The 144,179-nt window shown below is 44.0% G+C and overlaps 1 protein-coding gene across 1 annotated transcript; it reads right to left on the bottom strand.

Moving 5' to 3' along the window:
• Positions 1–24,491: 24,491 nt before the first annotated feature.
• Positions 24,492–92,764, bottom strand: LOC117369377 (orexin receptor type 2-like). The gene is made up of 4 exons (XM_033963860.1): positions 91,586–92,764; positions 83,489–83,969; positions 47,747–47,818; positions 24,492–24,643 (listed from the first exon to the last, which is right to left on the bottom strand). The coding sequence occupies exons 1-4, from the start codon at positions 92,762–92,764 to the stop codon at positions 24,492–24,494; spliced, it is 1,884 nt and encodes a 627-aa protein (XP_033819751.1).
• Between the last annotated feature and the right edge of the window lie 51,415 nt (positions 92,765–144,179).

Raw genomic sequence — 144,179 nt, 5'->3', positions numbered from 1 at the left:
AGTTGTCGTGTAGGGTTTGGTGTCCGTTAGGTCTTTTAATATTTTGAATAGTTTTTTGGTATCTTGGGTTTCTGTGCCTATTAGGTTTGTGTAGTGAGTTTTTCTCTTGTCTTTTAGTAGGATTTTATATTGTTTGTTAGTTTTTTTCCAGGCGGTTTTCGTTTGATCTAGGTTTGTTTTTCTCCATTTTCTTTCTAATCTTCTGCATTGTCTTTTAAGTTGGAGCAGATCATTGTCAAACCATTGGTCTGATCTTCTACTGGTTCTAGTTTTGGTTTGTAGTGGGGCTAGTTCGTCCTGGGTGTTGGTGGCTAGAAAATTCCAGTGAGAGATGAAGTCTTTTGGGTCGCAGTCCTGGAGTGTTTCATCTATTTTTTTCCAGAATACAGTTGGCTCGATATGTTTGCGTGAGGTGTATGTTGTTTTTTGAGATTTAGGTGTGGTTTTGTTCTTGGTCCAGTTAATGCTGAAATTGTAAGTGTAGTGGTCTGACCAGAGGGATGGGGACCAGGTTCCATTGGGTGTTTGAATTACTGGGGTGGTTGATTGGTGGGTCATGAAGGCTGCAATGTCTAGTTGATGTCCTTTTTCATGAGTGGTTTGTGGGTCTAGGATTTGGAAGGATAAGGCATTGAGAAATGCTAGACAGTTTTTTGCTGGTGTGGATTTTGGGTCTTCTAGGTGGAGGTTTAGGTCTCCTAGGATAAGGTTATATTCTGCTGTTAAGGAGTTTTGGTAGATGAAGTTTTCAAATTCAGGTCTCGTTGTGGTCCAATTTCCCGGTGTTATGTAACAGAGCATGCATGCTAGTGAGTTTTTTAGTGTGGAGCTTGTGAGATGACAGGCAAGGAAGTCCATTTGTGTGGTGGATGTTTTTTCTTGTATATTTAGGGTTAGGGAGTCTTTGAATATTATTGCTAGTCCTCCTCCTCTTTTTTTCTCTCTGCAGGTCACTGTTATTTTGTACCCCTGCGGGCATACCTCTGTTATTCTGGGGTCTGTGTCTGAGGTTAGCCAGGTTTCTGTGAGGAAGAGACAGTCTAGGTTTTCGGTTTTTAACCAATTTTTTATATGTTCTGTTTTGGATCCTAAGGCTCTGATGTTTAGGTAGGCACACGTTAGAGTAGTGGTTTCTGTTTGATTCTTGTGGGTCGTTTCAGGGTAGATGAGTGTTTTGGGAGGAGGTTTAGGTTTGGTCTTGGGAGGAGTTGTTCTTTTTCTCCAGGTTGTGGTGATGGAATGTTGGGTGCTGGTCTGGTGGTTCGAGTTTCTTGTTAAGAAGGTTCTGCCGTTATGGAGGTGGAAATTGGTTACAGAGGAGCTTGTGGGTGTGGTGTATAAGTTGTTTGCTACTACTTTCCAGCTGGTGATGAGGAGGATTATTATTAGGGTGGCTTGAGTATGTGTTTGTGTGGATAGCTTCATCTTTAGTGGCAGTTGGTGGGGGTCTGGACTGATTCTAAAAGTCGTTTGTCCTGTTGTTATTGGTGAGGGAGATAGATCTTGTTGTTTTGTGGTAGATGGGTTATGTTGTATGTCTGATCAAAAAGATTGACCTGTTCGGGACTTTTATATATATATATATATATATATATATATATAAAATCAAAAATATTTTGATAACTATAAATTTATATTTATTTAAATGGCTTCTTTATATAAATTATAAAATTATAAAAATTCTTTTGGAGCTTTTTTATTTGTAACTGATTTCCCTATTATTGTATTAATGAATATGCATGAGATAAATTTGCATACAGTGGGAGGTAGTATCCCTGCAGATCTCTCTCATGCATATTAATTAAGGATATGCTGAAAACCTGACCTGATTTTGGTTCTGAACTTTGAATCCGACCTAAAAGATCCTATGATTTATTGATCTTATTTTTAATAATCATACTCCAGGAGACCTCCCTGACTTGGTAACTTCTCTGAGAGCCATGGTGCTCACAGAAGCTTTGCTAATTACATTGTACATTGTGGTTGCTTTTTAAATAATGTCCTTAGAGTTCTGCATGATAGTCATTATGTAGATGAGTTATATCCTTCCAGATGAAGGGGTAGTCAATTCCTGCAATTTGCACTTTTTTTTTTGGTTTGGGCTTAAGAACAGAGGAGTTGGATGCCAAGTACTGAGGGGTGAGGGAGGAGAGACCAGATCTGAAAAGAGAAAAACAAAAATCAAGCTCCAGCTAATAGTAGCAGTCCATATTTATCATCAGTGATGTTTATAACAAATCAAATCTTGTCCCCTAAGATAAATATCCAGCAGTAGTTGCTAAAGTTGCATTATATTATAACCAATATTTCTAACAAATGGGTGTTTTAATTCCCCTGCTTGTTTCTATTGGAGACTAATGAATAGCACAGAGATAGATCCCCGTGAAAGCCTCAGGCTCCATTCAATATGATGTTGATGGGAAATTGCATTAAATATTGCACGTGTGAATGTTCAATTTTGGCTATGTTCTGAGTGGTCCCAAAATATTTTATAAAACCAATAGTTATGGCCGCCAAACCGTTTTTGGAAGTCGGTTGCATCTCAATACTGTGACTCAGTGCTTATGGAAATCAGTAGGCACTTTTTTGAGTGCAGACTGCAGTCAAACTGGCATTGCACTGTTATGCATTCACATTCCTTTTTAAAATAGAAATTTTTGTTTAAAAGTGCAACAGCACAAAATCAAGATCCTCATTGTCCTAGTTTAGAATGATCAGAATAAAATTAAAAGCACCACACATGCAACTACTAGCTACGTTATTCAACAAGCAAATGGAACGTTTATTCTTTTATGGACTTTGTGATCACAAGCCCTCTTTCTGAAAAACATAACCCAAGTTATTAAACAGCTGGAAAAATGTTAAAAGAAAAAAATAATGAAGACTTTTAATGACAAATGCTTGAGTACTTGCCAGATCTCATTTGCTACCTGAAACAACCACTAGAGGTCAGCACAACTACAACTAACTAGAAGGAGGAAAATTCAGCCTTAATGTCATTTTTATTTTTTTGTCTTGTATTTTATTTTGTATATTGTGAATTTTTAATATGTTTTAGATTGTTAGCCGCCCTGTATTTGATAAGTGCATCGCGTCTCTCCCTCGATGTGGAACTGTGATACATGGAAATAGTTACCTCCCTCTAATGTACAATTTTGTTTTAATCTTTATGCATTGCATCGAGCCTGTCCTTTGAAATTAGACAACTCACAAATGTTAATAAATAAAATAAAAACCACTTTTTTAAAAAAATATTGGCACAATGATAGTTTTCAGAAAGCACAATCCCTTTTTGGCGAAACGTTGTGCGTGCAAAAATCCTGATTTTTACAGCTGAATGTTATTTAATTTTTGCTGGTGGTGAACAGGTCGCTTCTGTGTGACGGCCCAATAGGTACCTATTTTAAACCGACTTTATAAAGACACATGAATATCCTTGGAGCAGGGGTAGATGTTAAGCCTTAAAGAAAGTACTGTATGTGTTTTATGAACCATAGATCCTGTAAAGGTAAATGCAAAATTTAACATGCTGTTGTTGTGTGTGTGTGTGTGTGGGGGAATAGAAACATAGAGATAGACAGCAGATAAGGGCCACGGCCCATCTAGTCTGCCCACCCCAAAGACCCTCCCCTATCTTTCTCTGTGAATAGATCCCACGTGTCTGTCCCATTTGGCCTTAAAATCAGGCACGCTGATGGCCTCAATAACCTGAAGTGGAAGACTATTCCAGCGATCAACCACCCTTTCAGTGAAAAAGAATTTCCTGCTGTCCCCGTGCAGTTTCCCGCCCCTGATTTTCCACGGATGCCCCCTTGTTGCCACTGGACCCTTGAAAAAGAAGATATCTTCTTCCACCTCGATGCAGCCCGTGAGATACTTGAATGTCTCGATCATGTCACCCCTCTCTCTGTGTTCCTCGAGTGAGTATAGCTTTAATTTATCCAGCCGTTCCTCGTACGGGGGATCCTTGAGTCCTGAGACCATCCGGGTGGCCATTCTCTGGACCGACTCCAGTCTCAGCACATCGTTACGGTAATGCGGCCTCCAGAATTGCACACAGTACTCCAGGTGGGGCCTCACCATGGATCTATACAATGGCATAATGACTTCAGGCTTACGGCTGACAAAACTCCTGCGTATGCAACCTATGATTTGCCTTGCCTTGGATGAAGCTTGCTCCACTTGATTGGCAGTCTTCATGTTCTCACTGACCATCACCCCTAAGTCTCGTTATGCTTCAGTTCTTGTTAGGATCTCGCCATTAAGAGTGTAAGTCTTGCATGGATTTTGGCTGCCCAGGTGCATGACTTTGCATTTTTTGGCATTGAAGCTGAGTTGCCCTGTATCTTTCTTGCACTTACATAAAACCTATCTAAAACAACCAGTTCCTTCCCAAGCTCCACCTACCACACTGTCTACTCCTATCAAATCTAAAATGTTCTAATTACCCAACACGTATTACCTTAATTTCTCAACAATTCTTATGTATTCCACCTATATATCTTGTAACTTCATGAAAATTCTTTATGTAATCTGCCTTGAACCGCAAGGTAATGGCGGAATAGAAATCACTAATATAATGTACTACACAGGGCGATCCTTACTGCACAGTAAAAGCATCAGTTGATAATGCAATACTTGCCAATGGATTTACCATGGCTCCATGAGTTAAAAGCACCTCATTCCCCTCCCAGCATCCTTATCCACTCGATCAACATTACTCGATCTTTGGTTCACTCCCCCCATTAACATCAATATCATCCGATCCTCCAATTTCCCCTTCCTGCTAGCATCAACTTTGTCCCCTCATGTTTTCCAAGAGTCACTTGAGTCTCCCCCCTTATCCTTTGATCTACCCTCCTGGGGCTTTACCAGGGCTTTTCCTCATAACATCGTTTTGATGTAGGAACTTCTTAGGAAGCTCCTACCCTATTGCTGCATGGATACAAAATGTCAGCTTGACCTCTAGTGCCTAGTACCTGGAGATACACTTTCGAATAGAGTGACATGGGGACAAATTTTTCTCCCTCCTTGCAGGAACTCAATTTCCCCACCCCGAGTTTTGTCACTGTCCCTACCCCTGCCCCATTCCTATATCCTCTGCTTTAACCACACAAGCCTCCAACACTTATGATTTTAAAGAGTTTGAGGCTTGTGCAGATGAGGACAGAGATTGCAGGAATGGGGCAACGACAGGAAAAGAACTCTCCAGGACTGGATGGGAAAATGAGGGACGGGAAACATTTGTCCCCATGTCATTCTCTACTTTTGAACCCAGACAACAATGAAGCAAGAGCATTGGGGGTTGCTCTTGCCCCAACACTATGCTTTATTTGAGAGTCTCTCTTTTACCTCTCAACCTTTTTTCTCAGCTATACAAAGTTAAGTCCTTAAGTCTCATTTCATAGAGCCTCTCATATTGACTCTATTCAATTTTTGTAGCCCTTCACTGGATTGCCTCATGCTGTCTATATTATTTTGGAGACATGACCTCCAGAACTCTAGATAAGGTCTCGCCAATGACTTGAGGTGAAATCAATTAGCTTAGCAGGGTTTACAAAAAGGCTTGGATAATATCCTAAAAGAGAAGTCCATAGACCCTTATTGAAATGGCTTGGGGAAATCCACTATTTATTCCTAGGATAAGCAGTAGAGAATGACATGGTGGCGGTTTACCCGCGGCCACCGCATTTAGCCGCGGGTGACCCGCCAAAACGGGGAACAAAAACTAGCAGTCGCTGTGGGGACGGGGACAAGGCCATTCACCGCCCCGTGGAGCGGTGAATGGTCTTGTCCCCGCAGTGAGGCATGAAGGATCGCGCGGTCCCCGCAGCCCACACCCGCCTGCCCAATCGATCCTAGTGATTAGCCAGCTCTCTCCCTTCTCCTCACCTTAGTTTGTAGGTTTTCTTTTTCGGCGACCCGCACGCTATCAGAGAGCCGCGCACCCGCTGCTGCTCGGTTTCGATCTTCTGCTCTGACGCAACTGGAAACAGGAAGTTGCAGCAGAGCAGAAGATTGAACACTGAGCAGCCGCGCGTGCACGGCTCTTTGGGAAAGCGTGCAGGTCGCCGAAAAACAAAACCTACAAACTAAGGTGAGGAGAAGGGAGAGAGCTGGCTAATCACTAGGATCGATTGGGCAGGCGGGTGTGGGCTGCGGGGACCGTGCGATCGCCCGTGTTCCCAGCTCAAACTGGAAGGAGGGAGTGAAAGGGAAAAGGATTCTGGGCCAAGGGGATGAAGACGGAAAGAAAAACCCACAGCAGGAAAGAAAGGGAAGGACAGGCAGGTGAGCCAGATGCTAGAAGCAGGGGGGGGGGGGAAGAAAGAGGGAAAAAAGCTAGATGGGGTTGAAAAGAAGAGACACACTGGTATGGAAGAGGAAGATAGGGGAAATCTGGACACAGGAAGGTAACAGAAAGAGGGGAAATTATGTGCATGGGGCATAGGGACAGAGACATAAAGGGGACATGCCATGGGGATGGTTATATGGACACAGGAGGGGGGGGGCAATGGCAGATACATAGGGGAGATATTAGAAATGGGGAAAATAGGAGCACAGAAGCAATATTTTTTCCCCGTGTCATTCTCTAATAAGCCTCATTCAAAGAAAGTGCTTATTCAATTTTTTGTTCAATTTTTAGGTCCTCAGCGGGCCACCACACACTCAAAGTTTTTTCATTGTGCGAGGCTTTATGCTCTTATTCGTCATTGGACCACTTATTTAATCTTAATTATATAGAAAATACGCTTTAGATATGTAAATGCTAAAGGTACTTAGCTTAGAGTTTTGACGCTAGCCGGGAGGGTAGAAACATCCGTCACCAACATGTTTCGCCCATATTATTTAAGGGCTTTGTCAAGGCACCCTCTCCCTAAATGAAAATAAAACTAAGTGTCACAACTACCATAAGCATATAAATAATGCAGAATAAAATATTAACCATTCTCTCTTACCGTTCTCAACTATTGTGTTCCCACCATCGCGTCTCCGACGAAATGGCGGTCACGCTCTTAGTAAACCTATTTATACGCCACCCGAACGTGTACGTTAACGTCCCAAGGAATCAGGGACGTCAGGGGTTGACGTCAAAAGTTTTATTCATAACTCTTACACACAGTTGTTTTTTCTGTATATATTTTTTTCTTTCTTTCTTTTACAGAGGATACCATTCAGAACCCCTATAAACACCTCATATTAAAGAAGCCCACTCCAACTCATTGTTCAGCCCATAAGGGACCACTGTATTCAGGCGGTAAATCCACCGTTGTTCAATGTAATTCAGTATAGCCTCCCAGTCCCCTTCCATTTGCTGTTCAGATATGTGCTCAATAACCCTCCATTTAATGTGTTGGATCTCGTGACCCTTATCTAACCAATGTTGAACTAATGGGGCTTGTATTGCCCCTGTGGTGATACGGGATTTATGTTCGTTCAGACGTACATTGATGTTTCTTTTGGTGCGTCCTATATACAAGATTGCAAGGGCATACAATAATATATACTACCCTCATTGTTTTACATGTTGTGTCAGCCTTAGCTCTCACCATATAACCTGAGCAGGGGTCTATCCATTGAGGTCCTTCAAGTGTCGAATCGCACCACTGGCAATGTTGGCACTTGGTGTGTCCAGTCCCTACTCTGCTATCATACTGACTTTCTAACTTCTTGAGGGCTTGGCCAATAGTCTGACCCCTTCGATATGAAAATAAGGGGAATTCTGTAAACCCTTGGTGGAGGTTCAGTATGTGCCAGTATTGTTTTATATAAGAAATCAATACCCCCGAAGCTCTAGAAAAAGGAAGCACACATACTAATCTTTCCTCCTCTTGTACCCGGGGCTTATCTATAAGAAGTAGTTCCCGTTGGGCATAACGGACCCTTAGATAAGCTTTTCTAATAGAACTTTTGGGGTAACCCCGCTCTAAGGCAGGGAAGGTTTATACATGGAATAAAAAACCTAACCCAATACAAACAAAAAAGAAAGTGGCTTTTGAGAGGTCTACGGACGAATCTGAAGGCACAAGTGGTGAATCTGGGGATTCCTCTACCAGTCGGATTTCGGGGGAAGAAGGACTTCAACCCCCGCGGACACAAAACACCAGGTCCAGGAACAGAGGACGGGGCCAAATAAGAGGCAGAGGAGCGAAAGTGAAACAACCTCCCTAATCACCAATCTCTCTTCTACAGTAGTACTTACATCGGATCAACAGGCAGTTCTGCAGCTAGGGCTAGGATATGTGATTCAAAGGAGACCTGACTTTTTCCAATTAAAAATTGCTTTTTATAAGTTTATTAGGAAATTGAGTTTGAAAATATTTTTTGAATCCACCACATGGGTTCCGGAAGGGAACGATACTTCTGTTATTAAGAAGGAATCCAAGTGGGTGCCTCCGGGACTGATGGATCCGATCCTGGCCACTTTTAAAGATTTAGTGCTGGATGGTATAACGAAATACGAGAGATCTTCAAAATCTTTACATAACCAATACAACCTATCGTACCAACAACATTTAGCAATGAACCAACTCAGGGACATGAAGCACATTATTATCACGAAAGCGGATAAGGGGGGTTCTATTGTCATTCAAGATATTTCACAATACAAAGCAGAAGCAGAACATCAATTGAGTGATGAGAGAGCTTATATCAAGCTATCTGACGATCCTACAGGCCCACTTATGAAAGATATATTCACTTTTATCACTCAATACTATGAACTGGGCCAAATAAATTTAAAAGAATACCAATTTTTGTTGGAAAAACATCCTAGGACCCCAACTATCCGCTTCGTTCCGAAGATCCACAAAAGCATTATCGAACCCCCAGGCAGACCCATAGTAAATACGAGAGACAGTCTGCTAGAACCTTTGTCCAAATTTTTGGATGTTTTTCTTAGGGATGAAGCGATTAAGGTTCCATCTTACCTCAAGGATTCGTCCCACCTGCTTAGGCTGCTTCATGATAGTATAGTCCCCCATGTAGGGGTCTTTTTAGTAACCCTGGATGTGGTATCGCTATACACCAGGATACCCCAGGATGAGGCACTTACTATTGTAGAAGAAGTAATAACTAAGAGAGCACAGCATCTTAGAATATCGAATTCCTTTTTGAGTAAACTAGCCCAATGGGTATTGAAGAGGAGTTTCTTTGAATACAATGGGAGTTTTTATCAGCAAGTAGAGGGGGTGGCTATGGGGGCGACTCTCACTCCCTCAATAGCCACTCTCTATATGGGGAATTTTGAGAGTGAGTTTATATACTCGTCTGAAGCCTTTAAACACATCCCTTTATGGAAAAGGTTTTTGGATGATATTTTTTTCCTATGGGAAGGCACTGAGGAGGGGTTGTAAGAATTTTTTGGATGGATTAATACCAAGAATCCCAATTTGCAGTTTGTCCCCCAGTATGATACTGTTAAGATCGAGTTTTTGGACATCTCGATAAGCATAGAACAAACAACGTTTGAAACAACTCTTTACAGGAAGCCGGTGGCTCGTAACACCCTTCTACATTTTAATAGTTTTCACCCATACCATCTGAAATACAGTCTACCCATCAGTCAATATTTGAGAATTAGAAGGGTATGCTCTTCCCTAGTGGAATTTAAAAAGGTAGCCAGGGATTTAGAGGGGCGTTTTTTAGAGCGGGGTTACCCCAAAAGTTCTATTAGAAAAGCTTATCTAAGGGCCCGTTATGCCCAACGGGAACTACTTCTTATAGATAAGCCCCGGGTACAAGAGGAGGAAAGATTAGTATGTGTGCTTCCTTTTTCTAGAGCTTCGGGGGTATTGATTTCTTATATAAAACAATACTGGCACATACTGAACCTCCACCAAGGGTTTACAGAATTCCCCTTATTTTCATATCGAAGGGGTCAGACTATTGGCCAAGCCCTCAAGAAGTTAGAAAGTCAGTATGATAGCAGAGTAGGGACTGGACACACCAAGTGCCAACATTGCCAGTGGTGCGATTCGACACTTGAAGGACCTCAATGGATAGACCCCTGCTCAGGTTATATGGTGAGAGCTAAGGCTGACACAACATGTAAAACAATGAGGGTAGTATATATTATTGTATGCCCTTGCAATCTTGTATATGTAGGACGCACCAAAAGAAACATCAATGTACGTCTGAACGAACATAAATCCCGTATCACCACAGGGGCAATACAAGCCCCATTAGTTCAACATTGGTTAGATAAGGGTCACGAGATCCAACACATTAAATGGAGGGTTATTGAGCACATATCTGAACAGCAAATGGAAGGGGACTGGGAGGCTATACTGAATTACATTGAACAACGGTGGATTTACCGCCTGAATACAGTGGTCCCTTATGGGCTGAACAATGAGTTGGAGTGGGCTTCTTTAATATGAGGTGTTTATAGGGGTTCTGAATGGTATCCTCTGTAAAAGAAAGAAAGAAAAAAATATATACAGAAAAAACAACTGTGTGTAAGAGTTATGAATAAAACTTTTGACGTCAACCCCTGACGTCCCTGATTCCTTGGGACGTTAACGTACACGTTCGGGTGGCGTATAAATAGGTTTACTAAGAGCGTGACCGCCATTTCGTCGGAGACGCGATGGTGGGAACACAATAGTTGAGAACGGTAAGAGAGAATGGTTAATATTTTATTCTGCATTATTTATATGCTTATGGTAGTTGTGACACTTAGTTTTATTTTCATTTAGGGAGAGGGTGCCTTGACAAAGCCCTTAAATAATATGGGCGAAACATGTTGGTGACGGATGTTTCTACCCTCCCGGCTAGCGTCAAAACTCTAAGCTAAGTACCTTTAGCATTTACATATCTAAAGCGTATTTTCTATATAATTAAGATTAAATAAGTGGTCCAATGACGAATAAGAGCATAAAGCCTCGCACAATGAAAAAACTTTGAGTGTGTGGTGGCCCGCTGAGGACCTAAAAATTGAACAAAAAATTGAATAAGCACTTTCTTTGAATGAGGTGTGATAAAGACAGTGGAATAATTTTTCACTGTTTTAGGATCTAGTTGTTGAAGACCCTCTATTCTAGAATTTCTACTAAAGTGCCCGGTGCTTCATTCTCTAATAAGCAGCATAAAATCTGTTTTTACTATTTGGGATCTAACTAGGTACTTGGGACCTGGGTTGGCCACTGTTAGAAACAGGAAACTGAGATAGATGGACCTTCAGTCTGACCCACTATGGTATTCTTATGTGAGCCAAGTGTAGGATAATCAAGCTATTGTGACATCACTGATGAGTTTGACTCTTAGGCATTGGTGGAATAAGGCATTATGACATCACAATGTCAGCTCTGGAATGTTGCTACTCTTTGAGTTTCTGTGAGGATCTGGGATGGCCACTGTTGGAAACAGGATTCTGGGCTTGAAGGATCTTCGGTCTGTCCCAGTATGACAATTTTTATGTTCTTTGTTAGATCTGCCATTTGTATGATTCGTAGGAATGGAACAACTCTCTAATTCCAGTAATTTATACATACTTGGTGTTTTACATAGCATGCTAGGACATTGTACAACTGCTTCTATTCCAGCTATCCTTAACAATTAGGTTGCCATTCATCAATAGAACAATGTCCCCTGTGCTCCGCAAGCAGATCTTTGTATATAAGAGAAAATCAAAGTTCCCGTTGAACTCTCCCTAGAATATGTAACACTGCTCTGACTAATACTGATTGTTTCTTGGACAGCAGACAGGTTCTTAGGGTTGAAACTGGCTATTACATCTGTTACTGGAGCTTGTGTATCTTACTCAACAAAGCATCCAGAATTTAGCCAGGAATAGCTGTTTCTTAGGGTCCAGCACAGATTATTAAGATTTACGCAGCACTTTTTTTGACAGTTCAGTCAATGAGGCAACTTCCTTTTTACTGCATCTACCTGGGTGTGAGGGAGGGAGTGGTAAATTGCTAACCTGCTTTTTTTTTTTTTTTTGCCAGAAGCAGAGACTTCCATGAAGTAGGAGAAGTTTCCTTGGAACCTCAAAGTTACAGAGAGTGAGTGCTGACTAAACCTGTGAAGCTGTGTCAGAGAGACTACAGCAATCCTAGCGTGAAGAAGTGACTGTATATTTAACCTGTAGATGCCGATCTGGAATAGCTGCAGGGACCCTGAAGTCAGAGGGGAGAGTAGCATATACCGTATTTACTTGAATATAAACCAAGCCGAGGTAACCTTTTTTTCCCCCAAAAAAGGAGGAAAAAAGATTGACTCAAATATAAACTGGGGGATTAATATTCAAGTGCAGTGCCTTTCCTTGCTCTGCCAGGCTCTGCTCACAGCCCCACTCCCTTTTTGCTAGGGTCTGTACCCTGTTCCCTCTCCTTCATGATGAGTTGCAGGCCTCCACCAAGCCTGCCATGAGACCTGGTGGTCGGGACAGGAGGGATCCCTCTCGCCTCCTGTCTCTTTTTTTTTTTTTTACCTCCCTCCCGCCTCCCCTGCGTACCTTTAGTGTCCCTGGTGGTTCAGCTGTGAATTGCAGCAGGAGCGACCTTCCTTCGCTCCTGCCTGTGCAGAGCCCATAGCTGATTGGCTGCCACAAATTTTCATGGGACTGCAAGAACTCTCGGCAGCCAATCAGCTAGCAGCTCTGCAGGGGCAGGAGCAAAGGAAGGTCGCTCCTGCCACGATTCACCGCTGGACCATCAATGATATTAAAGGTACGCAGGGGGAGGCGGGAGGGAGGTAAAAAAATTCTTGGAATTGGCTGGGACAGGAGGCGGGAAGGATCCCTCCTGTCCTGGCCACCGATGAACCACCAGGTCTCAAGGCAGGCCCAGCAGAGGCCTGCAACAGGTTTGGGAGGAGGGCGGGTCAGCGCTTACCCGAATATAAACCGAGACCCCCATTTTTGGGGCCATTTTTCCGGCCCAAAAATCTCAGTTTATATTCGAGTATATACAGTTCTGAAACATGGAACCTGTGAGGAACAGTGCTCATAGGAACTGTGGTAAAACTCCAAGTTATTGTTGGATTGAAGTGTCAAGCCTGTGGAGAGAACAGAGTTGGAAAACCCTTATTCTGAATTTTGAACACAACTGTTGTTCTACTTGTAACCAGGGAAGTAGCTACAGGGGTGGGTCTGGCCAGGGCTGGCCTGCCCAGTTTGGGCTCAGGCCCGACCACCTAGCTGCCACAGGCCACCAGTGGCGGTTCCTACACACTGCCGGTGGATAACCTGGAAGCCTTCCTTCTGACGCATTTGCGTTTTGCATCAAAGGGAAGGTTTCCAGGTGACCTGAAGCAAAATGGGGAAGGGAGGGAAAGAGAGAGGCTGGGTGGGTGGGAAGGGAGGAAAAGAAATGACCGCCCACTTTGGGCTCAGGCCCACCCCAAATTGGCCGTCTGACTACGCCACTGCATGCGACCCTTGTGTGGGGGCTGTTTTCCTGAGAGTTCTAACCTTGGCCATGGAGCCACACTGCCACCCTGTGATGGAAAGGGCAAACCATTTCTTTTTCTTATACATTTTTATCTCTGTAAATGAGAAAGTGCTGAAAACAAGGGTTTAAGTTACATCTTAGTAGATTTCTTATAAACAGTGTGTGATTCATCTCCACCGCTGCTTTCATCCCCCTGCAGCATTCTCATTTAGGTTTTAGAAACGCCGACTAGCTAAACACATATCAATGAAACTGCCCTCATTTATATTTTAAAATTGAAATCCAAGAGATTGTTCCCCCATGAAATGTCTTTATGATAATGGACTACACTGGCTCGAGCGGAAGAAGGGGAATTATTGATCCTCCTGACTTATGGATTAAGCATTCTAATTCAGATATTGGAAAGCCTGGTGCCTCTGAACGTTGAGACTCAGATAACCTAATTCACGACCATCTAATCTTTGTCGGCTGTGCATTGATCGTAAGTAGGAAGTAGATGGTTAAGAGAGCTGCAGTGACTTCAGTGGGCTTGGAGGAAGAAATAAAATTACAGATGCACCTCTTTCATCTTTAAGTGAATTGGAAGACATTATGAAACCTTGTTGAGGATGAGGACAACTGACTTTACGGAACGTAGTTGGCCATGCTGGCGATATTTGCAGATAATATTTGTTTTTGGGCCCAAGAACTCTTCACTTGCTTGGTTTTTTTGTAACTTTATTTTTATTAAACAGAATGGTCAAGAAATATCATTTATTAGAAAAAAGAATCCATTTTTGGGAAATAAAGTTATATAAAAAAAATAGCAAAAAACAAAAGGAATTGACCCCAAAATATCCACAAAAAAGAAAATCCAGAGAAAACAAAAAAAAAAAACCCCTCTGTGGAGTGACGATGTTCCTAAATGGACTTTATTTGAAAGTGTCAAAGTTCCAAAGGTACACTGAAATCATCCACATAAAATAATTTCATCCACATAAAAATAATCATCCACATAAGAGCCTTAAAGGACCTAGTCCGCTAGGGATACAGAACCCAACACAGTCCGCGTTTCGACAAAAAGTCTTCTTCAGGGGTCCCTGGGGGACCTATAAAGGTGAGTACATGGGAAACAATTGTGTGGTGAGCCGGAAGTGAGACACTGCTTGTGTTTGCAACATTCTAGAGCTCAGATTGTGATGTCATAATGCCTCATTCCACCAATGCCTAAGCTCCGTCCTCATCTGCTCAAGCCTCAAACACTTTCAAATCATAAGTAGCAAAAAACAAAAGGAATTGACCCCAAAATATCCACAAAGAAGAAAATCCAGAGAAAACCAAAAAAACCTCTGTGGGGTGACGATGTTCCTAAATGGACTTTATTTGAAAGTGTCAAAGTTCCAAAGGTACACTGAAATCATCCACATAAAATAATTCCATCCACATAAAAGTAAATCATCCACATAAGAGCCTTAAAGGACCTAGTCCGCTAGGGATACAGGACCCAACACGGTCCGCGTTTCGACAAAAAGTCTTCTTCAGGGGTCCCTGGGGGTCCTATAAAGGTATGTGGGAAACAATTGTGTGGTGAGCCGGAAGTGAGACACTGCTTGCAATTGTTTCCCACGTACTCACCTTTATAGGACCCCCAGAGACCCCTGAAGAAGACTTTTTGTCGAAACGCGGACTGTGTTGGGTCCTGTATCTCTACCGGCCTTTCTATTGCAAATGCAAGCAGTGTCTCACTTCCAGCTCACCACACAATTGTTTCCCACATACTCACCTTTATAGGACCCCCAGGGACCCCTGAAGAAGACTTTTTGTCAAAACGCGGACCGTGTTTGGTCCTGTATCCCTAGCGGACTAGGTCCTTTAAGGCTTTTATGTGGATGAAATTATTTATGTGGATGATTTCAGTGTACCTTTGGAACTTTGACCCATATCAAAAAATAGGAAAGTGAAGAAAGTTATAATAATCATAAAGCCCCTCTTTTAGGGGTCCTTTTACTAAGGCGTGCTAGATTTTTTAGCGCATGCTAAATATTAGCGTGCGCTAAACGCTAACGCATCCATTATATTCTGTGGGTGCCTTAGCATTTAGCGTACGCACTAACCCCCTCTTTTACTAAGGCGCACTAACCGTTTTAACACGCACTAAAGATTAGCGCACGCTAGACGCTAACACGTCCATGGAATATAATGGATGCGTTAGCGTTTAGCGCTCGCTAATATTTAGCATGCACTAAAACAGTTAGCGCGCCTTAGTAAAAGGACCCCTAAATCGGTTAACGCGCCTTAGTTAAAGGACCCATTACTAAGCTGCTGTAGAGGTTTCGACTCAGACTCGGGGTGCTAAATGCTCCAATGTTCCTAGGAATTCCTAAGAGCATTGGAACATTTAGCATCCAGAGCCTGAGTAGAAACCTCCACCGTGGCTTAGTAAAATGGGGAGGGAGAAATCTCATTGGGGCAATTCTATAAGATAATTTAGGCAACATTTAGGTGCATACATGGTAACATAGTAAATAATGGCAGATAAAAGACCCGAATGGTCCATCCAGTTGGCCCAACCCTACATGCTCCATAAAAATCAATCATTTAATTAAAATTGTCCATTTTCTTAGATATTTCTGGGCCAGAAACCCAGAGCCCTGCCCGGTAGTGTGCTTAGGTTCCATCTACTGGGGAGTCTCCATCAAAGCTCACTCCAACCCATCCAAACCCTCCCCAACCCGTCCTCAACTGAATGTCCACATACAGGACACATATCATACTAGACCAACCCTAGTTCCTTCAATATATACCCATTATTTTCTGATTTGAGATCCTCTGTGTTCATCCCACGCTCGTTGGAACTCTTTTCTTCTCGACCACCTCCCTCGGGAGCGCATTCCAAGCATCAACCACCCTCTCTGTAAAGAAGAATTTCCTAACATTACTCTTGAATCTACCACCCTTCAACCTCAGTGTTGTGCCGTTTTCCGGTTTTGCTGGAAGCCATGTAGTTTCACGTAGCGTATAATCAGTGTCATTCCCCACTCACTAATTTGATGAATTCAAGACTGTAGTATGAGTCACGCTGGAGCTCAGGGATCAAGCGTCCATACCGTGCGGTGCTCACTAGCGCCCCCATGCCCTCTGGTTTTACCATTTCCCTTTCTCCAGAATAGATTTTGCTCTATGTTAATACCTTTCAAGTATCTCATGTACGAGATAACTGACGTTATTGGCAATTATGTGCCTAAGTGCTACATGCTATTTTACAAAATACACCCCAAAATAGCTGAGTGCAGGGGTAGGCAATTCTGGTCCTTGAGAGCCACAGGCAGGTCAGGTTTTCAGGATATCCACAATAAATATGCATGAGATAGATTGTGCATCTCAAGGAGGCAGTGCATGCAAATCCATCTCATACATATTCATTGTGGTTGGCAGGTCAGGTTTCCAGGATATCCACAATAAATATGCATGAGATAGATTGTGCATCTCAAGGAGGCAGTGCATGCAAATCCATCTCATACATATTCATTGTGGTTGGCAGGTCAGGTTTCCAGGATATCCACAATAAATATGCATGAGATAGATTGTGCATCTCAAGGAGGCAGTGCAGGCAAATCCATCTCGTACATGTTCATTGTGGATATCTCTTCCTCACGTGATTTGAGGAGGCTTTTCAAAACCGGGTTTTGAAAAGCCATCTGGGGAAATCCAGATGTCGGGTAACCCTAGCTAGAAAGAACAATTAAGGGGGCAGGGCAAGATGACGGCCTGAAACTGTTCTGTTGGCATTGTCTATTCCTTTTGTCTTAACATAGCATAAGGGAAATATAAAGGTCCAGCCACCACCGCCAAACTGATCGTCTACCCTGGTCCAACTGAATCTACAGAGAAGCTTGAATTTAACACTCATGGTAGGGTTACCAGATTTTACTATTGTAAAATTTGGACCCATGGTCCTGCCCCCAGGCCTGCCTCGTTCTGCCCAAGTCACACCCTGTTCCATCCCAGCCCCCCCCCCAACCTGTTCTCATGCTCGGAGCCACGCCAGGAAGGCACCTGCGCATGCACAGGTGTGACACGATGATGCCACACACATGCGCACATGTATGTAATGTCACCACATTGCATCCGCACGTGGTCCTGAGCTGGAAGCTTTTCAAAACCCGGAAAAAGTGCCGGGTTTTGAAAAGCAGTTCGGATGCCCGGACATGTCCTCTTTTAACCGGACATCTGGTAACCCTACTCCTCTGCCCTCCAACCCAGCCCACTGATTAACCCTTCCCCTTAACTGTATCCATAACATCCTGCTTGTCTGTCTTGGCTGTTTAGACTGTAAGCTCTTTCGAGCAGGGACTGTCTTCTTTAGGACTCTGTACAGCGCTGCGTGCGTCTGGTAGCGCTATAGAAATAATTCATAGTAGTAGTGTGAAGAGTTTCAGTCTTTGGGAAGCAGAGCTGAGCTTGTGATGTCATAATGCCTCATTCCACCAATAAGAGCCAACCTCTTCAGTGATGTCACAATGGCTTGATTGTCCTGTACTCCCCTCTGCCCTCCAACCCAGCCAGCAGATTAACCCTTCCCCTTAACTGTATCCATGACATCCTGTTTGTCTGTCTTGCCTGTTTAGATTGTAAGCTCTTTCGAGCAGGGACTGTTTTCTTATTCTTTGTGACTGTGCAGCGCTGCAAGCTTCTGGTAGCGCTATAGAAATAATTAATAGTCGTAGTAGTAGGTCTGATGATATTACCAGCCAAGACAAAACTTTCCTCTTGGGGTAGCTCTTGTGTAGTTTCTCTTTTTTCAGATACATGTTTGCCCCAACTGGGCTCCCCTTTCCTTCCATGTTGCATAATAAATTCAGTATTAACATCTGCAATTGGTTCAGTCAAGGACTGGTTATGTTATGTTTTAAACAATTTTTATTGATGACAAGAAGTCCACAGAACAAAAATACCGAACATTGTCCACAAATTAGCGAGGGGCATTTTCAGAAACACAACAAATGAATTCAGGTCATCACATTTTCTATTTTATCCAAAGTTAACCCCCCCTTTCTCATAACATAACATTCTGTAATTATACAAAATTTATGGGGACTTAGACACAAATCTTTATACACACAAATCTCTGGATCAACAGCCCCTCACCGAAACCCTTCCCCCCAATCCCAACCCAAACTCTTACACAAGGAGAACCACTGCTCAATATACACAGAATACTGTTACTTGCTCACTGGAGTTTCTCCCATGTCCCTCATGCTGCCCATTCTCCCTCCCTCAACATATTTGATTACTCTATTTCCCCCCTACTGCCTCCCCTCCCTTCCTAATCTAATCCTATCCAAACAAGAGAGAGATATGCCATCGGTGCCCAGTTACTTCATAATGCCCAATTTACTGAAAAGTGTCAAATAAAAGGCTATGACTCCTCAGGTGAAGGGTTTGTACATAAGGGTCCCAAATTTTCAAAACGAGATGTTTCCCACTCCAGGACCCTCTGGCATCACTGGCCTGATTACGCCAGTGCCAATAGGCTGGGATTTCCTGCCTGATCCAATATTGTAGTATGCATTAGCGAGCCAACAAGCTCATTTTACAGCTTAGCATCTGAAGACCCCAAGACATCCTGCCATACTCAACCGTAACATCCCAAAACTAGCTGAGCTGCCGTTCCTAACGCAGCAGCCATGTAGCACGCAACACGGTGCCAAAACCGCTGGATGACCCGGCGGTCCCAAGACGCATGACCAAAGGTGTTCTCCGCCCTCCCACATTTAATGAAAGGACTGTTTATGTTAAAACGAACTTTAGCAGAAATGTCTGCCTTTACCCCTTCTATTGTCCCAGTCCCTGTAACAGGGGTCTCAAAGTCCCTCCTTAAGGGCCACAATCCAGTCGGGTTTTCAGGAATTCCCCAATGAATATGCATTGAAAGCAGCGCATGCACATAGATCTCATGCATATTCATTGGGGAAATCCTGAAAACCCGACTGGATTGCGGCCCTCAAGGAGGGACTTTGAGACCCCTGCAAGTGTAAGCCATGGGTTTTCAACCCAGTCCTTGGGACACACCCAGCTGTACAGATTTTCAGGATACAATATATATTCAGTACATTAGATTTCATTGTTTGTAAATTATCTTACGCATATTCATTGTGGATATCTTGAAAACCAATAAGCTTGATGTGTCCCAAAACTGGGTTGAGCTAATAAGCTTATGACAGTTCTGCTGAGTCATACATGTTCCTATTCCCTTTCCATTTCATCAAGCCCAGTATCCTGTTTCCAACAGTGGCCAACCCAGGTCCCAAGTACCTGGCAGAAACCCAGAATAACAACATTCCAGAGCTCAGACTATGACATCATAATGCCTCATTCCACCAATGCCTAAGAGCCAACCTCATCTGTGATGTCACAACGGCTTGAGTGTCCTATTCTCAGCTCATATAAGAGCATAAGAATTGCCTTCTTGCCACAGCTTGAAGATGTGGCTCACTGGTAGAGCTGTTGCCTCTGCACCAGGAGGTTGTGAGATCAAATCCCAGTGTTGCTCCTTTTGACTCTGGCTAAAAGCCACTCAATTCTCCAGTTGCCACCACTTTGAATGCCAAAGCCACAAAAGGTGGTATTAAAGTCTCTGACCTTCTTGAACCTCTTTGGTTTTGTTCCTCCACTTTAAACCTTAGTCTTGGTTGTAGTTATTGAGAAAAAACCATAAGACCCTGTTGCAGTTCAAAGTTAAGGCCTGTGTATAAAATACGGCTTTGCTATTAAGTGAGGAAAAAACAAGGCAGGGGCAAGTTCTCCCCCCCCCCCTCAATGTACTAACAGTGACCGTTAGCTGACCCATATACTGTAAATGAAGACTGACGTGATGCGTCTCCCCTCTACAAGCAGATGGTTCCTCATTTAGATTTCGTGCAGTTCGTGTAGTGATTTATGGCTGAAGAGCTCTTGAAACTGAAAGCGTAAAGTGCTTCTCCTGTGATTCTCTGCCAAAATATTGCAGCCCTGTTTTGATGGGAATTAGGCCTAATTAGTGTTTCAAAAGTGGCTTCCAATTGGAGGCTTAGGACATGATGGACTGAGGGAGAATACAGAGCAAAATAGCCCGCTGACCTTTTATTTCACGTCCCAATTAAGGCCTTACTCAAAGGATTTTTTTTTTTTTTTCTTTTGCTGCATCTATGAGAAATAAATCTGAAGGTATACACTACCAGAAGATAAGTCTTGGCCCTTACCTCTTTGAAAAACAGTCTGGCTGTTTCCAGGGCTGAGGTACCACTTTTGTTAGCAAGTCCACCACAGTGATGATTCTGGTTTGGCCTTGAGTCAGGATTAGTTGTATTATAAAGTCCATAAACACTCGCTCTCTGCATGAGGCATGCGAGGCTTCCAAATAATCCTTGGGGTTTTTGATCCATGATACCTCTATTCTGGCAGCCAAAAATGAAGGAGACGCATAACTGCAGCATCACAAGAAACAAGGAAACTAGAGACAGCCAAGAAATGAGATGAAAGCCACACGGACTGTACAAAGTAGAGGAGCTTTATTAAAATATGGCCCATTAAGCTATGTTATACAGCTCCTGGGGTTTTTTTTCTCACTTCTTGGCCTTCCCTGCTTATCACGTACCTTTGCTCTTGCATACCCTTTGCAAGACATCACATAGATGTTCACATTGGTATTCCTTCTGAACCAAAGAGAATGACACGGGGACAAATTTGTCCTTGTCCCCGTGGGATCTATCTCCATCCCCATCCTGTCCCTGTCCCATCCCTGCAAGCTCTGTCCTCAAACACTTATGATTTTAAAGTGTTCAAGGCTTGTGCAGATAAGGACAGAGCTTGCAGGGATAGGGTGGGAATGGAGATAGATCATTCTCTATAATCTGTGTACACCAAAGTATCAATCAATATAGAGCCCTAGTAAAAGTGAGCCAAATAAAGGACAATCAAGCCATTGTGACATTACATTAGTGTTTTCTATCCTGCCAATACCTTTCAGTTCTAGGTGGTTTACAAAAAGAGTTGGCCTGGGCATTCCCAGGGAGCTTACAGAGTTGATAGAGCTTACATGAATTGAAGATTAGCGTGAGCGATGGGTTTTGGGGGAGGGTTTATAAGGTTTTTGATTAGCTCATTTGACAAATTTTTTGAAAAGTATAGTTTTCAGATCTTTCCTGAATGTTTTGTAGTAGGTCGTCTCGGTCAGTTGCTTGGAGAGGTGGCCGTCTATTTTCGCTGCTCTGGTGGCTAGTAGTTCGTCATATAGTTTTTTGCTTTTTATGCCTTTTGCTGGGAGATGGGTGAAGAGAGCCTGTGTTCTCCTTGGTCTTGATGTGTTATTTCTGATCAGGTGTTTGTTTAGGTAGCTGGGACCAGTTCCATTTAGGGCTCTGAAGAGAGTGCAAAAGAATTTATATTGTATGCGTGCTTGTATTGGGAGCCAATGGGAGTCTTGGTAAGCAGTGGTAATGTGATCGTATTTTTTCAATGAATATATCAATCTGAGAGCTGTGTTTTGCACCATTTGTAATTGTTTTAAGCGGTATAGGCTGGGCATGACAGGTATAGATTGTTACAGTAGTCCAGGAGACCCAGGATTAGTGCTTGGACCATGAGTCTGAATTGTTCTTTGTTGAAATATTTTCTTTTTCTTAGGTTGTACATGGTTGCGAATGCCTTCTGGACTGTTTTGCTGATTTGAAGTTGCATGGTGCAGCCCTTGTCTATTATTATTCCCAGAAGTTTTAGGTTGGGTTGTAGGGGGTATAGGATGGAGTTTAATTCTAGGTTTGTTATGGAGGGTGCTTTGTTTTTTTTCTAAAAGTTGGAATTTGGTTTTGTCTTGGTTCAACTTTAGTTTGCGGTCTCTCATCCATTGTGATATTGTTTCTAGTGTTGTATGTATTTTGATTGTTGTGTCATTGATGGATTGGTCGAAAGGCAAGATGATGGTGATATCATCTGCGTAGCTGTATGAGGTTATGTCTAATTTGTCTAGGCATGAGCCAAGTGTGGCTATGTAAAGGTTGAAGAATGTTGAGGATAGTGGCGAGCCTTGGGGGACTCCACAGGGGTTGTTCCAGGTTTCAGATTGTTCTTTCTTTGTTTTGACTCTGTATTTCCTTGAGCGGAGGAATCCTTCAAACCAGTAGACTTCCTGTGATTCCTATTGTCTCCAGTGTTTGTAGTAAGATGTCGTGATCTACCAGGTCAAATGCTGTGGTGACGTCTAGTTGAATAAGCAGCATTTTTTTTTGCCTTTGCTTAGGTGTTCTTTGGCTGTGTCTAGGAGAGAGACTATTAATGTTGTTGGCCTCTGAAGCCTGATTGTGAGGGATGGAATAAATTGTGGTTTTCTAGGTATTCGATGATGAAGTTGGCTCTTAGGCACTGGTGGAATGAACAAACAGTTCCGCTCAGAACATACTACACAATCCAAAGGGAATTCTGATTCCACTTCCTCAATATGAGTCAGCGGTGTTGGGATTCTTCATTATTCCCCACAATTGGAAAGTGTTAAATTTATATTTTTGATTATTTCTCTTTTTCTTTTTCCTATATAAATAACTTTATCAAAAATTTATAGCTTAAATATAGCTTATTTATAAATGAATGTGGATTTAAAGGTGCATCACTTATCTTAAATCCTTATCGGTTCCCCTTCCCGACGCGTTTCGGAACTCTTTTTCAAGGTCGGGGGAACTGAAAAGCAACACACACATAATAAATTACTCTACTCTCTTTTCATAACTACATGCAATATCACACAATCAGAGGAGTAAATATAATACTTCACTTACCGAGAGATAAGGGTTAACCTAAACCATAATCTTACTGCCGCTGGCTATCAAAAAAGATGGCCGCGGGCGTCTGTTCAGAGCGTTATATACAGCCCTCCCCCCCACATCATCAAAGGTATCCTAGCAACCATATCAACACCACGAATCATACATTCAAAACAGAAGAACTAAGTGGCATTAAAAGTCTACTTGGGCCTTCCAATCCGAGGCTTCATTAAGCCCAGATGGGGGCCATAGTTTGTAACTGAAACATCCAGCGCAATTCCCCTCAAATTTACAGTGCGCTCGATGTTTCCTCCCTCCCACCCAACAGTAATCTTATCGAGTATCCTCCATTTGTTTGTTCAGGTTAATTTTGATAGTTATAAGTGACTCAAATTATTTTGGTAGACTGGTGGAATGAGGCATTATGATGTTACAATGCCAGCTCTGGTTATCAGAAACTTTTCACATTATTTATTTATTTATTTAATTTTTCTATGCCATTTTCCCAGGGGAGATCAGAACAGTTTACATATATTTATTCAGGTACTCAAACATTTTTCCTTGTGTGTCCCGGCAGGCTCACAATTTATCTAATGTTCCTGGGGAACAGGGGAATTAAGTGACTTGACCTCCACAAGAATATGCAGGAGCAAGAGAGAAATATCAACATCCACCATTTATATCTTCTTTCTGGAATACTTAAAATCTTCTACAGCAGTTCAAAATATGGAAAAACTGTGATCTTCACTGTCAAAAATGTTTCAGTGCTATTAAACACTCGTTTTTGACAGTGAAGATCACAGTTTTTCCATATTTTGAACTGCTGTAGAAGATTTTAAGTATTCCAGAAAGAAGATATAAATGGTGGATATTGATATTTCTCTCTAACTCCTGCATATTCTTGTCGAACTGCTGTAGAAGATTTTAAGTATTCCAGAAAGAAGATATAAATGGTGGATATTGATATTTCTCTCTAACTCCTGCATATTCTTGTCGAACTGCTGTAGAAGATTTTAAGTATTCCAGAAAGAAGATATAAATGGTGGATATTGATATTTCTCTCTAACTCCTGCATATTCTTGTCGAACTGCTGTAGAAAATTTTAAGTATTTCAGAAGGGAGGTATAATTGTTGGATTAAGTGGCTTGCCCAGTGTCACAGGGAGCAGCGTAGGTTTGAACCCACTGCCTCTGAGTGCTGAGGCTGTAGCTTTAACCACTGTGTCACACTCAGGAGGAGTGCAGGAAGAAGCTTGATGCCAGATCTGGGAGCTGCGGTGGTGGAGGGGAGCCAAGAGCTCACTGACTCCCAGCGAGGACACTTATCTGGACACAGTCCTGCACTGAGTTTTTGGATGTAAAGAGCCCACTGCAGTCTGAAGATTGAATCGTTTACTGACAGCATGATTGCTGTCATGCATTTTTTGTTTCTGGTGTGATTTCACAAGTGGAAGTAGGTGATATAATTCAATAACTATAAAGTGGGAAAAAAAGAGAAATTCCCAGTGAATGCATGAGAGACGGTTTCTCCTGGATTTCTTTTGCTGCTTTGTGTTCCATTACAACAGACCCACCAAGTCAGACGGCACATTTCCTCTGAGATTTCTGCCCTCTTAACTGAAATGATTTGGACGCCATCCCCACCTGCTGCGACATACCTCATGCACGTACAGATCGTTCCAAGTGAACCGTTCATTGTGCTTTACTGTTCAGTTATAAACATTACCCTGGCGATTTTAAATGTTTTGGAGGGGTTTTAGACTGAAACGATTTCTTATTGATGATAAGAAACCAACAGAAATGTACAAACGATCCACCATACGCTGGTAAGAATTAGAGAATGACACGGTGACAAAATTCATCACCGTTCTAAACCATCTTCATGTCATTCTTTAAGGAGAGAGGGAAGAATCAGAGTACGAATGGCCACAACCACTGACCCACAAGCTTTGCTTTGAAGAATACTGGTGTAGAAGGACTGAGGTTGAAACAGACACTACAGAATGACAGTCTCTGGTATCCAGAGCAGATATTGTGATGTCATAATGCCTCATTCCACCAGTGCCTAAGAACCAATCACATCAGTGATGTCACAATGGCTTCATTATCCTAAACTTGGCTCACATAAGAATCAGTATGAATGGGCCCAGCCACTGACCCGCAAGCTTTGCTTTGAAGAATGCTGGTGTAGAAGGACTGAGGTTGAAACAGACACTAGAAAATGACATGGGATTATTTCCTGCGGTTATCTGCGGGGACGGGAACGGTGACGAATTTTGTCACCGTGTCATTCTCTAGTAAGAATTACAAACAGAAAGGAAAGATATCATCAAGTTTTATCTAAGAAACTAACAGGACACAATCATCCCCATCCCAACTACAAAACAAGAGTACAATCATGGCCTACTCAGGGCCCTGGACTTTGATGGGCCCCAAGGATCCATAACACAACCCACTCCCTTTATTAATTGGTGTTAAATGCAAAAAATATGTAGTGGTGATCACAGTGCAAACAGGAAACAACAATGTACAACCTGAAAAAAAGTTACCAGAAAAACCCCTCCACCCCTCCCACACCCCCTGACCATGTCACAGTTGAGCTAAGTTGTGCTAGGTTGTAGTAAGGGCTGACAGTCCAAAGCAACCCCCCCCAAAAAACAAACAAACGGTACAAACAAGATATCAAATATGCAATGTGATCAACCAGCCCCCTCCCCCCAACTAGGAGGAGGAGAGTATATCTAAACCCCCCCCCCCAGCTAGCAGTGTTTTGGAGGGTTTTAATTTCTTGTAAAATGTTCGGCTTTCCTCGAGAGGAGTGTCGGTTTTAGTGGGCAGAACCAAACTGAAATTCTAGCCTCATAGGTTCCGATTTTATAAAAACTTCTAGGTGCTGTCCGGAGCAGTTGTCAATTAACCGCTAGGCACTGTGTACAGAATTGCGCCAGTAGGCATCAAATTCTTAGGTGTATTCCACATAGGCCAGAGTTTTCTTGGCTTAAATGAATGCACCTAAGCCAATTGACGCCCAAACCCTGCCCTGCATCCGCCCCTAACCATGCCTACTTGCCGGTAGGCATCAGTAGGTGCCTCGGTGTAAGACACCTACATCAAAGTGTAGGCGCCTACTGGCAAATATTTTAAATTTGGGACCAAGTGCCGGGTTTTGAAAAGCTGTCCGGACGCACGGATAGTCCTCTAAAACGAGGACATGTCCAGGTAAATCCAGACTTCTGGTAACCTAGTGCAGTGATTCCCAACCCTGTCCTGGAGGAACACCAGGCCAATTGGGTTTTCAGGCTAGCCCTAATGAATATGCATGAAGCAAATTTGCATGCCTATCACTTCCATCATATGCAAATCTTTCTCATGCATATTCATTAGGGCTAGCCTGAAAACCCGATTGGCCTGGTGTTCCTCCAGGACAGGGTTGGGAATCACTGACCTAGTGGTCAGTGCAGTGGACTGCAGAGAAGGGGACCCAGGCCCATGTCCCACTCGACTTCTACACATGTGATGGAGCGTGTGAGCCCACCAAACCCACCCAAAACCTACTGTACCATCATAAAGATGACACCTGCATAAGGGCTTATGGTATAGTGCAGTGGTTCCCAACCCTGTCCTGGAGGACCCCCCCCTCCCCCAGGCTAGTCGGGTTTTCAGGATAGCCCTAATGAATATGCATAAGAGAGATCTGCATCTAATAGAGGTGCCAGGTATGCAAATCTGCTCCATGCATATTCTTTAGGGCTATCCTGAAAACCCAACTGGCCTGGGGGGTCCTTCAGGACAGGGCTGGAAACCACTGGTGTAGTGTACATTTGGGTCCAGCAGGTTTTGAGTGGGTTTTGGAGGGTTCGCTACACAGAATAAGGGAGTTCTGATGAGATGTGCACATGAGACCTTTTATGTGAAGGTCACTGCAGTGCCCCTTGAGCTGTCCCACTGCTCTGCTGGGATGTCTGTGGCCAGTCCACTAAGAATGCTGCCCCTCCCTCTTACATCCCAGTGGTTTTTTTTCATGCATTTTTCATTTGGACGGGGTTTTTTCCCCCGAACATGGCTCAAAAAGACGCGCATCTGACAAATAGCCATTTTCGAAAAAGCAAGATAGACATTTTGCAGTTTTGAAAATGGGCATCAGTGGCGTAGTAGGGGGGGATGCAGACTTCTCTGGGCGCCAGGTCGGTGGGGGCACTGGCACCTCTCTGCCTCGCCCGTCCACATCACGCCACCCTCACGCCATCCCTCCCCCCACCCCGTACCTCTGTATTATATTCCCTAGTGTAAGCTTGCACCAGCCCTGGTTCTCCTTTGAATCACTTGGACTCCAGGGTATACAGTACGGAACGTAAAAGCCCTTTTGGGGTGCTTAAGAGAATCTGCATTTCAACTCCTAGCATACACCGCTGCCCTGATGTTGAAATTCTGTGTGGGACACCCCGATTAGCCGTATGGCCTCTGATCAAAATCTATTAGCAATCCCATCCCTGAATTATATACAGTGCTCCCCCGCAAATTCATGGTCTGCGGTTTGCGGTCCCGGTCATTCATGGTATTTTCCGACTGCAAAGGGGAGGCAGGAGAGGGTAGCCGGAGCGCCAGCGAGTGAAGGAAATCACTCGCTTTATGCTCCAACCGCCTCTTCCTTGGTAAACTCAGTTTACCAGCTGAAAGGGACTCTGAAATGAAATCGAGCCACTTCTACAGCTGTTCATTGTTCAGTCACCAGTCACTCATAGGTATCATGTTATAAAGGAAATTGTGGCAAACAGGGCTGAAATGTTCTCTTTTTTTCCTCCAATTTAATTTGCCATGGCATTGTGTGAGCTTGAGATAATCCTAAAGTGCAGGGAATGGAAATAAGTTCCCAGAGTACAGTTTCTGGAAGGAGCCGCAGACAGGGCTGATAGCATGCCTTCACTTGTGTGTAATTGCTCTGGTCTTTGTGCGGCTGATACAAAGCCGAGAGTATGTCTCATGCTGTCTTTAATTTGCCTTTAATATGACATATTTTGTTTCTGTTCTCAAAATGTGCCCTGTAAAATGAATCCCTTCTATATAATGGAATGAGACTTTTCACCACAAACCATGGAAGCAGTATCATTTCAGAAATACACTGGCTGACAGCTAATCCTATTTTCTTGTTTCATGAGGTTGGCTGTACATTATCCTCTTCAGCTCAGAGATGTCTGATTTTGGGGCATACGCGTTACCTGCCTCAGCTTATGGGTCCGTCTGTAGAAACGTGGACTTTTAAACAGCCTGAAAATGGTTTCATTGAGAAATATATTTCTCTAGTATTGTTTTCATAGACTTAGCCCTGTGGAGGACATTATGCGGAAGACGTACAAAAATCCAGTAGTGAACACGACCGTTTTCGAAACAGAAAAATGTCTCTTTTTGTTTTGAAAAGCAACAAGCAAAAAACAAAAGGAATTGACCCCAAAATATCCACAAAGAAGAAAATCCAGAGAAAACCAAAAAAACCTCTGTGGAGTGACGATGTTCCCAAATGGACTTTATTTGAAAGTATCAAAGTTCCAAAGGTACACTAAAATCATCCACATAAAATAATTCCATCCACATGAAAGTAAAACATCCACATAAGAGCCTTAAAGGACCTAGTCCGCTAGGGATACAGGACCCAACACGGTCTGTGTTTCGACAAAAAGTCTTCTTCAGGGGTCCCTGGGGGTCCTATAAAGGTGAGTACGTGGGAAACTTTAATAGTGAATACTGTGCAATTGGACAAGTGCGCGGGTACTAAGGCAATAATTTGGGATGAGTATCTTACTGGACCCTTTGGATTAATTGCACAGTATTCACTATTAAAGTTTCCCACATACTCACCTTTATAGGACCCCCAGGGACCCCTGAAGAAGACTTTTTGTCGAAACGCGGACCGTGTTGGGTCCTGTATCCCTAGCGGACTAGGTCCTTTAAGGCTCTTATGGTTTTACTTTCATGTGGTTGGAATTATTTTATGTGGATGATTTTAGTGTACCTTTGGAACTTTGATACTTTCAAATAAAGTCCATCGTCACTCCACAGAGTTTTTTTGGTTTTCTTTTTGTTTTGAAAATGGTAACCATTTTTGGAAAAAAACAAACCCCCCCCCCCCCAAAAAAAAAATGCGCAAAACAAGCCTTTGGGATGTAGGAGGGACCAGCATTTATAGTGGTCACACAGATATCCCAGCAAAACAATGGGTAGCGTTACCATATGGCTCCAGGAAAAGGAGGACGGATTGAGACATCCGGGTTTTACTTAATTTGGAAAAAACTTATTATGACCCTCTTCTACTGAGCCGTGGTAGAGCTGCGGCTCTAAATGCTCCGCCACTGCCCTGACGCTCATAGGCGTTCTATGAGCGTCAGCAGTGTTGGAGCATTTAGTGCTCCAGGTCACGGTAGAAACCTCTACTGCGGCTTAGTAAAAAAAAAATTTTTTAAAAAGGAGGGATATATGTGGTTTTCGAGACATCAGAGAATTCTTTTCTTGGTGTCCTTTATATATATGACAGTCTGGTAGTAAAAAAATTTAAGGGTCTGGTTAGATAAGAACCTAACTTTTTTTTTTTTTTTTTTATAAACTTTATTGATTTTCAGATCTAGAGCAGTGCTTACAAAATATATGTATACAATTATCATCAGAGATAGCACTTACTATCAATCAGATATTAATACAAGATAATTATCCCCATCCTCCCTCCCACCCTAGTTTGAGAACAAAAAGAAAAGCAGTAAATTATAAATGAAATTAAAATCCCAGACATTTGTTAAGTATATAACCCCCCCTCCCTCCCACCCATCCTGGATATACAATCTAAAAGGGAAAATAAAGGTATAATTCAATTTAATCAGAATGAACAAAATTAGTCAATGGACCCCATGTTAATTTAAACTGCTTATTATGGCACGATGTTTCCAAATTAATTCTCTCATATTTATAATATAAGCATAAAGATTCCCGCCAAAAGGTAAAATGGAGTCTGTTCTAATTTTTCCAGTTTTTAGTGATTATTTGTATGGCTACTCCAGTCAAAGAAGAACCTAACTTTTAATCAATGAGTTACTTCTGTTGTATATGGTATATTGGTATTAGATCCCTAATATGTGTCGAGTTAGGATAAAAACTTGTACTGTAACTATGGAAAATTGTAACCTGTTAACTGTATATTATCGTATATTAGCCTGTAACCCATCCTGAACTCTTTGGGGTGAACGGGATAGAAAATAAATAAATAAATATATATGCTTCATTTACAACTTTAAGGTTACTTTACAGACTATGACCATCTTGATTTAGTTTCTTTTGTTACATGTTTATGTCACTTCCAGAGTAGACTACTGCGATTCTTTGATACCAACTGAAAAGGCTGTAACTTATATAAAATACTGCTGCCCATAGGAATTGAATGAGTGTCGGAGTATTTACCTCGCTGGCCTGCAGGAAAAAGCTGTACCGCAGTTTAGCAAAAAGAGTCCTTAATATTTTTATATACCCTAATTTCCATATTAGAGATTTTTTACATGTAACTTTAATGATGCAACTTAACAATTTTTTCTGCCTCTAGAGACTGTCCAATGTCAGAGTATTTGGTTTAACTACCATTAATGCAGCTACATTATTTGTGAAAGCCATCTGCTTTCCTGCCACCTGTTTGCTGTAGCTCAGGATATCCTCTGCAGCTTCTCCTGTCTGGCTCTCTGAACTCTGTCGGAGCCTGCCCCGTCTGTTTCTCTCATTCCCTTCCATCCGCATGTACCCCTGGGACCATTTTAACTTCTTCTTATAGCAGATTCATTGCAGCAGTCTTATGCTCAGTTGTCAAAGGCGTCTCCAGTACAGAAAGCTGCCAGAGCTTGCTCACTTCTGCCGAACCTCATAGTGAGCATTCCCTGAGAACTGGCGCTGGATCTACTGTATATTCTGGAGGAAAAAATACGATTGATTGAGCTGATATTGGAAATGGTGGCTCAGACAGAAAAATCCAAGCCTTTCCTTTCCTCTTAATTATGGAAAAAAAAAAACCCCCAGTTCAAGGAACCTGGAGAAGGTTACATGAGTCACCAGGGACGGCGTTAACAAACATCCATCTTGCTTCACTTCCCAACCTAATCTTGGGTTTATTGTATTGCTCATTCGAAAATACATTGATGGTTCCTAGTAAGAAGGGGAATCAATTCTAAGTTTCCAAGTTTATTAAAAATTTGTTATACCGCCATATCAAAACTTCTTGGCGGTTTACAGAGCATTAAAAAGGGATTGCATAATGTAAGTAACAAGACTAAAAACATAAAATAAAATCAACAGACTCATAATGGGACAAAACAAAATTATTAAATAAAACAGGAACAAAAGGAATTAGGATAGAACTCCATTACTGATAGGAAAGAAAGAACGAGAAAAAGAGAAATACAGTAGGTAGGCGAAACATAGATTCTTTAAGTAAAAAGAAGAATCAAATTATTTGCTAAACGGAAAAAGGGAAAACTCATCCTTACAAGGACAATTAGAGCCCAAAGGCATCTTTAAACATAAATGCTTTTAAGTTGGATTTGAAGTACTTTAAGGAGAAAGCTTCTCGTAAATGGTTGGGAGTAGAGTTCTATAAAGACGGTGCCGTGACCGAGAAAATGTAAGCGCGAAAGGTCTTAAAGATGGAAGTCCAAGTATATTCTGGGAGACTGACCGAAGACTTCTTTTGAAGTGAATATGGAATTAGAAGTCCATTAATAAATTCCGGTTGGTTAGTTTCAAGGGTTTTAAAGATTTTATAGGTAATTCTGTGCTTGATAAGTGGGCTGAGATCAAAAAGGAGGTCGCATGGTCGTATTTTCTAGCATGAGCTATTATTTTAACTGCTATGATCTGTAAGCGCCTAATTTCCCCTCAGTTTCAGCGGTGCTGTGCTTAATAATGGGGTAGCCACGGGGGTGGAGGGCTCAGGGGCCTGGGTCCCTCACCTTCAGCTCGGGCCTCCTCTGCTTTAATGGTTGGCGGGGATTTCAAGACCCACCAGACAAAGAGGTCTCCTGCATGAGTCCCACTTGTGATCTCTGAGCAGTAATTAAGTCAGTAGGCACTCAGTTCAGCGACAACTGGGAGCGCCAACCTGTGCTACTCTACCAGCATAGGTGGGACTCACGAAGGAGATGTAAGATTACCTCGCTACTCCCCTGTTACACCTGTACTGGCTGAACTTCACTGGTCGCCGGTCATTTGGAGAATACAATTTAAGATACAGACGTTGGTATTTCAATCTATACGTGGCTTATTGCCTAAGGTGATCACATCTTTTTTGCGTGTTCCTTCTCGTTCTTTAAGATCACAAGGCAGAGACTATTTGGTTATTCCTTCAATCCACTCTGTGATCAAAATTGCGATTCAGTCCCAGATTGTATTTGTTTGATCAGTGACTTTTTGGCCTTCCGAAAAAAAGTGTGAAAGCTCACTTTTCTCGACTGGCATTTTCAGATTCGGGTATTTTATAGTTTTGTTATTATTCAGTTTATTTGTAGATGTTTTTGAATGGTGATATTTTGTTTTGTTTTGATTTGTTTAAGTCTGTCTAGTTTTATTATGTATGTAATGGTGTCATCCACACAGATGTTTGATATGCGGACTACAAATGTTTTAAATAAATAGATGTCTTGACTGGTGGGGCTTGACATCCCTGCCAACAAAGATATATTTTAATATTGTGGCAACCATGTGAGGGGTGGGGGTTGGGGAAGGTGGAGAGAATAGATGACCCCTCACTCCACCTTTGGGAATCCCTAAAATGAACTTCTGCCTACACTCCTGCTGCTAAAGGTGTCTCCTACCTTCTCAGACACATGTGCTTGTAATGGCAGAAGGGTAATTTCATTTGATTTGGGGTTGATCATCTCTGACCACTGCATTGGTGGTGTAATGGAAGTTCACACTGTGATATCTGATGGATCATCTCTTGCCTTCAGAATTGTGTGGCTTGATCAAGTCCTGGCTACAGAATCGTCCAACAGGATTGATCCAGTATTGGGTTTACCCTACTGCATGCAGGGACTTGTAGTCTTGCTTCCCTTAGGGGATGCATTTGGGAAATAAGAACTACAAGCTCTTGCATGCAAATAGGGTAAATCCAGGGCTGGGTCAACTCACTAACTCTGGAGTCAGCTGGCAAACCTTTCTCCCAGTACTTCACCTTCCATCAGAAAGGAAAGTTCACTCAAAGCAACTTAAAATTAATTTATAGGTAACATGGAGTGTTCCAAAGGCCAGGGCAGCAGATATGGATCAATTGCTCTAAGGTGAATAATGCAGAGGAAACACTGATTGCATTCCTTATTCTGTCTACACTCCACTGCATAACACACCAACCACACTGTGACACAGAAATAATAATGAAATCAAATGACAAAATTTAAAACAAACTGGAGAAAATTAATTAAACTCTGGTATTCATTGTCGGAGAATGTGGTAAAAGCAGTTAGCTTAGCAGGGTTTAAAAAAAGGTGTCCCTAAAAGAAAAATCCATAAGCCATTATTAAGGTGGATTTTGGAAAATCCACTGCTTATTTCTAGGATTAGCAGGAAAAAGTATTTTTTTACTCTTTTGGGATCTTGCCAGGTACTTGTGACTTGAATTGGTCGCTGTTGGAAAAAGGATATTGGGTCTGATGGACCTTTGGTCTTTCCCTATATGGCAGCTCATATATTCTTATGTATATCTTCAAACCTCTGCCACATATGCTATTATGAAAGCACTTGGTAACACAAGCTGGATATTCATATCTCAGTTTAATGTGAAAATATCCCCTTCATTTGTAGCTCCCACTGCAAGATTCCTAACTATTCACTCAATAGCTTTGCTGAATAGCTTGATTCAGTGGGGGATAAACTCAGTACTGGACCAACCTAGCAATGAAATCTGAAGACACTTGGCAGTCTTATTCACCCATGTTGTGAGTGAAGAGTCAGGGCTTTCATGCTATTGTGCCAGGATTGATGATGAGTTTCACGTTAAACAGAGATGAGAACATCCAGCCCGTGTTATTGATTGCTTTGGGTGTAGCAGGGTGTGACAGAAACTTGAAGATTTCATTCGTTTTGCTGCTGTGTCAGAGCGTGGCTGCGCTGTTTGCCGGTCAGAGCGTAAACAGAATGTGGAATGCAATCAGCGTTCCCTTTGCATTCTCACATTAAAGCACTTGATCCCTGTCTGGCTTTGGATCATTGTTCATTTTCTGAAAATGAATTTGATATGAGCAATGGAAGTGATGAAGATGATGGGGACTGTGTGTGGGAATCAAGGACGCCTTTTGGCAGTGCTCGGTAGAATTAGTTGCCCCTCTATTAAGATCTAGTGCCGTCCCCGCCCATCCCCGCCAGGATCTAGTGCCGTCCCCACCCATCCCCCCCCCAGGATCCTCTCCGTCCCCACCGTCCCCACCAGGATCCTCTCCGTCCCCACCCGTCCCCCCCCCAGGATCCTCTCCGTCCCCACCAGGATCCTCTCCGTCCCCACCCGTCCCCGCCAGAATCCTTTCCATTCCCGCCCATCCCCGCCAGGATCCTCTCCATCCCCACCCGGATCCTCTCCATCCCCACCCGTCCTCACCAGGATCCTCTCTGTCCCCACCAGGATCCTCTCCGTCCCCACCAGGATCCTCTCCATTCCCACCCATCCCCGCCAGGATCCTCTCCATTCCCACCCGTCCCTGCCAGGATCCTCTCCGTCCCCTCTCGTCCCCGCCAGCATCCTCTCTGTCCCCACCTGTCTCCGCCAAAATCCTCTCCGTCCCTGCCAGAATCCTCTCCGTCCCCGCCAGGATCCTCTCCATCCCCACCTGTCCCCACCAGGATCCTCTCCATCCCCACCCGTCCCCACCAGGATCCTCTCCATCCCCACCCGTCCCCGCCAGGATCCTGTCCTTCCCCACCCATCCCTGCAAGGAATTACCTCCATCCCCGCCCGTCCCCATTAAAAGCAGCAATTACTTCTGACAGGATCATCAATTCCTCAGTTTCTTTTGTGTTTGCGCTGCTGTTTTCCTTGTGGAATCTCTTTGGTGGAACCCTTTTTTTTGTTTTCTGTTCAGGTAATTAACTTATAAACCCCCTCTTTTACTAAGGCTGACACATCCATTATATTATATGGATGAACCCTGCTTCCAAAGCCTTCCATCCCCGTGGGAGTCCCGTTGGCCAGAGGGGGGTCCCCGTGGGAGTCCCGTGGGTTAGGGGGGATTCCCGCGGGACCCGTGGTATTCCCGCAATCCCCGTTCCTGTGCAGACCTCTAGCTTGGAGATATAGACAGCTGCAGCATCTAGTATGTGGCCAGGTAGATCGCACTGGCGGTCACAACTGTTGATAGTGTTAAGGAGAGTCTGTAGCACAGCCACAGATTGAATGTTGCAGGTTCTAAGGCTCAACCCGCCCCCCTCCTGTTCTGATTCCCCTTGATCCCCTATTCCCCGTAACACCCCCTGATCTGATCTTCTCACCCCACCTCCATATTGCATCCCTAATCACTTACTATTTTTAAATGCTTTATATGTATTCTTTATTCATTTTAAAAACTTCAATTGTGCACAAAAGATGATGCATTTGCATAAATTAATATCATTACAGCACAATATACTTAATGCTTTTCTTCATAGAGCATATAACGCTGTCAATTTAATTGGAGGGACACACTTTTCAACTTTTGGATTCTACTCAATTTACTGCCGCAAAGGTTTTTTTTTAAATGTCATGAGAGCGCCATCTGCTGGATGTCGATTATATCCCTGAGGAAGGCTTCTAAGCTGAAACACGGACCATGTCGGGTCCATGACACACAGTGAATATATGATAAAGACTTGTTACATTTATATATTAATAATTATTGACTCGTTTGACCTATCTCTGGTTGATGTGTACATTTCCTAACCCCACTTGATCGTTTTAGATTGTTTCCCCCTTGGGGCTCATTTCCTTGTTTTGTTTGCATCCCTAATCCCTTAGCAGATCCCCTTCTAATCCCCCATCCCATGCAGATCAGATCCCCTAATAAGCCCTTTCCCTCAACCAAAGTCCCACCCACAAGTTGTCAAGGAAACTTTCCTTCCAACCCCCGGCTATCATCCCAGGGATTTACCCCTGTAGATTTTATTTATTTATTTTGTGTTCCATCCCAACCTCCCCAAAGAGCTCAGAATACATAATATACAGTTTACAGGTTGCAATTTGCTATAGTTACAATGCAAGGTTTTTCAATACAAGTTTTTGTTCTAACTTTTGTCTATGTTTTTGATCCCTGGTAGTCCCATGGACTGGGACAGGAGCTGTTTTCCTCTGCTCCCACCCCATCCTGTTCCATGAAGCAAAATGGCCATCATGACCTCTAGTGGTAGTCTCATGGTAGTACTACTAGGGAGAAAAAAACCCTCTTTAAAGAATTAGCAAGTGACAAATGCACATACTAAGTGTTACTCCAGGAACCATATACCAATCAAACTTGAACCCATAAATTGTTATGAACCGAAACCAGAGGATGAGAGATTGATATCTGCAGCCCAGGACAGTAGATAATTAAATTTTTTTAAATATATACTGTCTACAAGCCTGAAAGCTATTGAAGCAGTGTATATTCAGGTAACAAACACTAGGACAAGAAGGTTTACAGCAAGCATAGAAAAAAAATGGGAAACAGACAGATAGGGCTCCTTTTACTAAGGTACGCTAGAGTTTTTAGTGCACGCACAAAATTACCGCTTGGTACGCTTCTAGAATAACACCAGCTCAATGCTGGCGTTAAGGTCTAGCGCACGCAGCAATTTTGCATGCGCTATTCCGCGCGTCGAGGCCCTAACGCACCTTTGTAAAAGGAGCCCATAGATTCTATAAGACAAAGCTGTAAACAATTGTTGAGAAGTTCTGACAGCAGAAAATCTCAATTCAGAAAGATACAATAAGGTGGTACATCTTCTCTATTAGACTGGCCTAAAAGATGTTATAATGTATGAGCATTTGGTATCATATGGATCCCTCCCTTCCTCAGCTAAAGAAGAGACCTCCATGATTTTGAAAGTTCATGCACTACGGCATCTTTGTATGTTGTTTGGTTGTTTTTTATAAATCTTTATTCATTTTTTAAACTCACAATAAGTATAACACAAATACAATCATTTTATACTTTAACATTACTTATTATATCATCAAATTATAGATTTCATCAAATACCCCCCTCCCTTATATCCAACAATTAATCATAAGCAGAAGAAATCATAAAATATTCCCACCCCCCTACCCTACCCTAGACGTGTATGAACAAAAGGGAATTAATATTTATTCTATGCAATAATTTCAATCTTTACAGTATCTTTACAGTGCTGAGACTGGATTCGGTCCAGAGAATGGCCACCCGGATGGTCTCGGGACTCAAGGATCTCCCGTACCAGGAACGGCTGGATAAGTTGCAGCTGTACTCACTTGAGGAACGCAGAGAGAGGGGTGATATGATCGAGACATTCAAGTATCTCACGGGCCGCATCGAGGTGGAAGAAGATATCTTCTTTTTCAAGGGTCCCGCGGCAACAAGGGGGCATCCGTGGAAAATCAAGGGCGGGAAACTGCACGGGGACACCAGGAAATTCTTTTTCACTGAAAGGGTGGTTGATCGCTGGAATAGTCTTCCACTTCGGGTGATTGAGGCCAGCAGCGTGCCTGATTTTAAGGCCAAATGGGATAGACACGTGGGATCTATTCACAGAGAGAGGTAGGGGAGTGTCATTGGGGTGGGCAGACTAGATGGGCCGTGGCCCTTAACTGCCGTCTATTTCTATGTTTCTATCTTGTTAATGGCACCCAAATATCCTGAAATCCGACGTCTTCAAATAATTCAGAACGCCGCTATTAAAATTATTCACAAAGCAAAAAAATTTGACCACGTCACACCTTTGCTTAAGGAATCACACTGGCTCCCTATTGCACACCGCATTTTATATAAAATTTGCTTATTAACTTTTAAAACTCTAATATTTCAAACTCCCGCTTTTATTTTTAGAGTTTTAATTCCATACACTACTTCAAGAACACTGAGAACTCAGGACCAACATTTATTGGCCATTTCCTCATTAAGAGTCATCAATACGAGACGCCTCACTATTTTCTCAGTGACTGCTCCCCAGTCTTGGAATGATCTCCCACTTTACTTAAGAGAAGAAAAGAATCTAGACAAATTCAAGACTCAACTTAAAAGTTTCCTTTTTATCGATGCTTTTAACGAATAAATGATCCCTTTTTACTTTTTAGTGCCTTGTTTTTAAGTTCCTTTTCCCACCTAATGTTTTTTCCTTTGTATTTTAAATTTGATATAGATTGTACCCTTTAAAGAACTCCCCTATTGTTTCCATATCGTACTTAGAAATTAATATTTTATTTTGCTTGTGGTTCGTTTTTAAACTATTGTTTGTATATGTAATTCTCTATGTTTATTTTGGGGAAGAAATGTATCTTGTGTTGCTGGCTGTCTTCTGAACCACCTTCATTCTGGTACTGGAGGAATCGCCTCCATGAACTTATGGGTTAGGAGGCCCGTTTGGCTCGTTCATCTCGACGCCGGAGCAGCGACTTTGTTCACACTTGGACTCCATACTTGAACATTTTGACTCCTGAGAGTCGTAGTCGGGTCTTGAATAGACTTCACCTCTGAACCTGTGCTTCTAGGTGTCTCTGCTGTTCCCTGCTTACGAGTTTTTCTGTATCTGGGGGGGGGATGGGGAGGGGAGGGTGGGGGGTTGGGGCTTCTTTGTCGGGGGGTGGGGGTATGGTGGGTCCGGGGAGGACATAAGAGTCCAGTCCTCCGCGGGTGTTTGATGAAAATGCATACCATGGTTGTTATTGCTGTTGTATTTACTGTTGCTTAATAAAATAGATTTGACTTAAACATTTGTACTATTTTGTACATCGCCTAGAATGTAGAGTAGGCGTTTAATCAAACTATGTAATAAACTTGGAAACTTGGAAATTTCTTAAAATTTCCCTGCTGCATGGCAATTATCCTTTCCATTTTGAAAATGTGACACAAAGAGTTCCACCAAAAGCTATAATTCAGCCTATCCCAATTTTTCCAGTTATTTGTAATCTGTTGTATGGCAACCCCTGTCATAATGAGTAGAAGCTTATTGTTATTAGAGGATATTTGGCTCTTAGCCCTCATTGACATGCCAAACTATATGGTATCATAGGATAATGCCACCGGATTATCTAACAAATTATTTATTTGACCCCGCATTGATTTCCAAAAAGCAAGTATCAATGGACAATAGAATAACAAATGATCTAATAACCCAGCTTTGAGATGACAGTGCCAGCATCTATTAGATTTTTGTATGTTTTTTAACACAAGGTGTCAACAACACTCTTTTAGGACTCTATCACGCCAGAAGATTTGCATATCTTGAATCTGCTTAATTTTTAGAGTGAAGTAATAATAATTTGTGAATAGAGATTTTCCTGTACTGATTTTGCTATTTAGTGAAGCATTTAGCATTTAATTATAAACCATTTAGCATTTAATTGTATAAAAAAAGAACTTCTTGTTGAATGAATTTCCAAGACCTAAGTTGCAGATAGGTTTCATAATACAGAACCTTTCCTCTGTGAGGCTACAGCCTTACCAACCTTTTGGTGTCTATGTGGTTACTGGTACCAGAACCAAACTTTCATGGACTGTACTGCTAATAACATAACATAAACTTTTAAATCTCTTTATTATTTTTTCCAATACAACAGCAAAAATAACACTGACAATAATAATTGAAATACAATAAGCTGTATAGAGAATAATATTGTGGAAACGAAAACAAAAAAATAGGCAGGTAGAGGCATGTCGGAAAAAAGTTATGCCTTCAGACAAGTCATTTCTATATCGCATAACCAGTAAGTTCAATGCGGTTAATAAATATTAATAAATACAATATAGATTAGGAAGATTTGGTTAGTTAGCAAACATATGTCTTCAGTTGCTTTTGAAAATGATGATAAGACTCCGAGCTCAGTAACAGAGAGGGGCATAATCAAAAAAAACCATCTAAGTCCCCTTTTAGCCTAGGCCCTAAACGCTGAAAAAAGCAGCAGGGAAAATGTCCATTCTCAAAAAAACCATCCAAAATGAGGGTTTTTTTGAGAATGGCCTATCTCTACGTTCAGCTGTTTAAACGCCCAGACCACCACAAAACATTATCAACCCCAAAACAGCCTAAGCCCCAAACGTCCAAAACCAGACCTTTTAGGCAAAGGGGGGGCCTTTGCCTAAAAGCTGGATTCTGTAACCGGTGTCTGTCAAAAAGAACACTGGTTACAGAATCCATCCCCCCCCCCTGCAGCAATGATTGTGGCAGGAGAGATGGCTCATCTCCCCTGCCGCGATGGCAATTCCCCCCCCCCCCCCCGAACCATGGCACTTCGGGGTGAGGATCGCAGCAGGAAAGATGAGGCATCTCTCCAGCTGCGATCATTGCAGTGGGGGGGGGGGGGGGGGGCAGGTTTCCGGGGCCACTGAGCTGATTGCGGCAGCCACGATCAGCTCAGCAACCCCTTTTCAGCACTTAAACCTGTTTTGACTTGGTCTAAGTCAAAACGTACAAGTGCCAACTAGGCAACCTGCCATTCAACGTGGCTCCCCGTGCTAGAAACTGTTAGCGCAGTTTCGTAGAAGAGGGGGTTAGTTCAACGAGTGTCCAGTTTTTCCATCCACCGGAAAAATTGGTTTTGTCAAATTTTAAAAAATATTTGTTTAACTTGATTTTTTTAAAACTGTCCTTGTACGTACTCATAAGATGTCTTTGTCTTTATGAACCCTCGTTTTTTCATTTCTTTCTATGTGGCTAAAAATAGACTTGGCTATCTGCCAAATTCCTTTTTTTTTTTTTTTTTTTCTTTAAGAGATCTTTTGGTCTCTTTGCCTGCTCTCTGTCACAGAACAACATACGTGGCAATTCAGACGTCAGTGGTGTGCGGTACCAGATAGGGTTTTCATACACAGAGGAGGGAGGTGAACATCATTTCCTATGGTAATTGAAACTGTTAAATATAAGCCCCAAAACATAGTTTATACCTTCCTTCTGGCCCTGCTCTTTAGGGACTGACAAACTTCACATTTTCCTTCATGGAGGTGTGAAGCTGTGTGGGAAGATGGAGGAGTTGCAATGCTTGTGAAAATTTGTTTTTACTGTTGTCCTTTTTAAACTCATCTTCACACTAGGTGTCTTCACACCTTGGCGTCATCTTTGACTTTTCTCTCTCCTTCTCTGTGCAATCCAAAAGACCGCCAAAACCTGTCGCTTCTTTCTCTATAACATCACCAAAATCTGACTTTTCTTCTCTGAACACACTACCAAATCCCCTCGGTCACAGCCTTCGTCAAACAACTGCACTGGCTGCCCATCCCATCACGAGTAAACTTCAAAATATCATGCATCATTCGTCACATACTTCACGGAAATTCAGCCACTCCGCTTATCCAATTCTTCTCAACGGCATGGCCAACCTCTCGCAGAACCCTCAACAGGATACAACTAAATCTCCCAACGACAAAATATCTCCAGTACATGCGTATTTTTTGGTTCATAGACAACTCGGTGAAAGACAAAGGCGCGCGCCGACAACTGAGCGCAAGACGGAGGCGTGCGCCGAAGAAAATTACAGTTTTTAGGAGCTCCGACGAGGGGTTTTGTTGGGGAGCCCCCCCAGTTTACTTAATAGAGATCGCGCCGGCGTTGTGGGGGGTTTGGGGGGTTGTAACCCTCCACATTTTACTGTAAACTTTACTTTTTCCCTAAAAACAGGGAAAAAGTGAAGTTTTCAGTAAAATGTGGGGGGTTACAACCCCCCACACCCCCCACAACGCCCCCACAATGCGGCGCGATCTCTATTAAGTAAAGTGGGGGGTTCCCCCCATGCCCCCCCCCCGTCGGAGCCGTAAAAACAGTAATTTTCTGCGGCGCGCGCCTCTGCACTGCGCTCAATTGTCTGCGCGTGCCTTTGTCCCGGCGCGCTTTTGACCTGACACCGTATTTTTCAATCCAAGGTTACCTTCCTAGGAGTGAAGACTTGGAATGACCTCGCAGAAACAACCAGAATGGAGCCTAGCCACACTGTATTCCGGAAGAAACTGAAAACTCTCCTCTTTGATACCTGAACTTTACATGAGCGCCTAAGTACTCGTAACTTATAGACTATTAGAATTATGGATTATATGTGTGTATGTGTGCACATCTGCACATATATGGGGAAAAAATCCATATAAGTGCTTTTCTGTATTTATTTATTGCATTTGCGTGATATAACCTCTTATTGCACCAAAGCTGCTGTTGAGTGATTTACTCTGAAGAAAATCGAAAGAAAGGAAGCTGCAGTGTTCCCAAGATAGCATCAAGAGAGAAACAGTGGGGAAGAGCAGAAAAGCAAAAGAAAACAGGAGGGAGGAAAATGAGAAGGACAAAATGACGGCAACTAAGGAGAGAGGAAAAATACAATGGAAGAAGTGCTATAACATGGTGCAATATGGAACACACTAGGATTTCAGCAATGGATCTATTAGCATGCACTGCCTCCCTTGTATGCAAATAGATCTCATGCATATTAATTGAGGAAATCCTGAAAACTTGACTGGGTTGTGGCCCACCCCTGCCTTTGCTCCCCTCCTGTCTACCCACTTAGCTCAGTGTCACTTTGGGTAAATGAGCATATAAAATCTGTTATTTGAACCTGTATCAACTCTCTGTCTTTTTATTTGTCCTCTGTTTCTCCCGTGCACGCTCTTTGATGTTTGGGTTATAATCACGGTTTACTTCATGCAGGTTACACTAGCCATCTTGGAAGCCCAGCCCTGTTGCTTTTGGCTTGCAACAGCAGCATTTCGTCAAAAGCTAGGCTCGGTTCTGTCTAACATGAGCAGTTTCTCTGACTAAAGCAGGGGGAAAAAAATGATACTTTTCGTTTCCATTAATGACCTTATGCAACAGTCGCAGCAGGAGAGTTGATTGCTTGGCTTATCAGGTGATGAAATCCTTGCCTTCTCTCATAACTGATATCGTGGTATCAATTTGCTCGCTGGCACTTTCTCAGATGTGTTCGAAGAGTCAGCTGAGCCACTGCTGTGAGCAGAGAGCTATGCAGTTAAGAGCCAGCTTTGGGGGAAAATGGAAGCACCGGGGCTTGCTGTCTCTCGTTAAAATAGAAATCCATGAAGCCATAAAATAGATACATGAAGCCGATCACCATAGAAAATTTCCAGCTCCGAGAGGAAAGACTTAACTCTTTGGCATTGCAGTGGATTTCATTTCCACAGCCAGATGTTGTCGCACGGCTTAGTGTGGGGCATAACTATGATGGGGTCGATTTTCAGCATGGTCTAAGAGCGGGCAGGAAAGGCTTAACCATTCAGTGCCACTGAATATCAGCTCTGAACACCATGGCACACTTTGGGCAGTGCCAGGGCTTTCCAGGGGCAGAGGCAAGGTGGACCTGGAAGTTATGCAAAGCATCAGCAATATTCAGTATCACTACCCACCAGTGGCGTAGCGAGGGTGACCGGCGCCCAGGGCAGTGGTGCCCCTTTCCCGCCCTCTCGGAAGTGACGTCAGAGAAAACGCCAAAGCTGGCGCGAACAGCAAGTTCGTCGCTGCTCATGCCGAAGTTAATAAGGTATGGGGAAGGGGCGTGAGCGGGCGTGTGTGCGCGGGGCAGGAGGAGGAGTGGGAATGAGCTGATCATGGAAATGTTCTTTACAGAGAAACCCAGTGATCTAGGGAAGGGGTGCCCAAAAGGTTGTTTGCGATCAACCAGTAGATTGCGAAGGCAATGCGAGTCGATCGCGGAGCCCATCCCTGACTCCGCGATAGACTCTCGAGTTCTCCCTGCTTCCCGACACTGTAAACAGGACAGCAGAAGCGCCGTGCCAACCAGCCTTCCGCCCCCCCCCCCCCCGACGTCAATTCTGACATCAAAGAGGAAGTTCTGGGCCAGCCAATCACTGCCTGGCTGGCCCGGAACTTCCTCTCCAATGTTAGAATTGACGTCGAGGGGAAGGCTGGTGGGCCCAGGGCTCCTGCTGTCCTGTTTACGGTGTTGGGAAGCAGGGAGAGCTCAGAACTCGGTGGTGGTGGCTTGGGGGCCTATTCCCCGATGGCGGCAATGGTGGCTTGGGGGGTAGGCAGGGAGAAAAAAAGACAAAGAAAGAAAGGGGGCAGGCAGGAAGACAGAAAGAAAGGGGGGGCAGGGAGACAGAAAGAAAGAAAGGGAACAGAAAAAAAGAAAGGGGGGCAGAGAGTCAGAAAGGGGGCAAGGAGACAGAAAGAAAGACAGACAGAAAGAAGGGGGCAGGGAGAAAGAAAGAAAGGGGAGAGGGCAGAGAGAGAGAAAGACAGAAAGAAAGAAAGAAAGGGGGCAGGGAGACAGAAAAAAGACAGACAGAAAGAAGGGGACAGAGAGAAAGAAAGACAGAAAGGGGAGCGGGCATGGATAGAGGAAGAAAAAGTTGGGGGAGGGAATGAGGTCTGGAGGAGAGGAAGCATACAGGAGGCTGAAAGAAGGGAAGAAATATTGGATGCACAGTCAGAAGAAGAAAGTGCAACCAGAGACTCATGAAATCACCAGACAACAAAGGTAGGAAAAATGATTTTATTATCAATTTAGTGATCAAAATGTGTCCGTTTTGAGAATTTATATCTGCTGTCTATATTTTGCACTATGGCTCCCTTTTACTAAACTGCAATAGCAGTTTTTAGCGCAGGGAGCCTATGAGCGTTGAGAGCAGCTATCGCGGTTTAGTAAAAAGGGAGGGGGTATATTTGTCTATTTTTGTATAGTTGTTACTGAGGTGACATTGCATAGAGCCATCTGCCTTGACCTCTTTGAAAACCCCCCAGAATATAAATGATAATTAACATTTTCTCTGCATACAGTGTGCTTTGTATTTTTTTAAATTTTATTGTTGGTAGATCATTTTGACTTGGTCATTTTAAATTAGCTCACAAACCCAAAAAGTGTGGGCACCCCCTGATCTAGGGTGTTTGAGCAACAATTTATAAGAGGAATATGCAAAAAAAATATAGGAATCTGCAATGTTCTCTCAGAAATACACTCTCGCTGATGAGAGGACGAGATTCATGAAATCTGGGAGAGAACCTGCGAACAGACAATCCCAGGATAACAGCACAAAAGGTGCACTGCTGTTGAATGAAAGGATGAGGCTTTCTTATCTCTTTGGGACTGGGAGTAACAGATGAATGGTAATGCGGTGACAGGTCAAAAGTGCGCACCGACAAAGGCGCGCCGAGACAACTGAGCGCAAGGCGGAAGCCCGCGCCAAAGAAAAACAGTGTTTTAAGGGGCTCCGACGGAGGGTATGGGGGTAACCCCCCCACTTTACTGAATAAAGATCATGCCGGCGTTGTGGGGGGGCTTGGGGGTTGTAACCCCCACATTATACTGAAAACTTCACTTTTTCCCTAAAAAAACAGGGAAAAAGTTAAGTTTCCAGTATAATGAGGCGCGATCTATATTAAGTAAAGTGGGGGGGGGGGGTTTCCCCACCAACACCCCCCATCGGAGCCCCTTAAAACACTGTTTTTCTTCGGCGCAGGCTTCCGCCTTACGCTCAGTTGTCTCGGCGCACCTTTGTCGCTGCGCGCTTTTGACTATGAACCCACTTCAGAAAGAGAAGAGGGGAAGGAGAATTTTCATTACGAAAGTTATGGGGGAAATTTGACATAACAGGTCCTCTTTCATATTACTGCTCAACTGAAAGCACTGGTGAGGTTCAGGATCCTGGATCACTCTTTCCCAATGTGGCCATTAAAACGATAGTAAAGGGGTAGGAACATATACACTGAAATTCCTTATGATCCTGTTTTTCCTAGACTCTAGATCAGGGATGGTCAGTGGCGTAATGAGAGTAAGTGGCGCTCCTCCCCACCCTCTTCTCTGCCCCCCCTGCTCCTTCCTGACCTCCCCTGTCATTCGAGCACCCCCCTTCCCTTCCCCATACCTTTTTCATTTTCCAGGTGAGAGCAGCAACATGAACTTGCTGCCCGTATTCTGTCGGCTACACCTCTGACATCACTTCCTAGGTGCAGGACCCGGAAGTGACGTCAGAGAGAGGCGACGCCAATGCGGGCAGCAAGTTTGCAATGCTGGTTGCGCAGGAAAAATTAAAGAGGTACGCGGGAAGGAAAGGGGTGCAGTGGGGGGGGGGGTCGGGAAGGAGGAGGATGGATGCCTGTACCCTTTTCAAAGACTGTGCCTGTGATGGACCACACCCCCTTACTATGCCAGTAGGGGATGGGCAAACTCGGTCCTTGAGGGCTGTGACCCAATTGGGTTATCAGGATTTCCCCAATGAATGTGCAGGTGAGCTCACTGGGACTGATAGGTGAAAAGAGTACTTTATTAGAACATAAGAACATAAGAATTGGCACTGCTGGGTCACACAAGTGGTCCATCGTGCCCAGCAGTCCGCTCCCGCCGCGGCCCCTTGGTCAAAGACCAGTGCCCAAACTGAGACCAGCTCTACCTGCGTACGTTCTGGTTGAGCAGGAACTTGTCTAACTTTGTCTTGAATCCCCTTTGACAGCCTCCGGAAGAGCATTCCGGTTTTCTACCATCTCTTGGTGAAGAACTTCCTTACGTTTGTACGGAATCTATCCCCTTTTTAACTTTAGAGAGTGCCCTTTCGTTCTCTCTACCTTGGAGAGGGTGAACAACCTGTCCTTATCTACTAAGTCTATTCCCTTCATTATCTTGAATGTTTCGATCATGTCCCCTCTCAGTCTCCTCTTTTCAAGGGAGAAGAGGCCCAGTTTCTCTAACTTCTCACTGTACGGCAACTCCTCCAGCCCCTTAACCATTTTTGTCGCTCTTCTCTGGACCCTTTCGAGTAGTACTGTGTCCTTCTTCATGTACGGTGACCAGTGCTGGATGCAGTATTCCAGGTGAGGGCGCACCGTGGCCCGGTACAGCGGCATGATAACCTTCTCCGATCTGTTCGTGATCCCCTTCTTTATCATTCCTAGCATTCTGTTCGCCCTTTTCGCCGCAGTGTTGATGGGCAGTATATATAATACAAAGATGAAATGAAATGAGATCAGTCCGCATACATTGGAAGCAATGCATGCAAATAGATCTCATACATATTCATTGCCCACCCCTACTCTAGATCCAGTCACCAGCTGTATAACCCAGAGGCTATGAGTGTTGCAGGGTGCAGAGGACTTGACCCAAGAATAGAACCGGAACTTTCTGCAGAATTAAAAAAAAAATCAATAGCACTTGATACTGAGTCACCAAACCAACCTCTTATCTTTAGGTGGTTAATAGATGTTTGTTACATTCCTAATGCCTTTAATGTTACTGACTCACAGTCATTTAGTAGAAGATGGAGCTATTTTTCAGCGGCTCCGCTGCAGATTTTTTTCCCCCCCTTAATTAATGGGAAACTGATAAGCAAGCCAATTGTAACCTAGTGGTGCGTTAAAAACAAATAAAAGAAACTTTGAATAATGAAATTGCTTTCCTCACTGCTCTTGCGATGAAACTCACTTTTCACCAATTGTGATTCTGTGATTTGATGCTTCTGAAGTGGCTCGGTCTTTTCATTGGGCATCTCTACAACTGAAACAAGAAGAAAAGGTATTTGGGGTGATCCGAGATGGCTGAAGAAACTGGACACTGAAGGGGTAACTCTTAACCTGCATAATTTGTATAAAAAAAATCTTATATAAGAACATAAGAATAGCCTTACTGGGTTGGACCAATGGTCCATCAAGCCCAGTAGCCCGTTCTCATGGTGGCCAATCCAGGCAACTAGTACCTGGCCAAAACCCAAGGAGTAGCAATATTCCATTCAGAATTCCCAAGAGTATCAAGATTCTAGAATCACAGAGAGTAGCAAGATTCCAGAACCCCAAATAGGAGCAATATTCCATGCAGAATCCTCAAAGAGTAGCAAGATTCCAGAATCCCAGAGAGTAGCAACATTCCATGCTACCAATCCAGGGCAAGCAGTGGCTTCCCCCATGTCTTTCTCAATAACAGACTATGGACTTTTCCTCTAGGAAATTGTCCAAACCAAGGGTGCACAACTTTGGCCCTCGCCAGGCCAGGTTTTCAGGATTTCCCAAATGAATATGCATGAAATCAATATGCATACAATGGAAGCAGTGCAGGCAAATAGATCTCATGCAAATTCACTGGAGAAATCCTGAAAACCCTACTGGATTCGGCCCTCGAGGGCTGGAGTGGTGCACCCCTGGTCCAAACCTTTCTTAAAACCAGCTACGCTATCTGCTCTTACCACAACCTCTAGCACCACGTTCCAGAGCTTAACTATTCTCTGAGTGAAAATTTTTTTCCTTCTATTGGTTTCAAAAGTATTTCCCTGTAACTTCGAGTGTCCCCTAGTCTTTGTAATTTTTGACGCAGTGAAAAATCGATCCACTTGTACCCGTTCTACTCAGGATTTTGTAGACTTCAATCATATCTCCCCTCAGCTGTCTCTTTTCCAAGCTGAAGATCCCTAACCGTTTTAGTCTTTCCTCATACGAGAGGAGTTCCATCCCCTTTACCATCTTGGTCGCTCTTCTTTGAACCTTTTCTAGCGCCACTATATCTTTCTTGAGATAAGGAGACCAGAATTTAATGCATGATGAGGTCACACGTTAACTTCCAGATTCTTTTTTTATTTCTTTTATTTCAGAATCTTTACACAAGTTATACACTTGAACAGGTAATAAAGAATTCACATCATTTATAGGGAATACAATTCAGATAAAAAGAAAAACCAAACCTAATACCTTCTTAGACCTCAACAATTTAGCAAAAGGGAGGAGAAAAACGTAAGACAAGATCATTATAATGAAACATTTAGAGAAGTGTCCCGTAAACTTTCTCGAGCAGCGGTACCCTAAATTTAGTGACCGCGGCTCAAGGCATCCAGACGTGCGCAGATGTCACTGTGATGACATCACGTGCATGCGTGATGTCATCACGGTGACGCCCGTGCATGCGTGAAGGCCCTCCAGATGAGCCCTGGGGTGCCAGTAGGAAAGAGGGCCAGAGAGAAGGAGAAGCACATCCTGTAGGCAGACAGCCAGTTTAGGCCCCGCCCCTTCTCCCCCAGTGTGCCGTGGCACACCTGATATTTCAGGAGGCACACTGTTTGCGATACACTGATGTAGCGGAAAAGGCTACAACGTGAATTTTATGTCATCCCTTTGACATCTAGCAGCCTAAAAATTGCTGAAGATTCTAAGTGACTATCTTCTTCAAGTCCAAAAAGGTTTTCAGATGTTCCGGCTGGAAAAAAAATCATATGTTACGCCTAGACAACGAATCAACGTCAAAATGTTCCTTGTGTACTTGTAATAGACAAGTGAAAGGGAATTGTGTACTCAGCATTATATGAATCGGTCAGCTGTGTGTGGCTGAACTCCCTTTCAACACCACAAATTCAAATGATTCTCATGTCACTTTACAATGTTTTAAAGAGTTATATGCTCAGAGACCTAGAGGCCAGATGAGGACGAGCCCCCAGTTTTAAGCCTCAATATCCAATCAGCGCTTATTACTTTTTGTAACGTGATTTAATTATTATCCAACACTCTATTAGATCTCTTTAATACTCTTTTATCTACCAAATGTTATCTAAAACCCATAATTTCACCCTATTCTTAGCTCCTATAGACCTCCACTTCCCTTTGGTAACTCTTTACCCAACATATATTACCTTAAAAATCCTATGTCATCAATTATTCTATTCCTTCAAATTTTGAATGTAATTTTTTTTTAGTTTGGATGTAATCCGCCTTGAACTGCAAAGTAATGGCGGAATAGAAATCACTAATGTAATGTAATGTAATTTAATTCTCAATTATTTATACTTGTGTAAATTAGTGTAACACTTATCTTAAAGTGGGACTCATTTTTCCGTCCCATCCCAGCGAGTTCTTTGCCTGTCCCTGCCCCACTTTAAGATCATAAGTGTTCGAGGCTTGTGCGGTTAAGGCAGAGCTTACAGGAATGGGGCAGAGACAGGGACATCAACAAAGCTCACGGGGATGTGGAGATTGGGTTCCTGCAGGGATGGGGACAAGTTTGCCCCCATATCATTCTTAACCCCACAGCTCATTGAAGACCAGAGTTGGGATGATAAAGTAACCGAAAGATCGGTGGATGTTGATCAGTGAATGCAATGCCTCCGTGAGCTCTACTGAATGGTCTTCCCCCACAAAGGCTGTTCCTGCCATTTTACCCTACAGAATGCCTGGATCCCACTTCCCTGAAATGGTGTGGACCTGGCCAGGGCTCCTCCCACCCCTAGGCAAACTAGGCATCTGCCTAGTGCCATCATAGCTGACAAAGTTAGCTGAGAAGCCCCTTAAAAACTGTCATATGGGATGCTGAAAGGCCTACTAGTGACAATGGTCTTTAAAGGTCTTTGCTGGCTGGTGGTAGAGTTTGGGCGCGACAACCATAGTGGTAGGAGGAAGGTGAGAGATGCTAGACACCTTGAGGAAGGAAAGAGATGCTGGACACCTGCGTAGGAGAGAAATGCTGGACACATAGAAAGGCTTAGGAAAGGAGAACTACTGGACTATGGGCAGGGTGAGATGGGATGAATTGGGGCTGGATGGCACATAGCTGATGGTTTACCTGGAGTGTCTGATACCCTTGGGCCAGTTGGCAGGTTGTCCAAAACCTGGACAACCTGCCAACAAATATCTTCCTATTTGGGGCCCTGATACCAATAACGCTTCATGACATTCCTACCAGACATTCCAACCTGAGAGTGGGTGTTATTGTTAATACTGATTCCGGGTGGTCTTGGTAACAAGTGCAAACACAGATAAACCCTATGCAAATACAGGACCACAAACTAAAACTCCTAATTTACACAAATGAAACCCTAAGATGCCAGGCTCTGCATGCAGTACAACACCAGAGAAATAGAAAGAAATATGTTTCTTCCTGAACAGTGCAAAATATAGATAGCAGATGTAAATTCTGAAAATTGACACATTTTAATCACTAAATTGAAAATAAAATCACTTTTCCTACCTTTGTTGTCTAGTGATTTTATTTTTCTATTCATCTTTTCTCAATCTTCTTTATGTCTATGCTCTTAACTATGTTTCCACTGGGGCCTTCATATCCATTTGCTGTTTTTCTCTCCTTCTTCATTTTCTGCTCTACATCCATCTTTCAAAATAGAACAAAACAGGGGCAGGTCAGTGGCACATTATAATTATACATTCAAGAACTCTGAAGGGCCTAAGGCTGGCAGTTGAAATTTAGGGTTGAATTCAGTTTGATGCCGTTGACTATGGGGAAGGTATTAATAGAGAACAAGGTGAGGACCTCAGAAGAAGAAATGACCATTGAGTGAGCCCGATAAAATATCCACTTGCTGTTGTACCTTCCCTTCCTACCCCCTCACCTAGATCCGGCAACCCTCCCCCCATCCTCCACATCTGGCTATAGGCGCCATCCTTCCCACAGGAAGTTGTGACGGAGATGGGGGATCTGCACAGGAAAGGCCCTGCCAGGCGGGGAGGAAGATTCAGCACTCTTTCTGCTGCATGTAGAGGACTGGGGTGGGGGGGGGGCAGGAGCATCCTCCCTCCCTACTGCCTTGGGAGCAATAGTGTTATAGGGGGCCCATCTCATTTTTTTTCCATCCAGAGTTCATTCAGTCCTAGCAACGACACTAGAAATGACTATGACAGTAATGGTTTCCCCCCTCCCCCCCCCCCCCCCCCCGGAGCAGAAAAAGGTACATTAAGGAGGGTTATTCATGAACAAGTCCAGCAGATTTTGAGGAAACTGGAAATCTGTTACCTTCAATTATTCCTGAACATATTACTTTTTCTAAAGACTCATTTGCCAAGTCTGGGACTCATGATCAGAAAATTGCAGGTGAAAATAAGCGAGAAGTTCCCGGGGGAACCAGCTAACAGCCCTTCAGGCTTCTAACGGGACTGTCATTAATGATAATTGTGTGCTCTGTATTAAGACTGAACATCTGGAGAATATTACCAAAATTAGGAATTTGAGATTCATAAATTGGCCCCCGATCCAGATTATCGTTGATGCAGGAACTTCTTAAGAAGCTTAAATTTCCCTCTGGACCTCTCAGCTGCAGTTGTAAGGATGTTTTGCATATCTGTATCATTGAAGAATGAAAGTAGCAGAGTTAGCCATGAATACGGCTGTCAAGACACAACGGTCTGGAACTCACAGCCTTTGAAGAGTCACTATTTTTTTTTAGCATTCATATATCACTTATAGCCTAACTGGTTTAAATTCAGGTACTCAAGCAGTTTTCCCTGTCTGTCCCAGTGGGTTCCCATTCTACCTAATGTACCTGGAGCAATGGGGGGATTAAGTGACTTGCCCAGGGTCAAAAGAAGCAGTGTGAGATTTGAACCCAAAACCTCAGGGTATTGAGGCAGTAGCTCGAACCCCTGCGCCCCTCTGCTAGCAACTGGGCTTGTGAGTCCAATCAGCACTTGATGATACCAAGAGACATTTCCTGTGGAATTAGGGTTTGCTTCTTTTTTTTGTTTTTCGACAGGTGAGAATATTTTCTGATTTTTTTACAAAGTAAAAGAGCTTTTCTTCAGATGAAACAACAGGATTTGGATCCGGTGCAGATTTCGAAATAAAATTTCAAAGCAAATGTTTAGGTAGATTTTGAGAAATTAAATATGGACTTTTTTTTTCAGTTGGGAGTGTTTCTTACAGAATAATATTTCTGTGAATAGTTGATGGGGATACATTGCCTCAGGATTAAATATTGACTGGACTCGCAGTAATTGATTTCTTCTTTTTTTTTTTTTCTTTGTCTGGTCTTTATTTGATCTTCTCTAGAGTCTTAAGTGCATGCTGGTATTTTTTGACATTTTTTCTTGTACTTAATTTTCTCCTTTTATCTGCTACTGCTATCTTCCATTCCTCTAATGAGTGCCTGGATATCTGTCCTATTAATAATAATAATAATAACTTTATTCTTATATACCGCCAACAATCTTGCGACTTCTAGGCGGTTTACAATGAAGAGAAACTGTACAGACGGCAAATTACAGAGTATAGCATTGAACATCTAGTGATAGTAACAGGAGAGTTACAGGGTCTGTGTATTACACGGTTTCACAATGAGTAGCATTATACAGTCGACGATATTCAGAGCATAAGTAGGAGAAGAGAAAGGAGATTGCGCTTTGAGTTACAAGACTGCGAAGGTGAAAAAGATAACATAAGATGTTGATGAGAAGTAAGTTGTTAACTTGGTACATTTGAACGAAGGACGGGCACCAGTGGGAAAAACTGGTAACAATTAAAGATAGAAATTTTGGCAGAAGAGGGTAGACGGACTCCTTGGGATGGGAGGAGGCTCCGATTTTAGGGGAGAAGTCTGATTAGGTTATTATTATTAGGTTTTTTTATATACCGCCTATCAAGGTTATCTAAGCGGTTTTTTACAATCAGGTACTCAAGCATTTTATAAATTTCTTAAACAAGGTGGTTTTTAGTTCTTTCCTAAAGATACTATATGATTCTCTGGCGGCATAAGTGAAGTAGCCTGTCCAAGTTTGCAGTCTACCTGCTTGGAATTTGAATGTTCTATCAAAGAAGGTGCGATATCTACAGCCTATGATATTTGGGTAGGTAAAGAGGTTACGGTTTCTGGTAGGCCTAATAGAGGAGTGGAATTCGAAGTGAGGTAGTAGGTAGCTGGGGGCCAGTCCCCAGAATAGTTTATAGCGGAGGCAGGAGAATTTGAATAGAATTCGTGCTTCAATTGGTAACCAATGAAGGAGTTTGTAGAATGGAGCCCTTACACTACGCGTGCTTACCGCAGGTTAAAAAGCACTACCGCAGGGCATGCGCGGTAATCCTGCGGTAATTTGGGGATCGTTGCGTGCTTCCCACCTGTTTTGCATTGGGGGGGTGAATCAGGGGGCGGAGAGTCGGCATGCTCTGTGCTAATCAGTTAGCTCATCTACATCGGTGTGCGCCAATTAGCACGTGGTTAGTGTGGGAGCCCTTACTGCCTAGAAAATAGGTATCTGCGCCAATGGCCACAGGCTAATGGGGCAATTAGAGCATAGCCTATGGTAGGCAGAATGGAAAATGCAGCCATTTTACAGCCGCACTAACCCCCTCTTTTAGGATCGCGTGGCGCAGGTTTTAGCGCCGTCAGCGGTGGTAACTGCTCCAAGTTTATTAGGATTTTATATACCGCCTATCAAGGTTATCTAAGCGGTTTTTACAATCAGGTACTCAAGCATTTTCCCTCTCTGTCCCGGTGGGCTCACAATCTATCTAACGTACCTGGAGCTATGGAGGATTAAGTGATTTGCCCAGGGTCACAAGGAGTAGCGCGGGGTTTGAACCCACAACCCCAGGGTGCTGAGGCTGTAGATCCAACCACTGCGCCACACACTCCTCCTCATAGGAATTCTATGCGCGTTGGAGCAGTTACCACCGCTGCCGGCGATAAAACCCACGCTACGCATTAGTAAAAGAGGGGGGTAAAAGTGGCCTCAGCGCGTGGGAAAGCGCTGGGCGCTTTTTAACGCAGTTTCCTAAAACGACTGCTGCTCATATCTTATTTCGGATTTTTAGTCTGTAAACTCTTCTGACCCGTCTGCCAGAGAGAGTAGTGTAGTATCTATTTAAATATGGTATTTATTTGATATTCTGCCTTTTCTCCGCAGATATCCAAGCGGCTTATAGTACATTGACTAGTAATCAGGTACTCTGAGCATTTTCCCTATCTGTCCTGGCAGGTTCCCAATCTTCTCATTTCTATACTGCTTCTTCAGTCGATGCATGCAGTGCAGACTAAAACACGGAATATGAAGCCAGCATAACAAAACAGCGAAGATATATTTTTTGCAACTGAAAATGAGCCAGCGCCATGGGAGATTTCTATCACTCTGCCCCCTCTCACATTGACATGAATTAGTAAGAGGAAAGTTCACATTTTTCTCCTTCTCGAAATTCCGGCTTTTTCTCTCTTCCTCCTTACCAAAAATTTCCCCATACCATGCACATGGATAGAAAGAAATATTCCCCAGCACCCCAAACAGGCAGCACTTTTTTTTCCTGGGCTAATCCACAGTGCTGAAGGAACTGTGCTGAGAAAACATTACAGGAATTTGTTCAATATAGGATTTCATACCTTGTAAGCACTTGGCTTGAACAGCACGCTTTTCCCTCCCCCTTAAAGGCAGCACCTTTTTCTACCATCCTTCCCCAGAGGCAACACTTATCCCTTCAGGCATAGCTTTTTCCCTCTTGGCATCCCTCCTTTGACAGCACTTACCCCAAGGGATGGCTCACAGTAATCTGCTGCCTGAGGTGAGGGATGAGGTGGCATCCCCCCAAGCAGCCAAAAGAGGGTCCCCTGAAATTCTGATCAGGAAGGAGAGCAGTGATGTAGTGAGGGTAGGTGGCACCCCTCCCGCGCTCTCCTCTTCCCCCTGCTCCTTCCACGCCCCCGTTCCTTCCCGCCTTCATCCCCCACATATGGAAATACTTTTAAAACCAATAGGAGGAACTTTTTTTTCACTCAGAGAATAGTTAAGCTCTGGAACGCATTGCCAGAGGTTGTGGTAAGAGTGGATAGCGTAGAAGGGTTTGGACAATTTCCTGGAGGAAAAGTCCATAGTCTGTTATTGAGAAAGACATGGGGGAAGCCACTGCTTGCCCTGGATCAGTAGCATGGAATGTTGCTACTCTTTGGGGTTCTGGAATCTTTTGTTACTCTTTGGGATTCTGGAATCTTGCTATTCTTTAGGATTCTAAATGGAATGTTGCTACTCCTTGAGTTTTGGCCAGGTACTAGTGACCTGGATTAGCCACCGTGAGAATGGGTTTCTGGGCTTGATGGACCATTGGTCTGACCCAGTAAGGCTATTCTTATGTTCTTAAATCTTTGCCAGTGCGAGTGGCTTCTCCAGCATGCCACTTGTGCCAGTGTTGGGTTCCTCCTCTGATGTCACTTCCTGGCTCCGCAACCCGGAAGTGATTCAGAGGGGAACCAGGCCGGCGTGAGCAACAGGCAGGAGAAGTTGCTCACGCTGGCGAAGATCTACAGGTGTAGAGGGGGGAGGGTTGGCGCGAGCGTGACGTGGCGGCTCCCCCATCGAGATAGTGCTCGGGGAGGTCCGTCCCCCTTACTATGCCACTGGGAAGAAGGTGAGGAAGTCCCCTCCTTCTAAACACTAGTTGCAGAAAAGAATTCAATTTATAGTCCTCAGCTATGCAAACAAACAAAAGTTATTTGAGTTAAATCATGTTGCCAGGGACTCTAATATAAAAAAAATACTGACCGCTAACTTTGCATTGCCAAAGTGTTAAATGCAAACATACCGTATATCCTGCATCTACAAGAGCCTTTACTCATGCAACGATGGGTGCAGAGCTGAACTGAGAGCATTTCGCCATAGAATTCACCACCACTAACAAAAAAAATCTGGATCTGGTTTCATTTCTGTATCAGCAACATAACCTCTTTCCAATAGCAGACATATTTCGCCTGAAAAAAAGGCCGGTAGCAGCCAGTGTTTTGCTGACTGCTGTCAGCTTTGTTAGAGTTATCATATTTTATGACCCTCATCCTGTTTCGCCTCCGGCTCCACCCCATTCTGCCCCAGCCCCGCCCACATCTGCCTCCAGCCCAGCCCCCACAAAGCCTCCTCTCTTCTTCTGGACGAGCCTGGAGCATGCGAGAATGTGTGTGACGTCATCCGCACATGCTCAGAGCCCCCCCCCCCCCCCCCCCCCAGATGCGGCCAGAACTCATCGGGGCTTTCCAAAAGCCGGACAAATGCTTGAGAGGCATTTCCTTAATGCCAGCCAATAAATACTACTCCTCTGGCAGAAACACTCTTCCTTCCTTCCTTTTCTTGGCCTGAGAACATCATCGCTGAAAAGGGATGGTTAACAAGACTAAGAAAGTTATAATGCCCCTGTATCGCTCAATGGTGTGACCTCATCTGGAGTATTGAGTTCAATTCTGGTCTCCTTATCTCAAAAAAGATACAGCGGCACTAGAAAAGGTTCAAAGAAGAGGGACCAAGATGATAAAGGGGATGGAACTCCTCTCGTATGCAGAAAGACTAAAAGGGTTTGGATTCTTCAGCTTGGATAAGAGACTGCTGAGGGGAGATAGGATTGAAGTCTGCAAAATCCTGAGTGGAGTAGAACGGGTACAAGTGGATCGATTTTTCACTCAGTCAAAAATTACAGAGACCAGGAGACACTTGATGAAGTTACAGGAAAATACTTTTAAAACCCAATAGGAGTTAATATTGGTTTACTCAGAGAATAGTTAAGCTCTGGAACACGTTGTCAGAGGATGTGGTAAGTGCGATTAACGTAGCTGGTTTTGAAAAAGGTTTGGACAAGTTCCTGGAGGAAAAGTCCATAAACTACTGTTGAGACAGACATGGGAGAAGCTGCCGCTTGCCCTGGATCAGTGGCATGGAATGCTGCTACTACCTGGGGGTTCCAGAATCTTGCTACTCTTTGAGATTCTGCATGCAATCTTGATTCTCTTTGGGGTTCCAGAATGCCGCTACTATCTGGGGTTCCGGAATCTTGCTACTCTGAGATTTTGCATGGAATCTTGATTCTCTTTGGGGTTCTGGAATGCTGCTACTATCTGGGGTTCCGGAATCTTGCTACTCTGAGATTCTGCATGGAATCTTGATTCTCTTTGGGGTTCTGGAATGCCGCTACTCTTTGGGGTTTTATCAGGTACTTGTGACTTGGATTGGCCTCCGTGAAGACGGGATACTGGACTTGATGAACCATTGGTCTGATCCATACAGGCTATACTTATCTTCTTATGAAGTGCAACTGTGCCGTCCCATCCTGCACAGCCAGGGTTCTCAACCACAAGCTTTCACACTGCACTATGAGCCAAGCACGATACCAACCCAACTTCAGTTTATAATTCTGGCGACCAACTCTAATCCTCAAGGGCTGCAAACATCTCTGCTGTTTTAGATTATTGCACGGTGAATATTCATGAGGTATATTTTCATGCATTCAGTCATAAGAACGGCTTTGACAGCCTTGGGAGCAGGATGCATGAGCATTTCTTTTGCTAAAGACAGCCAAGGCAATGGTTCTTCATACAGTTTGGGTTTTCTTTCCAGCTTCGAGCTCATAATGCTGCCATTTCAACAGTAGCAATAAAAAGGACACACAAGCAATAGAGAGTGCTCTGAGCCGATGGTCTTTTAAGGGGGGTCACTGTTCTCTGTAGGGATTTCTGTCCACCAAACCTCAATCCCTCAGGTCTGTTGCTGGGGCACAGAGTAGAGAATGACATGGGGACACATTTTTCCCCGTCACGTCCCCACAAGTTTTGTTGCCGTTCCTGTCCCTGCCCCATTCCTGTAAGCTCTGTCTTAACTGCACAAGCCTTGAACACTTATGATTTTAAAGTGTTTGAGGCTTGTGCGGATGAGGACGGAGCTTAGGCATTGGTGGAATGAGGCAATATGACATCACAGTCTGAGCTCTAGAATGTTGCTCCTTATGATTTTAAAGAGTTTGAGGCTTGTGCAGATGAGGATGGAGCTTAGGCATTGGTGGAATGAGGCATTATGACATCACAATCTGAGCTCTAGAATATTGCTACTTAGGATTTTAAAATGTTTGAGGCTTGTGCAGATGAGGACGGAGCTTAGGCACTGGTGGAATGAGGCATTATGACATCACAATCTGAGCTCTAGAATATTGCTACTTAGGATTTTAAAATGTTTGAGGCTTGTGCAGATGAGGACGGAGCTTAGGCACTGGTGGAATGAGGCATTATGACATCACAATCTGAGCTCTAGAATATTGCTACTTAGGATTTTAAAGTGTTTGAGGCTTGTGCAGATGAGGACGGAGCTTGCAGGAGCTTGCAGAGAGGTGAGGAAAGAGCTGCACATGGGGGGAGGAGAGAAAGGAAAGAGGAAAAATTGTGGTGGAGGAGAGGAAGAGAGAGATGGCTGGCAAATTGGGCAGCACTAGTATCAGGGATGGAGTCGGAGAGCATCGTGGTGGATTCGGGGGTCGAGTTTAACTAGAGTTTATTTTGGCGGTAGAGTTTATTTTCGGGGAAACACGGCAGATTGGTCTTTGTTTTAGATCAGGTCTATTATTTACCCCTTCTTTTACAAAGCCACAGTAGTGGTTGCCATGCTGCAGATGCTCCGGCTTCGATTAAATCCCTAAGGGCATCAGAGCATTTGCTGCGTGGGCATTGGAGCTCTGTAAAAGGAGCCCTTAATTTGATTTTTTTTTCCTTTGATCCTCCCTAGCCCTTTATTTTGGCATTGTTACTCAGAAGCAGCATGTGTCTTCTATGGCTCTTATGGGAGATCTGCATTAGAAAATGACACGGTGATAAAATTCATCACCGTTCCCATCCTTGCGGATAACCACGGGGAAATCATTTCCATGTCATTTTGTAAGGAGAGAGGGAAGAATCAGAGCATGAATGGGCCCAACCACTGACCCTCAAGCCTTGCATTGACGAATGCTGCCGTAGAAGGACTGAGGTTGAGATAGACACTATAGAATGACGTTGCAACGTCAGAGGGAAGGCTTCCAGATGAGGCACGGGACGCGCAAGGTGCAATTAGTACTATTATGGGGGCGGGGTCTGGGGTGGAGATTGGGTAGAGATGGGCGGGGTCTGGCCCACAACTTAGCCCCGTGTTCTTCAACCGCTGGTCCATGGACCGATGCCGGTCCACAGAATAATTATTTTATTTCTGTCGGTCCATAGGTGTAAAAAGGTTGAAAACACTGATATAGAGGACTTAACGCAAGGCAACACGTAAAACTAATGCTCTAACAATGATAATCTAGTGTTTGAGCTGATCACAACTGCACCTTTTAAGCTGAAGAGGCAACCTTAGGGTTTGGGTTTTTAAAAACTTTCACATTCAACATAAAATTCTTATTTTGGCTTATTCCCCCTCCAAACACCACCATAAGACCCAGTAACTTACAACACAGGAGTATCTGGTACAAAATCTGCTTCAACCAAAGCATTGAACTGCTGTTTGATTTTTTCAAGGTCTACGATGTCACAGCGTGCCCCTGATTGATCTGAGGAATTGATTTGTTCGGTGCATCCAAGTAATTACAACAGTAATGTTCTGCACTTAATTTGGCCCAAGTCTACAGTATAGTACAAAGCCACCTGGGAGTGGGACTGAAGAGAAACGAAGAAGTCTTCATAAAACCAGGATGAGACCATTGCTGGAAAGTGCAGGACATAAATATTTTTAAATAAATAAATAAGCAGACCAGAGAACTCTGCACTAGAGAATGACACGGGGGACACATTTTTCCACGTCCCCGCGGTAACTCATTTTCCCGTCCCATCCCTTCGACTTCTTTTCCTGTCCCTGCCCCATTCCTGCAAGCTCTGTCCTCATCTGCATAAGCCTCAAACACTTTTAAATCATACGTAGCAACATTCTAGAGCTCAGATTGTGATGTCATAATGCCTCATTCCACCAATGACTAAGCTCCGTCCTCATCTGCACAAGCCTCAAACACTTTAAAACCAAAAATAGCAACATTCTAGAGCTCAGATTGTGATGTCATAATGCCTCATTCCACCAATGCCTAAGCTCCGTCTTCATCTGCACAAGCCTCGAACACTTAAAAATCATAAGGGGGAAGGGAATAGGGAGGTGTAGGGGGTTGAAATAGGTCATATGGATATATATTTTGGAGGAATGATAGAAATATGTATGGAAATATCATAATTGTGAATTTAATCGTAATGCATATCCATTTGTTTTATATTATTGTAGATTTACTTGTTTCCTTCAATAAAATGTTATAACATAAACTCCTTAATTTTGCACCACGATGACCACCGGAGGGGACCAGGAAAGATGAGGGTAAGTTGTGTACTGCATTCCTTATTCGTTTTTCTATTTCACGGTATAGATTTCTGTCTAATGTGGATTTGGACAGGCTCCAGAGCAATGAAGCACAACGTCGCAGCGATACGGCCTTGATCCATCTCTGCTAGTATGCTTGATGGGCATCGGACTGCAGACTCATTCGATGGGGATCAAGACAATTAACTGAATATCAAATCCAGAGACAAGCAGTCGATGAGAAGGATGCCACCATCTGGGAATGTGTCATTCTCATCAATATGTGGATGCCAGACTTTCTCTTGTAGAAATAAGAAAATTATTTCTCTGGACTGTGGCTGCCTCTGTTAACATCCTCTATCTATGAGAATATTAGTAGCAAAAAACTTGATGGGTTTAACTGAAATTTGGCATAATTTATTAGGAACTATGGTGAGTCTTAGCGATTCTATTTGTCCCTCAGTAATTTGATTATGACGGTTTCATTTGTTTAGCTTCATTATTTCTGGTCTAATTTATTTTCTGTTTTGACCGCATAATTTATGTACTATACAGGGAAATAAGTTCTCATAAATGTGTAAAATATTTTGGGTCTTTTTTTTTTTTTTTTTTAACCTGGTAGTTTCCTGAGGCTGTTTAATATTTCTAGATCAATTAGAACCAGAACTGGGATTTGGTACCATTAGACTTCATAGATAAAGACCCAGTGAGAGTTCGCAGCTAGGGCCATGCACTAAGATTCTTTCTGGAATTCTTTCTGAATCCAGCCACTAGGTGTCACTCTTAAGCACCGACCATGACTCCCTCCACTCCGGGAAACTTGATACAGGGATTAAACTGGGGACCTTCTCCATGGTAGCATTAGCCACACCAGCTGCCAGGCTAGCCCATTATTAACATAGTTTTAGGACAACTATTAAGCCCACAAGAGGTTGAGAAGTAGCCTAATGGTTAGAATAGCAGACTGGGAACCAGAAGGCACAGGGTCAAATCCCACATCAGCTGTTTATGGTCTTGGGCAAGCCTTCTGAAGACTGGGGATGGTACTGGCAACTCCCCACCCCCACCCTTCAGGGCACCACATGGAAACAATCATGCATATATGGGGTTACCAGATGCCCAGATTTCCCTGGACATGTTATCATTTTCCTGGACATGTCCTCCTTTTGAGGATATGTCCGGAGGTCCGGATGGCTTTTCAAAACCGGCACTTTGTCTGGGTTTTAAAAAGCCTCCTCTCAATCACGTCGAGCTGGAGGCAATCCGCACATGCGCGGATTGCCTCCTGCCCGACCAAAGCAGGCAGCGGGGGAGGGGAGAGGGGTAGAGCTAGGGCGGGACTGGGGCGGAGATGGGCGGGCCTGAGGGGCGGGTCTAGGGTGTCCGGATTTTACAATCGTAAAATCTGGCAACCCTATGCGTATAGCGGCCTCAATAAGTCATTCACAGAGTGGTATTTGTGTGCAAGGGGATCGGCAATAACAATTAAGCCCGTGTGTTGGATTTTTTTAAATGAATGCCCAAGTGAAAATTGGGATATCCTGCTCATAACGTCCCTATCACAGCTATTTTTGAACAGGAAAAATATCAGGATTTTCTGTTTGAAAATACGTGAGAAGGACCTTCTTGTATTCTATTACATTTATTTTTTCTTCGCTTCATACTACTACTATTTATTATTTCTATAGCGCTGAAAGGGGTACGCAGAGCTGTACATTTTAACATACAATAGGCAGTCCCTGCTCAGAAGAGCTTACAATCTACTTTAGACAGGACATTTCAGGGTTTGGGGAGATTATAGTGGGTCGAGGTATCTGACAGCAGTGAGTGGGAGTTAAGAATTGAAGGCAGCTTCAAAAAAGTGGGCGCTTAGCTTGGATTTGAACGCTGTCAGGGACGGAGCACGACATATTGATCCAGGCACACGACGCTGCAAAAAGGAAGGGACGGAGTGTGGAGCTGGCAGTGGAAGAGAAGGGTACAGATAAGAAGGGCTTGCCCGATGAGCGGAGATCACTGGGGGAGGGAGGGGGAGCATAGGGGGAGATAAGTGAGGAGCACAAGTAAACATACATAATAAATATACCAACAAACATAAAATCATACATAAAAGCAATCAGAAGCAAAACATAGGTGTCAGGTCAAAAGCGCGCCGGGACAAAGGCGCGCCCAGACAATTGAGCGCAGCACGTGCCGCCGCGCCGCTCTAAATTACTGTTTTTAGCGCTCCGACGGGGGGGGGGGGGCGTGAGGGGGAACCCCCCACTTTACTTAATAGACATCGCGCCGTGTTGTGGGGGGTTGTAACCCCCCACATTTTACTGAAAACTTCACTTTTTCCCTGTTTTTAGGGAAAAAGTTCAGTTTACAGTAAAATGTGGAGGGTTACAACCCCCCAAACCCCCCATAACGCCGGCGCGATGTCTATTAAGTAAACTGGGGGGTTCCCCAACAAAACCCCCCATCGGAGCCCCTAAAAACAGTAATTTAGAGCGGCGCGCGCTGCGCTCAATTGTCGGCGCGCGCTTTTGTCTTTCGCGCTGTTGTCTATGAACCGAAACATATATAGCGCAAAGCATTCAACTGCAGCCATAGCCAATGTTGACAAAAATCACCCTCACTGCCGCAGAACAGTCACACCTTCTTCAGCTGTACGTCATTTTACAGAAAAGGTGACGTTTTAACAGTTTTTAAAAATATCATCATTACATTACATTACATTACGGATTTCTATTCCGCCTATACCTTGCAGTTCAAGGCAGATTACAAAAGATTTGACTGGACATTTTCCAGTGAAGATACAATTTTTTATTTTTTTTTTTTTAACAGAGGAGAGATAGCTGGATAGAATCCTAGGGGAACTTACGGGTTGGATGGTAAACTGACAATGCCGAACTGTGTGATATAAACAAATAGAATATAGTTAGAGTAGGTAAGATTACTATATATTTTAGGGGTTTTGGGGGGGTTATTTGGGGGAGAATTATCTGGAGATAGGTGAATTATCTGGAGGTAGGTGAAGAGGGGTTAAGATATTTGGATGAATTTTTTGGAAAAGCAGGGTTTTGATTTCTTTTCGGAATGTTTTGAGGTCGTCCGTTGTCGTCAGCCGATTGGAGATGGAATGGTTGAGTTTTGCCGCTTGCGTTGCCAGAAGGTTGCCAAACATTTTCTTGCGTTGTGTGCCTTTGAGTGGGGGGAAGGCAAAAGGGTTCGGGGTTCTTCTGTGTCTTGAGGTGGAGATCTGGTTTAAGCGGTTGTTTAGGTAGGAGGGGGAAGAGCCGTGTAAACGCTTTGAATAATAGGCAGTGGAGTTTGAATTGAATTCGTGCTTGTATGGGTAGCCAGTGAGAGTCTAAGAAGGCAGTTGTTATGTGATCATATTTTCTGAGTGAGTAGATCAGTCTGAGGGCGGTGTTTTGTATGGTCTGGAGTTGTTTTATCATAGTGGCTGGACAAGGTAGATACAAGGAATTGCAATAGTCCAGTAGACCTAAGACTAGAGATTGGACAATTAGCCTGAATTGTGCTGGGTCGAAGAATTTTCTTATTTTACGTAGATTTCTCATCATTAAAAAAGCTTTCTGGGATGTTTTATTGATTTGGGACTGCATTGTGCAGCATCTGTCTATCGTTACTCCTAGGAGTTTGAGTTCGGGCTGTATTGGGTATTTGGTGTTTTTAATTTTCAGTTCTGTAATGGTGGGAGTTTTGGCCTTTTCGAGCAGAAGGAATTTTGTTTTTTCCGAGTTTAGTTTTAGTTTGTGATCCATCATCAAATTCCCTTGTTGCCTTATAGATTGCAGAAGTTCCTTCCATTCCCCAGGACCTGCGCAGGAAAACGCTCCCGTCCTTATCGTTTGCAATCTAGTCTCCTTTCTATTTGGGACTGTTAAGTTCCAATGTCCAGAGGAACGCAACTTAGGGAGCGCAGTATAATACGAAAGACATTCAATTAGGGATTTGGGGGCCATGACATCAGCGCACGTGCGTGGATGCCCCCTCCCGACGCAATTTCTTTTCAAATCCTGGACAAAGTACCGACCGGGTTTTGAAAAGCCGTCCGGACCCCCAGACATGTCCTCCAAGGGGAAATCCCGACGGTTGGTAACCCTATTTATAAGTGTGCCAATAAATTGCAGTATTCTGGCCACGACCCTCCCACTGCTATGCCCCCCCCCCCCTCTTTTTGAACTCACAACCAGCAACATTTATCAGAGAACAAGATACTTCAAGGCAGGGAACCATATTGAAAGCCTTAATGTTGCTGGTTGAGGTTCATCCGTTGAAGAGGATTCCATGGTTTTTCATGGAATTATTTTGTCTCTGTGTATCTCATAATTTCCAACTGGCTGAAGGTAGAATGGAATTGTACATTGACCTTGTATCAAGCAATTACTAATCAAGCAATGTGAGTTGTCACCACATTAAATAGCAAACAGGCATTGCACAGAATTTTCTAGATGCGGGGCTCTGCATGTTACTTCCGGTTAATATACCAACAAAGTGAACTGCAATTATGCACTTCAGCTGATTCAGTTCCATTATATTTTGCAACACAAATTAATCTGCACATCTATTAATAATGAAGTAATTGGGAATTAGTCGGAACATAGATGTACCGAATAAAGGATAGGGCAAAAGGGCTCTTGGGAAAAAAAATGCTTGCGTACCTGAATAAATTCATGTAAACCGTTCTGAGCCCCCCCTTGGGAGAACGGTATAGAAAATTGAATAAATACATATAAACTTGGTATCTGATGTAATATAAATGTGAATTCCACTGTAAAGCAAAGCCATAAAACCCCATCAGCAATTTATGAAATACCTTGACAGATTTTAGCAGTAGATACTGGCTAATATATTTTTTGCCTATTAGCTACAGATATTACAGGTCGTGTCGAGATGGAAAATGACATATTCTTTCCCATGGGACCCTCGGTCACAAGGGGGCACCCGCTTAAACTCAGAGGAGGGAAATTTAGTGGTGACGCCAGGAAGTACTTCTTCACGGAAAGGGTGGTGGATCATTGGAACAAACTTCCGATGCAGGTGGTCAAGGCCGCCAACGTGCTCGACTTTAAGAATAGATGGGACATCCACGTGGGATCCCTACGAGGGTCGAGCTAAGGAACTAAGTCATCAGCACTCAGACTTAATGGGGTGGGTCAGTAGAGTGGGCAGACTTGATGGGCTGTGGCCCTTTTCTGCCGTCACCTTTCTATGTTTCTATGTTTCTATATTTAGGGAGGGTGAGAAAGACAGAAATATCACCCAAGGATCAGTGCAGCCAAAAACTATGCGTGCTAGAAATTGAAAGAGCTGGTTGGGTTATTTTTTTGTAATGAATTTCCTCTAAACACCCACTGTTGGCCAGAGGTCTGATTTTGCAGTTTTATACTTGAATATCTCTCTCCATCAGTTCCCCTGTGCTTTCCCTTGCTGTCCTCACTGATTGTGATCATAGTCTAATCATCCATCTGCAACCCTATCTCCCTCTCATCTCCATCTTTCTACAGAAGTAAATCTCACGCAGGCATCCCTGAGATTGCTCCTAGAATCAGCAGAAAATGCTTCCAGCCTACCACAGGGCTTTGCTTAAAAGACACCAGACTTGAAACCGTGTCTGTGTTTTATTTCTTAGCTTTGGACATGAAAAATAGAAAACAAAGAAATATGAGAAGGGTTGGGGGGGGGGTCATCTTTTGTGCAGTTCAAAAATACCCACCGGCTGTACTCTAATATAATAAACAGTAAGCCGCGCATGCGCACTTCCTATGCGTGCGTCCGTTTTCCGTGAGCTGTAACACACATAGGAAGTGCGCATGCGCGGCTTACGGTCTGGCCTCAAGTGACATGCGCGCCCTTCCCTGCTCTCCACCGCTGCCGGCCACTAGCACCCCCCTGCCCTCTCCGTTGCCTCCCGGCTCCAGCGGCGTAGGCAGCACTATAAACACGCTGCTTTGCGCCCTTCTCTGCCGCGTCTCTGATGACATCATCGGAGACAGATGTGGCAGAGGAAATCACCAGTAGAAGGCCGCGAAGCAGCGTGTCTAAAGTGCTGCCTACGCGGCTGGAAGGTAAGAAAAGGGAATGGAGGAGTGCTTCTACACACTGCTCACCCATGCCTCTAAATTCCCATGCAGCTGACCATGGAATCGCACACGGGAGCCCCGCCCTGACCGCCTCCTCCAGGCCCCGACCGGCTCCTCCAGGCCGACGACGCGCACGGGCCTAAGTCGGCCAGCCAAAGCACAGGATCTGACACTGCAAAAATGGCCGATCCCAAAATTAGCCCTGCATGCCGCTCAAACTCCGACAGCCCCGAGCACCTCCCATGGCGCCCGATGTACAAAACCGGCCCCGGAGGGAATAGAGAGCTGGCTAGGTCTTTTGCTTTGGGGAGGATAAAGAAGGGGGCCATAGAAAAAGACAAAGAAAGGCAGGCAGGCAAGGGACCATGGAGAGATAGAAGGACAGCGGAGAGAGACAGAAAGAAAGAAACACAGACAAACAGACAAAGAGGGAGGAAGAGAGATAGAAATAAAGAAAGAGAGACAGCGGGAAGGAGAGAGACAGAAATAAAAAAAGAAAGAGACAGGGGCAGGGAGTAGCACAGACAGAAAGAAAGATAGACATACATATATTCTAGCACCCGTTAATGTAACGGGCTTAAACACTAGTAATAATAATAATAACTTTATTCTTCTATACCGCCACAATCTTGCGACTTCTAGGCGGTTTACAATCAAGAGAGCTGGACTAAACTAAACTAAACTAAACCTTAGATTTGTATACCGCGCCATCTCCGCAAGCGCAGAGCTCGGCACGGTTTACAGAGTTAAGAGGAAAGGAACTACAATAAGGGATAAAGGAGAGGGACTAAGAGGAAAGAGAGGGACAGAATACTGGAGAATGGGAGGAGATTAGATTTTTGCAAAGAGCCAAGTTTTCAAGTGTTTGCGGAAGGATTGGAAGGAGCTTGAGTTTCTGAGTGGGGATGAGAGGTTGTTCCAGAGTTCTGTGGTTCTAAAGGGGAGGGATGTTCCAAGTTTTCCTGCACGGGATATACCTTTTATAGAGGGGAATGATAGTTTCAATTTTTGGGAGGGTCTGGTGGAGTGTGGTTTTGAGGAATTCCAAAAGAGTGGGATAACGGGAGGAAGGACGCCATGTAGGATCTTGAAGGCTAAGCAAGCACATTTAAAGAGGACTCTGGAGTATACTGGGAGCCAGTGAAGCTTGGAGGGGAGTGGGGAAACGTGATCGAACTTGCCTTTTGCGAAAATAAGCTTAGCCGCGGCGTTCTGAATTAGCTGAAGTCTATGGAGGTTTTTCTTAGTTAGGCTTATATAGATGGAATTGCAGTAATCCAGTCTAGAGAGGATAGTAGATTGAACGAGGACGGTAAAGTGGGAATGATGTAAGCAGGATCTCACCTTCCTCAACATATGAAGGCAGAAGAAGCATTTTTTTTATCAAAGAGTTGAGGTGATCATTGAAGGAGAGAGAGGAGTCAATGACGATGCCTAGGACTTTGCTTGAAAACTCAAGCTGAAGAGTGGGTCCAGAAGGTAATGGGATGGAGGTGGGTAAATGATCTAATGTTGGGCCGAGCCAAAGTAGTTTTGTTTTGGACTCATTCAGTTTCATTTGTACAGATTGGGCCCAGGATTGGAGATTCGTAATACAAGTGGATATGTTCTCAGCGAGGTTCGAGAGGTTCGAGTCGGTTTCGAGGAGGATGAGGATGTCATCGGCGTAGGTGTAGAGAGTTTCTAGGGGGGATAGATGAAGGAGTTTCAGAGAGGACATGTAGATGTTGAAAAGGATAGGAGAGAGGGAGGAACCTTGCGGGACTCCACATATCGGTTTCCAGGGGGGGGACATTCAGCGAGTTACAATGTACAGATAGTCAGAGGAAATACAGAGTGCAGAAACATTTAGGAAGCAGAATTATAGATATACAATTTGCTGAGCGAGAGTATAAGGAATACAGATTGGAAGAAATTTCCAAGTGGGCCTTTGGGAGAAGGCTGTGCAATTCAAAAAATATAGCGAAAATTACGATATGCAGTGGGCAGGTCCGTATGCGCACATCAGGCTTGGCACTGCTCAATTCAGGTTTCTGTGTTCGCTCAGTTAAAGGTCATGAATACAAAAAAAAAAAAAAATAAATGTTTCACTGATGTTTATCAATGGTATTTTTTTTTCAATATTTACGGCTGGATTTTCATAACTTGCCGTGCCTTTAATGACGGTTGCAAAACCGGTTCCAGCTGGTATAACGTGCCAGTGTTTTTCCTCCCGATTACACTGTGCAACAGAGGTTTTGGGACGTGAATTGTCGTGGGTGTTCTATAGTGATTTGGGGGTCGCTGGATTCAAAGCTGACCTTAATTTTTCGGTATAATCCTCTGATTTTTGGCAAAAGAGCATCATAATGCAAAAATGAACATTTTCGCTATATTTTCTAATGCTTGGAGTAAATGTTATAGCAATCTCTGAAATATTAAAACAGTTTGCCTCAAATTAGATTTTTAAGCTAAAGTATTAATTTTAATGATGGTGCAATAATGTGCTATATAATTAAATTTTTATGGGTGAGGAGTAGTGCTGCCCGATTCAGGGAAAAAAAATTCGATTCGATTCAGCCTATTGAATCAATTTTTCGATTCGATTCGATTTGATTTTCCTGCCCAATTGGGTATTTTTTAAAAAAACATCCTGGTGGGTTTATTTTATAACCTCTTTACCCCTTTTATAGCCTCTTCACCCTCGTTGCCTTCTCCTAACCACACTGGTGCTGTGGTGTAAACAAACAAAAAAGACTTTTTCTCTCTCTGTTAAATCCTAGCTCACATTTGCGGTCTAACACCAGCTCTGGCAGGATACACGTTTGAAATCTGACATATTGTAATCACAAAACAGAAAATAAAATGATTTTTTCTACCTTTTGTTGTATGGTCATTATTCAAATCTTGTTGGTCCCAGGCTCTGGTTGTCTTCTGATAACTTGCTTGCCAGGGTCTCCTTCTTTCTTCTTTCTCCGTGCTAACCATCCATCTTCTATCTCTGTCCTCCCCTTCCGTTTCCCATCCCTCCCTCAGAGGTCTGGCATCTTTCCTTTTTATTGTCTCCATCTTCATTCCTGATCATTTAAGATCTTTTTGGGACCTCAAGGGGTTAGTCAGTGGTGAGAGAGGAGGCTCCAAAATGTGAAGACTGAGGGATATAGCCGTATTATAGTCTATACCTTGAAAAAATTCTTATAACTTTCTTCCTTTAATTTCCAATTTTTTCTCTCACACAGATTGCTGAGGTCTAATGAAGAATTGAATTCCATTTTTTTTTTTACCTTTTAATGTTGCTTCCTTAAGTTTTGTATAAGTTTGGATACGATTCTGAATTTCTGTAACAAGTAGATTTACTTGTAATATATGTTAAATCAATAAAAAATAAAATAACCCCCACACACACTATTTGCATAAATTATAGTAATATAATGATGAGAAAAAAAATTTCAAAAGTATATCTCTCGAGTATGTGAATTAAGGGCCTGTATTAAAGGGTGTCTTATATACGCTTGCTGAAAGCTGATGATTGCACCTCCCTCCCTTTCTCTCCATCCAATAGCGCTGGCATTTCTGGGTAGTTCTCCGCCCTTCCTATCCACCCAAGCCTCTTTCCGTGGTCTATTCTGCGCAAGTGCCGATCACTATCACCGGCGGCTGATGTCATGTAAACATGGCGACCCTCCGCGAGACTCATTGCATGCGCGGTTCTTTGAGAATGACCTGCCTTTTATGAATCGTTACATTTACGGCGCGCAACAGCGACCCGTCGGATTTTACCAATAGGAGGAAATATTTTTTCACTCAGAGGATAGTTAAGCTCTGGAACACGTTGCCAGAGGTTGTGGTAAGAGCGGATAGCGTAGCTGGTTTTAAGAAAGATTTGGACAAGTTCATGGAGGAAAAGTCCATAGTCTGTTATTGAGAAAGACATGGGGGAAGCCACTGCTTGCCCTGGATCAGTAGCATGGAATTTTGCTACTCTTTGGGTTTTGGCCAGGCACTAGGGACCTGGAATGGCCACCGTGAGAACGGGCTACTGGGCTTGATGGCCGGTTGTCTGACCCAGTAGGGCTATTCTTATGTTCTTATTAGAGAATCCGGCCCTTAGTTTGGCAGCTTCATCCTGCTCCTTAGGCTTCCAGCTGCCCTGGAATTTATCTTTCTTGGGTGTAGGTGCTATCAGCCCTCGGATTCAATTCTATAAATGAGGCCCAAATTTGGCCACCCAAAAAAATGTACGCAAAGCACTATTCTATAAATGGTGCTTATAGTTGAGTGCTGTTTATAAAATAGCCTTTGGTGCCAAGATCCACAGACAATTTTGGCCACGAGGATTCACACCAACTGAACCCTGGTGTAAATCCCCACACCTAAATTAGTTACAGACTCCCCAAATTCTATGACACGGTGTGCAAATTGTAGAAATGCCGATGACCTGCCTATGTCCCTCCCTGACAAAATTCCCTTCCGGAACAACACGGAAAATTTATGTGCACATCTTTGTGGCATAGTGGCTATAAAGATGCACATATAAATTCCAATTATAATAATAATAATAACAATTTATATACCGCAGGACCGTGAAGTTCTATGTGGTTCACAATGATTAGAAATGATTAGAAATGTTACAGATTGAATGGAATAAACAAAGTACAGACTTAGTAATTGATAGTTCTAGAGATCGTTTCTTGAGGACTTTGCCAATTAAATTGCTTGGACAATTTGGGCGTGTTTCCAAATTTGTGTGTGCAACTTTGAGCGCTATGTACAGAATTAGGAGGTTCATGTGCAAATATCCAGGATGTTTTCCAACTTATATTTGCAATCCCTTCCCCTACACCAGTGGTTGGTTCTTAACCTTGTTGGAGGTACTGAACCCCACCAGTTTCATATGCGTGTTCACCGAACCCTTCTTTATTGGAAAAATAAAATATGATTTTTACAAATTCAAAACATAGGTATACAGTGAGGGAAAAATAATATCAATTTTGAAAACAAAAAAGTTCTCCTATATTTCGAATAATAATAACATAATAATGAAATTTACTGCAAATCAGTGTGACTTCTGCTGTTGATTGATAGATCAAGAAACCGAGTCCACGATCAGTCTTGATCAAAATCACTGAATAACTGATAGATGATTGAACGTGACCGAAGCGCTATATGAGTCGGAGGTGTGTTTTGACCTCCGCCGAACCCGCGAGACTGACTCACCGAACCCAGGTTAAGAACCACTGCCCTACACCTTTCTATGTGAACCAGATGATACTCCTATGGCTTATTACAGCAGTGTTTGATTTGCTGACATTTTGTATTTAATACAATACAATTTTTATTTATATACCGAAATACCTCAATGAATTTCACTGCGGTTAACATAACAAGAATTGGAGACGTTCAGAATTACAATCTAAAACCAACACAAATTAAAGCAAACAAAATTACCCCTTTAACACATACTCATTAAACAAATACTTTTATTTATTAATTTAACAATTTATATACCGCATAAGACTATGCGGTTTGCACATTACTTACATACATATTATCCTGGTCGCCCTTTAGTCGCTGAACAAATAACACAAACAATAGCCAAACATAGATTTCCCATCCCCCAAGGAAAAAAAAAAATGATGCAATATCAAAGCAAGCATTATCAAATCATAATATCTATACAAACGTTATCAAGTCGTAATTTTAATGATTAAATCTAATCTAATCTAATCTAATCCTTAGGTTTGTATACCGCATCATCTCCACGTTCGTAGAGCTCGACGCAGTTTACAGTAGGAGAAATAGGAAGGAACTACAACAGAGGGTTAGAGGTAGAAGTGTGAAGAAAATTTAGAGGACTTGGGATGCCAAGATATAAGAGTTTCCTTGATTCCTAAGTTGGAGGGAGACTTACATTTTTTGAGAAAAGCCAGGTTTTCTTTACCACATATCTTAAAGGAAGGCATTGACAAAAAACATTTTCTTAAAATTGATCTTCCATGCACAAAATCGCAGAATGCCAGGCAGGGCATTCCAGAGGGCCTGTTTTACGAAGCCACGCTAGCGGCTGCGCTGCGGTAACGGCCCCGAAGCCCATAGAGATTTAAAGGGCTTCGTAAATCAGGCCCAAAGTTTCACACCGGCCACAGACATCATTGATGCTCCAAGCCTTAAAAATCCTATAATTACTCATTAACATTATATGGTCAGGTAAATTTTTCCAAAGTTTGGCGGCTTGGTAAGCAAAAGTGGAAGCAAATACAGTGGTACCTCGGTTTACGAGGTTTACGAGGTTTGCAAGACGAGCAAAACATTCGCAAAATCGGCGCCTCGGAAACCGAGTGCGCTTCGATTTGCGAGCACCCCCCCTGCGAACCGACACCCTCCCCCCCGCGATCCGGCACCCCCCCATTGGGCAACCCCCCCCCGCCGCGACCTGAGGTCCCCCCAACCCACCCGAACCCTCTTCTTACTTTTCTGTAGCCTCCGCAGCGACACCGGCACCAGCATGTCCTGTGCGTGGTGCCGGTGCCTGAAGATCTGCTTCCTGTGCAAGGCCTGAGAGTTCACGTCAAACGTGAACTCTCACGTCGAACGTGAACTCTCAAGGCCCAGCACAGGAAGCAGATCTTCAGGCACCGGCACCACGCACAGGACATGCTGGTGCTGGTGCCGCTGCGGAGTCTACAGAAAAGTAAGAAGAGGGTTCGGGTGGGTTGGGGGGACCTCAGGTCTCGGCGGGGGGTGCCGGATCGTGGGGGGGTGGGGCCTTCGGGGGGAGCAATGCCGGTTCTCGGGGGGGGGGGGGAAGGTGGGGGGTGGAAACATATCAAAGCAAGTTTCCCTTACTTCCTATGGGGAAACTTGCTTTGATATACGAGCATTTTGGATTACGAGCATGCTCCTGGAACGGATTATGCTCGTAATCCAAGGTACCACTGTATTCTCGTATGCTGTGTTCCTCTCACCTCTGGGAATTGAAAAGGAGAATTCTGTCTTAAGCCAAGTAATCTTGCTTCTGAGTAATATTGCAAAGGAGACATTCAAGAAGGTGCTTTTCCTTGATACATTTTGAACAGCACACAGAAGAATTTAAACCAAATTCTGGCTTCGCTTCACCAGATATGGTGTGATTATATCTCCTTTTTTAAATTCGTAAATCAATCGAATTGCAGTATTTTGTAAAGTTTGCAATTTCCGTAATATGGATTTAGGACAATCTAAATAAATAACATTACAATAATCAATCAGTGACAGAAACAGAGATTGAACTGGTAAGAGAAAATCATGTTGATCAGAATACTTTCTAATTCTCCTCAATTTCCTGAGCGGAGTGGAGTAGAACGGGTACAAGTGGATCGATTTTTCACTCCGTCAAAAATTACAGAGACTAAGGGACACTCAATAAAGTTACAGGGAGATACTTTTAAAACCAATAGGAGGAAATATTTTTCACATTGCCAGAGGTTGTGGTAAGAGCGGATAGCGTAGCTGGTTTTAAGAAAGGTTTGGACAAGTTCCTGGAGGAAAAGTCCATCAGTAGCATGGAATGTTGCTACTCCTTGGGTTTTGGCCAGGTTCTGGGGACCTGGACTGGCCACCATGTGAATGGGCTACTGGGCTTGATGGACCATTGATCTGACCAAGTATGGCTATTCTTTTGTTCATACGTGAGCCAAATATAGGGCAATTAAGCTTGTAACATCACTGATGAGGTTGGCTCTGAGGCACTGTGGAATGATGCATTATGATGTCACAATCTCAGCTCTGGAATGTTGCTCTCGATGGGGTTCCGGAATCTTGCTATTCTTTGAGATGCAGGAATATTGCTGCTCCTTGGGTTTTGGCCACGTACTAGTGACCTGGATTGGCCACCGTGTGAACGGGCTACTGAGCTTGATGGACCAATGGTCTGACACAGTAAGGCTATTCTTATGTTCTTATGATTGAATGTACTGCCTTTCTTTAGATAATAACAAGGGGGGTGGGGTACATTCAACTACTGGTAGACAATGTGTGTTTTGGCTATCAGCGACATTATGCCTGAATATTCAATATCGGGCCATGTTCAAGGAACAGCATTGAATATCCAGGTTGGTGCAGCTGGCTATCTCTTATCCAGTTAAGTGCGATATCCAGCACTTGACTGCCTATGTGAAATGGACACCACCTACAAAATGGCCAGCTTTCAGTTTAGTCAGTGGCATAGTAAAGTTGGGGCGGGGGGGGGGGGGGCGGATCGTCCCATGTGCTGACTTGGCGGGGGCCCCAGTGCCTCTCCTCTTCTCCCTCCCCCTCCCCGGCGATGGGATGGGTCAGGTCTCCTATAGACACTCCCCCCACTCACTGCTGCCTCTTCAAATTTTGCCGGCAGCGAGCGGGCTGTCCTAGGCACCGCTCGTGCTGGCCTCGTCCCTTGTTCTGACATCACTTCCTGTTCATAGGGCCAAGAAGTGATGGCAGAAGGAAGGCTCAGCTGGCGCGAGCAGCAGGTATTCCAGCTTGCTTGCTGCTGCCAAAGATGTGAAGAGGTATGGGGGGGAGGGGCAGTGGATAAGAGCGGGTGTGTGTGTGTGGCAATGTCAGGACGGCAGGGAAGAGCACATGGGGGGGGCACATGGGGCAACTTTCTGTGCTGCGCCACTGACCCCCTCTTCTGCAAAGCCATGCTAGCGGCTGCCGCGTGGCAACAGCCCCGAAGCCCTTTAAATCTCTATGGGCTTCAGGGCTGTTACCGTGCGGCAGCCATTAGCGCGGCTTTGTAGAAGAGGGGATGAGTTTAATGGCTAGTGCTACCATTCAATGGTTAAGTTTCTCTTCCCTGGTTAAATCACTTTAAATATTGACCCCCTAAGTTTGTAAAAGTGAGGAGCATCGGCAGGGATTTGAACCTGGCTTTCCTGGTTGTCCGTCTTGTGCTATAATTATTAGACTCTTCCTCCGCTTATTTAAGGCTTCATTACAATTTATGAGCTATCATGCAACACAGGGGAATATTAGCAACAAATCATACAAACGGTAGTAATCCTCAACCGATATTAAGTATTCTGAAAGGTTAAACCCTCAGGATAATGTGTAAGGCCAGTACGCAGTCATTAATTATATTCAGGCCTCCCTAGACACAGACAAAATGCAAATGTTTGCTCGTCAATGTCACTGCAATTTGAGTCCAGTCAGACCTAGTTCTGTGTAAATTCAGACTGGCGATGCTGAATAATTTCTGATTTAAGAAATATTAATAAATTAGGTACTCTGATTATAAATTGGATTTATGCAGCAATGAGGCAACTTTGTCACTTGACTGTCCCAACGACTCATTCGCTTTGGAAACCGAGTCGATGGGAGAAGAATGAGACATGAAAGGTCAACTTCCCAACACCCTGACCTGCAGTTTCCACCTATGGCCCCGTGAGTCAAGGACTAGCCTTGTATTACTTCACTTGACATGTAAGTAACCTTACTCAAAGGGAGTTGCTGAAAACTCATGGAATCATTGTCGTTATTACATGGGGTTCTGCAGTTTAGCGTAAAGCAGTTAAAATTCATAGACCGAGTTGACACTCGATGAAGTTACAGGGAAATGCTTTTAAAACCAATAGGAGGAAATATTTTTTTACTCAGAGAATAGTTAAGCTCTGGAACACGTTGCCAGACGTTGTGGTAAAAGCGGATAGCGTAGCTGGTTTTAAGAAAGGTTTGGACAAATTCCTGGAGGAAAAGTCCATAGTCTGTTAGTAAAACATGGGGGAAGCCTCTGCTTGCCCTGGATCGGTAGCATGGAATGTTGCTACTGCTTGGGATTCTAGAATCTTGTTACTCTCTGGGATTCCGGAATCTTGCAATTCTTTAGGATTCTGAATGGAATATTGCTACTCCTCGGGTTTTGGTCAGGTACTAGTGATCTGGATTGGCCACCGTGAGAACGGGCTACTGGTCTTGATGGACCATTGGTCTGACCCAGTAAGGCTATTCTTATGTTCTTATGACCAGGTAGATTTCAGGTGTCATCACTTACTGCATTTCGTTCATCCACAGAACATGGTGCGGGGAAGGGGAGTGGTCCACCCTGGACATGGCCTTCCTTAGGGCGCTTGTACCCCTCCTGCTCTCCGCCACCCTACCCTGCGCGCATGACCCTTCCCTCCCTGCCCCTCATATCTTTTTATTTTTGGCGCTCTGTGACGTCATTTCCAGGACCCATGCCTATGAAGTGACGTCAGAGAGCGCCAAAGGTGACGTGAGCAGCTACTTTGTGGCTGCTTGCACTGAAGATAAAAAGATATGGGGGGAGGGGGGAAGGGAAGGGGTGCGCGTGCATGGCAGGGGGGTGGGGGAGAGGGGCGCCACTCACCCCATTACGCCACTGTAACATAAGAAATGCTCTACTGGGTCAGACCAAAGGTCCATCAAGCTTAGCATCCTAGTTCCAAAAAAATGGCAAACTCATTCCTTGTTACTTACATCCAGGGTCAATATTCAACTGCGACAGTCAAAACACCATGGCCTGAATTAGACCTAAATATTTCATGCCGACTCATATCTGGGTACTGACACTGAGAATTTCTGGATCTTTGCTAGCTCCCAGACGTTATTTGGATACCACCAAAATCTGGTGCTGGGACCCGGCTAGCTATCTGGTCAAATTAGGACTATTATTTATGTGGCCCTACTTGCCCTGATGGTTATCTGGGCCCCGGCACTGAATATTAATAGGGCTCTTTTTACGAAGCCGCGTTAGCGGCTTTATCGTGCGCGACTTTTAATCACGCGCTAACCCCTGCGCTAGCCGGAAAACTACCGCCTGCTCAAGAGGAGGCGGTAGCGGCTAGCGCGGCCGGCAGTTTAGCGCGCGCTATTACACACATTAAACCGCTAATGCGCCTTTGTAAAAGGAACCTCAAATTATGTTTAAACTTTATATTTGTTTTCTTCTTTGATTGCACTTTTTCGGGTGACGAGATAATTGTGCGCCAGACACCAACGCGCTGACAATTCGGCGTAAGAAATAAGCGTGCCGCTGGAAAACTTTGTTTTAAAGAGCTGCGATGGGGGGTGTGGTGGGAACCCCCCCACTTTACTGCATCGTGTTCATAGAAACATAGAAACATGGAAACAGACGGCAGATAAGGGCCATGGCCCATCAAGTCTGCCCACCGCAATAACCCTCCCCTACCTTTCCCTGTGAAGAGATCCCACGTGACGATCCCATTTTGGAGAAAACATGGGAGGGAAAAGGGTTCATAGTCTGTCGCGCGCGAGACACCAGCGTGCCGACAATCCAGCGCTGACAATTCAGCGCAAGAAAGAAGCGCGCCGCGGAAAAACTTAATTTTAAAGAGCTCCGAAGCGGGGTGTGAGTGGGGAACCCCCCCACTTTACTGCATAGTGTTCGCGCTGCCGTTGGGGGGTTGTGGGGGATGCAACCCCCCATTTTAGAGAAAATGGAACTTCCCCTCAAAAATCGGAAAAAGTTCCGTTTTCTCTATACTGCGGGGATCCAACCCCCCAAACCCCCCCAACAGCAGCGCGAACACTATGCAGTAAAGTGTGTGTGGGGGGGGGGGTTTTCCTCACTCACACCCCGCTTCGGAGCTCTTTAAAATTATGTTTTTCCGCGGCACGCTTCTTTCTTGCGCTGAATTGTCAGCGCTGGATTGTCGGCGCGCTGGTGTCTCACGCGCGACAGACTATGAACCCTTTTCCCTCCCGTGGTTCTCCTCTGTACTTTAAAACACTGAATTGTAGTTCTGTTTTCTCTTACCTTGTGTATTAGTCGGTCTGTAAGTTTATTTGTCTAACCCATTATTCTAAATTTTCAATTGTACGTCTAAATATATGTTTATATTTTTATCAATTTTGTACCACACTTAGTAAAACTAAATATGCAATTCATCAAACTAAAATAAAACTTGAAACTTGAAACTCAGATAACGTCCAGCTCCTCCTCCGTTCTGCCACAAACTTCCCTGGCATTAATCAGATAGTGCCATGACAGTCGTGCATGATATCCAGCAGGTTTAAATACATGTCAGGTTTTGAAAAACCTCCTCAAATCATGGACTTCCTCCCTGCCCGACAAGACCAAGCAGCAGGGGGTGGGGCTAGGTCAGACTTGGGGGAGGGATTAGGGCATTACAGGGCAGGGATGGGCCGCCCTGTTTCAAACACTACATGCCATAGAGTTGTTTTTCCAGGGGAGGTAAAGGTCTGCCAGGAAGGGTCAGGCTGGTCTTCGCTCTGTCGCCTTCTCTTCTTCCTGCGGGTCTGGAAGTGCAGATTTTCAGCAAATCCTGAAAGACAAACCAGTCACAAGCACGGTGCAGAGGTGGGCATTAGTAGTGAAAAACTAACGATTTCACCAGGGATCTAGCAAAAAGCGGCTCACCAAAAACGAAGAAATAGAAACATCCCCACAAATAATTATTGCTTAGAAAGGGGCAGAGAATCCCAGCAAAACTCACCACCACGTTCAGTCCTTCTGTCGTGAAAATCACCATTTCTCCAGAGTGAACATGTTTATTGGGAAAGGGAATTGGAACATATGCCACCTTTGTGTTGCTTTGGCATTTCAATGCTTACATTCAAAGTAGAGAATGACACGGAGACAAAATTCATCACTGTTCCCGTCCCTGCGGATAACCGCAGGAAATAATCCCATGTCATTTTCTAGTGTCTATTTCAACCTCGGTCCTTCTACACCAGCATTCTTCAAAGCAAAGCTGGGCCCATTCATACTCTGATTCTTATGTGAGCCAAGGATAATGAAGCCATTGTGACATCACTGATGTGATTGGCTCTTAGGCACTGGTGGAATGAGGCATTATGACATCACAATATCTGCTCTGGATACCAGAGACTGTCATTCTGTAGTGTCTGTTTCAACCTCAGTCCTTCTACACCAGCATTCTTCAAAGCAAAGCTTGTGGGTCAGTGGTTGTGGCCATTCATACTCTGATTCTTCCCTCTCTCCTTAAAGAATGACATGAAAATGGTTTCCCGCGGGGACGGGAACGGTGATGAATTTTGTCACCGTGTCATTCTCTAATTCGACTTGCTCAGGGTCACAAGGATTTGACCAGACATATATATATATTTTTTTTTTTTTTCTGTTCATCAGTGATTTTCAAAGAACAAGAAAAGATTTTTTTAAAAACAAACAGGGGAAGAAAATGGGGAGAATACCCTTAAAGAGCACTGAACATTTCTCAGACTTTCACTTATTCGAGTTTCCTAAAAGCTTGTGTCTATTTCCTTCACTGGATTCATCAGTTTCGCATGACATACTAGCTCTTTTCAAAGAACCCTACAAGTATATAGACATGCAAAGAAGTTTGCTTAGAAAAGTTGACCACATTCCTTTAGGACTTCTTACGACATCATGGTCAAATGACCAGCAGTGACACTTCTGGCATGTTATTCCTCTCCCAAGAAGCAATAATGCCTAAAACCTGTCCCACCTGCCCTCTGACTCACAAAATCCAGTTATCTGGAGGTCTGGAATTCCTAAACTGTGTGAAAGTGTGGTGATGTGGCCTGGAGCAATGTCGAAGTTCTTGTCATTTGTTGTCATTGAGGAAATCAATATCTAATTACCTTGTTTTTGTTTACTGAAACTGTTTATTGTGCCAGTAGGTTTATAATAATAATGCATTAATTTACATTAGTATTTATGGATCGCTAACATGCCCCTGAAGGAGTTCAATGCGATTTACTGTTTAGAAGAGTCTGACCATATCCAGGGATTACATTACTTCATTAGGGTTCATGACACAGATAACTTGGTTTGTGTTTGTGTAGGTATATGATTATGGTATTTGGTTTGGAGAGAAGGCTGGCCACGGTGGACATTTCAGCTAAGATCACTGATTGCATGAATAGAATTGGAGATTGGGCTTCTACTAATAAGTCAAAATTGAATGCAAGATGAAGGTTCTTTGGTTTCATAATACACTATCTTCTGTTCCTTCGTTTCTTAGTGTACAATCAGGTACTACCCTGGAAGTCCGACTCATTTATGACCTTAAGAAATCGGATCATGTAAGCTCGTATTACATCTACTGTATCTGTCTCACCATTTCGAATTTCCAGGCACAACCTCTACACATAGTACTTACTTGTTCGTCTTTCCATCCTTGAAGGGCTGCACCTACAAGAGATTCCTTGTTCGAACACTATCATTCCAAGCAGGCAAATAGAACAAACGTTTAACCAACTTTATTTCAAATGCACTTTCTTATCAAACTTTCAGGACGTCAATCAAAACTTATCTCTTTAGCAAATTTCTTTGACTCCACTTCTGCCTTGATGCATTCCTAAAACACTCCCAGATAAACTCGATTAATCTTAACATGCTAATGTAATTTTGTAAGACTCTAAGCGAAGACTTAGAGGAGACATGATAGAGACTTACAAGATCATGAAGGGCATAGAGAAGGTAGAAAGGGACAGATTCTTCAGCCTATTGGGAACGACAAGAACAAGGGGGCACTCGGAGAAATTGAAAGGGGACAGGTTTAGAACCAATGCTAGGAAATTTTTCTTCACTCAGAGGGTGGTGGACACCTGGAATGCGCTTCCGGAGGATGTGATAGGACAGAGTACATTAAGGGGATTCAAAGAGGGATTGGACAAGTTCCTGAAGGATACAGGGATTGAGGGATATAGATAAGAGGTAGAGATAGGATCATGATAGAGGTAGAGATAGGATCATGAAAGGGTATAGATAGAAGAAAAATGGGGATTAAAGGGTTTTAGACATAGGATCACTTACAGGTCACGGACCTGATGGGCCGCCGCTGGAGCGGACTGCTGGGCGCGATGGACCCCTGGTCTGACCCGGCAGAGGCAACTTCTTATGTTCTTATGTATTATCGCTGTCTGTATACAACCTCTTCCTCTGTAAACCGCTCTGAACTATTTGTGGTATTGTGGTATACAAAAATAAAGTTATTGTTATTATTAAATTTCTAATTTATGGAGGAAGATTTTATATATTATGAGGAAACTTAGGTGAGTGAAATAGTGCTTTTTTGAACATCATTTTGCACTGTTGGTTCATAGTAACATAGTAACATAGTAGATGACGGCAGATAAAGACCCGAATGATCCATCCAGTCTGCCCAACCTGATTCAATTTAAATTTTTTTTTTTTTTTCTTCTTAGCTATTTCTGGGCGAGAATCCAAAGCTTTACACGGTACTGTGCTTGGGATATTAGTGTTACCTCAGCTTGATTACACTAATTCTTTAGATTTGAACTTAACATCAAAACTGATCAAAAAATCGCAGTTGCTCCAGAATACTGCAGTTAGATTCATTTAGGGTCTAAATAGATATGAAAGTGTTGCATAAGCTTCTAAGAATCTTCATTGGTTATCGGTTGAGAGGTGAATTAAGTTTAAATCAGCCTGCAAAGCTCATCGTATATTACAGACGACTCTTCAGATAATCTGATTTTGCTTTTTTCTCATTTGTATTATTCTTTCACTATATTATGTACTTTATTACTACATTTCCCACAGAATAGAGGAGTGCGGTATAAACGACAGCTCGAATCCTCTCTTGCTTAAGCTGCCACTACAATTTGGAATAATCTTCCTGTTTACATTAGGACGGATATCAATTACTTAAGGTTTTGTAAAAATTTGAAAACATTTTTATATGACTTGTTATAATATTTGTGGTAAGACGATATTTTAATTATTGATTGCTTTCGGATTCTCCCATAAATTTTATAGCTTCTTTGGATGTAAATCACCTTGAACCTTTTTTGAACAGTGCAATTAGCAAGTTGTGTATTAGATTAGATATCTGATGTTGTAGTCTTGATATTACTAAACTAAACTAAACCTTAAGTTTATATACCGCATCCTCTCCACGGAAGTGGAGCTCGGCACGGTTTACAAGAACTTAAAATATAAGAAGAGAAAGGAAAAGGTTTACATGAGCTTATATATAGAATGGAAGAGTAAGGGGGAAAATAGAATTACATGTTAGAGAAGAGCCAAGTTTTCAGTTGCTTGCGGAATAGTTGGAGAGCGCCCAGGTTCCGCAACGGGATAGTAAGGTTCCGCAGCGGGATAGTAAATTTCCGCAACGGGATAGTAAGGTTCCGCAGCGGGATAGTAAGGTTACGCAACCGGATAGTAAGGTTCTGCAGCGGGATACTAAGGTTCCGCAGCGGGATAGTAAGGTTACGCAACCGGATAGTAAGGTTCCGCAGCGGGATAGTAAGGTTCCGCAATGGGATAGTAAGGTTCCGCAGAGGGATAGTAAGGTTCCGCAATGGGATAGTAAGGTTACGCAACCGGATAGTAAGGTTCTGCAGCGGGATAGTAAGGTTACGCAACCGGATAGTAAGGTTCTGCAGCGGGATACTAAGGTTCCGCAGCGGGATAGTAAGGTTACGCAACCGGATAGTAAGGTTCTGCAGCGGGATAGTAAGGTTATGCAACCGGATAGTAAGGTTCTGCAGCGGGATACTAAGGTTCCGCAGTGGGATAGTAAGGTTACGCAACCGGATAGTAAGGTTCTGCAGCGGGATAGTAAGGTTACGCAACCGGATAGTAAGGTTCTGCAGCGGGATAGTAAGGTTATGCAACCGGATAGTAAGGTTCTGCAGCGGGATACTAATGTTCCGCAGCGGGATAGTAAGGTTACGCAACCGGATAGTAAGGTTCTGCAGCGGGATAGTAAGGTTATGCAACCGGATAGTAAGGTTCTGCAGCGGGATACTAAGGTTCCGCAGCGGGATAGTAAGGTTACGCAACCGGATAGTAAGGTTCTGCAGCGGGATAGTAAGGTTACGCAACCGGATAGTAAGGTTCCGCAGCGGGATAGTAAGGTTCCGCAGCGGGATAGTAAGGTTCCGCAATGGGATAGTAAGGTTCCGCAGCGGGATAGTAAGGTTCCGCAATGGGATAGTAAGGTTCCGCAATGGGATAGTAAGGTTCCGCAGCGGGATAGTAAGGTCATTCCAGAGACCTATGGTTTTGAAGAGGAGAGATTTTCCCAGTTCACCTGCATAGAGAATACCGCGTAGAGAGGGGAAGGATAGTTTATATCTTTGGGCGTATCTGGTGGAGTCAGGACTCGAGGAGTTAAAGGATAGCGGGATTAGGGGAGGAAGGATGCCGTGAATGATCTTAAGAGCCAGTCCTGGTATGGGTGCCTCTTTCCCGGTTTCTAGGGAGCTTGGTCGTCTATCGAGACAGGAGGGGTCGTTCGTGCCCTGTTCAGTTTCTCATGGTCGTAGCCTGTTGTTTGTGACATCAGAGAGCGCCAAAGCTGATGCAAGCAGCTACTTCATGGCGGCTTGTGCCAAAGATAAAAATATCAGTATGGGGGAAAGGGGTGCCCACATGGCAGGGGGGGCAGGGAATAGGGCAGGAGAGGGGTGCTACTGCCCCGAGCGCCACTCACCCCCGCTATACCACTGGTCTCACATGAGAGCGTACACAGCACTAAGGAGACCAGTGAGACGAGATGAATTATGTTCTATTTGAGCCTGAAATGTTTTAACCCATGGCGTATCTTGACAATCCATCAAATGTTCTGTCTGCAAGAAGGCATCACTTCTATGCAGAATATTGGTTTATTCACATGAGTTTGGCTCTTAGGCATTGGTGGAATGAGACATTCATTTATTTATTTAAAATATTTATAGCCTGCTTATCCGACAGTGCCAAGCGGGTGACAACGTAACATACATAATAATAATAATATGCAAAATACAGACATTATGACATCACAATATGAGCTCTGGAATGTTGCTACTCTTTGGGTTTCTGCCAGGCGTTATATCAGGGAAAGGGACTGTGACTTCTAGACCGCCTTTTTGTAGTTTCACAACCACACTCAAAGTAGTTTACATACAGGTACTCAAGCATTTTCCCCATCTGTCCCGCTGAGCTCACAATCTAATGTACCTGGGGCAATAGGGGATTAAGTGACTTGCCCAGGGTCACAAGGAGCAGCACGGGATGTGATCCCACAACCTCAGAATGCTGAGGCTGCAGCTCTAACCACTGCATCACATTCTTCTCCAATAATATCAGAAGTGAGCCAAGTATAGAACAGTGAAGCCATTATGACATCACTGATGAGGTGGAATGAGGCATTATGACATCACAATATGAACTCTGGAATGTTCCTACTCTTTGGGTTTCTGCCAGGCGTTATGACATCAGGGAAAGGGACTGTGACTTCTAGACTGCCTTTTTGTAGCTTTACAACCACACTCAAAGCATTTTTCCTATCTGTCCCGATGGGCTCACAATCTATCTAATGCACCTAAATAAATAAAGAGATCCAAGGGAGGGAAGCCTGGCCACAGACCTTTAAGGGGTCATGATTATGGATTATGGATTTGATATACTGCCTTTCTGTGGTACAACCAAAGTCGTTTACATTTCTTACGAACGGGTATCTTCTCTGGCCCTAGTGGGCTCACAAGCTAAGGGATTATTTTATTAAGTGCAGAAAGAACTAATGCGTGTTACCCCAGGTTAAAAAGCACTACTGCAGTGCACGCTCAGGTGTTCCGAGGTAGTTTTGGGATCAGCGCTCATTTCCCATGCACTAAAAAATAAAATTAATTTTTTTTTAGCACTGGGTGTATATCTGGGGGCAGAGAGTAGGTTACATGACCGTGCAGTAATCAGTTAGTCTTCGTTAGCAGGTGAGCTTTTGCTGCCTAGAAAACAGGTCCTACATCCTTGAGTGATTCAGGCGTTAGGTATATCACGTCAATAACATTACATAAAAATACACTTATATACCGCTGTACCTTTCAATTCAAAGCGGTTTACAATATAAGAAAGTTATACAAGCATAACAGGTTATAAACCCATTTGTAAAATTTATCAAACAAACAAGTCTTCAATGCCTTTCTAAAAACCTGATAAGAAATAGCATCCTGTATTAATTTACCCAAATTATTTTCCCATAACGCAACCTTGTAGGCTAAAATTCTTTGGGAGGGAAAAAGAGCTTATAGATGCAACCTCTAACTGAAGGAAACGCAAATGTTGTACGTTTGCTCAGGGGTTCATTTTCTATCGATGAAAAGGACGTGATCAATGATATCATTTGGCACAAGGCCCGCCAACATTTTAAAGCAGAAGCATCCCGATTCAAAGAGTATCTGTGCCTCAACCAGAAGCCAGTGCAACATCCGATAGCACTCTGTCACATGCTCTGACTTTTTCAACTTAAAAAAATCAGCCGAACAGCCATGTTCTGGATAAGCTATAGTCTTTTGATATTTCCTTTATGAGAGGCGAAATAAATAATATTACAGTAGTCCAATAAACTCAAAATCAAGGACCGAACAAGGTCTAAATGCAGGAAAATCAAAATATGCTCTGATTGCCCTAAGCTTCCAAAGCATGAAGTAGCCTTTCTTAACCACAGCATTCGTTTGAGTATCTAGAAGAACGCCCAGAATTTTAATTTCAGGGATAATAATCAAAGGTGCTGCTAAGTGCTTAAATGCTAATGGCCACGCACTAATGGGGGGAATTAGCATGTGGCCATTAATAGGAATAATGGCAAATGGGGCCATTTTACTGCCACTCCGAAAGTGGTCTCAGCGCATGGGAAAGACTCACGCTGGGGACAGCGCGGGATACTTTAGAGCAGTGTTTTTCAACCTTTTTACACCTATGGACCGGCAGAAATAAAATAATTATTTTGTGGACCGGCGGTTGAAGAACACTGGGCTAAGTCGTGGGCCAGACCCCGCCCATCTCTACCCAATCTCCACCCCTGACCCCGCCCATCTCTACCCAATCTCCACCCCTGACCCCGCCCATCTCTACCCAATCTCCACCCCTGACCCCACCCATCTCTACCCAATCTCCACCCCTGACCCCGCCCATCTCTACCCAATCTCCACCCCTGACCCCGCCCATCTCTACCCAAGCTCCACCCCAGACCCCGCCCCCAAAATAGTACTAATTGAAACACTATTTTTTTCATTCATTTTTCACAGATAGTAACATAGTAACATAGTAGATGACGGCAGATAAAGACCCGAATGGTCCATCCAGTCTGCCCAACCTGATACAAAATATAATCTTATTAACAACACATAATGGTTAACTACAAAATTAAAGTACACAAAGCACACTGACAGCAGATGTAAATTCTCAAAATTGACATAATTCAATCACTAAATTCAAAAATAAAATCATTCCCCCCTACCTTTGCTGTCTCCCTCCCTCCATGCTATGCCTTACCTTCTCGCCTGCTCCCGCTTGGCCATTTTATGCCGCCCCCGGTATTATCTTCAGGCCGGCTCTTTGCGTGTCCTGTGCCTCATCTGGAAGCCTTCCCTCTGACGTTGCAACGTCAGAACAAAGGCTTCCGGTTCAGGCGCAGGATGCCCTTAGGAGCCACTGCTCGTGTTTTTGTGCACTGAATCAGTTAGGAAGAAGGAGCTGGCTCGAAGATAACGCCGCATCGATCGCACCGTGGACCGGCGGTTGAAGAACACTGTTTTTGGGCCTGTTTTGGCCCTGTGGACCGGCAGGAAATTTCTGTGGACCGGTGGTTGAAGAACACTGCTTTATAGCATTGCTTAGTAAAAGGAGCCCTAAGTTTGTACCTGGGGCAATGAAGAGTTAATTGATTGCCCAGGGCATAGGAGCCAACTTTTCAAAATGATTAGGGGTGCTTAACCCAATGGAAATTACCCCTTCCTTGACCTAAGAGTTTGCTCAACCTTGGGCGATGCTCAAGCACCGACAGCACCCATAGAGCTGGTTCCTATGGCCCAGAATCGCAGGGAGCCACATTGGGACTCAGCCCCTGTTTCCCAGGTTCACGGCCCACTGCACTATTAGGCAACTTGTCCATTCCTAGCCTTTGAACCTGACACCCAGTTACCCAAAAATAATGACAACAACTCTATTTAAGAGTCACCTAAACAGAAATTGTGCTGGTGGCTTAAAGGCAAAATCATTTATTTGCAAATATCGGATTTCAAACATGCAAGAGCTTGATGAATGTTTTGCTAGTATAATTAATTTACATTTTAACGTGAAAATACTCCAGGGTGGGTGAATTAATTATGAAAAGACCAAAGAATGAAAGTGCTTTGCAGTTATATCAATAATTTTACAAAGCATAGGAAAACGGATTCTGATGTTCTTTTAGTACTAGTCTGTAGATGGTCAGTGTTGTGTATTAGCTGTTAGATCCTGTAAGAAATCTAAGACCCTGCTCTAGAGTTTGGGTGACAGGATGGCAAAGCCTAGATGAAGATAGACGACAAGAAGGTTTGAGCTTTGGGATGATGCATTCTAAGCATGAGCTCATAAGAACAAGAATAGTCTTACCGAGTTAGGCCAATGGTCTATCTAGCGCCCTGTAGCCCATCTTCACGGTGGCCAATCCAGGTCACTAGTACCTGGCAAAACCCACCAAATAGTAGCAACATTCCATGCTACCGATCCAGGGTAAGCAGTTGTTCCCCACATGCCTATGGATTTTTCCTCCAGGAAATTGTCCAAACCCTTCTTAAAACCAGCTGTGCTATCTGCTCTTACCACAACCTCTGTTAAGGCGTTCCAAAGCTTAACTATTCTCTGAGTGAAACAAAATTCTTCCTATTGGTTTTATAAGTATTTCCCTGTAACTTCATCGTGTCCCCTGGTCTTTGTAATTTTTTAACAGAGTAAAAAATTGATCCACTCGTACCCCTTCTACACCACTGAGGATGTTGTAGACTTCAATCCTATCGGTCCTCAGCCATCTCTTTTCCAAGATGAAGAGCCCTAACCTTTTTAGTCTTTCCTCATACGAGAGGAGTTCCATCCCCTTTTATCATCTTGGTCGCTCTTCTTTGAACCTTTTCTAGTTCCGTTATATCTTTCTTGAGATAAGAAGACCAGAATTGAACGCAATATTCTAGATGAAGTCACACCATGGAACGATACAGGGGCATTATAACATTCTTAGTCTTCTTAACCATCCCTCAACTATGGCTACCTATGCTAGCTCAGTGGTTGGTGCAAATGGTCATGCTTAAGTCACGTCTAAGTCCTTTATGGGCATAAGGCGCTAGTCACCCAAAGTCAGCAGTGTCTAAAGTCCATTCTCAAAAAATATGTCCAAAATATTTAATTTTTTTTTTTTTAAATCGTTTACTTTTACGTCCAGCCGTTTGATTGTTCAGACCACCAAGTCGTCTGTCTTTATACCGCATTCTCATCCAAAAAAGTTGTCCCAGTCTGAAACACCTAGAACCAGACCTTTTGGATGTGGGAGGGGCAAGCAAATTGATGGACTGGCCACCCAGACATGACAACAGAGTAGTGGGGCACCTTACAGGGCACTGCTGTGAGCTTCACAAAAAGAGTGCCACGTAAACATCTCACCACAGCTCCCTTGCAGGTCATGGTGAGCCCCCCAAAACACTCCCAATACTTACTATACCCACCAGTCTACCACCCCAATAGCCCTTATGGCTGCAGGTGATATCTATATGGCAGTACAGTAGGGTTTGGGGGGATTTGGTGGACTTACATTTTTCACTATGAATGCAGTGGTTAGAGTGGCTTAAGGGCCTTAGTCCTCTCCATGGTTCACTAGTCTGTCCCCCCCCCCCCCCCCCCGACTACTCGAGACTGGTATGTACATTTTTATTCTGATTTGTATGTATACCTTCCAAATGTTCCCTCTTTGGTGTGTGTATTTCACGGGGCGCAATTGACGGGGCACAATTGTTGTGTGTGCACTTGTCCGTGCACGCAGTTATCAAGGCGAATTTGTCGGGGCGCATTTGTCGTGTGCGGATTTGTCGGTGTGCCATTCATGTATCCTCAAAACACCTCTAATTAGCTGGGAAAATGACCATTTACGAACAACTGTTAACAGAAGTCCAAGGTATAGGGCAATGGTCTTTCATGGCTCACCATAAGTAAATAATAATTACCCATACATGGAGTGTTGGAACATAGTTAAACCACATTAAAACAATGTCCTGCCCTATGCAAATAACTCTAACCTACACACGGATCAATGACCACCACCGTTTCTTCAGAAAACCTCTTATAGGTGTCTTTTAGGGCTTCGGACATGCCATTCGGTCACCACATGGTTCGCGGTTACCCACTTTTTGGCTATGGCTTCTTCACCAGCCCTCTTAATAGTTTTCTAGTTTTAGTTTTTAACTATTTTTTGATTTTTGATTTTCATTTATTTTAAAGTGCTTAATCTTAAAAGTGTCGATGTGACAGGTCCCCTTCCCGATGTGATAAGAACAAAAAAAGAAAAAAGCAAATATTTAAGCACTTTTAAGATTAAGCACTTTAAAATAAATGAAAATCAAAAATCAAAAAATAGTTAAAAACTAAAACTAGAAAACTATTAAGAGGGCTGGTGAAGAAGCCATAGCCAAAAAGTGGGTAACCGCGAACCATGTGGTGACCGAATGGCATGTCCGAAGCCCTAAAAGACACCTATAAGAGGTTTTCTGAAGAAACGGTGGTGGTCATTGATCCGTGTGTGGTTGATGTAACAGCTATCAAGGCCATATATATGACTGAGTTATTCACAAATAACTCTAACCTATGCGCAGATTGTGTCTCAGGCCATTAGACACCCACTACAGAATATGCATACTTTCTGTAAATTATGTGGAAAACACTAAATATTAAGAAATGTAAAATGTAACTCAGATCTTCAAACCCCCCTTTCTTTAATAGATATACAATGCAAACTTTGAGCTGTTTAGACTGCTGAGATAACTTCAATTTATATTTAAAATGACATTCCTACAAAGAATGGGAGCTATTAGCATATTCATTTGAATCTGGTAGATTGTTGGAGCAATGGGATTTATGGTACATTAAAACATTTCATTACTATTTTTTTTAAATGTATTCTCACAGGCAAACTATCTAAAGGTAATTTAATTTTTCAGAGTAGCAGGATCCTAATAGGGAGATGCGTAATTTTATAAATGGCCAAAATAAATGTTAACGATTTTTTTGTTTTTCCAGTAAGAAACACGTGACATGATGCAACTTGGTACTTTGATGATAATCTTAAAATTGTAAACGCTACAGACATGAAAGCATTAGCATACATTAAGCACTATTCTCACCGGTAGTGGTGGTGGTGGTGGTGGTGGTGGGGGGGGGATGGGGAATAGAAGTTTTCCAGTTCCTTTCCTTCTTCACTAAACTGGATAAACACACTTTGGTGCTGAACACTTTACAGGTTTAATCGATGACGGTATCAAAGGGGACTTTTACTCACTGGCAGTGAACCTCAAAGAAATAGGATGGCTGGGCCTGATGGATGTTTTGCATAAATTTAGAGACAGCTGTCCTCGCATCTGTCAGATTTTTCAAGCGAGCAGCTGCGCTCTTTCCTCGTGCTTGAACTCACTGAAGTCTGACACGAAAGTGTTTCCGGTGCCTGACGTGTTGGCGATCCCTCCGAGAAAGAGAAATGTAACAACGAAACCATCCTCTGGTGGTATTTGCTTTTGATTTCTTTGGCTGATCTGTAAAGGTCCCCCACGAAGCAGTAGCAGATGGGATTGAGACTGGAGTTGGTCAGGCCAAGCCACTGAGCAAAAGGTCTTAGGTGCAGAACCCAAAGGGAGAGATCCACGTGTTGTGAAGACTGCGGGATGTTGAAGTCTATCCAAATGTCCAGTAGGTAGACGGGCAGCCAAGAAGCTGCAAATAGGGAAAGCAAAGCTACAACCATTTTTGCAATCTTCTTTCGGGTTTTCAGCCTGGATGGTGCCACCGATTGACTGCCGGAATCACAGCCTTTAAAATTAGACGTGGTCCACCAGAGTTTGCGCACGGTCAGGAAGCAAATGATGGAATTGAACAGAACTGGCAAGCAATAGAGGGCACAGAAGAGTAGAAAATTGTATGCATGCTTGAGCCTTACTTGAGGCCAAATTTCCCTACAGACTGGGAACACCAAAGGCAGGCCTTCAAATTTTCCTATCTCATCTCTTTTATTCATAAATATAAGAGGCATGCAGATGCTGGAGGACAAAACCCAGACGACTATTATGGTACAGAATATTCTCCTCTGAGTGAAAAATGACCTGGCGTTTAGAGGGTTGTGGACATTGTAGTATCTGTTTACGCTGATAACTGTCAGGCTTAATACACTAGCAGAAACAGAGACAGCCTGAATGAAAGGCACTGCCCTGCAGAGAAAGTCTCCATAGACCCAGACTTTGTAAATCAAGTTTCCCACCGCGATGGGCATGCAGACACAAACAACCAGTAGATCGCAGATGGCCAGATTGATCAACGGAGTCCTGGTGGCACTTAGACTGGACATCTTGCTCTTACGTTTCTTAGTAAGCACTTTGATAGACATTATGTTACCCACAAAGCCCACAACAAAAGAGATGACGTACATCGTAATGAGAATAATTGTGGTGGGCTCTTGAGCAAACAAAAACAGCATTTTTTCTAATTCTTCCACATTTAGTTTTTGGCTTCCATTCCCCATTGCTTGCGTGGATAGGTTCTCCCTTTTCAGTAACGTCAGCAAGGTCCAGTTGTAACTTGGTTGATCGATGAATGGATTCATCGTTTTCCAAAAGCTAGAAGGCACCTGACCAGAACTTGCAGTTTTGTATCAATCCGGGAAGCTCCTTTCTCCTTACAATATTCATCAAATGAAAGGTTCTAGTTGGTTGGAGCATGTTTTATTCTAGCCTCTTTCTGGGGGAAAAAAAATGAGACATAGATTAGAATTTCCCACCTGTTCTTTTTGAAGCGCCAACTAAAAAGGATAATTCAGAATTTCTATCTCAGTGAACTGATTTTGGATCTTTTCCAGATAAGCCCCGCCAAAAAGTTAACCCCGCCACCCAAAAAAAATTATAAAAAAGAGATGCGATCTGTAGAAAGTAAAATGGGGGGGGGGGTTCCCCCCACGCCCCCCCGTCGGAGCCCTTAAAAAAATGGTCGACAGTTTATCCTCTTTTTTATAATCTTTTTTGGGTGCTATGACGGGGGAGGGGGCGTGGGGGGGAACCTCCCCACTTTACTTTATACACATCGCGCTGCGTTGTGGGGCCGTTGTGCTGAGAACTTCACTGGTTAAGGTTGCGTGCGCTGGCAAAAGGTGGCGGGGCTTAACTTTCGCGGCGTCCACTTTTTCCATTCGTGGTGGGGCTTATCTGGAAAAGATCCCTGATTTTATCCAAATAAGTTGTAGGCATACATTCTTTTTTTTTTTTTTTTTTTTTTCTGTTTAAGTTTTTTATTGATTTTTTTTCATTTAACAACAAGTGTCATAAATTTTCATACAATTATCTTAATAATACACTTGATATTTCTATAATGTATTTTATAACATTTCTTATCTTATATTTCTTATGATTTTATATATCATATAACTGTAATTATTTTTCTTATAAAGTTATGCAACATATATATTGTAATGATTTTATCAATTATTTTTTAAATTATTAACCTTTTTCCCCTCCCTTTATTACATTATTTATTACATTCTTTATGTACAGCCTGTTATGAAATGTGTTTGAAAAGAGACTGTCATGCTGTTGTGTAAAATTAGCCATTTCCAAAATATTTTAATAAAGAAGATTGAACTTAAATGCTAATGGCTTCCTGCTCTAAGTTTTACCATCCCATCATGTTTTGAGCAGAAAAGTTTGCAAATTCTGATCCAGCTCAGTTTTAATCACTGAAAAGTTTTCCGGGCAATTAGTATTGCTCTTCAAGAGAGTGCAATCACAACTCACAATTCCGTTCCCCCCCCCCCTAAGACCGCATCTCCATCTCCCAGAGGAAATGGTGCTGAACGGACAGCTCCAGCATTAACGTTGCTGGCGCTCCCGGAGAAAACTCGAATCTCCCTCAAGATTTTCTGACCACACACCAGCTTGAAAATCTGCTCCCTTGCATTTCACCCTTCATTTCGTCCACATTTCTAAATAGGGAGAACCTGGTACACAAATCACTCACCTTGTATGAGCACCTGCTCGACGCGTCGGAGCTGTTTGCGAGGAGAGAGGCAGAATGCGAATGGTTTTGCACTGCTATTCCAATGTCTGATCCGCCAGCCTCTCCCTGTACAATTCTGGGTTGTTGTTTTTTTTTTTTTTTCTTCAATACATCACACAGAATCGAATGTCTCAGGTCTTGGTTTGTGCTACCGTAGTTGGGTTTTTTTTAACTCACAAAACTGATTACTTTCTGTATTGAATGCAAAGCTTTTTTTAAAAAAGAAATAATGACTTTATTGATAAAAATATATAAATATTTTACAGAGGCGATAATGGATACAGCATCAGATGCATTTGCAATTTTAAAAAAAGTTGAATAAAAATAGGCAATTTGTTTTCTGCAAGATTTATTGTCAGGTTTTTTGTTTTTTAATCTAGATGGGGCTTTGTGCAAAGTTGCTTTCAGGTGAATTTTTTTCTTCTTAAGATATTTGCTGTCTTCCTGACTGTTCAAAATTAGTGTTGGTTGAATACTTTTGTGACATGTCTTTTTATTAGCAAGGGTGAACTGATTAAACTTGCGGAGAGCTATTGCTTGGTGTGAGCCGAGTGTAACGGGAGCCCGTGTCAGTAGCATCTACCATGCATTTCACGTCCCTCAGGGACAGATGCAAGATAGCTCAGTTCAAAGTACCTTTGATATATCCTCAGAAATGCGTTCTTCTCACTAATGCTTCTTACTCGTATGCTATTGCTATGGTTTATGAAATGACCCTTTCAATCCCAACCTAGGTGCACAGACTGGATATGAAGCTACAAAAGAGCAGATTCTCTCCATTTGAAGAGCCCCACTTCTATTTTTCATGTCGACCAGGAAATAGATCTTTTTAATAAAAATAAACGTCTTTTGTTACTTCACTGTAGTTATCTTTGGTTGGGAAGGGGTAAAACGCGGACCTGACGGACCTCGCGGATCTAAACCCGCACGTCCTTAAAAATCGGAGGTCCGTGCCGCCTGTAGTTAGTTGTAGTTTATGGCTCTGACAGACCTCGGTGACAATTTAGTGCTGACGGATCCGTCTCAGCATAGGGAGGGGAAAGTATTAGGATCCGTCAGCGCTACAATGTCACCGAGGTCTGTTAGAGCCGATTTAATGGGGCTGCAGGAAACCAGTTTAAATGATTCGTTTTGGAGCCGCTCCAGCACTAGTCTCTGGCTCTGACAGACCTCGGTGACGTTTTAGCGCTGACGGATCCTAATACTTTTCCCTCCCTATGCTGAGACGGATCCGTCAATGTCACCGAGGTCTGTCAGAGCCAGAAACTAACTACAGGCGGCACGGACCTCAGAATTTTAAGGACGTGCGGGTTTAGATCCGCGAGGTCCGTCAGGTCCGTGAGGTCCGCGTTTTACCCCCTCCCTCTTTGGTTTTTGTTTGTTGCCACATCCAGGGAGAGGGGGACACTTCTATCTTAATTGGGTCCTTTGAAAATATACATCCAGGGTGGGTGGGATCAAATTACTACACATTTGAATCATTGAGAGGATGGGTGGAATGGTTGTTCATGTATATTTGTGCTTTTATTGATATATTATATGTTGTTATATTTGTATAACACTGTTAATATGAAGAAAAAAAAAAAAGCAGCAAAGTTACTATTTCATTCTGATCCTCACGTATGTATCTTCCCTTCTGCATTATCCTTATAACTAATGATGGCAAAACAAGGCCAATGGCAGCTGCGACTTATTGCTGATATATTTGTAGGTTTGGTACGATTTTGGAAGGGTATCCAGCCACTTAATTTGATGTCCTTTAAGGCCGATGAGGTCTTTCTTACTGTTTTCTCTGCTTTGTGTATTTTGACTCCCTCCCGTGTCTGCCAGCAGGGGCTGTGTAGGGCACAGTTTGGTCTCTCTTTTTGAACTGCAGGATTCAATTTATTTCTTGGTAAATTTGTTCAGCCCGTGTACACTTGTAATCACATTCCCAAATTATGTCTTTGTATATTCTCTCCATCTCCATTTTCATTTGTGTTCCCACTATTTTTCCAATTCTTTATTCTCATCCCCGCTGCTGGCTTATTGTACTTTGTTATTGAAAGGTCACAGAAAACTGGAACAAATGATTTTCTATCAAATGGAGAATGTAGTTTCTTCTTTTTCTGCTTCGTTTACTGTGCTCTCATGGATGCTAAAGATGTGGATATTTGTTTCCGGCTTTTGACTGCTGGATAGAGAATGACACGGTGACAAAATTCATCACCGTCCCCGTCCCCGTGGATAACCGCGGGAAACCATCTTCATGTCATTCTTTAAGGAGAGAGGGAAGAATCACAGTATGAATGGCCACAACCACTGACCCGCAAGCTTTGCATTGAAGAATGCTGAGATTGAGCAGCAACATTCCAGAGCAGATATTGTGATGTCATAATGCCTCATTCCACCAGTGCCTAAGAGCCAATCACATCAGTGATATCATAATGGCTTCATTATCCTTGGCTCCCATAAGAATCAGAGTATAAATGGGCCCAACTTTGCTTTGAAGAATGCTGGTGTAGAAGGACCAAGGTTGAAACAGACACTACAGAATGACAGTCTCTGGTATCCAGAGCAGATATTGTGATGTCATAATGCCTCATTCCAAAAGTGCCTAAGAGCCAATCACATCAGTAATGGCTTCATTATCCTTGGCTCAAATAAGAATCAGAGTATGAATGGCCACAACCACTGACCCACAAGCTTTGCTTTGAAGAATGCTGCTGTAGAAGGACTGAGGTTGAAATAGATACTAGAAAATGACATGGGATTATTTCACACGGTTATCCGCGGGGACGGGAACGGTGATGAATTTTGTCACCATGTCATTCTCTACCCTACCAAAGCGCAGCTGGTTTCTGAGTGAGTGCAGCTAGGTGCTACATGGAATCTCGCTTATTTTGGGGGATCCTACCAGGCACTGGATTGACCTCAGTCACTTTGATCCAATATAGCAATTCTCGTGTTCTTGAGTAGCTCCTCATAGCTGTCATCTTTAGACTGCATACAACCAGAACCACAGTTTATAATACCACCCACTTCTAACAGTATTCCCTGAAAATTTTGTTTGCCAAATTATTAAACTGAAATCAGGTTGACTGGAAAAGAAAGTTTTTATTATAGCTTGCATATTTTCAGCTTTCAGTTTAAGGGCTGTAAGGATCAAAGGTTGGAATCCAAAAGAGTAACAAAAGATTCTAGAACCCCAAAGAGTATCAAGATTCCATGCAGAATGTCAAAGAGTAGCAAGATTCCGGAACTCCAAGCAGTAGCAACATTCCATTCTACCGATCCAGGGCAAGCATTGGCTTCCCCCATGTCTTTCTCAATAGCAGACTATGGACTTTTCCTCCAGGAATCTGTCCAAACCTTTCTTAAAACCAGCTACGCTATCCGCTCTTACCACAACCTCTGGCAATGCATTCCAGAGCTTAACTATTCTCTCAGTGAAAAACATTTCCTCCTATTGGTTTTGAAAGTATTTCCCTGTAACTTTATCAATTGTCCCCCGTTAAATATAGTGCAAAATATAGACAGCAGATATAAATTCTCAAAACTGACACATATTGATCACTAAATTGAAAATAAAATCATTTTTCCTACTGTTGTTGTCTGGTGATTTCATGAGTCTCTGGTTGCACTTCCTTCTGACTGTGCATCCAATATTTCTTTCTTTCTTTCTCTCTCTCCCTGCCCCCCCAAGCCCGACCTCTCAAGCCACCGCCGTCAATGCCTCCAAGCCACCACAGCGATTGACCGGCCCAGAACTTCCTCTATGATGTCAGAATTGACGTCGGGGAGGAAGGCTTGTGCTGTCGCTACACATACCTGATCTGTTGCTGCGTCGGCTTTGGGGAAGCAGGGCGCCGCGATCGCCTGTCCCGTTGTCCCCACGCACAGCTTCGGGATGCTTTTTCTGAAAACGGGACAGTTCGGCGTCCCGAAGCTGTGCGTGGGGACAACGGGACAGGCGATCTAAACACAGGACGGTCCCGTTTAAAACGGGACATATGGTCACATTAAGTAATCAATTTCTGATATTTGACGCTCATCGTTGTTTCACTTATCTTCTACTCCATCACTGGGTTCGGAACAGGCCTCAGTCAATAGAACTTTACTGCTGCACCCATTGTTCCTCATTTTAACAACACAGCTGTGGCCGAGATCTTCTGTATGTTTATTTAGAGAGGCTTATAGCAATAATTGAGGTTCTGTTTTTTGCCTGAGCATTTTGTTTCATTTGATTTAAAAATAGACCTAAATAGATTAGTTTGTTATGCTTTCTTTCATGATTTTTGTAATTAGGTCTTATATAATTTATTAGGAACGTATGTTGTGAACCTCCTAACAATCCCCCCTTTTTTCCAAAACTGTGCAAGAGGTTTTTAGCACTGGGCGGCACGCTGAATACTCTGCGCTGTTCCGACGCTCATAGGAACTCTATGACCATTGGAGCAGCGCAGAGCATTTCTCATGCTGGCCGGTGCTAAAAATCTCTTGTGTGGTTTTCTCAAAGAGGGGGGGTGGGGGGAATAGATGGATTTTATAAATTCATTAACCCCAACTTTTACAAAAACGTAAACTGTTTTGTCACCTCTCTGTCTCCTACTTAACGAAGACCTCGGTGTTAATTCCCACTACAAAGAAATTCAAACTGCTTTGGGCCAGATTCACAAAACTCCCCTACCGATCTGATCAGGGTCCGATTTGCATCCGGGGGGCTGATTCACAAATCGCCTTCATGCAAATGAGGGCGATTGGAATCACGCCCCCCAACCAACTGCACGGATCTCTCTCCAGCGATCCCAACTCATGCGCAGACCATCTGTAGATGGTATGCGCTGACCCTCCGTGCCTGGCAGAGCTGGAAAAAAAATGTTTTACTTCTTCTTTTACCTTCATGAGCCTGTGGTTTTAAACCCGCTATAAACCCGTGGGTTAAACCGTGGGCTTGCACTGCGGGGAAGGGCAGGAGAGTTGGGGCAGAGCAGGAGATTGGGACAGAGAGCAGAGAAGCAGGAGATTGGGGCTGGGAGAGCAGGAGATCGGGGCTGGAAGAACAGGAGATCGGGGCTGGGAGAGCAGAAGGAGATCGGGGCAGAGAGCAGAGAAGCAGGAGATTGGGGCTGGGAGAGCAGGAGATCGGGGCTGAGAGCAGAGAAGCAGGAGATCAGGGAAGAGAGCAGGAGATCGGGGCAGAGAGCAGAGAAGCAGGAGATCGGGGCAGAGAGCAGGAGATCAGAGCTGAGAGCAGAGAAGCAGGAGATCGGAGCTGAGAGCAGAGAAGCAGGGGATCGGGGCAGAGAGCAGAGAAGCAGGAGATTGGGGCTGGCAGAAGGAGATCAGGGCAGAGAGTAGGGTGGCCAGAAGAATCGGGGCAGAGAGCAGGTCCTCAGCAGTCACTTGTTTTTTGATTGGCCAGCCCAGTCGGTGCGCCTGCATTTGTTTAGTGAATCATGTCCTTCCTACTCTGCATGCCGTTTCCCCTCATTTGCATGCGCGAATCAGATCTGATCGGAGGATGGTCGGCCTCAAGGTTAGTGAATCGGGTCGGAGGAAAATCGGGTCGCAAAGTGGTCAGGACACAATCGGTGTCCTTAGTGAATCTAGTTCTTTGTCACCTCTTTGTTTCCAACTACCATTGAAATGCTTTCATCTTTCCCTTATATACTGTATACTAGTGCTGCCCGATTTCCGATTTGAATCGATTCACCGATTCACTTTGGGTGAATCGATTTGAATCGATGTGTATTTTTAAAAAATCGGCCTCTCCAATTTGGGGCCCAACCTCCCCGTGCCCGGCTGTCATCGCGCTCAAGAATCCTGCCACTCAAAACTTTTTTTTTTTTTTTAAACCCTCTCACCGGCTTGTGGATTCCCCAGCCTGACTCGGCACAACCTGAAGTTGTGTTTGACTCTGGCTAAAGAAAGTACAAAAGAAAAAAAAAAACAGGCAATTTTTCAAACCCTCCCCATAACACTAGCCTGTATTAGCAGCTGCACCGCTCTCTCCTTCCGTAGCTTTAGCGAGCCAATTCCCTTCTGCAGCCTCAGAGCCTCTGTTAGGCCGTCCCGCCTCTGATGATGCAGCTTCCCTCTTCCTCGGAGGCCGGACTGCCTAGCAGAGGTTCTGAGGCTGCAGAAGGGAATTGACTCGCTAAAGCTATGGAAGGAGAGAGCGGTGCAGTTGCTAATACCGGCTAGTGTTATGGGGAGGATTTGAAAAATCGCCTGGTTTTTTTTCTTTTGTACTTTCTTTAGCTGGAGTCAAACACAACTTCAGGCTGTGCCGAGTCAGGCCGGGGAATCCACAAGCCGGTGAAAGCCGATGAGAGTCTGTTAATCGGGAGGGGGGCGTGGTGCCGATGGACCTGGGAGACAAGAGGGAGGGGAGCTGATAGGAGGCGAGGAGAGGAGGGAGTGATGCTGCTAGACCTGGGAGGTGAATGGGTAAGGTACTGCTTCTAGTCAGAGGGGAGGGAAAGGGAAGGGAGAGGAGCCCTGCTAGTCGGAGAGGAGAGGTGCTGCTTGCCCTGGGGGTGGAAAGGAGAGGTGCTGCAGCTAGTTGGTGGGGGAAACGGAAGTAGAGGGGAGGGAGAGGTACTGTTGGAGCTGAGAGGAGGAGGGAGGTGAGAGGGAGAGGTGCTGCAGGATTGGGAACAGAGGATAGTGCTGCTGGACTTAAAATGGAAGAGGGAAAGCTGCAGCAGGACTGAGGGGAGAGCAGTGGAGGAGGAAAGTGGATGGGGGAAGGGGGAGAGCAGTGGAGGAGGAGAGTGAGAGGGGAATGGGGAAGAGAAAAGCTGTTGCTGCACCCAATTGGGGAGAGAGGGAAAGGAGGGATATTGAAGCCCAGGAAGGGAGAGGAGAGGAAAGAGATGCCAAGACCATGGGAGGGAGGGAAAGGAAAGGCAATACTAGACCATAGAGAGATGTCAGGGCATGGGGGAGGGGGAGGGGGAAGAGGAGACAGATGCCAGACCAGGGGAAAGGAATGGAAATGGAAGGGGAGGACACAAATGGAAGATGGATGGTTAGCACAGAGAAAGAAGAAAGAAGCGAGTTAGAAGACAACCAGACAGCAAAAGGTAGAAAAAATCATTTTATTTTCTGTTTTTTGATTACAATATGTCAGATTTGAAAAGTGTATCCTGCCAGAGCTGGTGTTAGACCGCAAACGTGACCTAGGATTTAACGAGAGAGGAAAAGTCCTTTTTGTTTCTTTATTTTGTTTACACCACAGCGCCAGTGTGGGTAGGAGAGGGCAAAGGGGGTGTCGAAGCTATAAAATAAACCCACCAGGATGTTTGAAAAAAACACCCAATTGGGCAGGAAAATCGAATCGAATCAAAAAACCAATTCAATAGGCTGAATCGAATCGAATCAAAATTTTTTTTCCTGAATCGGGCAGCACTACTGTATACTGATTTTGCCAACATTTGCTTATTTCTGATCTGAGGAAGAAGGGGTTACCTTTGAAAGCTAATCATGAAGTTAGTCCAATAAAAAAAGGTATTATTTTTTTTTCTTTTATGTTTTTATTTCTACATATTACCTTGAAGAGTGGACTAACACGGCCACCACACCATTTCACGCAAAAAAAATCTTGAATTCTTACAGACACCACTGGTTTATTCCTCTTTTCTGCTTCTTTTTCTGCCAGTCACTGGTTCCTGATGTGAAGGGTAAGCAAGCATCACTGAAATCTTTCACTTCAGATGATCACTTTATTTTTCCTAGATACAAGAGTGCCCTCTGCTGGTAGACCTTTACTTCAAATTTCTTTGCTTCTAGAAACAGTGCAGAGCATTCAGCACGCCAGTTTGTGCTAAAAACGGCTTCCATGGTTTTGTAAAAGTGTGTGGGGGGGGGGGGGGGGAAATGGGGGAAAGGGGAGAGTTCATTAGGATGAATGATTTTTGCAACGGATTTGCTTGGCAGACTATTTGAGAAGGGCTGTAATTTTTAATTTTCACACTTTAATTTTTTTTAAACATTCACCTTCCTGTCCATTGATAAATAAAATATTAGCAAATACGATGAAGGTGAATGTTTAAAAATTGAAAATTAAATATTAAAATTCATTTTTTTAAAGAAATTAGATTTTTTTTATAGAGTTTGTCAGGAATTTCATACTTAATACATTAATACAGTTATGTTTCATTTTAGGCAAGTTAAAATAAAGGCTGCTGTGTGGAGTAGTTGAAAATACAGACGACTGAAGTAGCGCAACCGCTGAAGAACCTGCGTAGTGAAACGTTTGGGTAACCGTCAGGCAGAAGTTAAGTTCTCTTTTTCTATTCTCTATCACACACAGTGGTTTATTTCTCAGCCTGCCATTAAGACTTATTATCAATTATGTATATGCCTTAACGATCAATGATGAATGCACCATCCCAGCAAGGGCAGGAAAAAAAGTTTAAGTAGTGCCTTGGGTGTATGGAGGGGCATAATCAAAAGAAACGTCTAAGTCCCCTTTGGGCCTAAGTCCCTAGACGCAAAATGAGGGGTTTTTTTTGTTTTTGTTTTGGAGAATGGCCTACCTCTCCATTCAGCAATGTAATTGCACAGACTGCCACTATGTCTATTGTGACAAATCCAGAGCTAATTCAGAGTTTTTGTCTCTGAATAGCCAGGATTTGCATTATGGCAGGTATGGTAGTTCTGTCTCTTTAAGGCATAGGGCTGTTGAAGCAGGGGAAGGAAGCCTGGGTGCCCACACATTTTTGGCTTGCGAGCTACGTTTAAAATGACCAAGTCAAAATGATCTACCAACAATTACATTTTTAAAAACACAAAGCACACTGTACGCAGAGAAAATGTTAATTGTCATTTATATTCTGCGGGTTTTCAAAGAGGTCAAGGCAGATGACTTTATGCAATGTCACCTCAGTAACAACTATCCTATATAATAAAACCTTACCCGCGCCAGCGCTTTTAAAACTGCATGATTCCTGACGCTGTGATTTCTGATCCATGGCCGTGTTCCATTTTAGAATGCGACGTTATGGATCACTAGCCACTCCCTTCCTCCCACCTTCACTCACCAACCACTGGAGGCAAGCTCTCTCCCTGCCCGCGTCCTCGCCACCCTGATCGGTGCTGGCGGCGGCTGCTGGGAGAAGGGCTTCGTGGAGTGCCGCCGCCCGCCAACACCTTCACAGTCCCCTGAGCCGCGTCCTCACCATCCCGATTGCCGGCCGCGGTGGCCACCTTTTTGCTCAGGGTGAAACTGCTTCCAACGTCTTCAGGCTTCCGGCGCATGCAGGCATGTCGGTGGTGGCGAAGGAGGGTGTCGTGCGACGCAGGCGGGGATCGGAAAGGGTAAGGGAGCTGGCCAGAAACGAGTCAGTGGGGGGTTGGGCTGGGAGGGGAGATAAGCGGTCTGCCTCGGGTGCTTCAAGTCCTGGCTTCTTCGGGCAGCAGCAGCGTTTACAATTCGCTACTGTTGCCGGCTTCAGGCCTTCCTCTCTGGCAGGTCCTGCCTACTTTGTGTTTTCATGAAGACCCGACCCGACAGAGAGGAAGACCTGAAGCCGGCAACAGCAATGAATTGTGAATGCTGCTGCTGCTGCCCGATGAAGTTCAAGGAGGAAAAGGAGCAGAGGGGGAGAGAATGGCTTAGAGGGAAGAAGAGATGGCAGGGCATGGAGAGAAGGAGGAATGTATGCCAGACCAAGGGAAAAGGAAGGAGGAGATGCCATATGGAACAGAGAGAGAGAGGGCGGCCACTGGATGGAAAGAGAAGAGAGGGCAGTGAATGGAAGGGGCAAGACAGAGGGTGAACAGTAGAAAGAAGGGGTAGAGAGAGAGAGAGAGACAGACACTGAATGGAAGTGTGGGGGAGAGGAGGGACAGCCGCTGAATGGAAGTCTGATGGACAGGGGGAGCAGACGTTGGAAGGAAGTGGGGAGGAGAAAGAAAAAAGGGCACATGCGGGATTGAGGGAAGAGGCTAGAGTTAGAAATAAAGATAGGCAGACAGGGGGCCAGGGAGAGACAGACAGAAAGAATGACAGACAGACAGACAGACAGCATCCAAGGAGAGACAGACAAATTTTTAAAAAACAGACAGAACATAAGAACATAAGCAATGCCTCTGCTGGGTCAGACCTGAGGTCCATCATGCCCAGCAGCCCGCTCACGCGGCGGCCCCAACAGGTCCAGGACCTGTGCAGTGATCCTCTATTTATACCCTTCTATCCCCCTTTCCAGCAGGAAATTGTCCAATCCTTTCTTGAACCCCAGTACCGTACTCTGTCCTAATACGTCCTCTGGAAGCGCATTCCAGGTGTCCACCACACGCTGGGTAAAGGAGAACTTCCTAGCATTTGTTTTGAATCTGTCCCCTTTCAGTTTTTCCGAATGCCCTCTTGTTCTTATATTTTTTGAAAGTTTAAAGAATCTGTCCCTCTCTACTCTCTCTATGCCCCTCATGATCTTATAAGTCTCTATCATATCCCCTCTAAGTTTCCTCTTCTCCAGGGAAAAGAGACCCAGTTTCTCCAATCTCTCAGCGTATGAAAGGTTTTCCATCCCTTTTATCAGACGTGTCGCTCTCCTCTGAACCCTCTCGAGTAACGCCATATCCTTCTTAAGGTACGGCGACCAATATTGGACGCAGTATTCCAGATGTGGGCGCACTATCGCACGATATAGCGGCAGGATAACTTCTTTCGTCCTGGTTGTAATACCCTTCTTGATTATACCTAGCATTCTATTTGCTCTCTTAGCAGCCGCTGCGCACTGTGCCGTTGGCTTCATTGTCATGTCCACCATTACCCCCATAGAAACATAGAAACACAGAAACATAGAAGATGACGGCAGAAAAGGGCTACAGCTCATCAAGTCTGCCCACTCTGCTTACCCACCCCCTGTCTATGCCCTAATGACCCAATTTCCTTATCTTGACCCTCGTAAGGATCCCACATGGGTATCCCATTTATTCTTAAAGTCTGGCACGCTGTCTGCCTCGATCACCTGCACTGGAAGCTTGTTCCAATGATCAACCACTCTCTCTGTGAAGAAATACTTTCTGGTGTCGCCATGAAATTGACGAAGTTTCCCCTGAGTTTGAGCGGGTGCCCTCTTGTGGCCGAGGGTCCCTTGAGAAAGACATGTACTCTAGCACCCTGCTGACTGGGATATGCAAGAGGCAGGTGAATTTCCTCTCTGTCCTGGGGCAGAGTCTCTCCCACAGTCTGAAGCTATGGAGATTAGTTCAGGCATAACAGAGTGGCAGGAACCAGCTGAAGCCATGCAAATCGGCTAAAACTGTAAGTTTAGAATTGCCTTTAACTCTCCTTATTGCTGCTGTTTGGTGCTGTTTTACTGTGGATCATAGCACAACCTTTTTGGAGGAGTTTTATTGAGCAGAGAAAAAAACGTTTTGAATGTTGCCTGTTAATGGATCCAGTAACCCTTTCTCACGTTGGGGCTGATTAGAGTGCAATGTGCAGCTGAGTCTAGTTCAGTGCAGTTCACACGGCGACTGCAACCTGGACGTTTCAAGGCTGTGCTGGTAAACTCACTTGATTCACTGTCTCCTGAGGAACTGCTAAACTCTGTTTGTCTCTAACCTAAGACTGCTAAAGGAAGACCTGACATACAATGTAAACCAAGCTGTAATACTGTTTTCCCCCCCCCTCTCTGTGGGCACCCATCTGCTGGGCTTTGGCCACCGACTCCTTCCACGTAAGCCACCAAAGAGGTTTCAGATAGTGATGGCTTTTCATTTCTACTTAGCTCAGCCGGATTTCAAACAGTGGCTCAGAAGCAACAAGCTGAGCAGCCCAGTAGCTGGTCACGTGACGCACAATTCTGTCCGTGATGTGCTGAGCGTTCTACTTTATAAATTGCACAAGAGAATGTCTTCGTTTGCTCCTCAAAAAGTTCTTTTGTTGTCGTGAAAACTTGGCAAAAAAATATCGCTGATTGCGTGATTGTCCAAACCTTTTACTCCTGTGTGCTCGCTAATCAGCATTTCCTAACCCTCTTTTATCAACAGAGGATTAATATTACTTCCCTTTCATCTGTGTTACTATTGTATATATTTTTTACTTTTGCAATTGTCTTGTTTTGATGTTATTGTTTTAAGACTTGCCAAAAATATTGCAAACTGCTCTGCAGCTTTTATTGTTAAGAGCGACATATGGAATCTGCTGAAATAAAGAAAATAAAAATATTCAAGTGCTCTTGTTCTCTGCCAATATCAGCAGCGCATTTTTCGGTCTTTACCAAAGGATATTTTGTGTGTTTCATCAATAACAGCAGATGGAGAGCACAATGGCTCTAGAAAATCTTCCCCCCTTTCTTTGAGGATTGTGAGAGGAGCTCTGGTCTTGATGTTTTTCTAGCATTTTTTTTTTTTGCTATTGTTAATTCTGGAATTATGTAGCTTTTATTACAGGGTCATAGCCACAGGACGGGCCTGGCAAACTCAGTTTGGGCTCAGGCCCTGTCTACCCAGCATATGCTTTTTTGCATCAAAGGAAAGGCTTCCAGGTCAGCTACTGGAACCACTTACTGCAACCTGAAAAGAAAACTGAAATGCTACACAGATTGGGGAGGGGATGGGAAGGGAGGGAAAGAGAGAGACTGCATGGGTTGGGGGGTTAGGAAGGGAGGGAAAGAGATAAACTGCATGGGTTAGGGAGGTTAGGAAGGGAGGGAAAGAGAGAGGCTGCATGGGTTGGGGGGGTTAGGAAGGGAGGGAAAGAGAGAGGCTGCATGGGTTGGGGAGGTTAGGAAGGGGGGGAAAGAGAGAGGCTGCATGGGTTGGGGAGGTTAGGAAGGGAGGGAAAGAGAGAGGCTGCATGGGTTGGGGGTTAGGAAGGGAGGGAAAGAGAGAGGCTGCATGGGTTGGGGGGGTTAGGAAGAGAGGGAAAGAGAGAGGCTGCATGGGTTGGGGGGTTAGGAAGGGAGGAAAAGAGAGAGGCTGCATGGGTTGGGAGGGTTAGGAAGGGAGGAAAGAGAGAGGCTGGATGGGTTGGGGGGGTTAGGGAGGGAAAGAGAGAGGCTGCTGCACAGGCAGGGGGGTGGGGGTTGGGGGAAGAGAGAGGCCCCTCCACTTTGGGCTCAGGCCCACCCAAAATTGTCTGTCTGACTATGCCACTGTTTTATTAGACCTGCCCGTGCTGATTCCAACCACAAAATGGCTGCAATAATTCAGTTAGTGCGCCCTAAATCGGTTAGCGTCCCTTACCCCCCTTTTACGAAACTGAGATAGCTATTTTTAGCGCAGGCCAGTGCACTAAATGCTCTGCGCTGCTCCTGACACTCATAAGAATAGTTGTACTGGGTCAGACCAATGATCCATCAAGTCCAGTAGCCCGTTCTCACAGTGACCAATCCAGGTCACTAGTACCTGGCCAAAACCCAAAGAGTAGCAACATTCCATTCAGAATCCTAAAATAGCAAAATTCTGGGGGTCTTTTCCAGATAAGCCCCGCCACTAATGCAAAAAGTGCACGGGCGAAAACTTAAGCCCCACCACCTTATAAATTATTAAACTATTGAAGCCCTCTGAGGAAATTATTCACATGATTTGAATAATGACTCTGGGGGGGTTTCAAGGGGGGGCAGAGCCCCCCCTTGTATATCACTTTCCCCAAGTATTCATTTAGCATGGTGTTAGCTAAAACTGTGGCGGGGGTTAACTTTTTGGTGGGGCTTATCTGGAAAAGATCCAATTCTGGAATCCCAAAGAGTAACAAAAGATTCCGGAACCCCATGGAGTAGCAACATTCCATGCTACCGATCCAGGGCAAGCAGTGTCTTCTCCCATGTCTTTCTCAATAACAGACTATGGACTTTTCCTCCAGGAACTTGTCCAAACCTTTCTTAAAACCAGCTACGTTATCCGCTCTTACCAAAACCGCTGGCAATGCATTCCAGAGCATAACACCATTCTCTGAGTGAAAAAAAATCTCTTCCTATTGGTTTTAAAAGTATGCGTCGAGAGCAGCGCAGAGCTTTCAGCACGCCAGCCTGCGCTAAAAAACGCTATCGCAGCTTTGTTAAAGGGGGGGAGGGGGTTAATGAATTTCCCCCTTAGTGTAAGGGTCAATGCAATGTACATTTCTCTAACCCAGCTATAAAACTCTGTGGCGTCTGCAGTGCAAATTTTGAACATCCCTTTAAATGGTGAGGAAAATGTTTCATTTACTAGTTAAACTTTTAAATCCTTGTCTCCGCACCTGCTTAATTATAATCTGATTACTTTCCCTGCTGTTTCAGCGCTGACCCCAATAAGAGTCCACCTTGTTGATCTGCCCACGTTCAATTAGCATTATACTTAATACTCTTTCTGCATGCACATATTAAATAATGATTAGTTTTAAATCCTCTGTGCACTTCATCTGTTCCCTTTTAGGCTTTTAAGTTAATTAAGGTCGTGCAATTTTATGTTCAGAGTATCCTTGTAAATGAGGCCTGTCATTGTTCATCATAAGAGATTATGATTTTGAAATCGGTACCAATTTGAAAAATAAGATGCCCTTTTAATAATATTTTTAATAGAATACTGCAATAATAGGACAGGGCTTCTGATGTTACTGAATGAATGTTTTTTTGGAACTGCTGCAACGTTCCTGCAGCTTGTGGCAACAGAAGCCGGGTTCCCACTCTCACCCTACTATGTTAGAACAGTTTCTGTATCAAATAAAGTCTATAATATTACAATAGAAAGTGAAAACGGAGAGACTTGATCGTCATCTGGCATCATGTGGTGTGTTTCTACTATCCATAAGACCATCACGATGCATGGAGATTTGAAATGGAGACTCCTGTGTGTAGAGAATGACATGGGGACAAATTTTTTCCTGTCCCTGTGGGAACTCATTTTCCCATCCTGATCCTGCGAGTTCTTTTCCTGTCCCTACCCCATATCTGCAAGTTCCGTCCTCATCTTCACAAGCCTCAAACACTTTAAAATCCTAAGTAGCAACATTCTAGAGCTCAGATTGTGATGTCATAATGCCTCATTCCACCAATGCCTAAGCTCCGTCCTCACCTGCACAAGCCTCAAACACTTTAAAATCCTAAGTAGCAACATTCTAGAGCTCAGATTGTGATGTCATAATGCCTCATTCCACCAATGCCTAAGCTCCGTCCTCACCTGCACAAGCCTCAAACACTTTAAAATCCTAAGTAGCAACATTCTAGAGCTCAGATTGTGATGTCATAATGCCTCATTCCGCCAATGCCTAAGCTCCGTCCTCACCTGCACAAGCCTCAGACACTTTAAAATCCTAAGTAGCAACATTCTAGAGCTCAGATTGTGATGTCATAATGCCTCATTCCACCAATGCCTAAGCTCCGTCCTCACCTGCACAAGCCTCAAACACTTTAAAATCATAAATAGCAACATTCTAGAGCTCAGATTGTGATGTCATAATGCCTCATTCCGCCAATGTCTAAGCTCCGTCCTCACCTGCACAAGCCTCAAATACTTTAATATCATAAGTATTTGAGGCTTGTGAGGTTAAGGCAGAGCTTACAGGAATGGGGAAGTGACAGCGACAAAGCTCATGGGGACAGGGTGGGTAAATTGAGTTCCTTCGGCGCCAGGGAAAAATTCATCCCCGTGTCGTTCTCTACCTGTGTGTACCTGATTCATCCTGGCCTTGGCTTTGTCACTTTAATCTGTACAAGAATTCACGCTATACGAGGGGCCGCTGAAAAGTTCTCAGCCCAGCCAACGAAGTTGGGGCAGTCTCCATTGAGGGCTATACTCTTAGGACTAGATGCACTAATGTCTCCAATCATCTAACAATCATCACTAAACTCTCTGAAATTAGTATCCACACAGTCTTGTCTCTGTCCCCTCCTGGTAACAACCCTTGGGTGCAGAATATCTTTGCTTTTAACCACTCTAGGTCCCACTCTTGCTCCTCAGCCGGGACCACGCTATCTTCCTGCCAAGTTGAAACCCACTTGGACTCTCGCCCCACAGGTTGTCAGCACTTCCAGGAGTCTCAGTGGTTGGGCTCTGGTGGGCGATCAGGGTAACAAAAATCCTTGCTCATTCTTAGCACAATCCTTTTTTTACACTTCTTCCCCCGGCCTCTCATGTCAGGGTCATTCACCCACTTAAACTCTCTCTACACACACAACTCTCGGTGACTCCCAAAAGAATCTCCTGTCTCTTGCTTTGCAGTAGTGCTGCCCAATTCAGGGGAAACTTTTTTCGATTTGATTCGATTCAGCCTATTGAATCGATTTTTTTTTTTTTTTTCCGATTTGATTCACTTTTCCTGCCCAATCGGGCATATTTTTTTTGCAAATGTCCTGGCAGGTTTATTTTGTACTCTTTCCACCCCCCCCCCCCACTCCACTTTGCCCTCTCCAACCCCACGCCAGCGCAGTGGTGTACAAAATAAAGAAAAAAGACTTTTCCTCTCTCTGTTAAATCCTAGCTCACGTTTGCGGTCTAACACCAGCTCTGGCAGGATACACATTTCAAATCTGACATATTGTAATCCCAAAATAGAAAATAATTTTTTTTTTTTCTACCTTCCACTGCCATATCCAATATTTGTTTCTTTCCCACTGTCTACCATCTCTCTCTCTCTCCCCCTACCTTGTGCACTGGGTCAAACCTCTTTATTCTCCTCCAGGCAGCATCTCTCCCTTCCTGCCCTCCATTATCATGTGCAACATTTATTTCTCTCTCACCATGCACCATCTTTCCTTGCCCTCCATCCTATGTCCAACATTTCTCCTTCCCTCTTCTCTATACATGACTCCCTCCCTTCCACCATGAAGGATTTATCCCTCTCACCCCTTTCTAACTGTTTGTTTCATCTCTCTCTCCTCCTCTCCTCCACCACAACAATTCTTCCTCTCTCCTTTCTCTCCCCCATGTGCAGCGTCTTTTCTTCCCTCCCATCCCCCTGAGCAACATCTTTCCTTGCGTCCCATCCCCCTGTGCACTAGTTCTATCCCTCCCTCCCATCACCATGTGCAGCAGCAGCCCACCGACCCTCCCACCGTGAGACCTAGCATACCTCAGAGGCCTCTTAAAGCAGCAGCAGTGCAGCACTTTGAACAGGCTGCTTTGCGGCCTGCCCCGCTAGGGCTTTCCTTTGCCTCATCACTGATGACAGTTTTATACCGATAAATCATCAGTGACGCAGCAGAGGGAAGGCCCCAGTGGGGAAGGCCGTGAAGCAACCTGCTCAGACCGCTGTCGCAGCTGCTGCTTTAGGAGGTCTTGGAGGTATGTCGGGTCTCACCGGGGTGGGGTCGCTGAATCGGTGAGTCCAATTTTCTCAGACAACGAATTGATTCACTGAAGTGAATTGGTAAATCAATTCGAATCAGCAAATCGGGTGGTACTACTTTGCAGCAGACACCTTCTTCTGGGGCATTACACGCTTTAATCTGTACAAGAAATTATGAACATTGCATGTACTTTTCCCCACAGAAGGCAGGAAATTTGCACCAGATTTCAGCAGACATAAATCCGTCACCCAAAAGTTAGGTGTGGGATCTGCACTAAATGGTTCATAGTCAGATGCGCGCAAGACATATGGGCGAAGACAAGTAAGGCAGGCGGTTCTCAGCACATATAAAAGGAGCAAACGTAACCATAGTAACGAAAATGCATTCACGTGACTTATATTCAAAGCACAAAGAGGCTAGGTAACCGTAGCGATAAAAATGCACTTGCAAAACACCGTCACGTTTCCGTGAAGGTGGGCGTGAATCGTTTCCGTGAACGTGCGCATGATTGTGTTGTTAACCTTTTGTGGCGCGCCGAAATGTCTTGCGCCGAATTGTCTTGCGCTCAGTTGTCCACGCAATTGTCCACGCGCTTTTGTCTTGCGCGCATTTGATTTGCCACCGCACCAAATGCTACTCTAGATAAGGAGAATGCCTTTTAGAGAAAATAATAATAATAATAACAGTTTATATACCGCAGGACCGTGAAGTTCTATGCGGTTTGCAATGCTTAGAAATGTTACAGATTGAGTGAATAAAAAAAGGACAGATTTAGCGACAGGTGGTTCATGCGCTCGGTTGTTAAGGACTAAGGTTGTATAGGTTGGTCTCCTAAGTATTTCAGGAATGATGTGTTTTCAGGCGTTTCCTGAATTCCCTATAAGTAGTAGGGACAAGCAGTTGTTCCAGATCTTTACCCCATAATGCCGCTTGATGTGAGAAAAGATGTTGGTGATGACTTTTAAATTTACCACCTCTAACCGGCGGAGAAACAAAGTTCGGGTGTGAGCTTCGCTTGTGTCTGTTGGTTGTGAAAGAGAAAAGGTCTGTTATATATTTAGGGGCTAATCCGTAAAGTACCTTGAAGCAAAAACAACCAAACTTGAACTTCACATGTGCCTCCATCGGTGGCCAGTGTAAGAGTCGATAGGAAGGTGTCACGTGATCAAACTTCTTCAATCCACAAAGTAGTCTAACCACTGTATTTTGAACCAGTTGCGATCGCCGCATGTATTTCTGGGGGAGTGCCAAGTAGGCGATGTTACAATAATCGAGTTCACTCAGAATAAGGGATTGTACTAGAATTCGAAATGATGAGGCATCGAAGTAAGCTCTGATGGACCGAAGTTTCCAGAGGGTGTGAAAGATTTTTCTGATCAAGAAGTCAACCTGCTTAGGCTCTGATTCTATAAACTCCGCCCATATCAAAGCCTAACTTAATCGATCAATAGTAGAGTTTGCTATTGATTCAGATAGGGATTGGATGCTTAAGATGTTTTTTAAACAACTGTCCAATTGGAAGAGAAAATGGCTCAAGTGCGATTTCCACTTAAAGTTTTTGACCTTTAAACTCAATAAAAATACTCTTAAGATGCTTCCGCTTATTTCAACTCTTCTATTTTTAGGATCGCCCTAATGAATATGCAGGAGAGAGATTTGCATATAATGGAAGTGACAGATATGCAAATCTGCTCCATGCATATTCATTAGGGCGATTCTGAAAACCAGATTGGCCTGGTGGTCCTCCAGGACAGGGTTGGCAACCACTGTAATAGGATCACAGTCATTCACGTGCGGGACAAAGCCGCCCAGACAATTGGGCGCAAGAGTGCAGTGCACCGCCGGAAAAGTTAATTTTAAAGAGCTTTGACGGGGTTTTTTTTAGGAGGGAACACCTCCAGTTTACTTAATAGTGTCACCGGTGCTGTTGGGAGGGTTTGGGGGGGTCGGAACCCCTCATTATAGAAGAAACTTAACTTTTTCCCGATTTTTTAGGAAACAGTTAAGTTTTCTGTATAATGTGGGGTCACACCCCCCCCCCCCCAATGGCAGCATGAACAGTATTAAGTAAAGTAGGGGGGTTCCCCCCCCCCACACTCCCATCAGAGCTCTTTAAAATTAACTTTTACAGCGGCACGCTGGAGTCTTGCACGCAATTGTTTGTACCGAAATGTCGGCGCGGCTTTGTCTGGCCTGCTTTTGACATGTCACCCTGTAATATGCTATCTTTGCCGAAGACCTCAGAAACGCCACTCCACCGTCCCATGTACACAATCATTCCCGGGGAGAATTATGTGTTGAATCCTCACTGGTCACGGCTTCCAGATTTGCATTTTTAATTTATCCTCAAGCACCATATTTAATAAGTTTAATAAATTAAATCAATGTGTATTTTGAATATTTTTACTTATCTTGGCAGTAGTCAACCTCATTTACATATTGATGGACTTAGCGGTTGGACCCGACATGTTTCGCACTAGCTTCGTCAGGAATCCACTCACTGCCGCTGTCATCCGACTCACATACTATGTTTTTTAAGCTAAAACATGTTCACTTTTTGATCAATTTAATAAGAATGTACGCTGAAGTATCTCGTTCAACCCAGAGGAGAAGAAAGCAGTTTCTGAGACCTCAGGCTGTACAGTTAGAGGCAACCTTTGTTCTAAGACAGGGGTGTCAAAGTCCCTCCTCGAGGGCCGCAATCCAGTCGGGTTTTCAGGATTTCCTCAATGAATATGCATGAGACCTATTTGCATGCACTGCTTTCAATGCATATTCGTTGGGGAAATCCTGAAAACCCGATTGGAATACGTCTCTCGAGGACCGGAGTTCTCTACCCCTGCATTAGGCTCTGAAACTGGCACCTAACTTTAGGAAAAGAAAACCCTGGCATAAATATGGTGCACCTAAAGGTTAGGACACTGAGGCCTGGATTCTCTAAACAGCGTCATTTTTGGCGGCTGCCTTAAAAGTGGCCGTCGGTCACAAGATGGCGCCATTTAAAGAATCGAGCCTCCCACAAAGGTAGGTGCCAGAAAAGTAGACCAGGGTTTTCAAAGCCCACATTTCCAGCTTTGACGTGAATCTCGCCTGCGTAGTTGCTTTACAGCGCCTAACGCCACTTCCAGCATTAGCCACGCCTACAGTGGCATTAAATGCCATAAAGTGCTTCCGGAGGTGCGGTTCTACTGCTATTTTTTTAGGCTAAGGTAGGTGTCTTGAAATTTCTTTTAAGTCCTCTTTCAAATGGTGTTTTGGACCTGAGTATCGCCTAAACATGCTTAGGCAATGCTAAGCGTGATTGTACGAGAGATCTTCAAAAGGTTTCCTTACTTTTATTTTTTTAAACAATATTAGAACATAAGAACAGCCTTACTGCGTCAGACCAATGGTCCATCAAGCCCATTAGCCCGTTCTCACGGTGGCCAATCCAGGTCCTTAGTACCTGGCCAAAACCCAAGGAGTAGCAACATTCCAGCATCTCAAAGAATAGCAAGATTCCGGAACCCCAATGAGAACAACATTCCAGAACTGAGATTGTGATGTCATAATGCTTCATTCCACAGTGCCTCAGAGCCAACCTCAGCAGTGATGTCACAATGGCTTGATTGCCCTATATTTGGCTCACGTAAGAACATAAGAATAGCCCTACTGGGTCAGACCAATGGTCCATCAAGCCCAGTAGCCCGTTCTCACGGTGGCCAAACCAGGTCACTAGTACCTGGCCAAAACCCAAGGAGTAGCAACATTCCAGCATCTCAAAGAATAGCAAGATTCCGGAACCCCAATGAGAGCAACATTCCAGAGCTGAGATTGTGATGTCATAATGCCTCATTCCACAGTGCCTCAGAGCCAACCTCATCAATGATGTCACAATGGCTTAATTGTCCTATACTTGGCTCACGTAAGAACATAAGAATAGCCCTACTGGGTCAGACCAATGGTTCATCAAGCCCAGTAGCCCATTCTCAAGGTGGCCAATCCAGGTCCTCAGTACCTGGCCAAAACCCAAGAAGTAGCAACATTCCAGCATCTCAAAGAATAGCAACATTCCGGAACCCCATTGAGAGCAACATTTCAGAGCTGAGATTGTGATGTCATAATGCTTCATTCCACAATGCCTCAGAGCCAACCTCAGCAGTAATGTTACAATGGCTTGATTGCCCTATATTTGGCTCACATAAGAACATAAAAATAGTCATACTGGGTCAGACCCATCGTCCATCAAGCCCAGTAGCCCATTCTCACGGTGGCCAATCCAGGTCACTAGTACCTGGCCAAAATCCAAGGAGTAGCAATATTCCATGCTACCAATACAGGACAAGCAGTGGCTTCCCCCGTGTCTTTCTCAATAACAGACTATGGACTTTTCCTCCAGGAACTTGTCCAAACCTTTTTTAAAACTAGCTACGCTATCCGCTCTTTCCACAACCTCTGGCAACGCGTTCTAGAGCTTAACTATTCTCTGAGTGAAAAAAAAATTTTCTCCTATTGTTTTAAAAAGTGGTAACTTGGATCCAAGATGGCGGATGGATAGGTCATCTGAGCGGTTCGGTGCCGCTGTTTGCGCGATTTTCTTAGATCTCCTTTTGTCTGAAAGAGGGAAATTAGCTGCTAGGATGCCGAAGAGGAGGGGCCGTAGTTCCGCTGGAGCTTCGTGGCGACCTGGCCCAGCCCAAATCGGCAACATCGACGAGCTTCTGCGCCGAATGCAGGGAATGTCAGCGGCGTCGGCAACCCCATTGGAGACGCCCTGTAGCAAGGCAGTGGCGATCTCCCCGGGACTTGAGATCTCACTGAGCCCCGACGTAAGAGCGCCCCCCCTCTCCCTCAGACCGCCAGCTCTGCGCGGGAGGAGGAGCTATCAGAAGGCGGCGTGCTCTCTCCCCTGGAGGCCTTGGACATCGAACCGGGGAGTTAGGATTTGGACTCTCTACAGTTGCAGGAGAGTCCTTTGGAGCCTGAGGGGTTTGTTCAGAGGGGGACCCGTGAACGGGAGAGTCGCCAACAAGAGAAGAAGCCGACTGGTGAGGATGTTAAATTTCAACTCGAAAAATCATTTCTAACATTAAAGAAACCTCAAGAAGTAACTCTGGACGCCATTTGGGATCTCGTGGCTGACCTGGCCAAGTCAATTAAGCCCCAATTGGTACAATTGGAACAAAAAGTAGAGATTGAAGAAGTTGATATTAAAAATCTTAAAACTGAATTACAAGAACTTAAAAAGTCTAGTAGTACCTCTAAACAGATTACAGAAACATTGGTGAGAGATAATGCAAATCTGAGAAGGAAAGTGGAGACTTTAGAAAATTTATCTCGTAATAATAACCTCAGATTGATTCACTTTCCCAGAGTAGCAACAACAACTCCTAGAGACATGTTAAAACGCTATTTGACAGAGGTCTTAGAGATTTCAGAAGAATTGTTGTCACCATTTACCCAGGTTTATTATGTACCTTTACCTATACGGAGAGATAAAAAAACAGCAAGCGGAAAAATGACAAGAGGTGATTGAGGCCAGCAGCGTGCCTGATTTTAAGGCCAAATGGGATCGGCACATGGGATCTATTCACAGGGCAAAGGTAGGGGAGGGACATTAAGGTGGGCAGACTAGATGGGCCGTGGGCCCTTATCTGCCGTCTATTTCTATGTTTCTATGTTTCTATGAGGAGCAACAGCCAACTAATATTACAATGTTACTGGAACGCTCCGATAGGGAAATGGCAGAACCGGCAACACTTCTCCTTACAGTAGCATTAGCACCAGATAAAAACTGGTTGCTTAGACTTTTCTTTAAAAATAAATTAAAAGAATTTCTTGGATACAAGATGCAAATGTTTCCGAGATACACAAAAACGTCGATGTGAATTTTTGACTTTAAAACCGGGTGTTACTTCTTTAGGGGCAACCTTTTTTCTTCGTCACCCGTGTAAATGCGTGATACAATATCAAATGCAAAAAAATATGTTTTCTAGGATCCTACCCAATTGACATCTTTCTTGGCTGCCACTCGCCTGAAAGCAGAGAAAATATAATTGCTCATTGTTTAAATTTGGACATTTCCTTCAGTTGACCATGTTCCACGTTTTCCTTTATTATCATTTATGTCTTTTTAAATAACTCGTTGAATCTAAATCTTGGATCTCATTATTATTGAGGACTTGAGTTGAAGCTAAGTTGTAATTTAAACTTGTTATTATAATGTACATTTGCTTATTTACTTAACTCAACTTTTCTGTACAAGTAGATGCTTGATAATATTTAAATGAAAATCTGATAAATAATTTAAAAAAAAAGTATTTCCCTATAACTTCATCAAGTGTTCCCTAGTCTTTGTAACTTTTGACAGAGTGAAAAATCGATCCACTTGTACCCGTTCTACTCCATTCAGGATTTTGCAGACTTCAATCCTATCTCCCCTCATCCGTCTCTTTTCCAAGCAGAAGAGCCCTAACTGTTTTAGTCTTTCCTTACACGAGAGGAGTTCCATCCCCGTTACCATCTTGGTCGCTCTTCTTTGAACCTTTTCTAGCGCCACTATATCTTTCTTGAGATAAGGAGACCAGAATTGAACGCAATGCTCCAGACGAGGTCGCACCATGGAGCGATACAGGGGCATTATAACATTCTTAGTCTTGTTAACCATCCCCTTTTTTAAATAATTCCTAGCATCCTGTTTGCTTTTTTGGCCGCTGCCGCACATTGGGCGGAAGGTTTCGTTGTATTGTCTACAATGACGCCCGGATCCTTTTCTTGGGCGCTAATCCCCAAGGTGGACCCTAGCTTCCAGTAACTGTGATTCAGGTTATTCAGGTTACATCACTACCTGCAAGGTGAGCCTGATTGACTAGTCACAGCCTGAAGAACAAGGCTTTGAATCTGCCCATTTTTTTTTCGGACTTCCCGACATCGGAAGGATATTGTGGATTCTTCTATTCAAGCTAAGTAATTTTAATTTTTTCATGAAGTTGGCTGGGGGGGTTCTCAGAGTGGTATTTTGGCCTTGTTGCTGTGTGTTTCACTAATTATACACTAAATTTTGGTTATTTACTTTAGTTAAGCACACAGGTGATATCCCGTGATGGTGTGCAGGTGGTGGCTTTGTGCCTCTACCTTAGAGTGCTAAGCACTGGAGGTTCTCCTCCCCTCGCTGATCCCTCACACTGAGGATATCCTTATTATTATTATTATTATTTTGATTTTGTGCTTACTTAGAGGGTGGTTTCACCCTGTTCACTCAGCACGGCCTTAGAACCTGACTACACTGCCTTTTTGTTGCCTCTTGCTAAGTTCCTCTGGCAGTCTGTTTTGTTGGAGTCTCTGTTTGTGACTAGTCACATGACCTTGTAGGACACGCCCTCTTACCACTTCTCCCACCCCCAACCATCTCCCGTGAAAATGTGAAAGTGCGGAAGCTTTTTGAAGACCCCCCCTCATATAATAGGCACATAGGTTTGTTAGAAGGTGCCAATATCAACGCCTAACTATAGGCGAATATATAGAATCGGGGCCTTGGTGCTGAATTTTTTCAGGGCTCAAGTTTCAACACCGTTTATTGACTTCCCTCCTTAGTGTACATTTATCACAGCCATTTGCAGCATTCAATTATGTTGTAAAAGAAGCCTGTAACTGGACAGTGCTTAGAGTTATTAATTATCCAGATAAAACAGTTCAAGCTTGGGGGGGGAGAATAAGTCATTTTCCACCCAAGCTAGTTTTGCACAAAACAGCTAATTATTTATTCATTTTATAAATGTTGCATGTCTCTTTCTCCGCCATTTATCACTGCCAACATGAGCATAGCAGGAACACGGAGAGCAATGCGTTCCAGAGCTTAACTATTCTCCGAGTGAAAAAAAAAAAAATTCCTCCTATTGGTTTTCAAAGTATTTCCCTGTAACTTCATCGAGCGTCCCCTGATGCAGTGAAAAATCGATCCACTTGGACCCGTTCTACTCCACTCGGGATTTTGCAGACTTCGATCCTATCTCCCTTCAGCCGTCTCTTTTCCAAGCTGAAGAGCCTTATCCGTTTTAGTCTTTCCTCATAGGAGAGGAGTTCCATCCCCTTTACCATCTTGGTCGCTCTTCTTTGATCCTTTTCTAGCGCAGCTCTATCTTTCTTGAGATAAGAAAATCAGAATTGAACGCAATGCTCCAGATACACCATGGAGCGATACAGGGGCATTATAACATTTTTAGACTTGTTAACCATCCCTTTTTTAATAATTCCTAGCATCCTGTTTGCTTTATTGGCCGCCACTGCACTTAGGGCAGGTTTCATTGTATTGTTTACGATGACACCCAGATCCTTTTCTTGGACGCTGACCCCTAAGGTGGACCCTGGCATCTGGTAACTGATTCTTCCCAATGTGCATCACTTTGCATTTGTCCACAATAAATTTCATCTGCCGTTTGGACGCCCAGTCTTCCAATTTCCTAAGGTCCGCCTGCAATTCTTGTTTTCCTCCTCCCGCCCATCAATTGACTGTCCGTGCACCGCTGTAGTTACACTTCTCACTGTGCCAAATATCTGCTGACGGGGCCCATTTCACCCTTAACCATCAGGCTTTCTCAAGGCAAAAAAAAATCCTGAAGGAAAGAGTCTGATCAGTGGACACGTTGCCACATCGAAAGCAGACAAGGGACAGGACTGGGGTTCCCCGACATCCGGATTTCCCCAGACATGTCTGGGGGTCCGGACGGCTTTTCAAAACCCGGCTCTAGGTCCAGATTGTGAAAAGCTTTCCAGGTAGCAGCGACGTTGGAGACGGCATCTACAGAAGCACGGATGCAACGCGGTGATCTCAAGCGCGTGCGTGCAACCTCATCGAGTCACACCAGCGCAGGTGCAGATGTCCTCCCGACAAGCAACCAGGTTGAAGGGGCAGGGCTGAGGGCATGCCTTGGTGGGAAGTGGACAGGCCCATGGGTCCGGATTTTCATTCCCGAAAATCTGGCAACCCTAGACAGGACTTGTATACTGTCACGGCTAAAAAGACTGCTAGACCAGTCAAAAATACAGCTCTCAAACCTGCAGTCCCTAAAATAAAGCCTGCACACCCTGCTAAAAACCCTAGTTTAGGACAAGAAGAAAGAAAAGAGAAAAGACAGGTTATGTCACAGCCACGAATTCAGGCAGGGAGGGCACAGAAAACACAATCTATCCCCTATTATTCCTTTCCCAGAGCTATGGAGAAACATAAGATCAACCCAGAAGAGGTGGAGTTGACCCCCCCCCCCCCGAGTCCTGCAGTCACCTCAGCTAGAGAAAAGATTGCAAGTGAATAAATTAACTCCAGCTTTTCAAAGGGGGCAGGCAGAGCAAAGCACATGGAGGGCAAGGTCCACACTTCTCTTAGCCACCAGAAAAGAAGGTTTTTTCCAGGTCAGCCAGCAAGCACAGAAAGCCTGACTCCAGGGAGGTACAGTAGCTTTCCAATTGAGCCTTGGGGGGGGGGGGGAGAGCTAGAAGTTTGTTATGAGGATGAAGAAAACTGCTCAGAAAAGCGCCCAAGCACTCAGAGAGGGGGATGGGAGGTAAAGCAGGAAGTAGAGGAGTTAATGGAAGCCTTGAGTCCCAGTGATACAGAGTATGAAATGTACAGTGAAGCTGACCCAGAAGAAAGTGTGCTGGAGGAAGCCATGGACCTATGAAAGAACAGTGTGAAGCATGAGCTAGGCTAACTTACACCTGCTTGTCTACTAGCTTTTGCTTCACTTACCACCAACAGTCTGTCTTAGCCCTCTTGTTTGTTCTGTGACTGTCTTTTACTTAAATTTTAGTTCTCATTATTTGTCTTGATTGGTTAGTATCTTTTGTGCATATTTTTATTGATATTCTGCATGGTTTGTCTTCTGTCTTTCCCCTAATGTGTGTTCATTTTGATTTCAACAGGCCCTCTTGCTCCCTAAAGGGACCGCCACCGCGAAGCGGCGGCGCCGATGACTCCGCCCACATTTCACCACCGGTAGCGTTGCCTTTAAATTTGTCTGCTTTGCGGCGCACGCTGCAAAGGAGCACACCTAAGGAGCAGGTCCTGCTCCTTTCTGCGCTCCTTCATGCAGTTGCTTCATGCTTTAACCTCTCACTTTCTTAATATCATTTCCATCAAATCTTTAGGTAAATCTTCATTTCATCTTGTAGCTTTTCTTCTTATCTATACCTTTCTAAATCTACTCACTTTATCTTCTACTTCTACCTCTCTCCTCTTTTCCCCACCTTTGTACTACAACTTTAAACCTATGGCCTTTATTCCAACAATATGGGGGCGCCGACCTCTTGCTGAAACCCCCCATCTCATTCCCACTGAAACTCGGCCCAGAAACTATATTACTATTCCTACTTCTTCTGCTCTTACTCCTCGTCCTTCATCACCTCATTACCCCTCTAAAAATCAACATAGGTCTTATAAATGTACGGTCCATTAAAACTAAACACCTTTTAATTCACGACATGATTATTCAACACAACCTTCATATCTATGCCTCACCGAGATTTGGTTAACTCAGGGGGAGGAAGCTTATCTGACCCAAGCGTGCCCCACCAACTATAAGGCAAAATTCCAACCTCGCCCAAACAGAAAAGGAGGAGGTATTGCTGTCATATATCATACTACTATTCCTCTTCAGTCTAACTCTTTCAATTCTTATTCCAACATTCCAGTTGAAACTCTCCAATTCACTATAAAAAATTCTCCACCTCTTAATTTCCTCCTGACTTATCTCCCCCCCCCCCTGTTACAAAAGCATCACTATCTAATCTTATCTCTACTATTTCAGACTTTAACATTGCTTATTCTAATTCTATCATTTTAGGAGACTTCAATATTCACTTCAATCTCCCCAATCATCACAACACAGCAGAACTTCTGGCCTTAATTTCCGATCTATCTCTAATCCCACTTATCTCTATGCCTACTCATTCTGCAGGCAATACCATAGATATGATTTGTAGCCCGAGTTCCACTAGTCATCTCTTTCAAAACTTTCAATTCCATCCCCTCCCCTGGTCTGACCATATCCTTATTAATTGGCAATTAGACTTTCCGTTGAATTCATGTCTTCCTCAGCAAAACACTTACATCTCCCGAAATACTACTAAAATAACACTTTCTGCCATTCAGAATTCCTTTAAACTAAACCTACAAGATTTCACCACCCTTCCAATTGAAGAACAATTCTCAGTCTGGGACACTTCTACAAAATCCTTAATGGACCTCTTGGCCCCTTTACAGGAAAAAACATACTTTAAGTCAGAATCAAACAAAAAACCCTGGTATAATGATAAACTCGCCCTCCTTCACCGACAACTACGTTCCATCGAACACAAATGGCACAAAACACACTCCAACAATCTCCTTAGCCTTTTTAAGGAAAAATCCTCCAACTACAAAACTGCCATTCAACAAACCAAGAAAGAATACTATTCTAAATTTATCACTACTGCCCGCAACTCCTCTGCTCTTTTTAATATAGTTCAATCTCTTTCTTCCTATTCTAAAAAGAAACCTTCACCCCTTCTTACACAGCCATCTGCTACTGAACTTGCACTTTTTTTCGATACAAAAATTAAGGACATTAGATCCCATCTCGGACCTCCTTCCTCTGTTTCTCCCATAAACAATTCTGATGATCCTACCCATCTATCATTCAGCACTTTCTCTAACTTCAAACCCCCTTCTCTTGCAAACCTTCTCCAAATCCTACAATCTTTAAATACTCCCAACAATCTTACAGAAAGTATCCCCCCTTCTCTCCTTAAAAAATTATTTTCTTTTTTTGGACCATTCCTCTTGGAAATGGTAACCAAGTGCCTTTCTGACAACCTTGTTCCTACAGCTTGGAAATCAGCTCTCGTTTTTCCAAAACTAAAAAATCATAACTTAGATCCCTCCCTGCCGACAAATTTACGTCCAATTGCTAACCTCCCCCTAATATCAAAACTGACTGAGAAAATCATTCACAACCAACTCGCAGAATTTATTGACAACACTCATGCTCTACACCCATATCAAACAGGTTTCCGCTCCTTTCGTTCTACCGAATTGTCATTGCTAGGCCTCATTTCAACCATATACTATTTTCTTGATCACCAAAAATCCGTTCTCCTTATCTCTCTTGATCTGTCTGCAGCCTTCGATACCATTGACCATTCTCTCCTCATCAACCATCTCAAAGACTGCGGTGTTATAGGACCAGCACTCTCATGGTTCACTTCATACTTTAACGAACAAGGAAACCTCCTCAACTATACCACAAACTTACGGCATCCCGCAGGGTTCTATTCTATCCCCCCTACTATTCAATATTTTCCTGTCACCTTTTCTTACTTTGGCACAATCAATCGGATTTACAATCTTTGCCTATGCAGATGACATCCAACTACTTCACCCCGTCAATACCTCAAACACCTCAGAAATAAAATAAATTAACAACAAACTAGATAAAATAAGTGACTGGCTTCACACAAATAAACTCTCTCTCAACATTGATAAATCTTGTGGCCTCCTATTCTCTAATAAAAACAGTGAGTCACTATTAGGAAAGATTTTTATCAAATCCACCCCTATAAAAATCAAAACAAAAATAAAATTACTGGGAGTAATCATCGATAAGGACCTTACTTTTCACGATCACATCAGCTTGATGGTAAAAACTTGCTTTTACAAGCTTCGCCTTATTCATTCTCTAACTTCCATCCTAGACACAGACGTTATCAAAATTCTGTTCCATTCCTTAGTTATCTCCCACCTTGATTACTGCAATTCTCTATGTAACAGAATTCTCAAAAAGAAATCCGACGTTTACAGTTAATCCAAAACACGGCAATAAAACTTATATACAAATTAGGTAAATATGATCACATCACCCCTCTTCTGAAAGAAGCACATTGGCTTCCCATTACACCTCGTGTTACTTATAAAACCATCCTGCTGACCTTTAAAATTAAACTCTCCCATCAGCCTTCCTACCTTGATAGGCTTCTCATTCCACAATGCCCAACACGTACACTTAGATCAGCAGACCAGAATTTTCTTTCAATTCCCTCTATAAAAGATTTTTTCTATACTAGAAAAACAAATTTTTCAGTAGTTGCTCCAACATTATAGAATGCTCTGTCGCATCAACTCCGTCATGAAAAACAACTTAATAGACTCAAGATAAACTTAAAGACTTTCTTATTTCGAGATGCTTTCATTTGCTCTTCAAACATTTCATTCTTAATTAACCAACCGCTTCTATGAAGCGATCCCATCCTAAATGTTTTATCCTCTCCCTCCATTTCTTTCAATCTCATTTCTTTTTTTTTTTTTTTTCTTTATCTTTCTTTCCTAATTATGTAACTTTACCCCTCCCTTCCCCTCTTACCATCACTCTCAAGTTCGTCTAGTTCGTGTCTTTAATGTACACTTTTATTAACTCTTTTTATAAATATAATCTTTTATCTCTATTTTTAACATTTTATTGTAAACCGGCTAGATACCAGTTGATGGTCGGTATATTAAAAGTTAATAAACTTGAAACTTGATAAACTGTTTTCTTCCGCCTAGTAATAAGTGGAGTCTCTGCCCAGAAAAATCTGAGCTGAAGTCAAGCTACAGGTAGTGAGAAGGCAGAGTTGCTTAAATAAAAGTGTGTTTAAAAACCTCCCCTAGCAAAGTCTCCAAAGGACCAAAACTAAAGGACTTTTGGGGGCATTTTTGGGAGGGCCTGAACACCTGGATACAAAAGGGGGGCTTGTTTCCACACAGACCAGTGCAGGCTGTGAAAGTCCTTAGGGGGACAAATTGGTAATAATTCACAAAAGCCAAAAGAAGAAGTTTTTTCTTATACTATGGTGTAAAGCAGTGTTCTTCATCCGCCAGTCCGCAGAAATTTTCTGCCGGTCCACAGGGCCAGCACGTCCATCGGGCTCAAGACAGTGTTCTTCAGCCGCCGGTTCACGGTGTGATCAACGCGGTGTCTTCGGGCCGGCTCCCTGAGTGCTGCAGTGCACAAAGCCGTAGGAAAAGGCTCCTACCCGTGTCCTGCGCCTGAACCAGAAGCCTTCTCTCTGATGTCACAACGTCAGAGGGAAGGCTTCCAGATGAGGCGCGAGACGCTGCCCACAGCTTTGTGCAATGCAGCACTTAGGGAGCTGGCCCGAAGATGCCGCGTTGATCGCACAGTGGACCGGCCCAAAGATAACACCGGGGGGGGGGGGGTGGGGGGGGGAGATAGGCAAGCCAGAAGGCAAAGCACATGGAGGGGAAATGCTTTTATTTTTTTTTATTTAGTGATTGATTTCTCTGTTCAGGAAGAAATGCATTTGTTTCTTTTCCTCTGGGGTTGTAATGCTTGCAGAGTCTTTCATCTTAGGGTTTGTTTGTAAATATTAGTACTTTTAGTTTTTGGTCTTGCGTTATCTGTTTTCTGGTAGGAATGAATGTTGAAAAGCATACAGTGTGCTTTGTGTATTTTAATTCTGTGGTTAACCATTATGTGTTGTTAATACAATTATATTGTGTGTGTATATGAAAAATTAATGGAAAAAATGGTATTACAATTAGTACTATTATAGGGGCGGGGTCTGGGACGGAGATTGGGTGGAGATGGGCATGACTTAGCCCAGTGATCTTTGTCCACAAAATAATTATTTTATTTCCGCCAGTCCATAGGTGTCAAAAGGTTGAAGAACAAGAGAAGTGCTGGCACCTGAAATGCCAGAGCTGTGCCGGCAAGGACTTTTGCATAAAGTAGCCAGCAGCCCTAAGAGGGGCACACTAGCATATTGAGGGACGGAGAAGCCCTATTTTGATTTTCTTTTTGCTTCTAAAGTGGGAACAAGGACTGTCCAGTCCATAAACTGTATTGCTGATAATAGACACTGGACCTGGGGAAAGGGAACCGGGTGATATATGCCTGTGGAAAGCAGTTTTTGTTTTCGATTTTCTTGTTCCCTATTATAAACCCGGTGAAGTTTGTTTGAACTGAATCCAGTGCCCGGGTTTTTCTTCTACCAGCCATATAAAAGGAGCATAAAAAAATCTTACCTGTGGTCCGAGATGGGTTTTCCCACTTGCTCGGGGCCTGGTTCAGCCACAATATATACAGACTAGTATTTTAGCCCGTTACATTAACGGGTGCTAGAATATATGGCTGTCTGTCTTTATTTCTGTCTCTCTCTCCCTCCCGCTGTCTTTCTTTCTGTCTGTCTCTCTCCCTGGCCCCCTTTGTCTGTCTGTCTTTCTGTGTCTCTCCCTGACCCTGTGTCTTTCTTCTTTTCTTTCTGTCTCTCTTCCTCCCGCTGTCTGTCTTTCTTTCTATCTATCTATCTATCTCTCTCCCTGCCTTCTATGCAGCAGCATTTCTCTCCCCCCACTTCCCTGTGCAACAGCCACTGCAGCATTCCCTCCCCCTCCATTTCCCTGTGCAGCAGCATTTCCCCCACCCTACTTCCCTGTGCAGCAGCAGCATTTCGATCCCCCCCACTTCCCTGTGCAGCAGCCACAGCAGCAGCATTCACTCCCCCTACATTTCCCTCCCCCCACACCACTTCCCTGTGCAGCAGCAGCGTTTCCCCTACCCCCCCCTGTCCCTTCCCGCAGTCTAGCCGGCTCCCTTAGTCTTTTACCGCCCCCCTGCTTCCCTTCCCGCGGTCCCAACAAACCTGCTGATCCCAGCAGCGTCTGCAGCACTCTACACACGCTGCCTCGGGGCCTTCTACTGCCCTGATTTACTCTGGCACGTCCCTGATGACATCATCAGAGACTCGGCAGAGCAAATCAGGGAAGTAGAAGGCCCCGAAGTAGTGTGTGCAGTGCTGCAGACGCTGCTGGAGTTGGCAGGTTTGGAGTCGGGATCGAGGGAAGGGAAGGGGGGGCAGTTAGGGACTACGTGAGCCGGTCATACGTCGGGAAGGGATGGGAGGGTCAGAGCGTGAAGAACTTACTTGATGAGTGAGTGGGGAGCCGGCAAAGCGGCTGGAGTCTTTTTGTCAGCGCTTCTCTTCCTGGGCCGCTATTTAGTTCAACTGCCAGGGCTGTTTGGATCCGCGATTCACTTTGGGTTCTGCTGCCATGAGCGTGGGGTTGTTTTAAGTGCGCATACGCACTCTTGCCGGCCACGGACATACAGATCAGGAAACATGCGGTAAGAGTGCGCATGCGCGCTTAGCGTTTTATTATATTAGATACTTATTTTGTAAATGGGGCCAGACAGGATTAAGTGACTTGCCCAGGTCACAAGGAGCAGAATTGGGATTTGATCCCACAATCTCAGGGTGCTGAGGCAGCATCTCTGCCTCGAGGCCACTCCTTACCTCAACACAAATGGTGTTATTTAAATCGGATGCAGCTTCTGCAGTTTGTTTTTATAAAAAATCATTGAACTCAGTTGCCAGTTGTCTAAGATGTGTTAGCATTTTACATATTATTGATACTAGCATTTTATAGATGCTGTTCCATGTAGATGGGGCCAAAAACACCTTGGCTAAGTGCAGCTGGCCTTGCCGTGCGCCAAGGCAATGTGGGAAGGCATGTGTAAGAGGTGGGGGCTCAGGGCTATTTACCTGTGTACTATACTCACAGGGCAATAAGAGAAACAGCTGTTTCCTTGTTTCCAATTTCAGTTACTGTTGTAGTTCCCAGGTACAGCCTGAAGATGGCAGCATTAGAAAGGGAAAGCACTAGAACTACTGAGAAAAAAAAATAAAGAGAGAGACCATTGTAAAAAAAAAGGCAGTGTATAGCAGTGAATCAAAGCCAGAGGAAGTTCAAGACAACACACATGGTGCAGGTAGGTGAGAGGGTACAGCATGCTGGAGAGAGGTTAAATCCAAAACAAGCTAAACTTTGATAAGAGAGAAATCACACAGCTGCATACAAAATAGCTCTCAAAAACCCAATACTACAGCAGCACTTGTTATAAATCTATCTACAACTACACCTGAAGAAGTGATGAAAAGGGGCACCTTGTCGAGCTATAGAGTAGCACGTAGACATTGTTCCTGAGGGGACTGGTTAAGAGGTGACAACGTTTAGACATTGTTCCTGAGGGGACTGGTTAAGAGGTGACAACATTCAAGAACAAGTTGTAGTGTATTAAGAACATAAGAATTGCCATACTGGGACAGACCAAAGGTCCATCGAGCCCAGTGTGCGGCGCAGTGGTTGAAACTACAGCCTCAGCACCCTGGGGTTCTGGGTTCAAACCCCACGCTGCTCCTTGTGACCCTGGGCAAGTCACTTAATCCTCCATAGCCCCAGGTACGTTTAGATAGATTGTGAGCCCACCGGGACAGAGAGGGAAAATGCTTGAGTACTTGATTGTAAAACTGCTTAGATAACCTTGGATCCCAAGTAGTAAAACAGATTTTATGCTGCTGATCCTAGGAATAAGCAGTGGATTTCTTCAAGCCATCTCAATAATGACTTATAGACTTATTATACCATACCATACAATTTCTTATATCCCCACAAAGTTTCTAAAAGGATTCAATGCGGCTTACAATAAGATTTTTCAGAGGTTCCAGAACAATTAAAATAAGATTCTGGATCTACACTTGGATGGTAATCAAGAGAACGACAAAGAAAAGTGATATGTCTTTAACATTTTTCTGAAGTGACAGTAGATTGAGTTCTCTCGCAGATACAGTGGTAGACTATTCCAGGTTTTGGGACCCTGCTAAGCTAACTGATTTCACTACACTCTCCGGCATCAAATTCCAGAGTTTAATTGCACATTGTGTAAAGAAATGTTTTCTCCAGTTGGTTTGAAATCTACCACTTAGTAGCTTCATTGCATACCCCTTAGCCTTGCATTTTTGGGAAGAGTAAACAAGCGATTCAGATCTACCCTTTCCACTCCACTCAGTATTTTACAGACCTCTTATCATCTCCCCTGAGCTGTCTCTTCAAGCTGAAGAGCTCTAGCCACTTTAGCCTCTCCTCATAGGGAAGTCGTTCCCATCCCTTTTATTATTTTTGTCGCCCTTTTCTAATTCCGCTATATCTTTTTTTGAGATACGGCGACCAGAACTGCACACAGTGTTCGAGGCGTGGCCGTACCATAGAGCGATACAATGGCATTGGAACATTTTCATCTTTGCTTTCCATTCCTTTCCTGATAATTCCTAACATTCTATTTGCTTTCTTAGTCGCTGCCACACATTGAGTTGAGGGTTTCGACGTATCCTCAACGATGCCACCTAAATCCTTTTCCTGGGCAGTGACTCCCAACGTGGAACCCTGCTATAGCTATAGTTCGGGTACCTATTTCCTACATGCATCACTTTGCACTTGCTCACATTAAGGCAGTGGTCTCAAACTCAAACCCTTTGTGGGGCCACATTTTGGATTTGTAGGTACTTGGAGGGCCGCAGATAAAATAGTTAATGTCTTATTAAAGAAATGACAATTTTGCTTGAGGTAAAACTCTTTATAGTTTATAAAACTTTCCTTTAACAGTTAAAAGGAAAGATATATAAACTATAAACTTTTTGCCTTATGCAAAATTGTCATTTCTTTAATAAGACATTAACTATTTTTTTCTGCAGCCCTCACATTTAAAGTTTAATATCTTTTCTTTCTCAAAACTGACACATTTCAATCACTATATTGAAAATAAAATCATTTTCCCTATCTTTGTTGTCTGGTGACTTTATTTTTCTGTGCTTTCAACTATGTTTCCAGGGCCTTTGACTGTTTTTCTCTCCGTCTTCACGTTCTGCCTTGCATCCATCTTTGGCATTAACTTAATGTTCAATTTTTCTGCTTTCTTTTCAAAATCTATGTTTCCATGTCTTACCTTCCCTTCCTATCTCTCTCTTCTTCCGTCCTATTTCCATGGTCTGGCATTTCTTTCCTTCCTTTCTCTCCCTCCCTCCCTCCTTCCTTCCTTTCCCCTGGTCTGGCATCTGTCTCCTTCCCTTCCCCATGCCCTGGCATCTCTCCCTCCCCCTCCATGGTCTGATATCTCCTTTCCTTCTCTCCCTCCCATGAACTTGGCTTCTCTTGTTCCTCTCCTCTCCCTTCTCCTTCCTTCCCTCTCTTTCCCCAATTGGGTGCAGCAGCAACAGAAGCAGCATTTCCCTTTCCCCTTTCCTGTGCAGCAGAAGCATTTATCTTCCCCTTTCCCTCCCCCTCCCTTTCCCTGTGCAGCAGCAGCATTTCCCTTCCCCCTTTCCTGTGCAGGAGAGGCATTTCTCTTCCCCTTTCCCTCCCTATCCCTTTCCCTGTACAGCAGCAGCAGCAGCAGCATTTCCCAAGGGTCCCCCTTTCCTTTGCAGCAGAAGCATTCATCTTTCCCCTCCCCTTCTGTTCCCTTCCTTGTGGAGCAGCAGCGTGTCTGGCCAGCTCAGTTGATCTTTCTGTTCAAAGATGCGGGTGGCGGCTCCTCGCGAGATCCGTGCCTGCGTCTGAAGCCTCTCTGATGTTGTGACGTCAGAGAGGCTTCTGATGCAGGAGTGGATAGCGAGGGGTGTGTGGCGCAGTGGTTGGATCTACAGCCTCAGCACCCTGGGGTTGTGGGTTCAAACCCTGCGCTGCTCCTTGTGACCCTGGGCAAGTCACTTAATCCTCCATAGCCCCAGGTACGTTAGATAGATTGTGAGCCCACCGGGACAGAGAGGGAAAATGCTTGAGTACCTGATTGTTAAACCGCTTAGATAACCTTGATAGGCGGTATATAAAATCCTAATAAACTTGAACTTGAGGAGCCGCCAACCCGCGGTTTTGAACGGAACGATGGACTGAGCCGGCCAGACATGCTGCTGCTCCAAAAGGAAGGGAAGGGGGAAGACAAATGCTGTCTTGATCGCTTCCAGACCGCGGGCCGCAAAATAGACCTGGAGAGCCGCATGCGGGCCGCGGGCCATGTGTTTGAGACCGCTGCATTAAGGGCTCCTTTTACAAAGGTGCACTAGGGTTTTTAGCGCACACCCCAAATTACCGCGCGTTAAGGCCCTAAATGTCATCTGCCATTTTGCTGCCTGGTCTCCCAGTCTCACAAGGTCCTCTTGTAATTTTTCGCAATCCTCTTGGAGTTTAACAACTTTGTGTCATCAGCAAATTTGATTATCTCACTAGTTATTTCCCATCTCCAGATCACTGATAAATATGTTAAAATGCAGTGGACCCCTGGGGATCCCCAATATTTTGTGAGCCGTGGGTTTTGTATGTTAGTTGAACCCCTATATTTGCCCTTCTCCATTGAGAATATTGTTTTCTGTCTTTCAACCAGTTCTTAATCCATAATAGGACATTACGCCCTTTCCCATGATTACAAATTACTAACTATAGCTCTGCAAGTTCATTTTTCAATTCTAGCAGCACTCTGGGATGCATACCATCCAGTCCAGGCAATTTGCTACTGTTCAATTTGTCAAATTGACCCATTAAATCTTCCAGATATTTGTTTAAGTTTCTCTGATATATGAATTGAATACCATTTCTGGCACCGATAATTCCCTCACATCTTTCTTTTAACCGCCCCCCTCTCCCCCCAGAGCCAGATAAGTGACTTATTGCACTTTTTATATATTATGGGGAAGACCCACCATTTTGTAAAAGGTGGGCCTGCCATAGGGGGCACCTTGGGAGTAGGGCGACGGCGGGAGTGAATGAGCATCCCTCCCACTGCAAGGGGGAGGGGGGTGATGATGGTGGGTGGGTAGCAGTGTCGGGGGATTGTGTGATAAGAGGGAGTGGGCATCTCTCCCGCTTTGGGGTGGAGGATGGGTAGTAGTATCAGGGGATTGTGTGATGCGGCAGGAGAGAGTAGGCATCCCTCCCGCTGCCAGGGCTGGATGTCTGGAGGTTGAGCGAGTGCGGTGGGAAAGAGTGGCCATCTCTCCTGCCGATCTTTGATTTGGTTTGGTGGGTTTGGGTTTTTTTAAAAAAAATATGCGGGTGTATTCTGCACATGTGCTGATCGTTACTACTAGCGATTCATCTCAAGTAAATATAGCGAGTCTACAGGAGCATCCGCCAACCTCATTTGCATGCGGGGTCTTTTGAGAATGACTCGCCTTTTTGAAATTGTTACAATAGTGACCTCAGTAGCAGCCCTTTGGATTTTATCACGAAGTTTTGAGAATCTTCCTCTCTTATTATCTCCTTGGGCCATAGATTTAGTCTTAATCATGGAGATACTAATGATCCACACCACACACATTGTTTGTAGACCAGGGGTCTCAAAGTCCCTCCTTGAGGGCCGCAATCCAGTCAGGTTTTCCCCAATGAATATGCATGAGATCTATGTGCATGCACTGCTTTCAATGCATATTTACTGGGGAAATCCTGAAAACCCGATTGGATTGCGGCCCTCAAGTAGGGACTTTGAAATCCTCGTTGTAGACGTAGTTTAAAGCTTTTGCACTTCCTTGGGGCGTCACGTAGCAGAACAACTCCAAAGAGCGGCAAGTTTTTCTAATGAAAAAAAGGGTGATTTTTGTCCTGGACAAATGCGCTAAGTTAGATTTTCTTAGAAGAAAACTGGAAACATTTCTCTGATTGAATGAATTTTGCGACATACAGAAACGTCAAGGAGTGTATTTATAAATATCTAGGAGCAGAGAAAAAGAATGAACAATCCAGTACAAACTGCTTAGAAAAAAAAATTTGGCAAAGGCTATTACAGGAGACTGAAATGGATACTGAAAAGTGCTTTAACAGCATCGAATAAGATGCAAGCCCGATATTAAGTTTTACTAATAAATAATAATAATGGGAAATGAGATATCAAGTTCTACTGGTAAATAGTCAAGTAGTTTGCAGTTCCCACACTCTCAAACAGCTTTGAGGTTGAAAAACTGGATGTATGAACAAGAAACCTCCTCCTTACGTAGGTGGTGTATGCAGAGATTGTACTTTCCAAGAACCAGAAAAGGAGCTGGTCTTAGAGAAATTGGTTACATCATTACATTACACTCCTCCCCCAATATTTGCGGGGGTTCCGTTCCAGGAATGTTGAAAAAAATGCGAATATGTTTTTTAGCAGGGGAGACGGGAGAGGGCAGCTGGAGAGGCAGGAGAGGGCAGCCGGAGCGCCGACGAGTGAAGGAATTCATTCGCGGTATGCTCCGACCGCCTCTTCCTGCACTGAAGTCGGGCCTCGCCAATCAGGAGCTGCATGTCAAAGCAGCTCCTGATTGGTGAGACCTGACTTTAGCGCAGGAAGAGGCGGTCGGAGCATACCGCGAGTGATTTCCTTCACTCGCCGGCGCTCCGGCTTCCCGGTCATTCGCGGTCGGAAAATACCACGAATGGCTGGGACCGCGAATCGCTGACCGCAAATGACCGGGAGAGCACTGTACATTACATTAGTATCTTCTATTCCACCAATGCCCTTCGGTTCTAGGTGGATTACAAAAGAATCGGTCTGGGCATGCCCAGTGAAGTTACAAGATAGACGATTAGAAGAAGCGTTAGTGTCCGGCGGTATATTGAAAAGGTTAGTTTGACACAAAGGGGGCCACCCCTTAGAAGCTCCTTCGGGACTATATGCAACACTAGCCCATTTTGAGGTGCTGTTCCCAAGAAAGGGCACAGTACATGTGCGTGAGACAAAATATAGCACATATGGTATGGCACACAGAGCACACGTGGGAGAGAGGATACAGTTTAGCAGAACGTGTACACTTTTCCCTCAGCAATTGCGGTTTCGATTATTTGCGGTTTTTAGCTTGCTGGCTCCTCCCCCCTAAATTACATCAGTATGCATAGAGAAATCGCTGATTCCAAGCGTTTACAGAGAAAATCCACTGATTCCCAGCACTTTCTTCACCGTGTTTTGCCTCTCCTTCAGGAACAGGAACAGGAATGTTATTCGCGGTTTCACCATATTCACGATGGTTTTTAATAGAAAACAGCGAATAACATATGAAAAAGTTATTTGTGGTTTTTCTGTATTCACAGGTCTGCTAATCCCTTATCACAGTGAATACGGAGGGAGAAGTGTATATCCAAAAAACGCAGCTCCTCAGAATCCTGCAAAGCCAGTGCAATCACTGACAGCCATGCACAGAACTGCTCTATGGGTTGCTAAATTGTTCTCTGTACTAGCAACAGCATAGCATCCTTTACAGTAGGGCTGAAGAGAAGCCAGTTGCTTTCTCCTCCTCTGTGTTTGCTTTCTTAGCGCACTTGGAACGCTCCGTGTTTATGTGGAAAATGATCCCCAAAGCTTCTCTTTCCTGGATCTTGCTCTGAGATGTTACCCAAGCATGTGGAAACTTTTTTTTGTGTCAGGACAGTGTGAGACTTTGCATATGGTAGGTATCCAGAAAGTCATAACATCACTAATAATAATTTAAAAGAAAAAATAATTAGAATGCTTTTTCGCCCCCCGGGACACTTCAGTTCTGAAATTGTACTGAAAGCGATAAAGAGGTCTCTGACTTTGATCCATCCCTCATGGCTTCTTTCTCTGCTCCTAGGAGTGCTGTGAACCCACCCTGACGGCCCCACTCTTGCAGAGAACGTATCAGAGGGGGCGATGCAGTCTTTGTGTTGCTCAAGGACAGAGGACAGGAATAACCTCTGGCCTTTGATTTAAGCAGGTGCCTGTGACAGGCTTTGATAAGAGAGATTAAGGAGTCTCGGAGCCTTGCACTCTGGAACATTGGCCAGCTGCCAACCAACGGGTTTCACTGGCTGGAACTGCAGGGATGTGCACACAGGAATTAGGGATACACAACCGGAGCACCCAGACACCCACTTTGCAAATACAGGCTGCGCAGGAATCCAGAATACAGAAAGACCAAGTCCCAGGCACAGAAAAAAAAAAGGATATGCTCGCAGGCCCACGCGTGGACAGAAAATAAGGAGTTAATTATGCGCTTAAAGGGCAGTAAGTGGCACCCAGAGATAAGTGCTGGGATAATGTAGCTAAGCTCAAATGGTATAAAGGCAGTTCGCTGTAGGAGTTTTAAAAAAATAAAATACTGGTTTGTCAAGTCAGGTGTGAGTATTTATGTGTGCCAAAGGAAGTGAACTTCTGTCTAACTACTGTCAGGCACAGAAATGGAAGTATTCTATGACACAGAAACATAGTAACATGATGGCAGATAAAGGCCAAATGGCCCATCCAGTCTGCCCATCCGCAGCATCCACTATCTCCTCTTCTCCCTATTGGCTAAGGCTCTTAACATTTGCATCTCCTCTTCCTATAGGCTAAGGCTCTTTACACCTGCATTGTGATGTCATAGAACTTTATGGTTATAGAAACATTGCAACATGATGGCAGATAAAGGCTAAATGGCCCATCCAGTCTGCTCATCCACAGCATCCACTATCTCCTCTTCTCCCTATTGGTTAAAACTCTTTACACCTGCATTGTGATGTCATAGAACTTTATGGTTATAGAATCATTGTAACATGATGGCAGATAAAGGCCAAATGGCCCATCCAATCTGCCCACCCGCAGCATCCACTATCTCCTCCTCTCCCTATTGGCTAAGGCTCTTTACACCTGTATTGTGATGTCATAGAACTTTATGGTTATAGAAACATTGTAACATGATGGCAGATAAATGCCAAAAAGCTCTCCAATTTGCCCACCCGCAGTGACTATTATATCTTTCTCTCTCCGAGAGATCCCATGTGCCTATCCAGGCTTTCTTGAAATCAGACACAGTCTCTGTCTCCACCACCTCTTCTCGGAGACTGTTCCACGCATCTACCACCCTTTCTGTAAAAAAGTATTTCCTTAGATTACTCCTGAGCCTATCACCTCTTAACTTCATCCTATGCCCTCTCATTCCAGAGCTTCCTTTCAAATGAAAGAGACTCAACTCATGCGCATTTATATTACGTAGGTATTAAAACGTCTCTATCATATCTCCCCTCTCCCGCCTTTCCTCCAAAGTATATAGATTGAGATCTTTAAGTCTGTTCCCATACGCCTTATCACGAAGACCACGCATCATTTTAGTAGCCTTCCTCTGGACAGACTCCATCCTTTTTATATCTTTTTGAAGGTGCAGCTTCCAGAATTGTACACAATCTTCTAAATGAGGTCTCACCAAAGTCTTATACAGGGGCATCAATACCTCCTTTTTCCTACTGGCCATCCCTCTCCCTATGCACCATAGCATCCTGAGAACATCCATGACCTGCCTATGCCCCTCCCTTGGCCCCTCCCCCTTTGGAGTTGCACACAAGAGAAGCTCAGTTACGCACGAAGTTACACAACCATTCGGCCTCTCCTCCACTGCGCATAAATGCCAGTATTATCGATCTTTAATGCACTTCCGCAAACAAGCCGCACGATCTACGTGAACCAGGTATAAAAGCCTTTTACAAGGCAACTCTATAGGTAGCGCCTGCATTTGGCACCGAACAGTAGGGCTTACTCGTGTGATTGGTACCAATAATTGGCAGTTACATGCATCCGTGCTAGGCGCTATTCTATAAACAATGGGGAAAAATTCTATAAAGAACAGTCAAAAATGGCCACCAGAATAGACTACGCATGATTTTATAAAGGGCACAAGCCCTTTATAGAATTGCGCGTACATAGTTCCGATTCCCATGGACTAATTTGTGTGCATGCTGAACCAGCCACAATGCGTGCAATTTTTCGAAATGTGCCCGACGTGCCCATGGCTCTCCTATGGCCTTATCCTCTTTTGGGTTACAAGCTATGGAATTTGGGCTCTCAGTATTTATAGACCAGTGCGCAGCCAGAAGCACGCAGAAGTACGCAGAATTAAAACTATCCTTCTCCTCGCTAAAAGGCATTTCCCACACAGGAAAGCTAGGGACCTCCCTCCACTTCAAAATCACTGAGCTCTGGAACAACCTTACCTCCCCTCTTCGGAACTTGAGCTCTCTCCAAGTTTTCCGCAAACATCTGAAAACCTGGCTTTTCTCAAAAAATGTAAGTCTCCCTCCAACTTAGGAATCAAGGAAACTCTTATATCTTGGCATCCCAAGTCCTCTAAATTTTCTTCACACTTCTACCTCTAACCCTCTGTTGTAGTTCCTTCCTATTTCTCCTACTGTAAACCGCGTCGAGCTCTACGAACGTGGAGATGATGCGGTATACAAACCTAAGGATTAGATTAGATTAGATTAGAATACCTAATTCATGCCAATACATGTCCATAATCGGTTGATATTTGATGACTTAGTAAGCAATTACGTTGCGTGCACATCACGGAAGTTCACCTAAATGTGGGTGCCCTATTTACAATCCAGATGAGTGTGCCTACATCACCTACCACCCCCTTTTTACAAAAGTGCGGAAGAGGTTTTTCATGCTGACTGGCACGCTGAATACTCTGCGCCGCTCTGATGCTCTCTATGACCGTCAGAGTAGAGCAGAGCATTCAGCGCACTGGCCGGCATTAAAAACCTCTTCTGCACTTTTGTTTAAAAAAAAAAAAAAGGGGGGGGAGGGGGTTCGTGTGCAGGGGGCGTGGACAGGCGGGCAGAGTATGAGTTGTTCAAGGACGTCTTACCAAGGGACGCATCTGGTGTGCAGCTCAGTGTCCGGCCACTGAGCTGCACACCAGGAACCCTGGCGTTAACCATGAAGCATTTCTTCCCTAAGGTGTCTGAATGTGCATCAAGGTCCCTGAGGGATACTGGCACTTCCTGCTAAAAAGACGGCCATTGTACATTGTGGTGCGAAAAAATACGATTACGTTTCACCCCTTTTGCTCAACGCACATTGGTTACCAGTTTAACACAGAATTAGCTATAAAATTTTACTTTTAACACTCACAACAAAATTAAATAACCAACCGGATTCCATCAACAGACTTCTAATTCCTTATAGCGCATCAAAATCTCTCCGTTCAACTTCTCAGAATCTCCTTGTCTTACCATCTTTAAAATCGATTAATACGTTGCGATCCAATAACTTTGCGGTTGCTGCCCCTATGGAATTCGCTGCCTAACCACTTGCGCTGTGAGTCCGATTTAAAACAATTTAAAGCAAAATTAAAAACATTCTTGTTCCAAGACGCTTTTGGATAACAACTGTCCTTTTAAGGGCAAAATTTAAATCAACTGCTACTTTTTACCCTAACCTATTGTTTTTTTCCTTTTATGTCGCACCTTTTCTATAATAACTGTAGTTCTTCCCCACTACCCTATTGTCTGAGGTAGTTCCGTATGTTTCATCAAAACCTTTTCTTATGTTCAGAAGTTATCTAGTATCCCTTGTTTTTATGTGTTTTTATGTAATTTTATATTGTAAACCGCTTAGAAATCTGAACAAGCGGTCTAAAATTTTTTTTAATAAACTTGAAAACTTGAATCACCACAAATGCAAGCTCTTCCTGAGATCCTCTGCGATGCATATCCCGTAAGGGCCTCTCGCCAGGCGCCATAGAAAAACCTGCTTATGGGAATTGACCTACACATGAAACGTAAATGGGTTCGTAGACAAAAGCGCCGAAGGCAAAGGCGCGCGCCGACAACTGAGCGCAAGATGGAAGCGCGCGCCAAAGAAAAAGTGTTTTTTAGGGGCTCCAACAGGGGTTTTTGTTGGGGAACCCCCCCCCCACTTTACTTAATACAGATCGCGGCGGCGTTGTGGGGGGTTTGGGGGGTTGTAACCCCCCTCATTATACTGGAAATTTAGCTGTTTCCCTGTTTTTTTAGGGAAAAAGTGAAGTTTTCAGAAAAATGTGGGGGGTTACAACCCCCCCAAACCCCCCACAACGCGGCGCGATCTGTATAAAGTAAAGTGTGTGGGGGGGGTGCCCCCCACACCCCCCGTCGGAGCCCTTTAAAACAGTCATTTTCTTCAGCGCGCACCTACGCGCTGCGCTCGGTTGTCTGCGCAAGCCTTTGTCCCGGCGCGCTTTTGACCTGACACCACGTAAATGTCCTCTTAGGCTCTGCATTTGCTTTAGTGTCACTTTCTTAGCGGATTCCTTGGTGATGAGGAGAACTTGAACTTCTGCTAGCTTTAGGATTTCCTTGGACATGTCCTCCTTTTGAGGACATGGCCGGGGGGTCTGGACGGCTTTTCAAAACCTGGCACTATATGTCCGGGTTTTGAAAAGCTTTCCTTCGTGCAGGATGGCGTCCACACCTAGGCGGATGTCCTGCCCGACAAGAGTAGGCGATGGGGGTGGGGAAATGGAGGAGGGGCTTGGTCAGGCTTGGGGGCGGGGATCAGGGGCATGACGGGGCAGAACCAGGACGTGACAGGGCGGGAATTAGTGGATGGGGGCGGGACTAAGCGTCCGGATTTTGCAGACGGAAACCTTGGTATAATACGTCATGTTCTCTCCGTTCCACAGCTCAAAGGCTGTTGGCGGTTCCTTCTTTAAAAGTTATTGGTACTAGACGTCATGACATATATTCGGGGTTGGCCCCTCAGACCTGGAATACTCTACCACAGGGGTCTCAAAGTCCCTCCTTGAGGGCCACAATCCAGTCGGGTTTTCAGGATTTCCCCAATGAATATGCATTGAAAGCAGCGCATGCACATAGATCTCATGCAGATTCATTGGGGAAATCCTGAAAACCCGACTGGATTGCGGCCCTCGAGGAGGGACTTTGAGACCCCTGCTCTACCACAACATATAAGAGAAAAAAAGGACCTTAATCGATTTAAAAACAACCTGAAAACTTTTCTTTTTCAGAGACGCTTTTAATCTTTAAATGACATATACACAGCACACACCATTTATATAAAAAAAAAAAAAAAAATTTTTTTTAATAATAATAACATTTTTTACCCCTCCTCATGTTCTTTCCATTCATGGCTCTTTCTTTTCTTTTTTTTATTAAACATTATCTTTGTAACTTTATCTCTTTTTTCCTTATGTATTCAAGTTTGTCTATATGTTTCTCCGTCTAACCCATTTTAAGCAGTACGTTGAATTGTATGTTTATTTTTATATTTTATTGTAACTCGCTTAGTAACTTATAGATAAGCGATTTATCAAATCTAAATAAACTTGAAACTTGAACTTGGTAACCCTAACTGGCTTAGACTCTGGCAGGTACAGCACCATTTCATTAGAATCAAGCTGCCAGACGCCCTCTTTTTAGAGGACTGTCCAGAGTCCTGGATGGACTTTCCAAAACCCGGCAGTTTGTCCGGGTCTTGGAAAATCCCGACGAGCTCTGGTCACATCTGGAGGGCATCTGAGCATGCACAGATGATGTCATACACATCCACGCATGCTCCAGGCCTTCCAGATGCGGCCGGAGCTTGTTGGGGAGGAAAAGAGGAGGTTTGAGGGGGTGGGGGAGGGAGAGTGCAAGTGTGGAATGGTGACGGGAAGGAGCCGGGGGGTGCGGTGCAGAAGGAAGTGGGGGTGTGGAGAGGAGGGCACGGGGGCATGAGGGGTTGCCATCTTCACCAGCGTGAGTGGCTTCTGCAAGCGTAGCTCCTCGCGCCAGCGTTGTATTCCCTCTGACATCACTTCCTGGCCCTGTGACCCAGAAGTGATTCAGAGGGGAGCCAGGATGGCGCGAGCAACATGTAGAAGTTGCCCGCGGCTAGCAAAGATAATATGGAGGTAGGGGGAGGGGGAGGGATGACGCGAGGGTGGCATGAGGTGGCAGGGCTGGGAGGAGAGGTGCCAGCACCCCCACCGACTAGGCGTCCAGGGCGGTCTGCATCCCCCCTTTACCCCACCGAGGGTCTGATATATGGAGCTGACACATTCCAACACAGGGCATCATAAAGCCCCATGTCCAGCTGTTGTGACTCAGCCTTCAGTCACTCCATGATGGAGGGGAAGGCCAGACTCTTTATTTCATGTGATTCTTTGATCTTGTAACTTTAGAAGAAATTAATACTGTCCACTGTCCAGGAGTGCTTTTCTGCAATGTTGACCTGCCTCTCCAGATCAGGAACACACACATACATCTTTTCCAGAAACCATCGGATAAAGGTAAGGATAAAGTGTAATTAAACTCTTGAATTCATTGCTGGAGAATGTGGTGAAATCAGTTAGCTTGGCGGGGTTTAAAAAAGGCTTGGATAATTTCCTAAAAAAGAAATCCATAGGCCATAGGAAATCCACTGCTTATTCCTAGGATAAGGAGCAGAATATCTGTTTTACTACTTGGGATCTAGTTAGGTACTTGGGACCTGGGTTGGCCACTTGGAAACAGGATACTGGACTTGATGGACCTTCGGTCTGTCTCAGTATGACAATTCTTATGTTCCCTGTGGGATCCCTCAGTGGAACTATCAAAATCCCCAAATTCAACTGGAAATATATTTTTGCTGTTATAACATTCAATTTTTGCAAGAAACCTAGAAAAATGAAGGCAGATATATGGCCTATCTAGTCTGGCTAACCATGCCGTCCAATGTACTTGTCTCAGACTATTTAAAGAATATTTAACCCACAGAAACCAAACAAGGATCCCCAGAGAGAGTGCTTTTGTCCCTGAAACTCAACTGGAAGAGATTTTTCCCTTCATAACCCTTCCACAATCTCATCCACACTCACTTTCGTAGCTAGCTGCCGTCCCTGTCCACATGGAGTTAATTCCCATGAGAACTGAGCGAACCCTAGTGTCTCATGCCTTTCTACAATGACAGCACCTGTCATCAATACAGCCTGGACTTCCTGTCTCCTTTACTCAAAACCAGGATATGTGGTTTTGCCTTGAGGTAGAGCAACACGAAAGTCACGGGACGGAGCAGGATGTGGGTTAATACTATTGACTTTGCTGGTGCAGGAGATGTTGGGCCTTCCCTGGTGAATCCTGAAGTTGAAAAGACTGGCTGGTCCACAGAGATCTGAGGGGAAAGGCTTCTGAAGGCAGAGGGAGCCTAATACACAGAGCAAACAACACTATACACAATAACAGATAACATCACAGAATCCTCTACGGAGTGGTGGTGATGGGATGGGCGGGAAGGAGAACTGCATGCTTTGTTGGTTAGTGGTTCATTGGACCTTATAACTTATGCACGTGCATGCAAAAACTTTAAATTCATTTCAAGGAACCCCCCAAATTCTGCATATCAGGGTGCCTTCATCAGGGGTCCATAGCTGGAAAATTATGTGCCTGAAAACTACACAACCCATATTAGATGTAAAAGTTCCACAAAATGCCAGCACGAGCCTGTGATACAGGTAGAATGGTGCGCGCAAAGTCAGAGCCCTACAAGTAAAACAACGAGACTATAGCAGGAACTCATGGCAGCCATTTTTGTTGACAGCTCAGCAGGGGGCAGGAGAGTAGAAAGATTGCTCCTGCCCCGCTTTGCCTAGGGTTACCAGATTTTACTTTAGCAAAATCCGAACACCCTAGGCCTGCCCCGTTCCACCCATCCCGGCCCTGTTACACCCCAGCCCTTCCCCCAATCCCGCCCTAGCCCCGCCCCCCGCTACCTGCTCTCATTGGGCAGGAGGGCATTTGCGCATGCACGGATGTCCTCCTACCCGATGCTGGGTTTTGAAAAGCCATCCAGATCCCCGGACATGTCCTCGACATGGTCACCCTGCTTTACTTTGCCACTGAGCAGAGGTGTAGTGTAGCTGACTTGTGTTAAGGTGTCCTCTGAGGGAGATGCTCGGGCTTTGGTGTGTCCTGGAGAGAATGTGATTGAGCCCAGGAATGGAAGGAAAAGCGTACGTAACCATAGCAATGAAAATGCACTCACGTGACCCAGCAATGCACCCGTTCTCAATATGTACAAAAAGAGCATACGTAACCATAGCAACGAAAATGCACTCACGTGACCCAGCGATGCACCCGTTCTCAATACGTACAAAAAGAGCGTACATAACCATAGCAACAAAAATGCACTCACATGACCCAGCGATGCACCCGTTCTCAATACGTACGCTATCCGTACTCTTCAATCTCTCCCTCAGTACAGGGAGAGTACCCATGGACTGGAAAACGACTAACGTCGTTCCACTACTCAAAAAAGGTTGCAGAGAAGAGGTTGCGAATTACAGACCGGTGAGTCTAACATCAATAGTGTGTAAACTCATGGAAACACTAATCAAACGAAAAATAGACACGATCCTGGATAAGGAGAATCTACGGGATCCCAGTCAACATGGATTCACCAAAGGTAGGTCCTGCCAATCCAATCTCATCAGCTTCTTTGACTGGGTAACAAGGAGGCTGGACTTGGGAGAATCCCTGGACGTAGTGTACCTGGACTTCAGTAAAGCATTCGATAGCGTCCCTCACCGTAGGCTGTTGAGCAAGATGAAATCGATGGGATTGGGAGAAACGCTAATTGCATGGGTTAAGGATTGGCTGGGTGATAGGCTTCAGAAGGTGGTGGTTAACGGTACCCTCTCTAAAACGTCAGAAGTGACAAGCGGAGTGCCGCAGGGCTCAGTCTTGGGCCCTCTACTTTTCAACTTATTCATAAGGGACCTGACTCAGGGGCTTCAAGGTAAAATAACACTATTCGCCGACGACGCCAAATTATGTAACATAGTGAGCAGCTCTAATTTACACGATAGTATGACGCAGGACCTGTTTTTGTTGGAGCGTTGGTCTTCGACCTGGCAGCTGGGCTTCAATGCCAAGAAATGTAAGGTCATGCACCTCGGCAGTAGAAATCCATGCAGAACTTACACCTTGAATGGTGAAACCTTAGCTAGGATTGTGACAGAACGAGATTTGGGAGTGACTATCAGTGCAGCTATGAAAGCTGCCAGTCAAGTAGAGAAGGCTTCATCTAAGGCAAGACAAATGTTGGGTTGCATCCGCAGAAGTTTCGTCAGCCGGAAGCCTGAGGTCATCATGCCGTTGTACAGAACCATGGTGAGACCACATTTGGAATACTGTGTGCAATTCTGGAAGCCACATTATCGTAAAGATGT

This window comes from Geotrypetes seraphini, chromosome 11, assembly GCF_902459505.1.
Source record: "Geotrypetes seraphini chromosome 11, aGeoSer1.1, whole genome shotgun sequence".
In the NCBI taxonomy this organism is placed as follows: Eukaryota; Metazoa; Chordata; class Amphibia; order Gymnophiona; family Dermophiidae; genus Geotrypetes; species Geotrypetes seraphini.
Note: the sequence above shows the minus strand (reverse complement) of the source record. Positions and strands in the feature narration are given on the sequence as shown.

Bases quoted from the DNA above. Each gene is read 5' to 3' on its own strand.
- LOC117369377 (XM_033963860.1), bottom strand. From the start codon at position 92,764: ATGAATCCATTCATCGATCAACCAAGTTACAACTGGACCTTGCTGACG. The intron at 47,819-83,488 runs GTAACCTTACTA...TTCTTGTTTCAG, and splicing joins GAACCTTACTATCCGGTTGC to TTGTAGAGATGCCCAATGAA. The intron at 24,644-47,746 runs GTGAGTTTCATC...CCCACTTTATAG, and splicing joins AGAATCACAATTGGTGAAAA to TTATTGAATTATATCACCTA.